The sequence below is a fragment of the Gossypium hirsutum genome, chromosome A06 (genome assembly GCF_007990345.1).
Source record: "Gossypium hirsutum isolate 1008001.06 chromosome A06, Gossypium_hirsutum_v2.1, whole genome shotgun sequence".
NCBI lineage: Eukaryota > Viridiplantae > Streptophyta > Magnoliopsida > Malvales > Malvaceae > Gossypium > Gossypium hirsutum.
In genome coordinates, this window is record NC_053429.1 from 3,141,865 (window position 1) to 3,286,043 (window position 144,179).

The window sequence follows — 144,179 nt, forward strand, 5'->3', positions numbered from 1 at the left end:
TTGTAGGCCCATAGATATGGATGTACCACATTGTGTTATCAATAATTATAATTCAGATACGTATAAGGGTGTTTTAAAGTTTTTAACTGAAGAAATTACTTCAACTTTTCTTCCTTATGAAGATAAAACAACAGCTCTTAGAATGTACAAGTTCTTAGTTAAGTTTGCCAATGATGATGACTTACTCAGGTGTCATCAAATCGTATGTCATGAAAAGAAATGGCTGCTAGCGTTTGAAGATTGTTTAAATGTAATAGAATTTTTTGACAAATAGAAGAGTGATTGGGAATGTAGGCTTTCATAAATGAGTAGGGTTAGCTGGTTTAGTTATATTAGGAGAGATTTTGTAGAGATTTTTTAAGATACTGCCCGTATTTGGGCTAGAAAAACGGGTAGAAGTAACTGTCAAAGTAATTATACGAAAAATCTAATTAAATGTTTGTTTATTACGAGGAAGGGTTTCGAATGTCGAGTAAAAATTCTATCAAACTTAGACTGAAAAGCAAGAAGAATGATGATATTGAAGAGTTTAAAAAATTAATGGACGTCATCATAAGTTACCTGTTAGGATCAGATAAGCCAGATTATGATCGTTTCAAAGTTCTTAGTTAAGTATGACAATAATGATGACTTACTCAGGTGTCATCAAATCGTATGTCATGAAAAGAAATAGCTACTTGCGTTTGAAGATTGCTTAAATGTAATTTAATTTTTTTACAAACAAAAGAGTGATTGGGAACGTAGACGTTCAAAAAGGAGTAGGGCTAGCTGGTTTAGTTATATTAGGAGGGACTTTGTAAAGATATTTTAAGGTGCTGCCCGTATTTGGGCTAGAAAAATGGGTAGAAGTAGCTGTCAAAGCATTTATACGGAAAATTTAATTAAATGTTTGTTTATTACGGGGAAGGGCTCCGAATGTCGGGCAAAAGTTTTACCAAACGTAGATGGACCGAAGAGCAAAAAGAATGATGATATTGAAGAGCTTAAAGAGTTGACGGATGTTATCATAAATTACCCGTTCAAATCAAATAAGCCAGATTATAATCGTTTCAAAGTTCTTAGTTAAGTATGTCAATGATGATGACTTACTCAGGTGTTATCAAATCGTATGTCATAAAAAAAATGGTTGTTTGCGTTTGAAGATTGTTTAAATGTAATGGAATTTTTTAACAAACAGAAAAGTGATTGGGAATGTAGTCATTCACAGAGGAGTAATGCTAGCTGGTTTAGTTATATTAGGAGGAATTTTGTGAGAATATTTCATTATGCTGCCCGTATTTGAGCTAAAAAAGTGGATAGAAGTAGCTGTCAAAACATTTATATGAAACTCAATTAAATGTTTATTTATTACGAGGAAAGGTTTCGAATATCAGGTAAAATTTTTACCAAACTTATATGGAACAAAGGGCAAGATGAATAATGATATTGAAAAGTTTAAAAAATTGATAGACGTCATCATAAGTTACCCGTTTAGATCAGATAAGCTAGATTATGATTGTTTCAAAGTTATTAGTTAAGTATGCCAATAATGATGACTTATTCAGGTGTCATCAAATCGTATGTCATGAAAAGAAATGGCTGTTTGCGTTTGAAGACTAATTAAATGTAATGGAATTTTTTGACAAATAAAAAAATGATTGGGAACGTAGACATTCAAAGAGGAGTATGGCTAGTTGGTTTAGTTATATTAGGAGGGATTTTGTAAAGATATTTTAAAATGTTACCCGTATTTGGGCTAGAAAAGCGAATAGAAGTAACTGTCAAAGCATTTATATAAAAACCCAATTAAATGTTTGTTTATTACGAGGAACGATTCTGAATATTGAGTAAAAGTTTTACCAAACTTAGATGGATTGAAAAGTAAGAAGAATGATAATATTGAAGAGCTTAAAAAATTAGTGAACTTCATCATAAATTACCCGTTCGTATCAGATAAGTCAGATTATGATCATTTTAAAGTTTTTAGTTAAGTATGCCAATGATGATGACTCACTCAGGTGTCATCAAATCATATGTCATTAAAAGAAATAGTTGTTTGCGTTTGAAGATTGTTTAAATATAGTGAAATTTTTTGACAAACAGAAGAGTAAATGAGAACGTAGGCATTTAAAGAGGAGTAGAGCTAGCCAGTTTAGTTATATTAGGAGGGACTTTGTAGAGATATTTTAAAATGCTGCCCGTATTTGGGTTAAAAAAGCGGGTAGAAGAAACTGTTAAAGTATTTATACGAAAAATTCAATTAAATGTTTGTTTATTACGAGAAAGAGTTCCGAATGTCAGGTAAAAGTTTTACCAAACTTAGATGGATCGAAGAGAAAAAAGAATGATTATATTGAAGAGCTTTAAAAATTGATGGACGTCATCATAAATTACCCGTTTGGATCACATAAGTCAGATTATGATCGTTTCAAAGTTCTTAGTTAAGTATGCCAATGATGATGACTTACTCATTTGTTATCAAATCGTATGCCATGAAAAGAAATGGCTGCTTACGTATGAAGATTGTTTAAATGTATGACATTTTTTTACAAACAGAAAAGTGATTTTGAACTTAGGCTTTCACAGAGGAGTAGGGCTAGCTAGTTTAGTTATATTATGAGAGATTTTGTAGAGATATTTCAAGATGCTGACTGTATTTGGGTTAGAAAAACGGGTAGAAATAGCTGTCAAAGTATTTATATGGAAAACCCAATTAAATGTTTGTTTATTACATGTTTGTTTATTACGAGAAAAGGTTTCGAATGTTGAGTAAAACTTTTACTAAACTTAGATGGAACGAAGGGCAAGATGAATAATAATATTGAAGACCTTCAAAAATTGATGGATGTCATTATAAGTTACTCGTTCGGATCAGATAAGTTAGATTATAATCGTTTCAAAGTTCTTAGTTAAGTATGCCAATGATAATTACTTACTCAGGTATCATCAAATCGTATGTCATTAAAAGAAATGACTGCTTGCGTTTGAAGACTATTTAAATATAATAGAATTTTTTGACAAACAGAAAAGTGATTGAGAATGTAGGCGTTTAAAGAGGAGTAGGGTTAGCTAGTTTAGTTATATTAGGATAAACTTTTTAGAGATATTTCAAGATGCTACTCGTATTTTGGCTAATAAAATGGATAGAAGTAGCTGTTAAAAGTATTTATACTGAAAATCTAATTAAATGTTTGTTTATTACGGGAAAAGGGTTTCGAATGTCAAGTAAAAGTTTTACCAAACGTAGATGAATCGAAGAGCAAGAAGAATGATAATATTGAAGAGTTTAAAAAATTGATGAACATCATCATAAGTTACCCGTTCGTATCAAATAAGCAAAATTATGATCGTTTCAAAGTTCTTAGTTAAGTATGCCAATGATGATAACTTACTGAGGTGTCATCAAATCGTATGTCATGAAAAGAAATGGTTACTTGTGTTTGAAGATTGTTTAAATGTAATGAAATTTTTTGACAAACAGAAGAGTAATTGTGAATGTAGGCGTTAAAAGAAGAGTAGGTAAAAGTAGCTGTCAATGCATTTATACGGAAAACTCAATTAAATGTTTGTTTATTACGAGGAATGGTTTCGAATGTTAGGTAAAAGTTTTACCAAACCTAGATGAACTGAAGAGAAAAATGAATGATGATATTGAAAAGCTTTAAAAATTGGACGTTATCATAAATTACACGTTCGGATCAGAGAAGCCAGATTATGATCGTTTCAAAATTCTTAGTTAAGTATGCCAATGATGACTTACTGATGAGTTATCAAATCGTATGGCATGAAAAGAAATAACTGCTTGCGTTTGAAAATTGTTTAAATGTAATGACATTTTTTGACAAACAAAAATGTGATTCGGAACTTAGGCGTTCATAGAGGAATAAGGCTAGCTGGTTTAGATATATTAGGAGAAATTTTGTAGAGATATTTTAATATGCTGCCTGTATTTAGGTTAAAAAAACGGATAGAAATAGTTGTCAAATTATTTATACGGAAAATCCAATTAAATGTTTGTTTATTACGAGGAAAGGTTTTGAATGCCGGGTAAAACTTTTACTAAACTTAGATGAAACGAAGGGCAAGATAAATGATGATATTAAAGAGCTTAAAAAATTAATGGACGTCATCATAAGTTACTCGTTCGTATCAGATAAGCCGGATTATAATCGTTTCAAAGTTCTTAGGTATGCCAATGGTGATGACTTATTCAGGTGTCTTCAAATCGTATGTTATGAAAAGAAATGGCTGCTTAGTTTGAAGATTGTTTAAATGTAATTAAATTTTTTAACAAACAGAAGAGTGATTGGGAATGTAGGCGTTTAAAGAAAAGTAGGGCTAGCTAGTTTAGTTATATTCGGAGGAATTTTTTAGAGATATTTTAAGATGCTGCCTGTATTTGGGATAGAAAAACTGGTAGAAATAGCTGTCAAAGCATTTATACAAGCAGCTATTTCTATCTGCTTTTCTAGCCCAAATACGAGCAGCATCTTGAAATATCTCTACAAAATCCCTCCTAATATAACTAAACTAGCTAGCCCCTACTTCTCTTTGAACGCTTATGTTCCCATTCACTCTTCTGTTTGTCAAAAAAATTAATTACATTTAAACAATCTTCAAACGCAAGTAACAATTTCTTTTCATGACCTACGATTTGAAGACACCTGAGTAAGTCATCATCATTGGCATACTTAGCTAAGAACTTTGAAACGATTATAATCTGGCTTATCTGATACGAACGGATAATTTATGATGACGTCCGTCAATTTTTAAAGCTCTTCAATATTATAATTTTTTTCTATTCGGTCCATCTAAGTTTGATAAAACTTTTACCCGACATTCGGAACCCTTCCTCGTAATAAACAAACATTTAATTAGGTTTTCTGTATAAATGCATTAACAGCTACTTTTACCAGCTTTTTTAGCCCAAATATGGGCAGCATCTTGAAATATTTCTACAAAATCTCTTCTAATATAACTAAACCACCTAGCCCTACTCCTCTGTAAATGCCTGAGTTCTAAATCACTTTTCTATTTGTCAAAAAATTCTATTACATATAAATAATTTTCAAACGCAAGCAGCTATTTCTTTTCATGACATACAGTTTGATGACATCTAAGTAAATTATCATCATTGGCATACTTAATTAAGAACTTTGAAACGATCATAATTTGGCTTATCTGATCCGAACGGATAACTTATGATAACTTCTATCAAATTTTTAAGCTCTTCAATATCATCATTTCTTTTGCTCTTCGGTCCATTAAAGTTTGGTAAAACTTTTACTCGAAATTCGAAACCCTTGCTCGTAATAAGCAAACATTTAATTGAGTTTTTCGTTTAAATGCTTTGACAGCTACTTCTATCCGCTTTTCTAGCCCAAATACGGACAGCATCTTGAAATATCTCTACAAAATCCATCTTACTATAACAAAACCAGCTAGCCCTACTCCTCTGTGAATGCCTACGTTCCTAATTACTTTTTTGTTTGTTAAAAAATTTCATTATATTTAAATAGTCTTCAAATGCAAACAACCATTTTTTTACATGACATACGATTTGATGACAAATGAGTAAGTCATCATCATTGGCATACTTCAGTAAGAACTTTGAAACAATAATAATCTTGCTTATCTGATCCGAACGGGTAATTTATGATGACGTCCATCAATTTTTTTAGCTCTTCAATATTATCATTCTTCTTGCTCTTCGGTCCATCTAAGTTAGATAAAATTTTTACTCGACATTCAAAACCCTTTCTCGTAATAAACAAACATTTAATTGGGTTTTCTGTATAAAAACTTTGATAGCTACTTTTATCCGCTTTCCTAGCCTAAATACGGCCAGCATTTTAAAATATCTCTACAAAATCCATTTTACTATAACAAAACCAGCTAGGCTTACTCCTCTGTGAATGCTTACGTTCCTAATTACTTTTCTGTTTGTCAAAAAATTTCATTACATTTAAATAGTCTTCAAATACAAGCAGCCATTTCTTTACATAACACATAAGTAAGTTATCATCATTGGCATACTTAAGTAAGAACTTTGAAACGATCATAATCTTGCTTATCTGATCCGAACGGGTAATTTATGATGACGTTTATCAATTTTTTAAGCTCTTCAATATCATCATTCTTCTTGCTCTTTGGTACATCTAAGTTAGGTAAAACTTTTACTCGACATTCGAAACCCTTCCTCGTAATAAATAAACATTTAATTGGGTTTTCTGTATAAATGCTTTGACAGCTACTTCTATCCGCTTTTCTAGCCCAAATACGGGCAGCATTTTGAAATATCTCTATAAAATCCATCTTACTATAACAAAACAGCTAGCCTTATTCCTCTGTGAACGTCTACGTTCCCAATTACTCTTCTGTTTGTCAAAAAATTTCATTACATTTAAATAATCTTCAAATGTAAGCAACCATCTCTTTACATGACATACGATTTGATGACACATGAGTAAGTCATCATCATTGGCATACTTAACTAAGAACTTTGAAACGATCATAATCTTGCTTATCTAATCTGAACGGGTAATTTATGATGATGTCAATCAATTTTTTAAGCATTTCAATATTATCATTCTTCTTGCTCTTCGGTCCATCTAAGAGAGATAAAACTTTTACCCGACATTCGAAACCTTTCCTCGTAATAAACAAACATTTAATTGGGTGTTCCATATAAATGCTTTCACAGCTACTTCTACCTGTTTTTCTAGCCCAAATACGGGTAACATCTTGAAATATCACTACAAAATCACTCCTAATGTAACTCTACCAGCTAGCCCTATTCGTCTGTGAACGCCTACGTTCCCACTCACTCTTCTGTTTGTCAAAAAATTTCATTACATTTAAATAATTTTCAAACGCAATCAACTATTCTTTTTCATGACATACGATTTAATGACACCTGAGTAAGTCATCATCATTATTATACTTAACTAAGAACTTCGAAACCATCATTCTTTGGCTTATCTGATCTAAACGTGTAATTTATGATGATCTACATCAATTTTTTAAGCTCTTCAATATCATCATTTCTCTTGCTCTTTGGTCTATCTAAGTTTGGTAAAAATTTTACCCAACATTCAGAACCCTTCTTTGTAATAAATAAACATTTAATTAGGTTTTTCGTATAAATACTTTTACAACTACTTCTACTCGCTTTTCTACCCCAAATACGGGCAGCACCTTAAAATATCTCTATAAAATCTCTCCTAATATAACTAAACCAGTTAGCCCTACTCCTTTATGAACACTTACGTTCCCAATTACTCTTCTCTTTGTCAAAAAATTCCATTACATTTAAACAATTTTCAAACGCAAGTAGCCATTTTTTTTCATGGCATACGATTTGATGACACTTGAGTAAGTCATCATTATTGGCATACTTAACTAAGAACTTTGAAACGATCATAATCTGGCTTATCTAATTCGAACGAGTAATTTATGATGACGTCCATCAATTTTTTAAGCTCTTTAATATCATTATTTTCTTGCTCTTCGGTCTATCTAAGTTAGGTAAACCTTTTTACCCGATATTCGAAACCATTCCTTGTAATAAACAAACATTTAATTGGGTTTCTATATAAATGCTTTGACAGCTACTTCTACCCGCTTTACTAGCCCAATTACGGGCAGCATATTGAAATATTACTACAAAATCCCTTCTAATATAACTAAACTAGCTAGCTCTATTCCTTTGTGAAAGCCTACGTTCCCAATCACTATTCTGTTTGTCAAAAAATTTCATTACATTTAAACAATCTTCAAGCGCAAGCAGTCATTTCGTTTCATGACATATAATTTGAAGACAAATGAGTAAGTCATCATCATTGGCATACTTAACCAAAAACTTTTAAACGATCATAATCTGGCTTATCTGATCCGAACAGGTAATTTATGATGACGTCTATCAATTTTTTGAGCTCTTCAATATCATCATTCATCTTTCTCTTCGATCCATCTAAGTTTGGTAAAATTTTTACCCGACATTTGGAACCCTTCCTCGTAATAAACAAACATTTAATTGGGTTTTTCGTATAAATGCTTTGACAGCTATTTCAACTCGCTTTTCTAGCCTAAATATGGACAGCATCTTGAAATATCTCTACAAAATCTTTTCCAATATAACTAAACCAACTAGCCCTACTCCTCTATGAACGCCTACACTCTCAATCACTTTTTTGTTTGTCAAAAAATTTAATTACATTTAAATAATCTTCAAACGCAAGCAACCATTTCTTTTCATGACATATGATTTGAAGACTCCTGAGTAAGTCGTCATCATTGGCATGCTTAACTAAGAACTTTGAAACGATCATAATCTGGCTTATTTGATACGAACGGGTAATTTATGATGACGTCCATCAATTTTTAAAGCTCTTCAATATCATCATTCTCTTTTCTCTTTGGTTATCTAAGTTTGGTAAAACTTTTACCCCGCATTCGGAACCCTTCCTCATAATAAACAAACATTTAATTGGATTTTCCGTATAAATGCTTTGACAACTATTTCTACCCGCTTTTCTAGCCTAAATATGGGTAGTATCTTGAAATATCTCTACAAAATTCTTCCTAATATAACTAAACCAGCTAACCTTATTCCTCTATGAACGCCTACATTCCTAATCACTCTTATGTTTGTCAAAAAATTCCATTACATTTAAAAAATCTTCAAACGTAAGCAGCCATTTCGTTTCATGACATACAATTTGAATACACATGAGTAAGTTATCATCATTAGCATACTTAACTAAGAACTTTGAATCGATTATAATCTGACTTATCTGATCCGAACTGGTAATTTATGATGCTGTTCATCAATTTTTTAAGCTCTTTAATATCATCATTTATCTTTCTCTTCGGTCTATCTAAGTTTGGTAAAAATTTTACCCGACATTCGGAACCGTTCCTCGTAATAAACAAACATTTAATTGGGTTTTTCGTATAAATGCTTTGACAACTACTTCTACCCGCTTTTCTAGCTCAAATACGGGCAGTATCTTGAATTATCTCTACAAAATCCCTCCTAATATAACTAAACCAGCTAGCCCTACTCCTCTGTGAACGCCTACATTCCCAATCACTATTCTGTTTGTCAAAAAATTCCATTACATTTAAACAATCTCCTAATAGAAGCAACCATTTCTTTTCATGACATACGATTTGATTACACCTGAATAAGCCATCATCATTGTCACACTTAACTAAGAATTTTGAAACGATCATAATCTGGCTTATTTGATCTGAACTGGTAATTTATGATGACGCCCATCAATTTTTTAGGCTCTTCAATATCATCATTCCTCTTTCTCTTCGGTCCATCTAAGTTTGGTAAAACTTTTACTCGACATTTGGAACCTTTCTCGTAATAAACTAATATTTAATTAGGTGTTTTGTATAAATGTTTTGACAGCTATTTTTACCATTTTTTTTAGCCCAAATACGGGCAGTATCTTGAAATATCTCTACAAAATCCTTCCTAATATCACTAAACCAGCTAGCCCTATTCCTCTATGAACGGCTACGTTCCCAATCACTCTTCTGTTTGTCAAAAAATTCTAATACATTTAAACAATCTTCAAACGCAAGCAGCCATTTCTTTTCATGACATACGATTTGATGACACCTGAGTAAGTCATCATCATTGGCATACTTAACTAATAACTTGTACATTCTAAGAGCTGCTGTCTTATCTTCATAAGGAAGAAAAGTTGAAGGAATTTCTTCATTTAAAAATTTTAAGACACCCTTATACGTATCTAAATTATAATAATTGATAACACAATGTGGTACATGAATAGCTGTGGGCGTACAGCAAACCAAATATAATGACAAGCAGCATTGGCAAATGCAATAATCAGTCACTTTCCAAGGATAGAAATAATTATGATGTGAAAGGGGCTATAACCTTCATTTAGGGCATCAATATATCCTTGGATGCCAATGCTGCTTATCATTATATTTGGTTTGCTGTATGCCCACAACTATGCCTGTACCACATTGTGTTATCAATTATTATAATTTAGATACGTATAATGGTGTCTTAAAGTTTTTAAATGAAGAAATTTCTTCAACTTTTCTTCTTTATGAAGATAAGACAGCAGCTCTTAAAATGTACAAGTTCTTAGTTAAGTATGCCAATGATGATGACTTACTCAAGTGTCATCAAATCGTATGTCATGAAAAGAAATGGCTGCTTGCGTTTGAAGATTGTTTAAATGTAATGGAATTTTTTGACAAATAGAAGAGTGATTGGAAACGTAGGCGTTTACAGAGGAGTAGGGCTAGCTGGTTTAGTTTTATTAGGAGGGATTTTGTACAGATATTTCAAGATGCTACCCGTAATTAGGCTAGAAAAGCGGGTAGAAGTAGCTGTCAAAGCATTTATACGGAAAACCTAATTAAATGTTTGTTTATTACAAGGAAGGATTCCGAATGTTGGGTAAAAGTTTTACCCAATTTAGATGGACCGAAGAGCAAGATGAATGATGATATTGAAGAGTTTAAAAAATTGATGGACATAATCATAAATTACCCGTTCGAATTAGATAAGCCAGATTATGATTGTTTCAATTTGTCTCTTGAATTGAGATATTTTCTTCATTATCTCAATTCTGAATTTTTGTAAGTTGATTGAACTTTCATATCTTTATTTTAATTTCATAGTTTTTTTAGGTTTACTTACATGTTTATGTCCACATTGACAGGGAATATGTGAGCCCTAGGTGCTTACTTGATTCACCTTTTATTTGGGGGGACGCTGATAAGTATCGGTTTCTTATCAATCTGGATTACCTCCTAAAGAGAGAAGTATTTAAGCTTGAATCTTTTAATGATACTTTAACTACATTTGCAAGTGCTAATTTGGGTGACTGGGTACATGCTTTGTATAACAAACGGGTGCTGTATAAAGTATATTACCATAGTCAAAAGAGTTACAATTTCTCGAGGGCTGCTGCTGTTGTACAATTCTGCTCAAATGTTTTTTGGCATTACAATAATTATGCAATTGAATGCAGGGAAAGAAAAGTAAGATTTCGATGTTTCTGATAATATTCTATTTAGTTTTGTTACTAAATTCTACTTAAATTGTTTATTTTTGTAGATTGGCAAGATTAGGATCATGAGAAAGTTGAGCGAGGCCCTGCCAAATTTATTTATCGATCTATTTGAGGGTTGTGTCAATCACGCATGCAACTTGGAAGATTTGTATCAACCCAAAACGCATGAAGCAGTGTAAGGAATATATAAAATTTTTATAATTATTGTAAATTTATTTTTGTAATTCATATTAAATGAATAATGTTATATTAATGTTTTGACATAGGAAACGAGTTTTTCGCAAACCTTTGACTTCTGAATACCGAGACTGACACATTGACAAAGCAGAGAAAAGTAAGTTAAAACTACATAAGGAACAAGTTTTAAAGATGCCTCAATATTGTGTAAGCTCATACATAGTGTGCATGTACAATTTCACATTTATGGTACAAGATCTTATCATGTTGTATGTTGTACGCTGTACGCATATGCAGTGCATGATGATGTTGTGGAAGCATTTCTATTTATGTTTTCACTGTTAAGTAGACCGATTTTGAAGAATTCAGCTTTTATTCTGTTCCTTGTCTTTTTTTCTTTTTTTGTTTTTTTTTCAGATTCTCAATGTATACGTACGAAAATATGAAAGTGGGGGAGAATTCTGGCCTATTGTTTGTTTTGTTTTTGTATGAATTTTGTCAATATATATGACTGGCTTCTTGTTTGTTTTGTTTTTTTAAGTTTTGGTTTATACCCAAATCGCAAATGTGTTTTATTGTGTCTAAGTGCATAATGAAATTCATGTTAGAGCCTTTGTATGAATTTAATTTGTAGTGTAATGTTAGTTGCTTTAGATTACTGGTCGTTTCCTGTCATGTTTGTCATGTTATTGATGTAATTTCTGTTTATGAAGATCTTTGGTGCTGCACTTTGTTTTTTTTTAAAGTCTTTCAATCAGTTAGGGTCTTCTTTTCATAATGCTGTTATTGTTTTCTCACTTTTACATTTAAGCAAAGGATTTTGACATTTACTTCTGATAGCATGTTTATTTTGTATATTTTACGTGTTCAAATCAATTTATTCTTGAATTAATTCCTGTTAATCGGTGAATTTTATGTTTAAATCTTGTCAGGAACAGAATTCGTATGCTTTGACTCAAAGACAAGTAGAGAAGGATTAAATTGGAGCATGAGCAATAGAAGAGTGGTTGAATTAGAAATTTAGAGACATTTAAGGGTTGATTAGGTTTTTGATTATGTAAAGATTATATTTAGAAAAGAAAAATCTAATATTTTATTTCATGTAAATAGTGTGTAGGTGGTTTAGCCTAATTTTAGTATAGGATTTATGGTGAATTTAGAAAAATACACTTTGAATACTTGGAAATTCAATGTGGGCTTGGTAGATTATCATACTTAGCTCTCCAAGTGGTTTAGGTTCCTAATCATCTCCCAGTTGTAGGTAGAGTGGTTGCTTCTCAATTTAGCCTCCCCACAAGAAAATCTGGATTTATTTCAATCTATGTTTTGAATGCGGTAATTACAAATTTTAGATTGGATTCCTTTGAATTTTAAAGGTTCAAGTTTCAATTTGATACTCAAGTTTTGTTTTATCTCAATTAAGTATTTGATTTTGATATTCAATTTGATAGAAATTGTTTACTCCAAATATTGAAAACAAACTTCAATACTTCGTGGTGAAAACAATCTTTTACCATTTTCAGCACCGAAACCAGATTTAGATACTTACATTAAATGTATACAATTGGTAAAAACAAATCAAGATGCACTTTATGATTTGTATTACGTAATATAAGCCAAAATTTCACGAATAAGCTAAGGAGAAAACGAGTCTGCAATCTTCAATCAGCGAACACAACTGTGCTAAACCAAATCAAATAGCACCAAATCAAAAAGGTATGATGATTTCTCACCCACAACCATACCTGCGTTGCAGCATGCATCACCGGATCCCGTACACAATGTGACAACATTTTTGATAAAGTTACCTAAACTTTCAGAAATCATCCCTTCCTTACTAGGTGTGTTTCCATAAATTAAGCAAGAATGATGGTTTCAGAAGCAGTAGAGAACAATATTGCCCACAACATCCTTGCAATCTGGATCAATCGATCCTTTCAAGTATTCGATTCATTTTTGGATTGAGTGAAATATATGTTTTCAAAACTTTTATTTCCATTTCAATATTTTGGCTTAATTGTTTCCAAGTTACTTCCCATTTTCATCTTCCACCATTTCCATTTAAACCATTTTCATACATCAACTAAGCATGATTAATTTTATGCTTTGCTAAGTCTCTACTTAGTTTTAGATCGGTATTTTTTCAGGTTAAGAATAATGAGAAATAAATCCGTATTAAAAATATTTTATAATGGTATTCATCATCTCTCTGAAAAATTGAGATAGTATAAATTCGTCCCTTAAAGTCAATTTGATTTCAATTCAAAAAGTGCACATTAGGTTAGAGTTATTTTAGCGTACAGTTAGGAAGATAAGTTAGACATGCTGTATTCGGATTCCTGCAAACAAATTGTCGTATCCTGGCTGAGTCATACTAGTGAGATTTTCGTTAAGAGAGATAGTGATCGGATTTAAATGTCCCACGTGGTTGAGGTCGTTAATCCGAGTTGGGTTATTCAAAACGCAAGGCTATCGAGGTTTTGAATTACAAACACGTGTGTCACGGCTAAATAATCGGTAAGGGTTGGTTTGCATGGCATACCAGAATCAACTACGAGAGAAAGAATTGACTGTTAGGACGTTCTTAGCCGCTATAACTAGCTTATTGTTTGGAGGAGAAAACTTATTTTCGAGGATCGATTCAAAAACTGGACTTCACCGAGTCTAAGGCTAAGGCTTTATAATTTTATTTACAAAACTCAAATCTATTTTCTTATTTATTTTATTATCGATTTGGATATATAAATTCTTAGTTAAGAAGACGATGAATTAATCAGGTGTCATCAACTCGTATGCCATGAAAATAAATAATTACTTGCGTTTGAAGATTCTAAAAATGTAATAGATTTTTTTGAAAAAAAAAAGTGAGTAGAAACATAGGTGTCAACGGAGGTGTAAGTTTAGTTGGTTTACATATATTAGAAAAGATTTTGTAAAAATATTTCATAATTTACTAGTATTTGGGCTAGAAAAGATGGTAAAAGTAGCCATAAAAATATTTACACGGAAAATCTGATTAAATATTTACTAGTATTTGTTCATTACGGTAAAATTTACACTTAATTTAAATGCACTGGAAAGTAAATTGAATGATGATATTAAAGAGTTTAAAAAATTGGTAGACGTCATCATCAATTACGCATTTGAATTTGACGTGCTAGATTATAATCGTTTCAAATTACCTGTTGAACTAAGAGTTTGTCTTCATTATCTCGATTCTGAATTTTTGTAAATTGAATGATCTTTCATACCTTTATTTTAATTTCATAGTTTTTTTTTTTTTTGGTTTTCTTACATGTCTATTTTCACATTGATAGAAAATACATAAGCCCCATGTTCTTACTCGATTTTTCTTTTATTTGTGAAAACGTTGTTAAATGTGGCTTCCTTATAAATTTGGATTATTTAATAAAGAGAGGCCTGATCGATCTTTAATTTTTTAATTGTAATTTATCTAGAATTACTAATATAGGTGACCAGTAGATATTTTGGGTCATAGTTGGGTGTTTTATAAAATACACGACTATAATCGAAATAGTTATAATTACTTGACTCCTTTCGTTATAAGACACTACTGGAACGTTTTCGAGTCATTATAATGATTATGTAATTGAATGCGATGGAAGAAAAGTTAGATTTCGATATATCTGATAATATTTTATTTATTTGTTTTATGAAATTCTACTTAAATTATTTATTTTGTAAATTAGTAAGATTGGGAACGTAAGAAAGTTGAGTGCAATTATACCAAAATTTATATATTAATCTATTTGAAGGTTATATCGATAATGCAACATGCTTGCATGATATTAATATTCTATAAAAAGTGAAAACGTTTCAATAAAATACAACGTTCAAATAGATCAATACATAAATTTAATATTACTACATTCAACTCTCTCACGATTTCAATCTTGTCAATCCACAAAATAAAAAATTTAAGTAAAATTTAGTAACAAAAGTAAATAGAATATTATGAGAAATATTGAAATATTACTTTTCTTACATCGCATTCAATTGCATAATCATTGTAATAGCAGAAAACATTCGAGCAGTATCTTACAACAAAAGTAACCAAGTGATCGTAACTATTTCAATTATACTTATACACATTATAAAGCAGTCAATTGTGACAAAACATTTACTCACCCACCCAAATTAGTAACTCTAGATAATTCACAATCAAAATAATCAAGATCAAACATGTATCAATTTATGAGATAATCTAAATTTATAAGCAAACGACACTTATCAGTGTCTTCCCAAATAAAAGGAGAATCGAGTAAGAACGAAGGATTTATGTATTTCATGTCAATGTGGATATAGACATGTAAATAAACTCAAAAAACTATGAAATTAAAATAAAGATGCAAAAAATCAAATAATTTACAAAAATTTAGAATTGATATAATGAATAAAAACTTTAAATTTAAAAAACAATTTGAAATGATTGAAATTTAGCACATCAAATCCGAATGGGTAATTGATGATTACGTCCATCAATTTTATAAGCTCTTCAATATCGTCATCCATATTGCCTTCTAGTGCATCTAAATTGGGTAAAAAATTTTACCCGACAATTGGAGCCCTTACCCGTAATGAACAAACATTTAATCGAGTTTTTCATGTAAATATTTTTACAACTATTTCTATCAGTTTTTCTAACCCAAATACGGCCAACATTTTTACAAAATATGTTCTAATATATGTAAACTTGCTAACTTATTCCGTTGACACTTATGTTTCAACTCACTCTTCTTTATTAATTTTTATTTTTTTTTACATTTTTAGAATCTTTGAATGCAAGCCAAGGGTCCCCCTTTTTTCCAAGCTGTTTTTACCCCATGGTACACTAGGATGGTTCCATGTGGAAAAAACAAATATTTTATATATAAAATCATTAAAAATGCATTCTATGATTTTCTATGAATTTTATAAATTTTTATTTTTAATGTTTTATATATAAAATACTATTTCCCTAAATTTCGAGAAAGAATAGCCTAAAACCCTAATTTCCTTTTAAAATTGACATATTTGCTTAACTAAGACATAAGAAAATATTGTATAATTGAAAAAGAAAATTCAGTTCTTGAATAATATATTATGAGAATATCTTAAATTAGGATAATCTTTAAAATTAAGGTTTTTAGGCATCAATAAAAAGTTGTCACGTCATCAAAATTTAAAGACTTGAAATTATTATTATACACCCATCCATATTCAACTAACTCTCCAACTGTATTTTTTTAAAAAAAATAAGTAATTAAAATTAAAAAAATCAAATAACATAGAAATTTTAAAATTTACACAATTCTATATTCAATTTTTTTTACACAATTCTTGTTATTGAATATTTAATACAATATAATTTTTACTTTTAAAAATATATAATATGAAATAAAAAATAAATTAATATGGTAAAAAGAAAAAAAATCCACTACATAGTAACTTTTTTTTTAAAAATTAATTGCATAAAAATAAAATATATTAACTTATGGAAAGAATAAAAATGATTAAAAATTTTAAAAGAAAAAATGTTTGTTTATAATTTAAAAATAATTTAGTATTTTCTATCAAAGTTATCAATTTATCATCCTTATTTTTAATTAAATCATATATCGTATTATACACACAATAAATAAATCTAAATTTTTTTCAAATTATAAAAACTTAAAAAAAACTTAAACTTAATTTTATAATGAAAATATTTAAATTTAACTGTAAAATATATAAATATTAATATTTAAAAAATTATATCTAATCAATCAATCCAACTTATAAATTAGTTAACCCATTAATAATGGGCCTTAAGCCCAACTTCCTAATCTCAAAGGCGGGTAAATGGGCGGATAGAAGACCCGAACCAATACCGAACAGGATCGGTCAGCGAGACTCGAGAGGGGTCGTTGCTCCGGTTTTCCATTATAATCGACCGGTCTAGTTCGACTGATTTTGGCGCAAAAAAAAAAAAGGGACAGGAGAAGACAGGCGCGCAGATAGAGGAAGGACATCATCGTAAAATTCCACAACTAAACCATAAAAAGTCACTAAAAAGTAAAAACATCACTGCATAGTATTCCACGAGAGATCTCCATTATTTTCATTTGCCATTTATTATTTTTAATAATTTTCAACACCCAAAAAATTGCTGCAAACCCTAGCTATGGGTTTTGTCTCACAAAAAATGTAGCAAAACCTTGCAGATCTGACCCCCAGGTTTTGTTCTTCTTCTGTTTTGTTCCTTGTACTTGCTTTTCTTTTTGCTCATGATTGTCTTTTGATCATCAATTGCACAGTTTTATACTGGACAAAGTAGTTTGATTTTGTCTACAATTTCAAATATGTTGTTTCTTTGTTCTTTTTCATAGGGTTTGACCTTTGAATGCTAATGTTGTTAGTAAATAGCAGCCTTTAAAGCAAATAATTGTGTTTTAGTAGCAGTTTTAGCATTATCATATTGCAATTCTACTTTGAAGTTATGATGAGAGACTATGCCTTTACTATTTTTGGAATGGTTGTTTCCCATTTAAAAACTATGTTATTTAGACTATAGTTCCTTGTTTGCAGCTGTTTGCATTTGTTTGTTACCAATAGAATTGAAGACATGGATCAATAAAGTGTTTATGTGTGGCTGCTTTGTTCTTTCGATGATTTCTATGAGACACGTATCGATTTGGTTTTGAGGAGGATGCACGAGTGAGAAACGAAGAGGGAATGCGAGATTTGTGGATACTTGATTACATATGTTACGACGTCTTGGGTGGTTAATCGGTTTGAATAATAGAAGTGCACAAGCAAAGAAGTTACCAGATGCAAAGCCTCACCCGGCTGAAGTACAGCCGGTGGTAATGTTGGATAGTGTCCAGGAGATTGCAATTTACATCCATAGGTTTCATAACCTCGATCTTTTCCAGCAAGGGTATGGGGCATTTTTTTTTCATTTTTCTGTTTATTTTCGAGTTTTATACATATGAACTGTCTTCTGGTTCTTGTGTGCTTAGATGGTATCAACTGAAGCTTACTGTTAGATGGGACAATGATGAGTATGCTCCTGTAGGAACACCTGCGCGAGTCGTCCAATACGAAGGTAATTTGGTGAAATTTTTGTTTTTTCTTCTAATGCTTCCACTTTGTCACAAGATTAGAAATCAAGTTATTTTTAACTTATAAACCTTTTGAAATGTAGCTGCATTCTGGCATTTTATATTTAAACTAGTCCCTCTAGAGGCCTAAATAGGAATCTTACAGTTTGTAAAATTGGGAAGTGTCCTTGCTGATAGAAGATTATGCTATATTAGCTGATCTATTGATTTTGATGTAGTTGAAGCAAATAGATATAATGTCCTTTATATTCTTAATTAAAACTGACAATTGTTTTTCATTTTGTTGAATGGTGAATTATGTTTTGAACTATTTGTTGTTTTCTCCTACTTATTTAATGAGTTTTATACTTCACTCTGAAAGTTTAATGCAGTAGTGTTTTAGAGAGCAATTCTTTGTTAATAAGATTAGAAAATTTTGCAGCCCCAAGTCTTGTTTCTGATGAAGTATTTGGAGTATGGAGGATTGATGATACGGACAACAGTTTTGCGACACAGCCTTTTCGAATCAAATATGCGAGACAGGATGTTTATCTATCTATCATGGTTGCCTTTGATCTACCCATTCCTGAAAATGAGGTAGCCAATCTCTTTCTTGTGTATCTCTGCATTCCCTTGAACAGGGAAGCACACCAAATACGTTACCAACCAGAAACCTTTCTCTGCCTTCTGATACCTCTAAGCTAACAGATGCTAAAATCTCTACTCCAACTGTATGAAAATAGAAACGATATTGGATCTTCCTGAAAGTCGGCAGGGTTTTCTTTCAATCTAATTTTGCTACTCAGAAATGAAATGTATAGAAGCTTTTCTACTTTGATTCTGTTTGGCTATTGTCTAGCCATGACAGTCAATATTTGTTTCTCATTTTGGCACTGATGTAGCATTATCCGACAGGGTCCTCCCTTATCAGCTGTCATCTTGAAGTTTGAGCTTCTATATGCTCCTGTATTGGTGAACGGGTAAGTTGAGAACTCCTATTTACGTATGGATGATTAAAATTTAAAGTTTATACTTATATTCCTTGTGCTAATGTGTTTCATTTCTCTCATCAATTTTTTTTTTCTAAGTTAAAACTGCCCATAATTGATTGGGATGCATTCAATCAGTTCTGATTTTCAGGCTTCTCCTGATTATTGCCCGGCTGCCATCCATGAATTCCGAATCCCTCCTAAAGCTCTTTTAGGACTTCATTCTTATTGCCCTGTTTACTTTGATGCATTTCATGCTGTTCTTGTGGATGTAAGTGTTCACACGACTCTGCTAAAAGCTGGTTCTCGCAAGGTCCACACGAAGGTACCCAGGTTTGTCCCAGATCTAGAAACAATGATGACTAACCTTCTCACCAACCATATTCCTCTCATCACCTTTTCCGAACCCTTTTTCAGGGTGGCGGTTGTTTGGGGGAAATGAGATAAAGGGAGAGGGGTGGTTTCATTTATTAAAGTAAAATTGTGCTTTGATGATATGTTGAAGTAACTTGACCTGTTGAATCATTTCAGCATTGCTTATTCTACAACTAATGATGTTTCTGGTGAAAGCATTGACGGATCTACTCAGGTTTATTCTAAACTTTTAAAATTGAAATGCAATAACTACCCTTAACCATAGTTTTCCCATTTGTGCTTCTGCTTGATTGTGGCATTACATTCAATAGATTTTTGGTGTCACTACTGGAATGTGGCATGGATAAATGTTTTATGGCTGTAATATAATCTCAGAATCTAGTGTGCAATGTGTGTGCATGAGAGCAAAGTTTATTACCTTATTGTGGATCTAGTCTATTCATTGGACTGGTGGAAATTGTAGGTTATGGTTGGTAGAATGTATGAATTTCATGAGGCTTGATTATTTAACGTGTAAGAGTTTAATATATCCATTTCCAATTCTTAATTTAAGTGGTATGGGTTTAATGGAACTTTTTCTTGTGGGTTATGTGGGTAATAAGGGAAATTCATTGTATTCCTTTAATTCAGCTTCTTGTTACCCTTGATAATCAATATTAATGCACTAATAGTTCAACTATGTGGTTGACCAGGCACTGGATCAAGTGGCTTCTACTGATCTGAAACAGGTCATGCTTGTTAAGGCATTATTAAATGCTCGTGACACACTGCTTGCGGAGCTGCAAAAACGTAGTGATGCCATTAACCATGCTGTTGATTTGACTGAATTTACCTCCAAAATGAACGATATGAAGTTGTTTGATTCCTTTCTGGAAGAACCGGTTGCTGCTGATGCTGAAGATTCAGCACAAGGCAAGCCACAAAATGGTCTTGAGGTCCTTGCTTTATGTTATCGAACAGTGTACTCTTATTCTTATTTTTGTGTTTTAATATATTAAAATGATAACACCTTTGTCTCTTAACAGAGAGTAAATGGCAGATTAGAGTTTCAAAGTGATAGATTGCTCCATAATTTATCGAAGGATGATGTACTTAAAATATTTAATCTATCGGGTGATCAAGTGTTTTATTTATGGAACACTTTCCTGAATTTCCACAGGTTAGCACATACATCTTCACTTCCTGTTCTTGCTGTTAAACATTTTCTCCCCTAAATGTAGGCTTGTTATGCTCAGTATCCCTCTTATTGAAACTTAAGTCTCTTTCCAGGGATAGTAAAACACGGATATTGGATGTCCTTCGTGATGAATGGGCTAAAGATCGAAGAGCTGAATGGTCAATATGGATGGTGTACTCCAAAGTTGACATGCCTCATCGTTACATAAATGGCAGTTTTGATGAGTCTTCCCACCAAATCGTGCATAAGAGGGGTTCAAGTTTGTGGAAATTAACAGATGATGTAATTACTCATTTATGTTTTTTATTTCTTGGCTGACATAATCGGCTATGAACAACAATAATTTTTTTCAATTCCAAATTCATCTTGTGGAATGCAGCCTGCGCAGATGGCAGCTATGCGGGCTGAGCTTCATCGGCAAAGTATTGCACAAATGAGGGTAAGTCCTTATATTTAATGCTTATTGTTTTTATTTACATATGCCTTAGTTTACCGGTAATGATTGTTTGCACACAGATGAACAACCGATCAATCCAAGACATGCAAATATTTGGAGATCCTTCAGGAATTCCTATTGTAATTATAGAGCATGTAATGAATGCAACTCAACGTACTTCTAGTGATAACTTGTACACGAGGAACTTGGACATAATAGATTCAATTACCGCAAGCACTGTTCCTAGTTCTGAAGCTGTGAAAAAGCTATCAAGTGCAAGTGCTGCGCAAATTGGCCGTGATTTAAAGATTGTCATCTTTGTACATGGTTTTCAGGCAAGTTTCTTCTCTCCCACACTTGTTTCTTGGGTTATATTTTTGTTGCCTTGTTAGGTTTCGGTGTTGTGCTACAGACAGTTTGTCAAGTGAGTTAATGTGTCTGATCCTATCTTGAACATGATAGGGGCATCATTTGGATCTGCGGCTTGTTCGGAACCAATGGCTTTTGATAGATCCCAAGATAGAGTTTCTTATGTCCGAAGTAAACGAAGAGAAAACATCTGGAGACTTTAGAGAAATGGGACTAAGGTTGGCGCATGAAGTCATTTCTTTTGTTAAAAAGAAAATGGATAAAGCTTCTAGATCTGGACACTTGAGAGATATCAAACTTAGTTTTGTCGGGCATTCTATCGGAAACGTTATAATAAGAACAGCATTAGCAGGTCGGTTATCTTTGTTTAAAGCCGTGTTTCCATTTTCATCACTTTGAAATGTCTGTTAGATATGTTCATTTCATTTTGCAGAGAGTGCTATGGAACCTTACCTTAGATTCCTCCATACATTTGTGTCTCTATCTGGTCCACATTTGGGATATCTATACAGTTCAAATTCTTTATTCAATTCTGGACTGTGGCTTTTGAAGAAGCTCAAGGGGACACAATGCATTCATCAGCTCACTTTTGCTGACGACCCTGATATTCGTAACACATTCTTCTACAAACTTTGCGAGGTATTGAGAACAAAGTTGCAAAATGGTCTTGAGTTTGCCATTCTTTGGTAAAAGTATCATGGAGGCTCCTGTACTAGAAGTCAGATTACATTTTGCCCATTTTACTCAAAAATGGGCAAATTAATCCCTATACGTTAGATCAAAAAGCAATTTATTTTTGTTAAAAATTTCATCTGGACAGTCTCATTTTGACGTACAGGGCTCAATTTTTAACAATAGAAATAAATTAAATTTTAGCAAGATCAATTTTACTTTTTGATCCAATGTACAAAGATTAATTTGCTTATTTCTTTTTTTTAGTAAAGGAGGCAAAATGCAATTTGCCTCCTAATACAGACTTGTGTGGTACTTTTACGGCCATTCTTCCTATCTGGTGCCCTCTGTTTTGCTTAAGACATGGCAGAAACATATAATTCTTTTCCTTTCCTTCTTTCAGCAAAGAACTCTGGAAAATTTCAAGCATATAATCCTCCTTTCTTCGCCCCAGGTATTCCACCATAGCCCTTGCTGATTATTATTATTTTTTCTTCTCGAACTTGTTAGGATCATCAGGCTGTTTGTAAGCAGTAAGGTTAATGAAAATGAACAGTTTAATTTAGAAGTTTTATGGGATTAAGACGTTAAAGGTATAATTAAAAAGGTAAACTACAAAGATAGTCACCCAATTATAGAAAAATATCATTTTAGGCACCCAAAATAAAAAAAAAATGTACAATTTAAGCATTCACGTTATATAGTTTGATCGTTTTTGTCACTGTCGTAAGCTGACATGACAATTTAAAAAATTGGTATAATAATAAATTTGGCTCTCAACTTTTATATATTATATTGATTTAGTTATAATTTTAAAAAATTAACCCTCAAATTTACAAAATATTTTCAATTTAATCTTAATTCTAAAAATTCAATATATAAAAATACATAAATATTTTCAAATTTATAATTATACTCTTTTGAAAATATTTATGTATTAATCTTCATATTCATATAAAATTTAAATTGATTATTATATTCTTTTGAAAATATTTATGTACTTTTATACATTTCTTTGAATTTTTTAAAATTAGGATCAAATTGAGAACATTTGTAAATTTTGAAGGTTAATTTTTAAAATTTGAGTAAATCGATATAATATATAAAAATTGAGGGCTAAATTTGTTATTATATTTTTAATTGTCACATCAGCTTGCTGTTTGTGATTTTAACAAGAGTGACCAAAACTATTGAACTATGTAATCCGGGTGTTTAAATTGCAAGTCTTTTATTTTAGGTGCTTAAAATGAAAATTTCTTATATAGTTGGGCGACTATCTGAGCAGTTTACCCATTAAAAAGTTCATTAGCTGTTCATGTTTTCCCTTATACCATAAGGCCATTGACAGATAGCATCTCTCTCAGGATGGTTATGTTCCGTATCATTCCGCCAGAATCGAGTCATGCCGGGCAGCATCAATGGACAACTCCAAAAAGGGAAAAGCATTTCTAGAGATGTTGAATAACTGCTTGGACCAGATACGCGCTCCTACAGCTGAGAATCGGGTGTTTGTGCGTTGTGATATCAACTTCAACACATCCTCTCATGGCAGGAACTTGAACGCATTAATTGGAAGAGCTGCTCATATAGAGTTCTTGGAATCGGATATTTTTGCTCGGTTCATAATGTGGTCATTTCCAGATCTATTTCAATAATTATTATGGGAGTCGGTGATTTCTGTTTCTAGTTCCCGACCATCGTTTTTAAGTTGTATACTTGTCTGGTACACATTCCGAGCATCAAGATGGTAGCCGCTGTATATTATCAGGTTTAAGATGAATCTTCCGAAAAGCTCCCTTAACAATGAGGACCGATGTCAGTCCGGCAAGCGTGTACTTCTAAAATGGTGAGTTAGGAAGGCCAAGCTTTTTATACAGTAGAATGTATTCTCAGTAAAACTAGCAACAATGTGAAATCCAGTAGGGAATTTAACTCCATAGAGAAATGATGTATGTATGTGATGGGAATGAATTCAACAAATGATTGATGCATAATAGATATGTTTTCAGTTAACATCTTATACTTGTGTGAATATTTATGATGAATGTAGTTAAGAGGTCCTTTTAGTTACTTTATTATTAAATGGTTCAATTTAGTCCTTATGTTATTAAAATGAGTCAATTTGGAATAAAGTTAACATTTACTGCTTGATCAAGTTAATATTTTTAAAGTTTTTACAGTTCCATAAATGAAATCTTTTGTTTAAAATTGAAATGCAATTGTTTCAAGACATTTTTTATATAGAAAATGCAAACTCTGTTATAATTTGAACGATTCTTTTTATTTGTATAGGGATTAAATTGATTTATTTAATGATGAGTAATTAATTTGATCCGGTCACCGTGGATTTATGGTGTAAAAACAAAGCAAAACAGGACAGTCCCACAAATATGAATATAAAATCCTCCCATACAGAGAAAGGTTCAAGCAAAGACCAAAGCACCATGGGTTCTAAACTGCAGTTACAGATTAAACGAGGCCGGACCCTTACCGCTCCAACAAATCTACTTCTTGTAAATGTCACTATCACATTCCGGTTTCCTACGATATCTACTTGGTTGGTCCGTATACGAACAAACGAAACACACCATGCCGCCTTCTCTAGCGTACATGCATCTTCTATAAATGAAAATGTCATCCAGTTGGCCAAAAAGCTAAGATATCTATGCATTAGCTTCAACCCCATAGTGTGGCATTGAAAGGGTTCTGAGCATGTTAAAAGACTGATTTGATTATCGGTGCAAGAACAAAAATGATAAGAATCGGGTTGAAAAACAGGTAGTATAGTCCATGAACAAGCAACAGAATGTGAATCCAATGCTGCTAAATGTAATAAGACCATGTTTTTGCATGGGATAAGCAAATCAGATAGCATACATAAACCTTAAGACACTAACATTGCAACAAAGGATAATCATCTAGGCCTATTGAACAGAGGTTTGATTCTACAAGAATGACCATGGTGCAGCTTCACGACAAAAACTCGATTGCGATTTCAAGCTGCATATAAAGCAAGCAAAGAAGCAGAATTGGGTTCTAACTGACCATAGTGCAGTTTCATAGTGAACATGTAGAAAGCTTCATAGCTTCCAACTTCATTCGGGTTCGAAAATTAACAGCCTATTGAAATAAACATGCGTAATATGCCACAAAAGTGAGAACTCTATAGGCCTAGAATAAGGTCATGCAACTGAAAGCTGCAATAGAAGAAGCTGAAAACTATATAAAGCAATCTAGATGATAAGATAAAACCGATATACGATTTGTACGAGCAACGGTGTAAACAAGTCATCAAGTGAAAGCATTACAAATTGTTCTCTATCAGCAGACATGAAAACTTGCTCTAATGAAAGCATTGTTGCAAACGGTTTAAACACGAAAATAGAATCTTCGTTGCAACACCATGGTACAAATATGTCTCAAACAAAGCCGAACGGTAAACGAGGAACAGATTCTGTATTGCAATGAACATGTAAGGCATATATCGAATCGACGTAAACAACATAATGTATGAATTATGATACAATATAACAAAGGATAAGCAAACCAGATAGCATACATAAACCTTAAGACACTAACATTCATTAAGGTACTCAAATCATTGTTGCAATGTAGAACAGTAAGGTAGTCAAAGTTTCAAATCCTAATAATGCATAAAGTCAACCAAATTAGTATCCTTAAACATCAAAATTGGCATAAATATAAAGGAAAAAAAAACAAAAAAAAAAACTATGCTTATTACTTTACATGGACCACACACAAATGAAACGATTATTTTCCATGGACCAAAATGCAACAATGAAGCTAAATATACAAACAAAGTTCCAAGTTCCATTAAAGGCAAAACAGAATCATTCCATACTGAGAATTGGTTTCAACATTTCAAAGCTTTAAAAGTGCATTGGAGTACATACATAAAATGCATGAAGATAAAGCAACTATCTCTTTATATTTATAGAAAGCAAAGTGTTAATCCATGGGAAGTTGGGAAAATACATCATCATCACCATCACCATCACCATAGCCATTAATTCACATTAAAATAAAGCATAGCATTATAATAACATCAATAAAAATACTTCTTCAATCCATTCCCACTGCATTTCAATGTATGATGATGAATGACCATGATTGATGATTGATGATTGATGATTGATGAACCATATGCTCCATTGCTCCTCCTCCTTCACCTTTAGAATCTCATTTAAAAAAAAAAAGAAAAGAAGGAAACTATATATAGAAAATATATGTTTATATTTGCCTGGCTTCATCCTGTCTGCCTTTTTGCAAGCAATAAGAGAAAGGAGTGAATTTTTTTTTACACAGGGAGAAACAGAGCTATACAGTACTCAAGTCTCATCTGTGAAAACACGAAAACGACCTTCGATTTACAAAAGGTGTGAAGAAGACCAAGGGTAAGTTGGGCATTACAGCTATCAACAGCCATTACAGTAATGGGTTTAAGGTTTTTTTTTGCTTTCTGGGTTTAAGGTTGTCTGGTTTTTTTTAAAGCCAAAAAAACATGGATAGATGATGATGAAGGAAAAGAAAATGGCTATTCATTTCCAAAATGGGAATTCTAATGGTGTAAATAAAAAGCAACCATTTTTTTTGGGGAGTGAAAGCTGAAAAGCCATTTGCAAAGTTTCAACTTTTTATCATATTCTTCTTTCTTTAAAAACTCACCCTTTTGTCCCTCAAAATCGTTTCTTTTTTCGTACCTTTTTTTTTTTAAATTTTCTTTCAAAGACACCCCAAATAACCCCTTTTCTTTTTTCTATAAAATTCATGAATAAAAAAGGGAGCTTTTTTTGATGAACTGATAGTGATAAACAATGAGAGAAACCACTGAGTCACACAGTGTCCCCACATAGCACAGGGCAGGCACAGTGACAGACCAGACCAGACCAGACCAGACCAGACCGGCAGAATGGCTCACTGGCAAGCAAAGGCAACGGCAGCTGCTCTGTTTTTTCACTTCAAAGTGACGTAAGACTTTTTGTCAGCTTTTGGTTTTTTTTTTGACCATTTCTTTCAATTTTTACATCAAGGAATCGATAATAATGAAGAAAATATTGCACAACTGAAAAAACAAAATTCAGTTCTTGAATAATAATATTATAGTAATCGTACAGTTTTGTTTTCTTATGGGGTTTGTCGTTTAGACACTCACATTGCATGAAATCAATTCTGTGTTAAATTTTGGTTAAATTTTACTATTATTCCATATATTTTTTAGATTAATTAATTTTAAAACTTTAATTTTGATTTAAACAATAGTAATTAAATCGGTTTAGTTAAATTCCGATATTATACGTAAATTTTTAGATTTAGTCCTTATAAGGCTGATGCCGGAGGCTAGCAAGGCTCTGGGCTTTTAAATAGGAAATTACAATTTTGATCATTTAAAATTTATAAAATTATTAGTTAATGTATAGTAAAATTATACTTTATCTTAAAAATGATAAAATTTTAATTTAATTTTTTAAAAATATATAAAGATATAAACTAATTAAATGATAAAATTACATTTTAACTCATAAAAATATGTAAATGTCAACATCGAAAATTTTCTGGTTTGCCCCTATTCTTAAGCCTTCTACTTTTTAAATTTTAAACTTTTAATCTTAATGCAAAACGATAGTCGCTAAATTTATTAATCGATTTTTTTGTAAATAATATATAAAAATAGTAAGCTATCATAGCATTATATATATATAATAATATGTTTTTCAATCAAAATTTGAAAATAAAATTTTTTAATGAATTTAATGATTATTATTTAATCATAATTAAAATTTTATAAAAAGTTAAATTAAAGGCCAAATTTTCAAATCTTAGCTAAGGAATGACGTTTTATGATATAATAGAAAAAGCCTTTTACTAAAAAGGAAAAGGCCAATAAAAAGGGAATTGATTTTGAAAAAGGAGAGGAATTTATAATACTGACAATGAATTCTCAATAATTTGGTCCAACCAAAAAGTAAATAATGGTGGTACCAAATTCTTCAAATAAAGTGTTTTAACTCCACTATTAAAAATATCAATATTTTCTTATCTTAACAAGTAGTTAAGAGTTTGAAACAGTTTTAAAACTAGAAAGTTAGCATCTATCCTCTTAATGAGCCTATAGAATGCAGAAAATTAGTTACTGGACTCGCTCCAATAAATACCTTGAAAAATAAAAATATATATTAAGATCTTATTAATCATTTTCTTCCATCAACTTAATTGTTACTTCGGATTCAATTATAAACGTCAACTCAGATTTAACGTAGGGATCATATTAAAACTAGACATGTAAAAAATTAGAATATGTAGAATTGAAAAGAAATATGAGGTAAAAGTATTATGGAGGCTCATTAGTAAGAGTCAGATTATATTTTATCCCATTTACTTAAAAATTGAGTAAATTAGTCCCTGTACAAACTAATATTTTCCTATTAAAAATTCATCCATTCATATTATTTAAAATTAGCATGGCTGACAAAATAACTAGATAGTGACATGTAGTGTGCCACGTATATCGCATGTTGACGTGCAAAGATCTGTTTTTAATAGTAGAAATGAATGAAAGTTTTAACAGAATGATCAATTTGCTCTTAGAACTAACGTACAATGACTAATTTGTCTATTTTTTTAGTTGGATGGGTAAAATGCAATCTAACTCTTAGTATGGAAGAGTCCATGATACTTTTACTGAAAAACAACGATTGAAACAAGTATGAAAACCACAAAAATGTTAAAACCTCAAAAGTTAAAATTAACCGGCCTATGAGGTCTTAAGATCTTAAATGTCCACTTTCAAACCTTAGCATGCAAAAATACCACCTTTGGTTTCTCTTAATTTTATTCTAGTTCTAAGTCTCACCGTATGTATTCTAAGTCTAAGTTCCATCATGTGTGGTCCTTAGTCGGATATATTTTGATTTTCAATTCGGTTTTATTTTATATTGAATTGGTTTTGGTTATAGATTTGAATACATGTATTAGTGATTGTAGTTGTAAAATCTTTTAAAAAAAAAGAAGAAGTTAAAGTCACCTCCAATTTTTACGCAATTTGTCATTTAATATCTAAGGAAAAAATTAGATTGATAAAAGAACTAAATTGATACAATATTGATATTTTAAATTTTAATTAAAATATTTTAAAATTTAAAATCAATTTAAAATTTAATTTGAGACTTTTATTACCAAAAAAAACTTTTATAAATTAAATATATTCATCTCTTAAAAAATATAAAAATAAAATATTTCTACAAAATCAATTAAAATATTTTAAAATTTCGTAGAAATATTAAATAAACAATTCAAAAATTAAATATACTATGTTTAAATTTTCATTTCATTTTATGATTAATAAATTTTTTAATTTAAAATAACAGAGAGGGTACTCTGTTTTTTTTTTATGGTGACAGCAAATCATGGACTGTTTTTTAATTTATTTTTGGTACTTATTTTCTTCTGAATTTCTGACCTCCATTTACACTGTATCTGCAAAAACAAAAATAACAGTAACGAAAGCTTTGTGCCCATGCATTTTTTATTTAATAATAATATTTGAATCGGATTAAATATGTGTATATTTTATTTTTAAATTTTTTTAAAAAATTATGGTCTTATATTTATGTAACCACTAAAAATTTAAAAAATATAATAATAAACAATAAAATAATTGATAAAAGGAATCTTTATGTTTTTTTAATATTTTTTTTTATTTTTTAATTATTAATATTCTTTGGGTAATTTTACTGGAGGTAAAGATCCCTTACAGAATTATTGTCCAAATGTGCAGATTGGTCTGTTTGTAGTTTGACTCCGATATGTTTTTTTCCCTTTATCTTAAAAAAACAAAACAGAAAAAACAGTTCGCAATAAATTTTATGAAATAATAAATTGGGGTATTTTTTATAAAAATAATACTAATTAAATACAAAAATAGTATAAGAATTAAATTAGTTATAAAAATAAGATGTTTTTTACAATGAATATTGATGTCACTTGACTAGTTGATGACATCACCCTATTTTTCCCCAATTATCATTGACGTCGCATGACATATTGGTGGCACTGATATAAAACTTTTCTCTTTTAGATTGATTGTTGTTAAAAAATAAAAAATAAGTTGCCGCCACATTGTTAGGCAGTACCAAATATGCTTTTTAGGAAATTATTTCATAAACCCCTTTTTGCTTATTTTTTTCATATCAAGTACCTAAACATTTTAATTTATCACACTTTAATCTGGTGTTGTCAATATGTCACACGACACCAATAAAAAATATTTTTTTAAAACCTGATGATTGCATAATTAAGCTCACTTTACGGGTTTTATATTATTTAGAGTAAGTTTTAAACCTTAAATAGGAGGATAAAGGGGTTCAACGTACTCAAACCCACGTCTGCATTAGCAATAATGCCAATCGGTTAATACCCAATCGGCCAATTTTTGACAATAGTTAAGTGACTACCAGAAGTAATTTTACTTTGTTTATTTAAAGAACTGTTATGATAGTCATTTTTACTATTATGCTTTGGATGTTTTAAGATTTTATTATATTCTTGGAAGTATAATAAAGCCTTAAGGAAACTGTCTCACGCCTCAAAGTCTATTTATTATTATTATTTTACTATAAATTCTTTTAACAATATTAAGGCTTTATTATAAGCATGTTCTACATGGAGATTGAATTAACTTCAAGCCTAAAAGTTCATCAAGATATGATCAAGTTAGATAAGTTTAATGGGACCAATTACACAAAAAGAAAAAGATGATATTTTTGTTACTGTATTGAAAATATTTTATGTTCTCGATCTAAATCTCTAACCATTATCAGAGCAACATCTACAAATTCTGATGTTACTTTAAAAGAGAGAAGTACAAGACAAGAAGATGAGTTCATTTATTGTGGATTCATTTTGAATTCTCTCACAAATCGATTATATAACATTTACAGAAATATAACTTCACCAAGGGATATCTAGACTACTTTTAAGAACTCATACAGAAATGAGAAAAAAGGCACATATAAATTTCTTGCATTAAGATATTCTGAATTTGACATTACTTATATAAAACCTATCATATATCAAGTGCATGAGTTGCAAATTCTAGCCTCAAAATTAAAAAATTGTTTGATCTATTAATAAAATTAAGTACTCAATGTAATTTATGTTGTTTGATAAAATTAATTAATCTTGTTTTTTAAAATTATTTATTCCTTAAATTTAATCTTACTAACAGCTTTTGAATCAGTCGAATATGATGAAGTAACTTGAGTAGTGAAGGCAACATAGTTGTTGAGATGCTCCTCATCTTCTTCTAAACAGTCGGATGAGTTTTCATATCACTCCAAGTAATACATAGGGTCTTCTTATTTAATCCTTTTCTCCTGCACCCTCAAGGTCTCAAACTTTGTAGTCAGCATTTGAAGCTTTGGTTCCTTCGCAATGCTAATTTCCTCATACGTAGTCTCAAGAATTAACTAAGCTTCTCTACTTGTATTGCACTTTGAAGTCTTCTTGAACTCTTGTTCACCAACTTCAAAGAAATAGCATTAAGAGTTTTGGGGTTTCCATTAGCAAGCTTATGTTCCTCACTTGTACAGGTTGTCTCAAATTTACCTAAAACATTTATAGGAGGTTCCCAACTTGTCAAAGTTTAACACCAAGCATTTTCATTCATGGACTTAATGAAAGTCATCATTTTAACTTTCTAGTAAACAAAATTGAGCCGTCCAACATAGGGGATCTGGTCACTAAAACACGTCCCATCTTGCACAAAAATCAACAACATGATCACCAATTAGTGCGTCAAGTGTTTAGTTATGATACAAGTTGAAGAATTTGTTTTTTTTTTCCATCAAATATTAGTCCAAATGTATATATATTTTTTAAGTTGTGAAAGTTTTCTATATTTGTGTGGCCTAGCCGAAAGAGTTATTTAATTATGCTCTCAATAAGTACAAGTTATGATATAAGTTTCACTCACTCACCAAGTAGTAACATCATTCCCATACTGATCTAGACAATTCTCCTCAAAACTTAAATATAAATTAATTGATTCAATTCAACTACTTCCGACATCTACACTCAATAAAACATTTTCTATACCAACAAGTATAGTGCTCGTTCATTCCTCTATTTAACCTAAACAAGCCATGTTTGTTAAATTAAAATCAATTAATTCCACTAAAGTAGCCACAAAATAGGTCTTTCATAGTCCACATAATGGCAAAGATCTTCTTAGTATCAATATCCTTGAAGATCAAATCTTCTTATTAAGGAAACTTAGATTGTATTGAAAATCTTTAATTTGATTTAGCATATTTGACTTCATTAATAAGTCAGCTAATAATTTTTATAATTCACTAAAATAAAGTCCATATAAATTTGGTAAAAAATATGTCAATTAGAATATAATAAGTTTTAACTCACTAGTAACTTTTCTTCAAGTTGTAACTCGTGTTGAAGATGACGCAAACAAATAACGTTATGTATCCAATCAAAATATTAAAATAAACTAAAATCCAAAACCAAACATAATTAAAATATTAATAACTTTTCAGCAAAATTAGAGGTCAATGATAACCAAAATAACATTTAAATATTAAATTTCAATTAATCAGAATAAATTAATTCATCCCAATTAACAACAGAATTAAATATATTCTTCACAAATTTAGAAATTAATTTTTATATTTTTATTTCTAGGGATTTAATCCCTTTACGTTTCAAATTTCTAAATTCAAGTCCAATTGTTAATACTATTAAAATTTTTTATGTGACATTTTGAATAATAAAAACAATACTCACTTAGTACCCATGAAACTAAAAAATAGATGTTGTAATGAACTTAAATTTAACAAATACTTGGATCTGAATTTTAAAATCTGAAAAATAAAGGTATTAAATTTCAAATTTATGAAATAATACAAAAACTTATGGCATATCTTAATCATTAAAAAATAGACATTGTAATGAACTTAAATTTAATAAATAATTAGATCTGAATTTTAAAATCTGAAAAACAAAAGGACTAAATTTCAAATTTATAAAAAAATACAAAAACTTATAACATATCTTAATCATTAAAGAAATAATTGAAATTATGTAAAAACTTATTCTATTTATAGTACCCTACCTAAAATCCTTTTTCTTAATCCAAAAAGTGTCAAAAGATTGTCAAAAGCCCAAAGAAATGGAAGTTCTTGATTTGTTTGATCCAAGAAGGAAGTCCAAACATTCATCCATTTGGACTAGAGAAGGCCCCTTAAATTCCTCCAAAGTCAATCTATCATGATCTTCCATTGATCTCTTTTTCAGGTTTTTATTTATACATTGATGGTATATAATCCACTTTGCTATCAGTAAATCAAATAAAATCCCAATTGTTAATCATGACACCAATTTGTTGATGTCTTCTACTATTTCAATGGAAGTGCTAGTAAATGTCAATATTTTTATATTCAATTTTTCATGGAAAAAACATTGTAAAGTGCTCAACCCTGTTAAGCCACTTTAATCAGGCATTCAAGTTCTTCATATATGAGTGGCCTTTTTAGTGTTTCAATCAACCATCATCATCATCTACATTTTTTTAAAACTTTCTTATTCTGAATTGTTTAACCCACTTTTACCAATTTACTACCACTGCTTTTATCATTTCAGGCACAAAGTGGGCAACTCAACTTGAGAACCCATCGTTGTGAATAACAAGCATTGTTTCCTTCTTGTTGGTAAACTATCTGATTCAGTAAAAAAGTTTTATCATTAGGTACTTTTTACTCTTCTAGAATCTGGGTTTTTTAGAACAATTCATGTACTGTTTTGAATGAATATATATACTGTTTTTTTGTTGTGCCTGATTTTTATCTTTTGATTTTGTATAAATGGCCAAGCTTGCTTTGATACCCTTTCTTTTTTTGGTTGAAAACAATTCCATTGAACATAGCTTCTCCACTTCTCTATATGGACTCTCCACCATGCTTAAAAGACTATTTTTTCCCATTAAAATCTCATTCTTCTTGGGAGACCACAAATACAAGATTGCCAGGTGTATGATGTTATGTAATACATACATACATACATACATACATACATACATACAGAGAAAACAAAGCAATTGGAAGCTATGCAATGATTTCATATACATGCTGTGTGTTGCCATAAAGCAGTTTATAGTGATTTAAATTCCTTAGGTCCTTACAAGAGAAGAAAACGGAAAGAAAGAATCTACAAGCCACTAATCAGCAAAATCTAATCAAAAGAGAAAAAGCTTTAGGTTGTTATGATTCTACCTCTTCTGATTGGTTCTCTGTGACATTTGATGCTTCTCTGGTCTTTGTTGAAAACTTGTAAGGATCTGTTAAGCAAGGGTCTGTCTGAATCAACAATTGAACAACCTCATTCATTGTTGGACGTTGAGATGGATTCTTACATGTACAACACATTGCAATTCTAAGAACTTGAATCATCTCATCCTTAAATGACCCCAACAAGTTCTTGTCTATAACCTCCATTACCCCTTCCTTTGTATCCAGCTTTGTTGTAACCCAATATACAATGTTCTTATACTCTCCGAAATCGGCATCCACTGGTTTCTTCCCTGTTATTAGTTCCATCAACACCACCCCAAAACTATAAACATCGCACTTCGTTGTCGCTTTATTTGAATATGCATATTCTGTCAACCAACAATCAAATTAAGTTCAACAACAACAAAAAGAAAAAAACATATGAAATAACATGACTTGTCTTACCAGGGGCTAAGTACGCATATGTGCCTGCTATGATTGTAGAGGTTGAATCTTTCAATACTTTGGCTATTCCGAAATCGGCAACTTTGGGTTGGTAATTGATATCAAGTAGGATGTTGGTTGATTTGATGTCTCTATGAATGATAGGTGGTAATAGATCATGGTGAAGGTATGCTAAGCCTTGTGCAACCCCAAGTGCGATTTGATGTCGGTTTGGCCAATCTAAATGGAAACATCCTTTATGAAGAGCATCCCAAAGGTTTCCATTCGGCATGTAGTCGTAAACCAATAGATGACAATCGAAGTTCGAGAAGTAGCTATATAGTTTGACTATGTTTTTATGCCTTATGTTTCCGAGAGTCTCGACCTCGGTGTTCAAGCATTTTTTTATAATCAACTGATCTTCTGAAGTAGAATCTTTTGTTGTTCTGCTCCATAGTTTCTTTACTGCAACAACATCTCCACTTCGGAGTTCAATCCTATACACAGTGCCAGATCCTCCATGGCCTACTATGTTCTTATCGACCATTGCTTCGAGGATATCATGTAGGTCAAAATATGTTTTATGGAAGCTCTTCATGTCATATGAACAGAACAATGAAGACAAGGTCTCGTCATGTTCCATTGCGGCTCTTTGGTTACTGAAACAACGTTTTAGAATCAAGAGAGCTGCAATAGTAATGACAATGACTGATATTATGATTGCCCACATAGAATTTTGCTTCTTGTGGTTGTAAGCGTGTGAAGAACATATGGGGAAATTTCGAATATGAACTGTAACACAAAGACCTGGATTGCCTGAAAAGCTTTCCATCAATCCACCTTCGATCAACGAGAGAGGAATCGGACCGGAAAGGTTGTTGTTCGACAAGTTGATGAAGTTAGGCAACAATTCACTAAGACTCTTTGGGATATTCCCAGTCAAGCAGTTGCTAGAAAGATCGAGGACATTGAGGGATTTCAACAAAGAAAGGGAGTTCGGGATGGATGAACTGAGCTTGTTACCTCGTAACACAAGTAAATTTAGTTTCTTTAGATTGCCGATTTCTGTAGGTATTGATCCAGACAGGAGATTGTTACTGAGATCAATCTTTACCATATTGATAGCTTGAGAGATTTTGCGAGGTATAGCACCTGATACCTTATTGTTCTGCATGAAAAGCTCAGACAAGTTCCTAGCATTTCCTATTGAACCCGGAAAATGGCCCGTAAAATTATTATCAGCCAAGTCAATGATTGAGACATGAGGGAGACCAAGAAGTCCTTCTGGTATTGGTCCCTCCAAATAGTTATTGCTAACTCGAAATCGAACAAGAGACTCACAATCTGCATAACTATCAGGCAACTTCCCAGATAACTTGTTATCCAAGACAAGCAAGTAGAGCAATTTACCTCCACGGCAAACCTCGGTTGGCAACGAACCCGATAGTTGGTTTTCAGACAAGTCTAGAATAACCATAGGTGATAACTGCCCCAGATTTTGAGGAACTTGTCCTGATAAGAAGTTTCCATAGAGTGACAGTGTGGTCAAGGTTGTCGAGTTTGCAATAACGCCCGGGATTTCGCTTGTAAGACTGTTGTTATATAGTTGTAGGACTTGAAGTTTAGGAAGTCGACATATCGATGTTGGAATGCTTCCACTCAAACGATTGACCGACATGTCTAAGTCTCTAAGCTCCATCAGATTTCCGAGTTCTTCAGGTATCATTCCGGATAAGTGCTGATTATAGTATAGCTCGAGCTGCTGCAAGTTTTTAAGCAATCCAAGCTCCTTTGGTATCTGACCTGAAAGGAAATTTCCACTCAATTCGAGGTCAACAAGTGATGTCATGTTTCCTATGGATGCCGGGATCCGACCATACAACTTGCAAGTCGTTAAGACCATGATTCTGAGCTTAGTAAGCCGGTAAATGTTCGTCGGGAGTTGCCATAAGTTCAATCCATCGTTTTCGTTGATGTACAACACCTCGAGATTTGTAAGATTAGTAATTGACATAGAGAAATCACCTCGAAAACGGTTGTATGACAAATCGAGTACACGTAAAGATGTCGTTTTCGATAAATCAGGAAATGTTGCATTTAGGTAAACAGAGCTCATGTTGAACACTTCCAAGACAGAGCAGTTAACGACGCCATTAAGAAAGTTTCCACGGAAGTTATTGCGGCTGATATCGAGAACACGTAACTCCGGTAGATAAGAACACACATCGGCCGGGAAATTACCGGCGAGTGACCAGCCTGAAAAGTCCATACTTTCAACATATCCTTCATTGTTGCAGCTAATTCCTGTGAAATTACAGTAACTTTCCCCTTCATTTACCTCCCAATCAGACAACGGATTTCCCGATAACGAGGCTTTCATGATGCTGAAGAACTGCCACTGATTCTGTCTTATAGCTTTTGAAGAATAAAACATGAAACTAAGTAACATTAAGAAGAGAAAAACAGCTTTTGGTGCCATTTTTAAAAGCTTGGATGATGAAGAAAAAAAAAAGCAGGTTCTTGTTGTAGGTTTGTATTGTGCTTATCTTTTGCATAAAGTGGCACACACACACATATATATACGTATATGCATATATACACCACTATCTCATGTAGAGAGGAATAACGTTAATGTTACCACTAAATATATATACATATACAGATTAGGTGTTGGAATAATCTACAGAACCCTCTTGATGTGTTGTTTAAGCTTGTCCAAGTGTACTATGTTTTTGCTTTATACTAGCCAATACCATTTCACTCACTTGTGAGATTCATGCATATATATATATATATATATACAAATAAAAAAGAACACTCAATGACTGTGTTCAGATGATAAGGCATACTGTTTCAATGATTGTAGGCATGCATGCATGCATACATACATACATACAAATCGGCTTATAGATATCATATATAAATTTTGACATTTGACATAATTATATATTTTTATTATTGTTGATGTAAGGATCATGGAACTGTTCTTACAATGAAATATTGTTTGTATGATATATGGTAATTGGTAAGTGGAAAATTAAAGAATGAAAGAATAAATCCACTTTTGTGCTGAAATTGACATCCATTTTCTTCATTGCAAATTAAACAAAATAAAAAATTGCGAATTAATGGCATAAACAAAGAGCATACAAATATTTTTAACTTAAAAGGTGACACAAGGCTACGGTAGGCCGCATCTCTCACCACAGTAACATTATTCTTTGAACTTGGTTCCATTTTTTCGATGCAATCATTTCAAAAATTAAAGATAAAAATACTCAAAGCATCTTCAATTTCTGGGTTCAAGCTGACTACATTGTTATCAATTTTACATTTTGCTTACTAGATTTTAAAAAATTATAAAACGATCAATGAACTATTCGAAAGTTTTCATTTATGTCATTGAACTATTCGAAAATTTTCATTTAAGTAACTGATTGTTTAAAAAAATTTTAAATAAAATTCGGTTAGTGAGCTCCAAGAGATTATTGGACAATCAATACAGTAGATTAGTACCCATCAACGAGTAGAAGAATATACTTTAGATGCAAATCGATTTAACAATCAGTGTCAAAGATCGAAGAAGAAAAATTACTTAAATTTTGATTCGTTGATTCGTGATGTTCAAAATTGTTTTATAAAAAAAATGAACTATAAAAGAGAAGAGGAAGGAAAGCTTTTCATTAGTGCAGACAATGCGAATGAAAAAGGTCATACAATAATGATTATAACAACTTGGTAATTTAAACGAAAACTTTTGAATAGTTTATACTATTAACTTTTTGAAATTGAATAATCAAAACGTAAATTATTAATAGTTTAATAACCTTAACTATAATTTACCTTTTTTTTGTTTAAAGTTCAAAAAATAATAAAGAAAACAAAAGTCAAATTCTGGGTTTCTAAGTTTTTTACTGGTTTAAAGAAAATTTCCCTAATTTATCCGATTAATCCAATCTAATCTTAACAACTTTGCAAATTTCATGTTTATTAAGCTGCACAATTGTAGGCCACTGTGATTAAAATTCTTTTTATGTACATATTTTTTTGGCCATTATTTTTATGCGATTCACATGTATATAATATAATTATATCTGCAATTAGATTTAAATGTGACATTTTGTTTCTATTCAAAAAATTAATCATGATTTTGTATAAAAAATGATCATGGTTAATAAATAATTGTAATAGAAAAAGCATAATCTGAAGTGGAAATAAATAATTAGTACCGTACATAATTATTAATATTCTTTTATATAAAATATTTTGATTAGTTATGATGCGTGTGACTTATTTTGTACGACTTTGAACTAGCATATTTTGTATTATTGGGATTGATACGTATAAACAACGAGATAGTAAATGTGAAGAAGAATATAAGTATTTATATAAAAAATCCTTACTGAGAGATAAAAAATTACGGATAAAAAAAATTTTGACTTTTTACTAAGCAGCAAACAAAAGAGTACAACAATGAAAAGTATCCAAAACCCGAATACAAAGAGCAATTCTCAAAAGAAATCCAAATATCCCAAATACAAAAACTCTCCTCGAAAACCTTTAAGAAATCTCACACAAGCAATATTAAAAGCAAATCTAATTCTTTGAATTTAATTGTTACTAAACAGAGTTCCAAAAACCCTTTAAATAGGCTTGGGATGTGAGTCCAATATGTCTAAAATAATCTTGGATGAAATAGAGCTCGATTAAGAGAGAAATCATATTGAGAGTCAAAAACTGTAGTTGTATTTGAGCAGAATATGTCGCCTTGTCGTGACGTGACCTTCCTGCTCATCATGACGTCGCAGCCTTGCTTGGCTGCCAAGAACGCTACGTCGTCCTGACATGCTTCACCTAGCTCATCCCCACGTGGCCTCTTGTCTCGATGCTCGAGACCTCCTTGTCCCAACGTCACGTGACTTTCTGCTCCTATTTAATTTCTTCTCAATTCTTGTCTTAAGTGTTCATAACGTATCCGATAAATGCGAGGCACATCCCCCACACACACATATATATGCACAGTTTACATTTTTTTTCCTCTTAAGAAGAAATTTCAAAGTACATTTATATAATTAATATGTCATTCGTTAAAACAATTATAATCAACATCAATTATTACAATATATTATTGTACTTGTTAAGAAAATTTTCGACTTTCTTTGAAAAAATCTGTGAAGTGTTGTTTGTCCAAAAATTTTATTTGATTTTCAGAAATTTGTGAAGTGCCATTCACCTGAAACCCCTTACGAGATTTTTGTTTTTAATTTTGTTGAGAGCTCAAATACTTGAAAAGAAAGCGATGAGCGGGAGAACCTCAACACGTGCCTTATAGCATATGGGAGGGACATTTCTGAGTGGAAAAGCTAGAGCTTGAGCTAAACATTTTCTTAGAAGTACTAATAATAAATTTCGTTATTAGTCCTTATATTTTGTATAAACTATGAATTTTATCATTTTACATTAGTTTGATCATTTTTAGCCTTTGTATTTTTTTAATTTTAATATTTCTATCTTGATCAAATTATAGCGATTAAACTTATTAAGTTGCGTCTTGCTATTTCCAAAATCTGATATGACAAACATATCATCACGTGTATAATCCCATGTCATTTAATCAAATTAATAATCTCATTTTCGTCAATTCCAAAATTTCAAAATTAAAAAATTATAAGGTTTAAGAACAATTCAATTAGAAAATATAAACTAAATCTACAATTTTATGTATAAATATATAGGACTAATAATAAAATTTAACTAAACAAATTTAACTGCTATTGTTTAAGTCGGGATTGAAATTCCAAATTTCAAAATATACAAACACTAAAATTGAGCAAAATGCAGAAAACTAATACTAGAATTTAACCTAAAATATATCTAAATTTGAACCATAATAAATATGAAAGTAACTGTGGGTTGAATTTTCCTTTTCTTTTAGATAATTATTGTGGCCTATAATGTAACAAAAAATTAACTGGCTTATTTGTGTTGAATAATCCAGGACCCAGCAACTGAAAATTTAAAATCCAGTATTTATGGGTCTATGTTCTTGAGGCCCAAGGCTTAACTTAAAAATAATAATAATCAAAATTTTAGTATTTTAAAAAATATTAATATTACGATTAAATTTTATAATATTTTAAATATAACTTAAAAGACATTATAGATAAATATAAACGAACAAAAAGTTGAATCATTCATAAATTATTCCTCGAACATTCTGCTTATTTACATCCTTATATAAAAAATGTATTTAAAAGATTGATTTGGTTCACAATTTATTTGAGTTAAATATTAAAATTTTTAAAGTTAATTTATTTAAACTGCTCGAATTTAATTAAATAGTAATTAAATTGTAATTGAATTAAGTCCAAATAATTTAGAAGCATGAATATCTCATAAAAACACGAGAGAGATGGTAAAATGATTAGTTCATCCTAAATTTAATAAAAATCACATGTGAGAATAATAGATTTTTTTTTAAATAATCTTATTATAGGTTATGATCATATCTGTTCTTTTTTAGATAATACCTAAAATTACTCATAACCCTTTTCTCCGACGTATAAATAGAAGGATAATGTGCTTTAGTTGACTCGAACCCACATTCTCCTACATTGGCAACAATACTTATATCAATCGAGTTAAAACTCAATCAATTAGAATTTCTAATTATTTATAATTATATAAATTTTAGCAAGATTTTAAAACTTTATCATAGTAAAATTCCTAGTTATGAACCTTAAACATAGATCATAAAATAAAGATAGAAAAAATTACTTAAAATAGATTAAATTCTATATATGGTTATATATATATATGTCTATTTTTTTTTTACTTTTTTCTAATTAAAAATAATAAAGGAGCCGCCGGTAAGACAATGCTTTTAAGTAAACGTTTTATCAGTTTTTGTCTATAAGTTCATGCACCGATTCTATTACTAATGTGACATTAATCAATTCACACCAATAATTTCACAATATTACAAAAATAGTACTCTTTTATTTTCACAATTTCCAATCATTATTATGAATAATTAGATAGACTCGTTATTCTAATTTCATAAATTCGATTAGATCAATCAAAACTTAAATTTGTCTCATATCTCAACTTGATTTGATCAAGAAAATTAATAATTTAAACTTATCTAATAATAAACTTAAACCTGAAATATCAAAACATGTAATGACTAGACACAAAAACTTGAACTACCTTAACTCAAAATTAACTGAATCGAAAAAAGAAAAACCCGAAACTTTTTGAACCGCCCATCTAAAACTAGGCCAATATACCACACAACCAATGACATGCTGATGAAATTACCTAATATGGTACAAAAAAAAGTTACTCCATATGTTACTATATGAATCCATCAATGGTTTTCCTTTTCCTTCAGGTTACTGTCCTTTCCGATAACAATCCCGACCAATCGGTAGGGTCCAGCTTCTTTGAGCATTTGAACCACTCTTCTCATGGTGGGTCTTAGGGCAGGCAGTGTAGTGGTGCACAAAATGGCAATCTTCAACACCTTCATTGCATCCTCTTTGAATGCATGTGGTATATTTGGGTCCACTATGCTTAAGACACTCTCTTTGCCCTTTAAGTTGCTGCCAACCCAACTCACAATGTCCTTATTTTCTCCATATTCCTGCTCTATTGGCTTTTTTCCGGTCACTAACTCCAGTAATACCACACCGAAACTATATACATCGCTCTTCTCGTCGACTTTGCAGGTGTAGCCGTATTCTATGAAAAAAATAGTGTTGCTTTAGTAATTTAGTTAATATTGAACTTTGAAAGTGAAGCATTGAAATTGACTTACCAGGCGCTATGTAACCATGGGTTCCTGCAATGACATGGGTGGAGTCATTACCAATGCTACTTTTGGCTTGAACAATCTTGGCAAGTCCGAAATCCGAAATCTTTGGCTTCAAATATTCATCTAACAGTATGTTACTTGATTTTACATCTCGGTGAAGCACCGGCTTTTCGCATCCATGATGAAGGTATTCAAGTCCTTTAGCTGCTCCAATTGCAATCTCGTACCTTGTATCCCAATCAAGCTCCATTTTCTTACTCGTATGTAATCGATCCCATAAGCTGCCGTTTGGCAAGTATTCATACACCAACAAGCTTGAATCCTCACTAGTAATGCTGCAATAAAGCTTAACCACATTGACATGTCTTATTGAGCTCAATGTCCGGACCTCGGCTTCAAATTCTTTTGCCTTACCGTCATGTTTGGTTAACATCGGGGCACTACTCCGGGTCTTTCTCCGGCTGTTAGACTTCGTGTTCCATATGTGTTTCACAGCGAGTTCCGCTCTGTTAGATAGCATTACCTTGTATACATTCCCGGACCCGCCTTTTCCAATCAAATTCTCTTGCTTGATCGAATCAAGGATTTCATCTTCAGTGAAAGTTAAAACATGGAAAGACTTAACATCCCATGATTCTTCCTTCAATGAATGACCATCACCATTTTTATCTTTTTCAGTCCTCTTCAAATACAAGAAGCATCCTATCGAAACAAGCAAGACCGTCACGCCGATCACGAAACAAACTATAATCGTATGAACATCTTTTGACATGCCGGAACCCAATTGACATCGCTTGAAAGATCGGTTGGTTGAACTACAAAGGCCCGGGTTTCCAACCAAGCTACCATTATAAGCTTCAATGGATAAAGACTCTGGTATAGGACCAGCTAAACGATTATAAGACAGATCAAAAAGGTTCAACTTTAGTGACGATAAACTTTCTGGGATTTTTCCGGAAAGTTCATTTAGTGACAAATTCAAAGAATTCAACGTCGCTAAAGATCCTAAACATGATGGGATTTTACCGGAAAGTGAATTGACAGCCATGTTTATGTCACTAAGTGAAACACAAGAACACAATGACTCAGGTATGGAACCAGACAACATGTTGTTGTGGAATTTAAGGATGTTTAATCTTTTCAATTCCCCAATTCCATGTGGAATTTTCCCGGAAAATTTATTATCATTAACCTCAATTTTAACCAAGGATATGGCTTTCGAAATCTCTTGCGGTAACTCACCTGATAATCTGTTAAATCCTACTGAAAGTATACTCATCACCTTTGCATTCTTTATATCAGATGTAATCGGCCCATCAAATCGATTATAAGCAATGTCGATTATATCCACCATCGGCAACCCCCATATTCCCGCCGGAACTACGCCGGAAAGTGAGTTGTTGTTGACTCTAAACCGCTTCAAAGTTTTACAATTCCCGTAACTCGCCGGAATTTCGCCGGTGAACCTGTTCTGAACCAAAAGGAGGCCTCTCATGGTACCTTGTTTACACATGTAAGGAGGGATTGGACCAGTCAAGGAATTTTCCGACACATCGATGTAATCGAAATTAGCCCAAGAACCAAGATTTTCCGGCAAAGGACCGGTTAACATGTTTTCATACAGAGACAAATTAACCAGTTTTCTGAATTGACCAAACTCCGGTGGGATTTCGCCGGTGAATTTGTTCTGATAAAGATGAAGGCTTACCAAGTTGCTCAAATACCCCATTTCTGATATGTTTCCTTCAAGCTTGTTGGCCGAAGCATCGAAAAATTCAAGCTTTGTAAGGTTTCTTAATCCGACAGGGAGTTTTCCGGTGAGATTATTGTAGTAAAGCTCAAGCTGCCATAAATTATGAAGCTTTGAAATCTCTATTGGGATTTCACCAGATAAAAAATTGTATTCAAGCTCTAAGTTTATAAGCTCAATAAGGTCACCAATGGCGGATGGAATCTTCCCTTCAATACTACAATTCGCCATATAAAGCCAATTCAATTTCTTTAACTTGAAAATCTGATCTGGGAATTGAAAACGATCAAAAGGGTTATCACCAATGCTTAAAACAGCAAGATCGGTAAAATTTTCCAGCGATTTCCATGGAAATTTTCCGGAAAATCCACTCTTGTTCAAATGAAGGAACTTTAATTGAATAAGAGAAGATATATCCGGGAAGAAACCAGTGAAAAAATTGTTCCCAAGGTCTAAATATTGAAGCTTTACACAATTATTTAACTCTCCGGTGATCGGACCGTGTAATGAATTGTAACCAAAAGAGAGTTTTTCTAAAGATGGAAGCTTGCATAGCGACTCAAATGGAAGAATACCGGTTAGGTTCTGAGTTGAAAGGTCGAGTTCTGTAATGAAACCTTCATGGTTACAAGTGATTCCATTGAAGGTACAAATGGAATTTGGGGTTTGCCATGAATTGAAAGCAGTGGTTGTGGATTTGTTGAGAGCGGATTTTAGATTCAATAAGATTTGGAGTTCATTGGATTTGACTGAAAATGGTGAGAAAAAACAGAAGACGAGAGTGAGATACCAATAGAGACAGGTTTTTTGGTGGTGGTAAGAACATGTGTTTGACATAGCTTGATGGACTGGAAAAAAAAAACCAGACAAAAATGTGGTGAACTTGAAGAAGAAGAAGAAGAAAAGTGTACTTAAAGTGGTGATTGAATCAAATTTGAGGTTAAAAACGTGTCATTGTTTTGTAGTAAAATCCAAAAAGTCATTGCTATTCGGAACCGTCTAATTTCAGTTTTAGTCCTTGAAATTTGAGATTTAATTTTTTATTTTAATTTTGATATAAGTTGATTTTTTCTTTTTACTTTTTGGAATGTTATTTAGAGGAAGAAAAATAAAATTAAAATTAAAAATTGATCTAAATCTATGTGTTTAAAAGATTTATTAAGTACAAGTTAAAAAATAGTAATTATCTAAATCGAATCCTATTTTTTATTCAGTTTATAATTAATTTTAATTTTATACAATGAAAAAAATAAATAATTTATATTTAAAACCGTGAAAATAACTTAAATTTTCTATATAAAATATGAAATTTTACTAATTAATATCTATAAGCCATAAAATCGTACTCATTTTATCAAAATAAATTCAAAAATCTAGAACAAAAAGCTAATATGAAAAAAACCCAATATTTGAATCGAAACTAAAATTTAATGGATGGTTTGAAAATTTTCAAATATTTAACTGAACCAAACCGATCTCACCCATAATATTATAAGTGGTTTTTAACATGCATTTCATAAATTGCTATTCGAGTCAACTTTTAATTTTTTAGTTTCCTTACTTAACCCTAATTATTAATAGCTCCAACAAAACATTGTTGATTGTTATATAGTAAGTGAAGATGTGATTTAATTATATAAAAACGAACTTAAACATCCTAATAACATTTGGTATATTGTTGGTAGAGTTTTTAGATTATAAAAATAGGGTTAAGGGGTTGACAAGTATTTTATAAGAATATAGTAAAATATTAAAAAAACACATGACAATTTTCTAAACTTGCTTGCGGTGGCAAAACTAGGAGGGTTGGTGGGGGCCCGACTCCCTAAAATAGAAAATTTTTCATATGATCACTTTAAAAAAATTTAAAATTTAAAATTAATAAAAGTAAAATTACAATTTGACCCCCTTAAAAATATAAAATTTTACTTTAATAATTTAAAAAATATAAAAATATAGTCTATTAAAATGGTGGAATTTCATTTTTTTCTATTGTAAAAATTACAATTTAATTTAGCCCCTGATTGCTTGTGAAATAAAAAAAAAGTACACTGCCATGTACCAAATATTAACCCTTCGACATTTTGTTGACTCATATATTTATTATTTGGACATGATTAATTATTTTCACTTCTCAATTTGGATTTATTAGTAATACTATAAAAATAGAAGGTGAATTTATGTCAAATTAAAATAAAAAAGTAAATTTAATGCATGATAGAGGGACTAACAGCATAATTAGACTGTTTGGAAGAGAAAAAAGGGAAGTTCAAATGTGGACATCATTTTTAACGTCATCTTATCTCAAAAGCTGTGGACAAAATCGGAATTTGGTACGCTCAACGTGTCAATGTATGTCCCTAAGAACTAAAATAGCCGCCATAGGGTTGTAGCCTTGTAGGAGCTGAAATAATTTATTATTGTCGCAATTTAATTTAAAATATATTTACAGTTTTATAATAAAAATCTATTCACCAGCACTAAAATAAAATTAAGGTTAAATTATATTTCTAAAAAATTACCTCAATCATTACATAATTATTAAAAATTGTATAAATTTAAAAAATAGTTATTATATTATTATTTAAATTCTTGACTGAGTTAATATCACATTCAGCCGGGTCATCAATTTGAATATAAAAATTACAGACATACCCTTTTGTAATTAAAATAAGTTATAGTTTATTTATTTTTAAAAAACCAATAAAAATGTGTATATAGTTATAACTGAACTTAAATTATCGATTACATTAGTAAAACTTTTAATCTATCACTCAGTTAAAATTTTACTTTAATAATTTTATACGTTTTAGTTTTATTATATATATTTTATTACTTCTGTCATTTGTATATTTATACTGTTATTTAAACCTCTAATCGACTAAGGAATTTATAGAGATGTCATTCCGTAATTAAAATAAGTTATATTATTTGAGAGTATTATTTGGTGGGATTTAAACTCGCACCAATTGAATTAGTGAAATTTTAAAGATACAACTCAACCAAATCTTCATTTTGATATATTTTGTACGATTTTATTTTAATATGTACAATATATTAGCTCCGTACTTGTATATATTAATAATGTTGTTAAATAAATTGGTGTCACAAATTAATTCGGCACTAACTCACAACTGATGACAACACATTTATAAACATTTGTAATCCTTTTAATAATATTAATATAATGTGTTTTTATGTTTAAATTTTGTTTTACTCACTTTTAAGCTATTTTTTATTTTATTATCGTATATATTTTATATGTTATTATAATTAATTAATTTTAAATATATATTTTATTATTTAATATATGTTATTTTAAAATATATATTTATATTTTAAATTTAATATTTTTACATGCATATATGTACGATAAGAATTCTGGGTCGTATATCACCCAAGCCGCACCCCTATTATAAATACACTTTTTATGTTAATTTATTATTATTAAATTTAAAATTTTATTTCAAAAATTTTTATAAGCGGCTAAAGTTGACGACGTTGACTTCTCTTCTTTCTTTAAAGATGATTAATAATTTAAAAATAACGGTGTAGAAAAAAAGCACGTGGGTGAATTCAAGTTAGGGGGAGTGTGTTAGTGCGCGTGAGGCGCACGTCGCCTTCAATAATTTGTGGACGAAAGTGTAACGAAATGAAGAGGGTCCATATTTGGAGAAAAGAAAGATCTCAAAATACATTGAATCTATTTAGTCTTTTGGATGATTCATTGACTCATGTTCTAGAATCACTTTTTAGTTCACACTTGCCATTTTTATATAACGATAATTATTTAATACCCTGACCCACATACTATTTAAAATATGAGTTAAATTTTGATATTAGTCTTTATATTTTACATAAATTGTGATTTTAGGTTATATACTGTTTGAATTAACAAGTTGATATAATATTATATATATAATAAGATTTTTTTTTGAAGAATCTTATTATAGATTCTAATCATATCTACTTATTTTGACACGATGCTTAGAACTACTCATAACCCTTCCCCAACCTATAAATAGAATGATAATGTACTTCAGTGCATTCAAACTTATATCCTCCTACATTGACAATAATACTCAACCAATCGAACTAAGACTCAATTAGCATATGTAATAAGGTTTTAAAAATTAAGGTTTTAAGGAGTTTGATGATGTGGGCTTAAGTCTCATCGCTTGATTTCCCATGTCGGAATCTTCACTTTGTGCTTTTTCTTTATCCTTTTTAAAATTCATAATATTTCTTCTTGTAAGTAGTTGTCGAAAAGATTTTTATAATATTTCTTCTTGTAGGTAAATCTTCAAAAAGACTATTGCAGAATGATGACTTAAATCAATAAATAGTAACTCGTAACGTGCAAAACCTATTTGAGGCTATTAAGCTCACTGAAGACAATAATGATGACTCACACCATAGGAGGAGCATCTTTAGCTAGGCGAATTGTGTCTCGAGTACTTCTCTTAGTTTTTCTTCACCTTAATACTCAACTATTTTTTGTGTACTAAAAAAGAAAAACAGTATTCAAAACTTCAAAATTTACTTAAAACAACATCAAATTTCTTATAATTCAATCTAATAAATGTTTATATTTGATTTACACCTAAATATATTTTAGAGTAAGTTTATACTAAATGTCATTAAACTATTAGTAAGTTTATATTTTGATTACTTAACTTCAAAAAGTTACAAAATGATTACTAAACTATTTGAAATATTTTATTTAAGTTTTTTTTTAAAAAGTCATGCTAACAAGCTCCAAGCAATTATTTGATGATCAATACAATAAACTAGTACACATCGACAAGTAGAAGAACATACTTTAGATCTAAGTTGATTTAATAGCTAGTGTAGGAGATTAGAGAAGAAAGATTTTTGAATTTTGGTTTACAAATTTGTGACATTCAAAATCATTTCATAAAAAAAATTGAAATATAAAAGAGAAGGAAAATAAGAGTTTTAGATCGGTGCAAGCGGTGTGAACAAAAAAAGGCATACAACAACGATTTTTATAAAATATTTTGAATAATTCAGTGATAATTTTTGTAACTTTCTAAAATTGAATAATCAAAATGTAAACTTATTAATAATTGAGTGAGATTAGGTATAATTTACTCATAAATTTTAATTTGTCAGTAATACAAACAAATCCATAAATCAAAATGACACCATCATTGTTGTCAAGATCATGGGCGGTTTGGCCTTCGGCTTTACCATGAATTAACAAAATTTAGATATCAACTAATTTAATAATATAAAGATATAATGACCTTTTTTATTTTTTTAACTTTATAAAAAAATTATTTTAATTATTTATTTAATTTTCATCTATTTTAACATTTGAATTTGAATTTTTTGTCAAGTCATACCAAAATAAATGAAAAAGTAAACGTTTATTAACTTTATTGATGTGCTATACATGTAGATTGTCACGTAGATGACACGTCATCATTTAATTAATTTTTTAAATTTTAAAACATTAAAAATTATTTTTATATAATTTTTTAATAATTTTAATAATTTTTATTTTTATTTTTTGAATTTTTTAAATTTTAATATAATATTTTAATATTTTATATTTTTTTAAGATGATTTTAATTTCTTATAATTATTGTTAAGATTTAAAAAAAAAATAAAAATAATATTTTAACTATAATTCAAGGATCAAATTAGTAATTAATCATTTCAATTTACGTTCCACTTCATTATTTAATATATACAATTTAGCGGATGAGCTAATTTGCACATTTTGAAATGTATAAAGATTAATTTGCCCATATTTTCAATAGAGAGGCCGATATCCAATCCACTCCCGATTACAAGGTCTTCCTTGGTACTTGATTTTTTATACTAATAAATACATCTCAATAAGATTTATTGGATTTTCTTCAAACGTGAAAAGTGTAAGTGGGAGTGCTTTAAATAATAGGGAGTTATCATCCATATCCGTTTTGTAATTCATGAATATTAATAATTTTGGTGTTCATAGCTTCCCTTCCAATGATATATTATATGAGGAGGGATTGGCTTATATTTTTAAATTAAAATTGATTTTATTTAATATATAAATATTATATGGAGAATGATCCACTTAAATCGGAGTTAGTTTTACATCTTTTCATTAGTTTTTCTATAATCGACATTTTAATAATTTAACTATCATATTTATTAGTATAATTGTATATCTCATGCATGTAAAATTTTAAATCAATCCAATATATTTATCATATCAATATAATTATATTGGTCATGTCATGAAAATATTCATAACTTTCAAGTAAAAGTACTATCGAGGCCTTTCTATTAGGATTCGGATTGCATTTTACCCCCTCTGTTAAAAAAAAGGGTAATTAGTCATTGTACATTAGATTAAAGAGCATATTGGTCATTCTATTAAAAATTTTATCCATTTTTATTGTTTAAAATTAGACCCTGTAAATCATCATGACATACACATGGTGTTGCTTGATTGTTCAATCAGGCACACTAATTTTTACCTTTAAAAATAGAAGAAACTTTTAACAAAAAGAACCATTCGACTTTTTGATTTAATATATAAAGGATGAATTATCCATTTCTTCTAGTAGAAAAAATTAAATATAATTTCACACTTAATACAAAAAGCTCAAATAGTAATTTTACCGAACTTTCAAAATTTGTAAGCATAACTTTCGAAAATGTTAAAGAGTGATAGTAAGATGTAGGGAGTTGTCTCAAGCAATATTTTCCACATGATGGGGGACCAGGATCATTGATAGTTACCCTACTTTGATTTGGATAGGAGTCAATTATTCTTCAATTTATTTCCTTCAATTTCTTTGACCATATTGATCATCACTTGAAAATTCCTATTTATTTTTTTAACTAATGTACATTAGTAGTGACTTAACTATAATTTTTTTCTTGTTTGATTACTGAACTATGAAAAGTTATAAAATGATAATTTCACTATTTAATTTTGTCTTTTTTAGTGAACCAACTATGAAAAGTTATCAATTGTTGAGTCAACTATTCAATTCTGTCTTTTTTTTTCACGAATTTTTGGGTGTTTCAAGACAAAATTGAATAGTTGGTGCTCATTCTAATGTTGGAGTTGTTATGGTACTCGAGTTTCATAACATGCTATATTTAAGGTTGACAATATTTTGAATTAAGGTTCCGTTTGTTTCACTAAAAATAGCTTTCGGAAAATAATTTCTGAAAAAACTAATATTTTCTGGTGTTTGGATGAATCTGTGTAAAATATTTTCTTGTGTTTGGCAGGTTCCTTAAAAATATTTTATAAAAGTCGTTTTCAATTAAACTAACATACATTTGATTTTTTTTTATCTTTTCATTGTTTAATTGAGTTTATTTTATATCTATAATTTTATATTTTACATTTTTTTATATGTATTAAAAATATTTCGTTAAATTTAGGTTCATTGCAATGTTACTTTTTAGTTATATGACTATCAAGTGAGTATTTTTTTATTTAAAGATGTGACATTAACAAAATTGGCAAAGAAAAAAATAATGTCAACAATTGGACTTGATTTTCAAATTTGAAAAGTAGAGGGACTAAATTCTGGAAAATAAAAGTATACAGGTTAAATTGCAAATTTGTGAAAAGTACATAGACTTATGACATATTTTAACCTTTATACTACAAAATATTTATTATTAATATATTTATAATTGTAATAAATATTTATTATTTGTAACACCCCTTACCCGTATTCGTCGCCGGAATAGGGTAGGAGGCATTACCGGAGTTTACCGAATTAATTTTCCATTAATTCGAGTTAAATACTATTCATTTACTAAAACATGTCATGGCGTCCTTTAGATGGGCCTCCAAAGCCCAAAACATACTTCGAGACCAAACCAGAATTAAATCGAAACCATAGGGAATTTTTCACAAAATCCCAAAGTTTTTTTTTTTGCTCAATATAACCCCTTTATAAATTTTAACCTTCCCTGCAAATTTTAAAACCGAGACCAATCCAACCAACCAATTCATTTCAATCAATTTGATACCAAATTATACTACTATTATAATTATACTATTTAACATATTCATCATTCATTACTTTAATGTATATTTCTTAAACAAGTCTTAGTATTTATATAATCATCAAACCCTATACATGCCATATAAATCAAAAAGAAATTTACAAAACCTACCGGAGATAATTTGGATAGTGTGATCCTCTGTGTTGATTCGATCCTCCGTATACTTCCACGTCAATCTACAAGAGACATTGATTACACTCATGTAAGCTTATAGAAGCTTAATAAGTTCATAGGCATAAAACATAAATCTTACCAAATATTTATACACTTATACAATATACACAATTATTAAGTTCACCTGTCAACCACAGCCATTGGTGAGTTCCCTTGTATAAACTTACTATTACTTTTCCATTTCCTTTAATTCTTTTGGGCCCATTTGTCACATATCATTCTTTAACCAAATTAGGGAATGGTTACGGAAAATTGAGTACTTCACTTTCACTTTGCCATAGTATAACTATAGTCTTGCGTATGATCACTTATCACCTTTTGAAGTCATAGTCCTGCCACGATCTTGCACTGATCACATTTATCACTTGTCACTGATCAGATAAGTGTAGCTAAAACTACCACTTATCACTTATCACTTGTCACTGATCAGATAAGTGTAGCTAAAGCTACCACTTATCACTTGTCGCTTGTCGCTTGTCGCTTGTCGCTTATCGCTGATCAGATAAGTGTAGCTGAGGCTACCACTTATCACTTGTCACTGATCAGAAGTACTCAAATCCGATATTCCGCTCAATTTAATCATTTATTCGATATTCGTGTTGTTATTTTATTCTCTATTTATCAATAAATATATTTCATCATACATATTACATTATATAATTCATAAAATTAGCATATAATCATTAAACTTCAACCATATGAACTTACCTGGGTCGATTTACAAAATTTGTGAAAGTTCTGGGACTAATCAGCTATTTTTTCTTTTCCTCGACTTGCTTCGGGTTCTCGACCTATCATTGTAAAATCATTCACTTATCAGTATTGACTTCATCTTCAACCCGCTTATAAGTAATATTATCTATAATTTCATTATTTACTTATGTATATTCCAATGCTGCCCATCAGTGTCATAGTCACTAAATTATTTTTATCTTTAGCTACATAACTCCAAATTAGGATCCGCTAATTTTCCCTGAAACTAGACTCATATATCTTCTTATCATAAGATTTTTAGAATTTTTGGTTTAGCCAATAAGTACAGTTTATTCTTTAAATTCACCATTGTTCTGCTGTCTGACAATTCCAACCCTTCTTCACTAAAAATTAATTATATCTTCGTACAGAATTCGGATGATGTCCATGTTTGTTTCTATTGAAAATAGACTAATTAAAGATTTTAAAAATATAAATTTAAGCCCCTAATTATTTTTCTCAAATTTTTGATGATTTTCCAAAGTCAGAACAGGGGAACCCGAAATCATTCTGACATTGTCTCACAAAATCTATTATATCTCATGATCTACAATTCCATTGCTTACACCATTTCTTTTATGAGAAACTAGACTCAATAAGCTTTAATTTCATGTTTTATTCATCTTCTAATTCGATTTATACAATTTATGGTGATTTTTCAAAGTTAGACTACTACTGCTGTCCAAAACTGTTTTAGTGCAAATGTTGATTTTGATTTTTGCCCCAAATTTCACAGTTCATACAATTCAGTCCTTGCTCAATTAATCCCTCAATGAAGCTAATTTTTCCCAATTAATGCTTTACCTAGACATTATAAGTTATTTCACAATTATTTAAATTCATAATTTCCACATAAAACCCTAACTTCAAACTCTTTCGACATTAGGTCCCAAACATTCACTTTCTATTCAATTCTTTCAATAAAATCAGCATATAAACAATTTAAAACTCTAATTCCATGCTAAATCATCATATACTTCCAACACATATTCATACCAACTTCCAATTTCTTTCATAGAATCAAAAACTAATGAATTCAACAAGTGGACCTAGTTGTAAAAGTCATAAAAACACAAAAATTTCAAGAAATAATCAAGAATTGAACTTACTTGCAGTAAAAATATAAAAAAAAACCAGCTTAAGAAAACCCTTCTATGGTGTTTTTTCTGATGAGAATGCAAAAAAATAATGAGAATTCTAGATAATTCCACTTTAGTCCTAGTTTATTAAGTAAATTTTACAATATTCCAATTTTGCCCTTAATTCATCAATTTTCCTGCTGATTTCATGCACCTTGCCGTCCAGCCCAAATATACCTTGGGTATATTTTCCTTTTAAACCCTCTTTCTTTTATCATTTAAGCTATGTAATCGTTTCCCATAATTTTACATTTGTTACAATTTAATCCTTTTTATTCAATTAACTATCGAAACTTTAAAATTTCTTAACAAAACTTTAATACTAACTTATTAGCACTCCATAAATATTTATAAAAATATTTATGGCTCGTTTTTAAATTTTCAAACTCTCGATATCTCATTTCCGATTCTAATTTTTAAAATTTTTATTTCTAGTACACTATTCGCTATTTCAAAAATTTTCCTAACTTCACACTTAACTTATATTCACTAAATTATTAATATTTTCTACTCATTTTTCGGATTTAGTGATCTCGAATCACTGTTCCAACACCACTGAAAATTTAGGCTATTACAATTCTCCCCCTCTTAAGAAATTTCATCCTCGAAATTTGTTACCTGAAAATAGGTTCGGATATTGTGATCTCATTGATTCCTCTGTTTCCCAGGTTGCCTCCTCCACACCATGTCGATGCCACAACACTTTTACTAACGGTACCCGTTTGTTCCTTAACTCTTTAATTTCCCAAGCTAGAATTTTCACCGGTTCTTCTGAATAAGTCATGTCGGGTTGGAGCTCTATTTCTGTATGAGGGATTACATGTGATGGATCTGATCTGTACCGTCTCAACATAGACACATGAAACACGTTATGAATCTTTTCAAGCTCCGGGGGCAAAGCCAATCTATAAGCTACCGGACTGATTCTTTCAATGATTTCATACGGCCCGATAAATCGTGGGCTGAGTTTTCCCTTTCTACCGAACCGCAAAACTTTCTTCCACGGTGACACTTTCAAGAATACACGATCACCCACATTAAACTCTATTCTTCTCTTTAAATTTGCATATGATTTTTGCCGATCGGAGGTAGCTTTTAAACAATCTCGAATAATACGAACTTTTTCTTCGGTTTCCCGAATCAAGTCCACTCCCATTAGTTTTCGTTCACTTAATTCAGACCAATATAATGGAGTTCTACACTTCCTTCCATATAGAGCTTCAAATGGTGCCATTTTAATACTAGTTTGATAACTATTATTATAAGCAAATTCGACTAAAGGTAAATACCTTTCCCAGCTGCCGCCAAACTCAAGTACACAACACCTTAACATATCTTCTAAAATCTGAATCACTCGCTCTGACTGCCCGTCTGTCTGAGGATGAAAAGCTCTGCTGAAATTTAATTTAGTGCCCAAAGCCTCCTGTAATTTATTCCCAAATCTCGAAGTAAATCTCGGATTTCGATCCGAAATAATAGATATTGGAACTCTATGTAATCTCACAATCTCAGAAATATACAATTCCGCTAACTTCTCCAATGAAAAATTTGATCTGACTGGAATAAAATGTGCCGACTTTGTCAATCTATCAACGATAACCCAGATTGAATCTTTCTTTTTCGAAGTCACAGGCAATCCTGATACAAAATCCATCGTAATGTGTTCCCACTTCCATTCAGGAATCATAATAGGTTGTAATAAACCCGTTAGTACTTGATGCTCTGCTTTCACCTACTGACAGATTAAACATTTTGCAACAAATTCACAAATCTCTCGCTTCATACCAGGCCACCAGTACATTCTTTTTAAACCGTAATACATTTTTGTACTACCCGGATGAATAGAATACTTACTACTATGAGCTTCAGCAAGAATATCATTTTTCAATTCTGGATTATTCGGAACACAAATTCTATTACGATAACGCAACATACCACCATCATCAACGCTATATTCTGAACTCAAATTATCCTGAACCGTTTGTCGTTTCAGCACTAGTTTCAGATCATCACTCTGTAATTCACGGATCCGTTGAAGGAATGTAGATTTTGCTTTCAATTTTGCTAATACTGAGCCATCTTTATTAACAGACAAATGAACATTCATTGCTCGAAGTGCAAACAATGATGATTTTCGACTAAGTGCATCAGCGACTACATTAGCTTTCCCCGAGTGATAATCAATAACAAGATCATAATCTTTCAATAGTTCGAGCCACCGTCTCTGTCTCAAGTTCAGCTCTTTCTGTGTCATCAAATATTTCAGACTTTTGTGATCAGTATACACATAACATTTTTTCCCATATAAATAATGTCTCCAGATTTTTAAAGCAAACACAATTGCGGCCAACTCCAAATCATGGGTAGGGTAATTTTTCTCGTGCGGTTTTAATTGTCGAGAAGTATATGCCACTACTTTCCCTGATTGCATTAAAACACAACCCAAACTATTTAAAGATGCATCACTATACACAACATATGGTATACCTGATTCTGGCTGAGTTAACACTGGAGCTTTTGTCAACATCTTCTTCAACTGGTCAAAACTTTGTTGGCACTCTTCAGACCATACAAATTCAACATTCTTCTAAAGTAGTCGCGTCATCGGCAAGGCAATCATTGAAAAATTTTTAACAAATCGGCGGTAGTATCTCGTTAATCCCAGGAAACTTCGCACTTCTGTTACGTTCTTTGGAGTTTTCCAATTTACCACTGCTGACACTTTACTTGGATCTACTCGAATTCCTTCAGCTGAAACAATATGACCTAGAAATCCAACCTCATGTAGCCAAAATTCACACTTGCTGAACTTTGCATACAACTGCTTCTCTCTCAAAGTCTGTAACACACTTCTCAAGTGTTGTGCATTATCAGGCTCGGTCTTCGAATAGATCAGTATATCATCAATAAATACAACCACGAATCTATCCAAATAAGGTTGAAAAATCCGATTCATCAAGTCCATAAATGTAGCAGGGGCATTAGTTAAACCAAATGGCATTACCAGAAACTCATAATGACCATACCAAGTTCTGAAGGCAGTTTTTGGTACGTCACATTCTTTAACTTTCAGCTGATAATACCCAGATTGAAGATCTATTTTTGAAAACACAGCAGCACCTTTCAATTGATTGAACAAATCATCAATGCGGGGCAAAGGATATTGGTTCTTGATTGTAACCTTATTTAATTGTCTGTAATCTATACACAATCTCAACGAACCATCTTTCTTTTTCACAAACAAAACAGGTGCACCCCAAGGAGATGTACTTGGTCTAATAAACCTCTTATCTAACAATTCTTGCAACTGAGTCTTTAAATCTTTTAATTCAGTCGGTGCCATTCTGTATGGTGTTACAGATATTGGAGCTATTCCCGGGATCACATCAATCACAAACTCAACTTCGCGATCTGGTGGTAAACCCGACAATTCCTCAGGAAACACATCAACAAATTCATTAACAACTGGCAACTGTTTCAATTTTGATTCTGTAATAGCGTAAATTCAATGTTATCGGAACAGTGGTTTCGTAACCACAAATCCGATTTAAAGAGAAATTTATTTCTATATTTTTGCTTGAAAATTTATATGATAAGAAAATCGTATGAAAATATTGATAGGAAAATTTTATCAATTTCGTGATTAGTTAGAAAAAGAAATTATTGAAGAAATTGGGTAAAATAAGGTATCGGGACCTCTATCTCGTAAAACCGAGTCGAAAATAATTTTATAAATATTTATGAAATATTATTAATGTGGTATTAAAATTTCGTTAGGAAATTTTAATGTTTGGGTAGTCAATTAAATGAAAAGGACTGAATTGTAATAGGTGTAAAAGTTGCTAGAGTGATTAAATAGCTTATTAGTCTAATGAGAAAGGATATAAAAGGAAATTAGACCCAAAAGTTATTTGGGCTGGACGGCAAGGGTATGAAATCAGCAGAAAAATTGATAAATTAAGGGTAAAATTGGAATATTGCAAAATTAACTAAATAAAACTAGGACTAAATAGGAAATATCTAGATTTCTCTTCATTTCTCTTCAATTCCAGCAGCTAAAAACGCCATAGGAGGGTTCTCTAAGCTGGTATTTCATAATTTTTGCACCAAGTGAGTTAATCCTTGCTTTTTCTTGTAATTTTTGTGTTTCTAAGACTTTTACAACTGGATCCTACTATTAAATTCATTAGTTTTTGATCTCATGGATGAAATTTAAAGTCACCATGGTTGAGTGCTGTAAGTTTATGATGAAATAGAATGAAATTAAAGCTTTAATTTGTTTATGAGATGATTTTATTAGGCAATTTCAATGGAAATTGATTTTTGGGACCTAATTGTGAAAATGTTTGGAATTAAAGTCTATTTCTGAAATTATGATTCCTAAAGGTTGTAAAATAGTTTAAGGTGATAGAATAAAATGTTAATTGAGAAAAATCAGCTCAATTGAGAGGCTAATTGAGTAGGGAAGAAATTATCATTTATTAAAAGCTTAGGGGAAAAATGGTAATAAACAGCTTGCACTAAAACAGTTTGGACAGCAGCAGTAGACTAACTTTGAAAAATCACCAAAAATTTTAGGAATCGAATTAGAATATTAAAAAAATATGGAATTAAAACTTATTGAGTCTAGTTTCTCATAGAAGAAATATTGTAAGCAATGGATTTGTAGATTTTGAGATATAATGAATTTTGTGAGACAAGGTCAGAATGAATTCGGGTTCCCCTGTTCTGACTTTGAAAAATTATAAAAAATTGAATAAAAATAATTAGGGACTTAAATTTATATGTCTAGAATTATGAATGAGTCTATTTTTAATATAAACAAACAAGAACATCATTTGAATTCAGTATAAAGATATAATTTATTTTTAGTGAAGAAGGGTCAGAACCGTTAGACAACAGAATAGGGGTGACTTTGAAGAATAAACTGTACTGATTGGCTAAACCAAAAATTCTGAAAATTTTTTGGTAAAAATATATATGAGTCTAGTTTTAGGTAAAATTAACGGATCTTAATTTGGAGTTCCGTAGCACAAGTTATAAATAATTTAGTGACTATGACTCAAGTAGACAGCTTTGAATGAACTATAAATAATAGTTGAATTATAGAGAATGTTACATATGAACATGAAATGTATTAAATTGATAATTAAATTTATTTATTTAGATCCAGAAGATTCAAATACGAAGCTAGATCGAGGAAAGGAAAAGGTTCGGGATTAATAGATTTTTTTACTGTTTACAAACAAGTATCAAGGTAAGTTCATGTAACTTGAATTATATTCTTAAATGCTTGAAATGTATGTTATTGATGTGAATATAATTTGAATGTTCATTGTATGAAAATTGATGAAACATTGATATATTTGATAAAAAGCGGAAGAAATCCATGTTGGATGGAAGGAAAATTTGATGGATCTCTGAAAAGGAATTGACGGTAAAAAGGATCTAGCCCGGACGGGTGATCCTATCATGATATAGCCCTCCCGAAGAATATGTGTAAAATGGATTTAGCCCGGATGGGTAACCCGAATTAGGGTCTGAATTTAGCATGGACTGGTAATTCAGATCCAAGCTCATTAGAGTAATTGTCTTTGCAGGGAATTTAGCCTGGACTGGTAATCCCGACAATACTCTATGAGTTTATATTGCAGGGGATTTAGCCTGGACTGATAATCCCGCTGCAAGGCTGAGGTTCGCGGGAGTGTGCTCTCTGAAATGGAAATGTGCGCACATGAATATGAATTGACGGACCCGGAATTGTACAATAAATGTGTACCTCTAAAAATCCATCGAAATTCCGATAAATTCAACGGGATAAATATGAAAAATAACAAGGAAATGGAAATCATGGTATTGACGAGCTCATCAATCATAGTATATATTATTGATACATGGAAATTATTGTACTAACTTGAATGTTGAGTTTGTGCATGTTAGGGTAATAATGCATTGAATGGATATATGAATGTTTATTATATTGTATTGAAAATATTAGGTAAGTATAATTCTTGTTACATGAGCTTACTAAGCACAAAGTGCTTACCCCGTTTCCTTTTTCCCTGTTTTGTAGTGTTAAGAGCTCGGAGGTCGGATTTGGTCGGAGACACATCACACTGTCAACCTCAGGTTTTCGGTATATAAAGAAACTTTATTTTGGAAATCGATGGCATGTATAAGCTAACAAAGTAAATGTTAACGTGAAATGAATGTAAAGTTAGCCATTAGTATGGTTAACAAACCTGGTTATAGATATGTGATGACGTTATCTTATATAAATGCATGAATCTATCATGAAAATATGTTGAATTGATTTGGTTGATGTGGATTGGTATCGATTTAATATTACAGGGAAGGTTAGATATTTATAAAAGGGCTATATTGAATATAAAAAAAAATTAATTCGTAAACTCCGGTAATGCCTCGTACCCTATTCCGGCAATGAATACGGGTAGGGGTATTACAGATTCAGAATCTCGAGTATCAAGAATATAAGCTAAATATGCTTCATTACCCTTTCGTATTAGCTTCTGAGCTAAAAAGGCTAAAATAATTCGGACATTATCTTTCTTATTTCCAAACTCAGCCGAAATCATTTCTCCTGTCTGATTTTTCAAATCAATCAGTTTCTCTCGACAGTTCACTATAGCGTCATGTTTTGTTAACCAATCCATCCCCAGAATAATATCAAATTCTCGAAAGGGTAACAACATCAAATCAACAGGGAATTCACAGCCTTTCACTTTCAGTGGACAATTACGACATATTAAATTAACCATCACACTTTGACCTAATGGATTAGTGACTTGTATATCATAATTAGTGGACTCAACAGATAATTTCTTTTCAGATGCTAGCATATTGAAAATATATGAATGAGTAGACCCAGGGTCTATTAATGCATAAACAGTAACATCATAAAGATAAAAAATACCAGCAATTACATCAGGAGCCGTAGCCTCTTCCCTTGCTCGAATGGCATAGGTACGTGCTGGTGCTCTATTCTCTGATTGACTAACTGGTTCTCTCATACCCGAACGGGTAGCCTCTATAGCACTGCTCTGGCCCGAACGTCTACTTATTTGGGGAGTGGTTCTCTGTATCTTTTTCTGATCCACTTCATCTTTTTGCAGCTGGGGACAATCTCGAATAAGATGATCAGTAGCCTCACATTTATAACAAGCCTCCATCTTAGTACTGCATTCACTGAAATGATGTCTTCCACAATATTGACACTTAGGCCGGGGAGTATTTTGAACACTGCTTACACTTGCTGCAAGTCTATCAAATACCCTGAAATTAGATTGTCTTGATCTACCTCTACCCAATCTTCCCGGCACGGATGTAGTTCGACTAATTTCTTCTCTAGATTTCTTCACCGGTAAATCTGAAAATGACTTAAAAGCACCTCTTTTAAATGACTCGTTATTTTTCCGATCTCGTTGCATTTTTCTGTTATATACTTCTTCGAGCTTTTGAGCACGGTCTGACAGAACAACGAACTCCCGTATTTCATTACCCCCAATCATCATTCTAATCTCATCATTTAACCCTTCTTCAAATTTGATACACATTTCTTCTTCAGTAGGTACAATGTCTCGAGCATATTTGCTGAGGTAGACAAATTCTCTTTCGTATTCAGCCACTGACTTATTTCCCTGCCGTAGATCAAGAAATTCTCTCTTTTTCTTGTTTAGATATCTTTTCCCCACATATTTCTTTTTAAACTCATTCTGGAAAAATTCCCAAGTAAGTTTCTCTGTAGGTACTACAGCTTTCACAGTTTCCCACCAGTTATATGCTTCTTCCTTTAACAATGAGACAGCACATCGTAGATAATCCTCCGGAGAACAAGCCATCTGTTTAAAAATTCTTACCAAACTCTGTAGCCAATACTCAACTTTTACAGGGTCATCATCTGATCTCCCTCGAAATTCCTCAGCTCCAAACTTCCTAAGCTTTTCAATCGGAGAATGTGTACTAGTTTCAATTATTGAAGGAGGTGGAGGAGCAACCGGAGGTACCACAGGTGGTGCAGTAGGGGGAGGAAGTGGTTGAGCCTGACTTCTTTTTTGTATCATTTCCTTATACCACTGATTCATAACTCCATAAATCATATTTTTAAGTTCTCGCTCTCAAATCATAGAAATTGGAATATCACTACTTGTTCCTTGTTCAGAAGTCTGCACTCTACTGTTAACTTCCTCTTATTCAGTACGTTCAGGTCTATCTGACATCTTTATAATCGAAGAATATCTATAAAAATGACAAAGATTAGATCGAATCATACACATCACACAATCACAGATTTATATAGCATGTATTTCTAAACACTTTACACGTAACACATGTTTCGAGAACCGGCTAAACTGGGCTCTGATACCACTAAATGTAACACCCCTTACCTGTATTCGTCGCCGGAATAGGGTAGGAGGCATTACCGAAGCTTACCGAATTAATTTTCCATTAATACGAGTTAAATACTATTCATTTACTAAAACATGTCATGGCGTCCTTTAGATGGGCCTCCAAAGCCCAAAACATACTTCGAGACCAAACCAAAATTAAATCAAAACCATAGGGAATTTTTCGCAAAATCCCAAAGTTTTTTTTTTGTTCAATATAACCCCTTTATAAATATCTAACCTTTCCTGCAAATTTTAAAACCAAGACCAATCCAACCAACCAATTCATTTCAATCAATTTGATACCAAATTATACTACTATTATAATTATACTCATATTCATCATTCTTTACTTTAATGTATATATCTTAAACAAGTCTTAGTATTTATATAATCATCAAACCTTATACATGCCATATAAATCAAAAAGAAATTTACAAAAGCTACCGGAGATAATCTAGATAGTGTGATCCTCTGTGTTGATCCGATCATCCGTATACTTCCACGTCAATCTACAAGAGACATTAATTACACTCATGTAAGCTTATAGAAGCTTAATAAGTTCATAGGCATAAAACATAAATCTTACCAAATATTTATACACTTATACAATATACACAATTATTAAGTTCACCTGTCAACCACAGCCATTGGTGAGTTCCCTTGTATAAACTTTCTACTACTTATCCATTTCCTTTTATTCTTTTGGGCCCATTTGTCACATATCATTCTTTAACCAAATTAGGGAATGGTTACAGAAAATTGAGTACTTCACTTTCACTTTGCCATAGTATAACTATGGTCTTGCGTATGATCACTTATCACCTTTTGAAGTCATAGTCCTGCCACGGTCTTGCACTGATCACATTTATCACTTGTCATTGATTAGATAAGTGTAGCTAAAACTACCACTTATCACTTATCACTTGTCACTGATCAGATAAGTGTAGCTAAAGCTATCACTTATCACTTGTCGCTTGTCGCTTGTCGCTTGTCACTTGTCACTGATCAGATAAGTGTAGCTGAGGCTACCACTTATCACTTGTCACTGATCAGAAGTACTCAAATCCGACATTCCGCTCAATTTAATCATTTATTCGATTTTCGTGTTGTTATTTTATTCTCTATTTATCAATAAATATATTTCATCATACATATTACATTATATAATTCATAAAATTAACATATAATCATTAAACTTCAACCATATGAACTTACCTGGGTCAATTTGCATTTGTGAAAGTTCAGGGACTAATCAGCTACTTTTTCTTTTCCTCGACTTGCTTCGGGTTCTCGATCTATCATTGTAAAATAATTCACTTATCAGTATTGACTTCATCTTTAACCCGCTTATAAGTAATATTATCTATAATTTCATTATTTACTTATGTATATTCCAATGCTGCCCATCAGTGCCATAGTCACTAAATTATTTTTATCTTTAGCTACAGAACTCCAAATTAGGATCCGATAATTTTCCCTGAAACTAGACTCATATATCTTCTTATCATAAAATTTTTAGAATTTTTGGTTTAGCCAATAAGTACAGTTTATTCTTTAAAGTCACCCCTGTTCTTCTGTCTGACAATTCCGACCCTTCTTCACTAAAAATTAATTATCTCTTTGTACAGAATTCGGATGATGTCCATGTTTGTTTCTATTGAAAATAGACTCATTAAGGATTTTAAAAATATAAATTTAAGCCCCTAATTATTTTTCCCAAATTTTTGATGATTTTCCAAAGTCAGAACAGGGGAACCCGAAATCATTCTGACATTGTCTCACAAAATCTATTATATCTCATGATCTACAATTCCGTTGCTTACATCATTTCTTCTATGAGAAACTAGACTCAATAAGCTTTAACTTCATGTTTTTTTCATCTTCTAATTCGATTTCTACAATTTATGGTGAGTTTTCAAAGTTAGACTACTGCTGCTATCCAAAACTGTTTTAGTGCAAATGTTGATTTCGATTTTTGCCCCAAATTTCACAGTTCATACAATTCAGTCCTTGCTCAATTAATCCCTCAATGAAGCTAATTTTTCCCAATTAATGCTTTACCTAGACATTATAATTTATTTCACAATTATTTAAATTCATAATTTCCACATAAAACCCTAACTTCAAACTCTTTCAACATTAGGTCCCAAACATTCACTTTCTATTCAATTCTTTCAATAAAATCAGCATATAAACAATTTAAAACTCTAATTCCATGCTAAATCATCATATACTTCCAACACATATTCATAACAACTTCCAATGTCTTTCATAGAATCAAAAACTAATGAATTCAACAAGTGGACCTAGTTGTAAAAGTCATAAAAACACAAAAATTTTAAGAAAAAATCAAGAATTGAACTTACTTTCAGTAAAAATATAAAAAAACCAGCTTAAGAAAACCCTTCTATGGTGTTTTTGCTGATGAGAATGCAGAAAAATAATGAGAATTCTAGATAATTCCACTTTAGTCCTAGTTTATTAAGTAAATTTTGCAATATTCCAATTTTGCCCTTAATTCATCAATTTTCCTGCAGATTTCATGCACCCTGCCGTCCAGCCCAAATAGACCTTGGGTCTATTTGCCTTTTAAACCATCTTTCTTTTATCATTTAAGCTATTTAATCATTTCACATAATTTTACATTTGTTACAATTTAATCTTTTTTATTCAATTAACTATCGAAACTTTAAAATTTCTTAACGAAACTTTAATACTAACTTATTAACACTCCATAAATATTTATAAAAATATTTATGGCTCGTTTTTAAATTTTCAAACTCTCGATATCTCATTTCCGATTCTAATTTTTAAAATTTTTATTTCTAGTACACTATTCGCTATTTCAAAAATTTTCCTAACTTCACACTTAACTTATATTCACTAAATTATTAATATTTTCTACTCATTTTTCGGATTTAGTGATCTCGAATCACTGTTCCGACAGCATTGAAAATTTAGGCTATTACATTATTAACATATTAATATTGATATTTTCAATAATATGTGAATAATATTATTTAAAAATATTATTTTTAAAATTTATTATTAAAATAAAATTGAAATATTAAATTATTTATTATATTAACTATATTAATAATTTATTATATGACTAAATATAAATAATTAAATATGTATGTTTAATAATATTAAAAAATATAATATTTGTTATATTAATATTTTAATAATTTTAAATATTTTTAAAAATAAAAATAAAAATTATTATCAATATAATAATATTAAACTTGATTTAAGTTGATTTTTATATAAAAATTAAATTATCTATGGAGAAGCTCTTTTTCGAAAAATGGCTTACGCTTTTCAAGAGAATAAATCATTTTACAAGTAAAAAAGGGTTTATTTTACATGTACGTCATTTTCCGTTGACCAAACTGTTTTCTGTGAAATAAACACAGAAAAATGCAAAACATATTTTTCATAAAAACTTTTACATATAAACAAACGGACCTTAAAATAGTTGAGTCGTGACTTAGTTGATTTTATGGGTGCGTGTTAATCCATATACGAAGATTAGTCTAAAAAAAAATCATTGAAGATTGAATTGATGTAAATCATGCAAATCGTATCCCTGATTGACTTGTTCTGTGGAGATTGACACGAATACCTTGAATAATATTTTGAATATCTCTTATTCATCCTAGACTTCAATATGATATTTGCAGTCCTATTTTAAAGGCTACGTTGGTGGACTAGTGGGAGCCCAATGGGTTTGTCAATGAATTGCTTCATCCTACCTTCAATAGAAAAAAGAAGTGTTAGGATTTGGATTTTGGAGCATTGGGCCCTAAAAATTTGTTATTTACAAAAGTTAAGAGATCTAATTATAGTTTTAAAGTCTCTTTAGGATGATGAAGTTTGGGGCTTAAATTTTATATTTTAATTTGATATAATCTAGTATTTTATTTTTGTAATGTTATTAATAGATTAAAATTAACAACATTAATCACGTATAAATCCAACCAAACATGTTAAATCAATAATAAATTTTCATTTTAATCGAATGCTTAAAATTAAAAAAAAACATAATAACATTATAAAAAGTAAAAACACCATAAGCAAATTAAAGTAAAAGGATCAAATCTCAAATTTCAACATAATAGAGAAAATAAAATCATAATTATACCCAAGAGTTAAATGATGAAAATTTAGGTTTTTTTTTTCTCTTTTCATGTAAATATATAAACATTTGAGCCGATTGAGTCTTGACTTGATTGACATGGAGATTATTATCAATGTAGGAAAACGTGAATTTAAATGCACTGAAATACTTTTTCATGTCATCAAAATCCATAATAAGATTATATTATATTTATATATATATATATATAGTTGAAGGAAAGTAGGAGTATAAATAAACGTAAGCGTTAATCAAGGTTTTAATTAACGAAAAAGGGTGTTTTCATAAAGTTGTAGTTGATGTTTAATGTCATGTCTTTCAATTGGTATTAAAAGGATAATTTTCCTTTTTTTTTCTTTGTATCCATTAATGATAATGATTATTATTTGTCTATTGTTGAAAACCCCACTAAGGAATCTATTTGCGGCTTAAGCAAGCAAATAGTTGTCATCTTTTATTGCTTTAATTTGATGGAAAAATATATATTATATATACTCTATTATTAAATCCAATTTAACACCCAAACTGACATTCTCTCACTCAAATTCTAATGTATCAATCTTTAATACAAATTTATAAGTTAGGGTTTAATTTTTTAATTTTAAAAAAATAATCGAGTCCTCAAATATTAATATTGATATTGTATTAATCATGTCATTCTGTCAAATTTGCTTCTAATTTGAACTTACTTGAAGCATTATGGATTAAATTGTAAAAACACACACTACTTTTTTTTAATAACATAATAGATCTAAACCGTCCATTAATAGATATGTAAGTGTATACATAATTTTAAATATTCTCGATTATATTAATGATTAAGTTAATTGAAGAACTTAAGTGATATAATACTAATATTTTAAGGAGTGAATTAAATTATTATTAAAATTAAAATGTGAAATTAACCCATATGATTAAAAAAAATTAATTTACATGCAACGAGTTAATTAAATTAGAATTATCTTGAGGGGTTCAAAAGTGAAAAAGAAAGACAATAACCCAAGGTAGGGTCCTTCTAATGGGCGGCAGGTAAGATTATACTAAAAGGAAAAAGGGAGCAAAAGTAGAGGCGGGCGAAAATCATGTCGCCAACCGATCAAGCCCCCACTTAATTTCTTGTCATATAAAACGTGTTGCGAAACAATGATCCGATCGAGTCAGGTCGGATCGGATCCAACTATGGTTGTTTATTTTATTTTTTAATTATACGATTAGAGATTCTATATTTTATTTATTAAATTAAATCTTCTTAGTATTTATGTTTTCGAAAATCACCCGTCAATTAAAAAATATTAAAAATCTATTTTTCATAAGAAATGAATTATATTAGTATAAGGGTATTATTGTCTTTTTCACCTTTTTAAAGTTTACCGTTTATGAAATTGAATTGGTATAGATTAATTGAATTAAAAATTTTATTGAATTGGATTATTTTATATTTTTTAATAAATTGTTAAATAATTGATTTAATTAAATTATACAAATCGATTAAATTGAGAATTGATTATCTACTCAGTTCGACCATTATAAAAACATGAATTATAATAATGTAATTGCTATAATCTAATATTTTTTATTTAAATAGATATTTAATATTTTTAATTCCTAAGTGTAAAGTTTAAAAACTTTACTCTTATTACATCAAATAATTATTTTCAAAATTTTATTATAATAATATTTTATCCGGTCAATATAACAAACGACAAACCAAAATGACAAACAAAGTTGAAGTATTCCTTTCCTTTAACAAACTTTCTATACCCAATTACTACAGTTTTTGCATTTTTGAAGGGACACTTTCGTCATTTAGTGAAAAAAATTATAAAATTAAAAATAATTCTAAAATGAATTGTGCCTTTTAACCTTTTTAAGCTCTTTTTTATTTGAATGTGGAAAAAAGTTAATTGTTATCACTTAGACTTGATTATGGGTTAGGTTGTCCAAAATATGAGAGGGTTTAAATAAAAATATAAGTTTGAAAAATGGGTTTGGATAAAAAATAAGGTCTATTTAGAAAATGGATCGTGATTCAGGTAAGCTTTTTTTGACCCGATCCAACTCGAATTTGCAAAAAAAAAAACTACTACTGTTTTGCTGTCATTTCACTACTGTGTTACTACTATTTTGTTGTTATTATTAGGATATTGTATAACTCTTATTTTATTATTAATTGTAACACCCCTAACCCGTATCTGTCACCGAAACGGGGTTATAGAGCATTACCGAAGTTTACAGATAAATTACAATTAATTCATATATTTTACTATTCATATTCGAAGCATTTCATGATTCAATCATGTTGTCCCTTATATGGACTCTTGAGATCCAATTTATATATTAGAAACAAGTCGGGACTAAATAAAAAACTCAGAAAATTTTTCGCAAAATTTGAAAAAATTTCCTAGATGTAAGGCACACACAGCCAAGTGACACGCCCGTGTTTCAGGCCATGTGGGCATTCAATGTGAGGCACGCTGCTATGTCCCAGCCCGTGTCCATACCTGTGTAACTCTCTAACTTGAGTCACACGGCCAGCCACACGCCCGTGTGCTAGGCCGTGTGGACAATTTAATTTTAAAAAATTAGGTGCAGGATTTACACGGTCAAGACACACGTTCGTGTGCTAGACCTTGTGTCACACACGACAGAGACACACGCCCGTGTCTCTGCCTGTATAATCTTTGAGCATTCTGTTTCTTAATTTTTAAGATGCAGGGGACACCCGTGTGTCACACATGGCCAAACCACACGCTCGTGTGCATGACCGTGTGTCACACATGGTTGAGACACACGCCCATATGGACAAAAATAGGTCATTTTCAATGCCATTTTTCTCACCCAAATTGTCATCCACCTACATGAACATATAAGCATATATACCAACCAATTCAAGACATTAAAACCAAGCCAACATTAACATTATACATGATATGTCATCACCTATATTCAAACTTACCTTTTTAAAAGACATATAGGTTTACCATCATTCAATCTAACCATGCCAAACACACATATATTAATTCACTAAATATATCATCACTAGCCATTCCAATGGCTAGATTACAAACAACCATTTACATGCAAACATTGGCTAAGTTAGTCTATACATGCCATTATACCAAAATAAGTTTGCTATTTATACCAAAACGAGCCATTATACCAAAATAAGTTTGCTATTTATACCAAAACGAGCTGAAGGATAGTGTGATGATGTTCTGATTGATTCCAACCTTTACGAGCTTCTGAACACTATAAAACATATAAAAGAAAATCGAGTAAGCATTTCAAATGCTTAGTAAATTCGTATAACAGGAATTTAACTTACCATATATTTTTATTTAAGATAACCAAACAAAAATGCATCCAAGCAATTTGGTTAATAGCGTAAAACACACAACTTCACCAATCATGTTAGTCAAGTAATTCACATAATACCAAGAACATAGATGAGCTCATCATTTAATGATTTTCATATACATATGCTTTACATATCATTTTTCCATATTACATGTGCATTTTCATGACAAATCATTTCAAGTTCAATTTAGCCATGTCAGAACTTTACTCGTTAAATTTATTTAAAATATCGATGGATACGCTCATGTAGTACACTTAAAGTGTACAAAACTGAAATCCATCAATTCATATCCAAGGATACCCAATTAGGGCTTATAATCAGAAAACACTCTCTCGAGCCATATAACAGGATGCTCATGTGAGCCATGTAACAAGAAGCATATCCGGGCTATAACAGGAAACTCATAAGAGTTTTAAAACAGGAAGCTCATTGAGCTTAACAGGTAACTCCGAAGAGTTATTATCAGGGAGCTCTGGATAGCTATATAGTAGGATGTTCAAGCAAGCCATGTTAGGAAGCTCAGAAAGAGCCTATATCAGGATTCTCATAAAGAGTTGCATTTGTGTCCACAATATATGCAGGATCACAATCGATCATATAACAGGACGCTCACAAAAAGCTGCGATAATCCGCAACACATGCAAGATCACTATCGATTAAGATGTTCGCAGGAACCATATAACAGGAAGCTCGAGAGGGCTTATAACAGGATGCTCGTAAGAGCTATGGTGTGTCTGCAACATATGCTAGATTACAACCAATTGGGAAACTTGTATCCAACGAACTTCATTTATTCCAACGGGACTTATCATTTTTCGGGCATTATCAGATATGTATTCAATTTTCATATGCATGACAACTACATAATTATCATACACCACATTCAATTCAAACATATAAATGTACAAAATTAGTTACACAAACTTACCTCTTCACTTGTTCGTATATGGAAATTTACTAATTCGACACTTTTTTCTTTTCCTCGATCTAACTTTGTATTTGAGTTATCCGGATCTATATAAATAAATTTAACGTCAATTTAATACATTTCATATTCAATTTAATTCAATTCGCATCCTAGGAAAAATTACCATCTTGCCCTTATACTTTTTGTAAATGACAATTTTGTCCCCAGGCTCGAAAAATGGAATTTATGCAATTTAATTCTTATTACAAGCCTAACCAATTTTTACATATAACATTTACAGCACATATATTTCATAAAAATAAAAAATTTTCCATGAATTTTACATCTTTACAATTTAGTCCCTAAGTCACAATTTCATGAAAAATCACTTTACAAAAGTTGTTTATCTATCAATAACCTTTCATTTTCTACCATAAATTTCAAATTTTTAGCATATTCATCCATGGAAAAATTTCAATAATTTAATATCTTTTCAAATTGATTCCCAAAATAGATAGATTAGGTTATTCCAATCTCAAAAATATAAAAATTACTAAAAATGGGACAAGATTACTTACCCAATTAAGCTTGCTTGATTTTGTTTCTCTTTCCTAGGGTCTCCATACAATTTGGAGAAGAATATGATATAAAATGATGATATTAGTTATTTATTTAATTTATCAACTTTTATTTATTTCAATTTCTAATTTAGTCATTTTCTTTTTCTAATTTTCCATGGATGAATCATTAAAAATATCTACTAACTTTCCTTAATGGTCTGATTACCATATAAGGACCTCAAATTTTGAATTTCATAGCTATTTAATCCTTCTAGCTACTAGAATTCAACTTTTGCACTATATGCAAGTTGGTCCTTTCTTTCTAATTAAACACAAAATCAGTAAAATTTTCTTATTGAAATTTTCATACGTCTTTCCTATCATGATGCAGACGATGCAATAAAAATAAAATAATTTTTTTGACTCGAATTTGTGGTCCCGAAACCACTGTTCCGATTTCACTGAAAACGAGCTATTACATTAATTTTGCTACTATTTTAAAGGCATTTGTTTGTGAAGTTGCATCTATCTTAGTGTTATTTAAGTATAAATACTTTTTTTAATTTAATTTCAATTTGTTGGGAAATATTTATTTTAATATTTTTAGTGTATTTGATATATTATATTTTTTAAAAAATTTATATAAAAAATAATAATATTTTTTAATACAAGTGGGTCGGGCTTGGGAAAAATTTCGATTAACTTTAACATGTTTTCACTAAGTTGAGGTTCAATCGTAAGATACCTTTATTTATGCAATTGATTTCCAAGATGATCAAAATCTAGAATATTTAAAAAATGTGGGGAAATTGTTAGAACATTTTCAATATATATAATGTTTCAATAGTTGCGAATGAAAAGCTATAAGCAACTAAAAATTATGTCAGTTGATTATTAACAAATAGTTATAATTATTCAAGTTGTGTTTATTGCTAAAGATAGGGCTATCATTTAGATAGTTATGTCTCTATGAACAGATATGAGACATCTTATAAATAGGAGTGAAATTTCATTTGTATGATACACCCAAAAACATAGAAACAAAGTTTTTTTTTTAATTTTTTTATTTCTCCCACTATCTTTTATATTCCTAGATTGTTCTATAAAGAATTATTGTAAAAATTCTTTATAGAAATTGATATCCTTGCTATGCTCTGCTCAATGTTCAGTGGACTGTTTCCGTCAGTCCAAAACATAGATAGTCATTGGACTTTATTGTATCATTGAGGTTCAATTGCTAGTAACTCTTTTTCACATCACAATATAGATGAGGCAAATAGAATCTTAAAGAAAGTGACGTTGATATATAACTTGAAGCATTTATTAATTTATCATAACTTTATTTTAGCCACATACACCAACACCACTTTGATGGAAAATCTTTCTGAGAGACATCACAAGACCTTGCACATTGGTTTAGCATTCGAGTACTCCTTATCAAAAGAAAAGGCTTGGTTATATATATCACATAGTTTATTCTATTAAATTAGAAATTATCTTTTCATTTGACATTCTCATATTTTTAAACATCGATGTTACTATTTGAAGTTTCGATTATTTCATAAAAACAGTGCCATAATGTGATGTTTTGGGATTGGTTCAAGCCTCATGAGAAAAAACCTCACTCTTGGAGATGCACTTAAGTACCCGAAGATCTTTATATGTTCGTCTTTAGTAGTTCTTGCATAAAAAACAAAATGAATAAACAAATATATACTCATTGATAACCTAATATTTAACTAATATCAAGTTGTATTATAGGCACAAATAAATTTTCGAGCCACTTTCTCAATTTCATCATAGTTTCCTTTTAGAATAGACTACTTATAAGAATATTGCTTTTGCCAAAGTAACACCTCTTGCAATTGAAACCTTCTTAGCTTCTAACTATTCAAGCTTTTCCTGACCTTTTCAAGGATAAATTTGACAATATATCTAAACGCTAAAAACTTTACTCAAATACATAGTTTTATTAATGGTAAAATCCAATTAAAATATATTTCGATTTAAAGATTCAATTGAAATATTTTAATATTTAAAATAAATTTTAAATTTAACTAATAACTTAATATGTGTAATCTGTAAAAAAATATTTCTGATCAAATCATACATAGCAATATACTAGATCCTTTAATTCTTCTAGAAGTTTATCTAAAAGATTGACGATATAACTAGGAAGACATTTTATATACCATACATGAGCTATTAGACATGTTAGCTTTATGTATCCTATTTAATATCTATGTATTCAAGAATCAAAAAATTCAACATTACATTGTTCACAAAATTTAGGGCCTCCTTTTCATTTCCATTTACTCTATAATTTCTATAAGTGCAAATTTATAACAGTCTGTTTTTTGGTCAAATCGAAACATGGTTTTGGGACCATAAATCTAAATTAAAAATAATTATTTTATTATTATTTTAATGTCTACAGCATGATAGTATGTTTGTGTTAAATTTTCGTTACGAAATTTTATCATTTGAATGGTTAATTTGGTAAAAAGGACTAAATCGCGTAAAGTGTAAAATTTGAGTTCTATTAGCTAAAGGTGTCTAATAGGTATGAAATTTTAAATTAGAGGTCCTTATGTGGTAATTAACCCATTATTTTTATGAGTGGACAAGTATGGCCATTAATTAGGTGATTTAATAGTTTATTATTAAGGTTAATTTGGTAATTAGATAATTAAGTGATAAATTAATAAAACAAAAGGCATTTGATGCATTCATCTTCTCCTAGCAGAATATTAGGGTGGAAAAAGCCATTAAAATAGCTTGAAGCTTTCGGTCATTTGCTAGCTCAATTGTAAGTTCGTTTTGTCCCGTTTTTAATGATTTCTATGTTTTTTGAGATCGTTGCAGCTTAATCTAGCTAGCCCAGGGACTAATTTGCAAAATTTTTAAAGGTTTAGGGTTTTTACATTGATGAATATAGATATATTTTGATGTTTGATGATAGAAAATGTATGTTTGTTGTTAGATAAACAACATTTGTTAAGTGATTTTTGGTAAAATATTCAATTAGGGATTAAATTGTGAAATGTTGATATTTTGTGGTTAAATTGTGAAATAAATGAAAAATATGGATTGTTAGGGGTCTAGTTGAAATTTGGATAGCATAGGTTTTGGTTGAATTGCATGAATTTATGATTTTATGAAATAAGGACTAAATTGTAAAAATGTTGAACTGTTAGCTGCAAAAATATAAAAGGTCTAAATGTGTGTTTTTTGATTAAATTGAATAGAGATATTATTAAATAATTTAATTTTGATTATATTTAGATCAAGAAAGGTGAAATACGAATTTAGATCGGGGAAAGAATAATGTTTTAGATTAATCGACTTAATTCGCCGTTTTTACATTCGAGGTAAGTTCGTATGTGTTAAACATTATTATACTTGTGTTTTAATGCTTTGATATTATATAAATTGTAAATACGACACTGCGAACATATTCAATGATGATTCGACAAGTGAGAAAGTCCCGATTGAATCTTAGGAATAGATTAGGATACGAATGACATGCCATTAGGGGTTATGTAATTTGGGTGCTGGTCTGTACGTTCTACTAGTGGCTAAGTTATTCAACATGTTTTGCGGATACTCGTCAGCTTGTGTGAGCAGCACCGTGTAGTTTTGTCATGACCGTCAGCTTGTGTGAGCAGGCCTGTTGATAGCTCTAGTGTGAGCATTATATGTGATACGAGATTGAGATAGCTTCAACTATGTATGTGGCAGTTAAGGTGCGAGATTCCCATGTATCTGATAGTATTCTGAATGGTTCAACGGGTATGTCAAAGTTGTAGATACGTATGAGTTTGATACGGGATGTTATAGGTATGTACATAAACCGAGCAATACATTGAAATAAGGAAAATTATGAAAGTTACATTTAACTTTGTGAATACAAATGTGGTAGGTTGGTCATTTATTGTAAGCTATGTTATGCTATGTTTAATGTGTTTAATTTAAGCATATATGATGAGTTGATTTAAATGCTATATGAACTTACTAAGTTTTATAGCTTACTTTGTTTATTTTTCATGTTTTATAGTGAAATCAAAGCTAACTCGGATTCGGGATTGTCGGAGACTTCATCACACTATACTACTATCACTTTGGTACTTTTGAACTTAAGTATTTTGAGTATATGGCATGTATAGGAGTTATGGCCATTTTGATATATAGTTTGAAAATGAATTTGGTCATTTGAAATGGCTAGTAAATGTTAATGTTTTGGTTTTGTTTATATAGCCATGAGAGTTGGCTTAATTTGGTTGGATTGGTTGTGTTTTCATATGTACATATTGTTTTGGTTATGTGTTAATGATGGGTATGTAATGCTTGATGATATTTGGTAATTAGGGGTACCAAATGGTTGTGAATTGAATTTGGTATGTTTGTGAGATTAGGATAAATGATGCATGGTGGAAAGTGATTGTATTGTTTATTTGAGATTATGAGATTTGGTATAAATTGAATAGCATATTGTGGTATTGATATGTTTGATATTGGTTGATATTGAAATAGTATAATTGATGCTTAAATGAGGTTGGTTGAATGCCTTTTTATGCCATGTTTTGATGTCTAATGGATTGTTTTAGGTATGTGTAAAGTTGGGTGGAAAATTGGCTTGGTAAATAGCCTATTTTTGTCCACAGGGATAGAGACACGGGTGTGTGTCTCAACCGTGTGTGACACACGGTCAGATTGCATGGTCGTGTGTCCCCTGGTGTTGAAATTGAGATCAAGTTAGTATGTTCCACACGACCCAGATACGGGCATGTGTCTTGGCTGTGTGGCATAAGTTAGTATACTCTATAGGTTTGGCACGGCCTAGCACACGACCTGGCACACAGACGTGTGTGGCCATTTTTAGGGCACACGGGCTAGCCACACAGGCGTGTGTGTTGACCGTATGACCCAAGTCAGAGAGTTACACAGGGTCAGACACGAGTTGGGACACAGCCATGTGCTCTCAATTCTAATGTCCACAAGGCCTGTGACACGAGCGTAAAAATTTCTAAGTCTCGTAAAAATTTCTTGAGCTATCGGTTTAGTCCCGAACCACTTATAAAGCATGTTTAGGGTCTCGTAGGCTCGTATTAAGGACAATGTGATTGAGTTTGAATGATGACTACATGAATTTTGAAAATGTATGTGAAATGTGTTGAAATCATTTTTTATTTTTGGAAAAAAAAACGGGGATCGACTTTTAAAACCAAATGTGGAGTCGCCACCAATCTTTTTGTTTAGGTGTGATTGGATCACCTAATAAAACATTTTGTTTCACTTAAAACAATTTTGGTCTATGTAAATTTAAAAATGGGTTCGGGAGCCGGTTACGTATGAGAAAGGTCTAGCACCTTCACTACGCCCAAAAACTGGTACAAGATTGATTAATTGCTGTCCTTATGTCTAGGGTTTTTAAAAAAATTTGAAATGTGGTTCCTTTTTGCAACGTTTGGGTAGTCTAAGCCGGTCGTCAAAGCTTTCTCATTTCAAAGGTATAAAGCATCACATCCAACACGATAGGACATGATCCTTTATACTTTTAAGAACACGATTGAGTTTTGGCTTCCAAAAGCTCTTAGGTCAAAAATTACAAAAGGATGTCCAAATATTTAGTTCAACGAAAAAAATCGAAACCCAACACTGTAGGGCATGATTTCTCGAATCACTAAATACTGAACATTGCCTTATTTTAAGATTTTTAAAAAGATATGTAAACTAGCTCAAAACATATTAATTTTACTTGAAATAGAATGAAATAATTGATTTTCAAGAGTTGGAAATTACCAAGCAACGTTTGTAAACAAAAAGTGAAATAATAAGTATGGGATAACATGCACAAATAAAGTACAACACTTGCCGAATGAAGATAATATAATCTTATTTAACCTACTAACAAAACAAACAATTAAATATAATTAATCCAAGAAAAATGATATTAAATTTTCAAGCATGGATGGAGAACAATTAAAATTACAATGAAGAAAATAAATACAACAATAATGTATACGGCATAATATAAAATAATCAATGCAAAATGTATAAAATAGAAATTAGATGCCAATGTGATATAAGACAATTTTAAAATAATGATGAATTGATGAACACATAATATACATAATATATGGATTGTTGAATTAATGAATTTGAAATAACTTGTAAATAAAAACTAGGGATATATAATTATTAAAAAAATATTATAGAGTGAAAATATTTGAATCAAATAATATGCAAAATGTTAAAAAATATTTATTTAAAATTGACAATGTACATACAAATAAGGAAAACTTTATTAATACATAAAAATTTGAAATGATAATAAAAATATATATATACTAAAATGTAATCTTATGAAATAAATTATATGCATAATAGGTTTTAAAAAACATATATATATATGCATAAATATATTTAGAAGAAGCTATATGTAAAAATAACATGAATTTAATAATATATATAGAGTAAAATTAATTTTAATATAAATATTATATGTATATTAATAAATGAGTAATTTAAATCAAATATTATACAAAATTTTAAAACAATATGATATATAAAAGGTGACTTTAAAATAATAATTTAAAAATAAAACAAAGCAAACTATTAAAGTAATTTAAAATGTATTAAAAAATAAGAGTTGAATACTAAATGAATATGAAAAAAATAATGAATTATACAAATTGAAATGAAAAAAAAACTTAATTGAAATAAAATTAAACTAACAGGGATAATTAATAAATAAAATAAATCATTGAAACAGAACCAAGGACCAAAGCTCAATGCGCACAAATACGCGAGGATTGAAAAGGTAAATATTCCAAATATCAAAATGTAACGTTTAAGCGCGAATCCAGTTGAATTGTCGCACAAATTCTGGGGAAAATTAAAAAAAAAGGAAATCTGAAGTAAGTCTGATCGCATGCTAATGCGAAAGGAAGGGACCAATCATGCAAATTGACCATTTACAACAAAAGGGCGCGGATCCGACCTGCTGATCGGATATATGCGCGGATCCCTTTCTCTATGAAACGACACCGTTTCGCTTGCCATTAAAAACTAAAAAAACGATTGAATGGCACTTTGCCATTTTTTGCTGAAACTAATCCTTAACCCCCCTTTTCTCCTATTTTTCACATTGGCCGACCTTAACCTTTCCCCTGAACGCTGATCCATCTCCATAACGACGACAAGCCTTTCGATTGCTTAGCCTTAGGTTCCCTCTACGCCTTGACTTCGGCAAAGCAAAAGGAAACCATGGCATTTGGTAAGGAACCTCTTTAATTTTTTTTACTTTCTAAGGCTTTAAAACTATAACGAAAAAAATAAAGGAAATAGAATCCAAAAGGAAGCATAAAATCCAGAAAAGTTGAATCTAAAATCACCTTTTAAGAACTGATTTTGGATTACTCTCTATTTTTCTACAATATGCGTATGTATTTCTTTTTTTAAAAGAGATCCCTTTTACATTCGATTTCACTGGCTTTTATAGCCGAAAAAAATAATAATTAAAAATACAAAAATGTTCCCTTAGATCTATTTGTTGTCAATCTGCTGTGAGTTGTTTTCTATTATTTTCTTCTCGCAGGTTCGATTGTACGGAGGAGAACGCTCGTGGGGATGACGTGGAGGAGGCTCGGAGGCTCTGCGGAACCGCTCGTGGGAGCCCGACTCCCTGGCGCTGTTCTGGCATGTTCCAGAAGCTTCCGGTGCACGTAAACTTGTTGGCTTAGGGTTTCTTGAGTGTTTTTCCATTTTGAGCCGGGATTTGGGTTAGGGGTTTATTTTATTTTGGGCTAAATAATTGGGCTTGTAACAGAGACATTGGTCTTAATTATTTTAGTTTTATTATTTTAGTTTTATTTTGGTTTTGGTTCTGGTGCAAGCCCGGGTAGATTTGGGCCTATATAAAATGAATGTTTAATTGTTTTATAAATTTGGTAATGCTTTGTAACCCTAGTCTGGCGTTGAATATGGGTGAGGGGTGTCACAAAATTCTACTTTTTATAAGTCCAAAAATTCTTTCACAAAATAATTCATCCTTTTCCGATTTATTGGTTTTGTAATGTAAAGTATAGAGTTTTGTCAACTCTCCATCATTTTTTCCATTAGGCAAGATTTTCTTACCCCAAACACTTATTTGTTGGGAAGCAGACCTGTAACAACCCGTATTCAGTGAAATCAGAACAGTGGTTTCGGAACCACAAATCCAAGTCCGGAAGAAAAAGTATTTTAATATTATTGCATAGTCTGCATAATGATAGAAATATCGTATGGAAATTTCGTTAAGAAAATTTTATCGATTTCATGTTTAATTTGATGAAAAGGACCAAATTTCATAAAGTGCAAAAGTTGGATTCTAATAGCTAAAGGGATCAAATAGCTATGAAATTCAAAACTAGAGGTCCTTATATGAAAAATAAACCATTTAGAAGAGTTAGTAGATAAGTATGTTTAGTCATTTATAGAAAATAAATAAAATGACTAGATTGGAAAGAGAAAAGATATAAGATGATAAATAATAAAAGAATTGAAAATATCATCATTCTATCATCTTTCCTAAAATTAAAGACATGAAAACCCTAGTTATGGGTGAAGAGTTCCAGCAAACTATTTTGGCTTGATTAGATATGAATTCTTGTCCCGTTTTTAGTAATTTTCATATTTATAGATTGTAATATCTTAATTTTGTTATCTCAGGGATTAATTTGTAAAGTTATCAAAGTACTAAAGTTTTTCCATGGATGATTATGCATGAACTATGAAGTTTTGTGGTAGAAATTGAAAGGTTGTTGATAGATAAACAACTTTTGTAAAAGGAAATTTTGATGAAATTGTGATTTAGGGATTAAATTGAAAAGATGTAAAATTTATGGAAAAAATTCTAAATTTTGTGAGATACATGAATTTCATGGAATAAATATTAAATTGCATAAATTTCATTTTTTGAGCCTAGGGACGAAATTAGAATTAATTAAAAGTATAGGGGCAAAATGATAATTTTGCCTAAGATGTGAATTGGATTAAATTGAATATGAATTGTACTAAATTGATGTTAAATTTATTCTTATAGATCAGGATAGACCAAATACAGAGTTAGAACGAGGAAAAGAAAAAGCATAAGATTAGTAGATTACAAATCCATGAAACACTTGTCGAGGTAAGTTCGTGTAACTAAATTGTATGTTTATATTTTTGAATTGAATGTTGTGTATGTGAATTGTGTAAATTTCCATGTATGAAAATTAATCGCATATCCAACAATGTTCGACAAGTATAAAGTCTCGAGTGTACAAATAAAAATTCAATGGATACAGGATTCCCTAATTGGTTGTGGTCCTGCATGTGTTGCAGACACACCATAACTCGAAAGAGCGTCCCGTTATTAGCTCTTATGAGCATTTCGATATTTGGCTTTTACGAGCTTCCCGTTACATAGTTCAGTGAGCTTCCCATTAATAGCTCTTCGGAGCATCCCGATTAGTTGTGATCTTGCATATGTTGTGGACACACCGCAGCTCTTATGAGCGTCCCGATATATTGCTCTTTGGAGTTTTCCGTTTAAAGGCTTTTCATGAGCATCTCGATTAATGACTTTCCGGAGCTTCCCGATATTGCTCGCTTGAACTTCCTGTTACATGGCTCACTTGAGTTTCCTATAATATGGCTCGAAAGAGCTTCCTGTTTACATGTTTGCATGAGCATTCATGTACATGAATTGATGGATTACAGTTTTGTACACATTGTGTGTACTACCCGTGTATCCATCGATATTTTCAATAATTCAACGGACAAAATCTTGACATGAGAAAATATGAGTTCAAAATGAATTATTACCCGTATATATACCTAAAATACATGAAAGTGATGATATTTGACAAATTGAAATATGGGATGAAAGATACATGTGTATGAAATTTGCTCGATGGCTATGTACATTTATGAATATGAATTGTTACATGAATTTCATGACTAACATGCTTGATAAGGATATGTGCTAGGGTTTTTGGTCAATTTGCTTAAGTATGCCTTGTATGTTTACTTTAATTGTAATTAAATGGTAAGTTAACTTCCCGTTATACGAACTTATTAAGCATTAAATGCTTACTCTGTTTTATTTTCTCTATCTTATAGTACCCTGAAGCTCGTAAAGGTTGAAAGCTGGTCAGAGCTACATCACACTATCTATCGGCCCATTTCGATATATATATAGATAATTAATTTTGGTTATAATGGCATGTATAGATTAATTAACCAAATGTTGGCATGTAATGTTTTGGTTGTAACTAGCCATTGGAATGGCTCGTGATAGGCATGGTTTTGATGTGTATATAAGAGGTTATATCATGTTTGATGTTAGTGTTTGGTATAGTTGATTGATAGCATTTTTATAGATAAGTTGGTTGCTTGGATTTATGAAGTGATATTACATGCATAAGACATGGTTTTAGCTTGATTTGAATGTTTTGTATTGGCTGGTGAACGTGTAAAAATGTTGATGTATGTTGAAAGAAAAAATGGGTGAGAAATGGGGCTTGGAAAATGACCTATTTTCGTCCACACGGACAGAGACACGGGCATGTGTCTCAGCAGTGTGTGACACACAGGCTAGCACATAGGCATGTGATCTGGCTGTATGTCCCTTGCATCTTAAAATTAAGAAACAAAATGCTCAAAATTATCCACATTGGCGTGTGGTTTGGCCTTGTGACTCCTGTACCTTATTAATGCAAGTCAGTATGCTCACACGGCCTAGCGCACGGGCGTGTGGCTTAGCCGTGTGACCCAAGTCAGAGAGTTACACGGGTATGAACATTGGTTGGGACATGACCGTGTGTCCATATTTCGAATACCCACACGGCCTGAGACACGGGTGTGTCTCTTGACCATGTGTGACACACGACCTGGCCACACAAGCGTGTGTCCCCTGCACCTAGAAAAATTTTGCGAAAAATTCTCTGAGTACCCAGATTAGTCCCGACTTATTTCTATTGCGTATTTTGGGCCCTGAGGGCTACATAAGGGACAATATGATTGATTATGATTGATTATGATTGATTTCTGATATGAATGAAAAATGATATAAAAAGTTTGTTCTTGATCTGTAAACTTCGGTAATGCTCCGTAACCCTGTTTTGGTGACAAATATGGGTTAAGGGTGTTACAAGGCCTGATCATGGGTCAGGTCAAGTCGATGTAAAATTTTAGTCTCGAACTCAGCCCAAAAAATAGGCCTAAAATTTTGTCAAAGCTTGGTCCAGATTAAAAATGCTAAACTCGAGTCCTATTCGTATTAACTTTTTATATTATTTTTATATAAAAATAAAATTAAAAAATATAATACATGAAATACACTAAAAACATTAAAAATAAATGTTTTCCAACAAATTGAAAATACATTACAAAAAAAAGTATTTATACTTAAATAATACGAAGATAGTTGTTGTAACTTAGCAAGCAAATACCTCTAAAATAGTAGCAAAATTAACAATAAAACAAAAGTTATATAATATCCAAACAATAACAACAAAATAGTAACAACATAATAGCAAAATGATGGTAAAATAATAGTAGAAAAAAAAGTTAAGCTGATTCGGGCCAGACCCAAGCAAAAAATTCTACCCGAGACTAGACCCGTTTAGAAAGTGAGTCTTATTTTTTATCCAAATCTATTTTTCAAACTTATATTTTTTCTAAAACTCTCTCACTTTTCATACCTGAATAGGTCGTCTGGTCTATGATTAGGTTTATTAGGGAGAAACTAATCCAATTCAAAGTTTTCTTAATATTATATAGTTAGAGGGTTAATACTTACACATACGATAAAAATGTAACCACACTATATCCAATTGGATGCGTTTTCCTCTCTCTCCAAAATCAACCAGATCTTAATTAAGTTTTAAAATTGGAATTGATGCCTAATTTAGCTATATCCAACAACAACAAAAATGATCCAAATAAAAACTTTTCACTTGCACTCGGGGAGTTGTTATTATTACATTATTAATGTACGACATTACGAATGCGATGCTGTCAGAAAGCTGGAAAAGAAAAATCTGATACGAAAATAGCCCTTTAAATACACACAAAAATTTCCAATTTGGTCAATCTTCTAGTTTCTAGCTCTTCATTATCCTAATGGCTTTGTTTGTAATTTCCTTCAATTTTAAGGCTCCTTTTATTTATGTATTGATTCTCACGTCAGTCGTCACCCTCTAACCTGTCTACCACCTTTTTCCACTATCTCTCAACGGCAACTCAAAATTTTCAACGACCGGAAACAAACCCGGAAAATCCGGTTCAGTTAAGAAATCGAATCGGTTTTCTCGTGAGAGAGAAGAAACTTTTTTGAAATTCAAAGGAAAACGGATGCCGATCCCGGATTCAGACCGCCAAAGAGCGGCTAGAGGGAAAAATCCGATGTCTTCTTCTGTTCGACCGGCGGGTCGAGCTAGAGTTCCACTCCGGCAGCTATTTCGAGTCGCTTCCGTGGCTTGTGGGATACAATTCGGTTGGGCTTTACAGCTTTCTCTCTTGACACCTTACGTTCAAGAGTTAGGTATACCTCACCAGTGGGCTAGTATCATATGGCTTTGTGGACCGCTTTCTGGTCTACTGGTGCAGCCTTTGGTAGGTCATATGAGTGATCGATGCACCAGTAAGTTCGGTCGTCGTCGGCCGTTTATTGTTGCTGGTGCAATTTTGATTGTCGTCGCCGTTTTGATCATCGGTCACTCTGCCGATATCGGATGGTTGTTCGGCGATAATAAAAGTTCTCGTCCGGGAGCTGTCCTGGCTTTTGTTTTCGGGTTTTGGATTCTTGATGTTGCAAATAACACCACTCAAGGTCCTTGTAGAGCTCTTCTTGCTGATCTTACTGGTTAGTTCTTCTTCTTCTTCTTCTTCTTTTCGATTTTTTTTGTTGGAATTAAATAAATTTAGAGCTTAATTAGCATTTATTTAATATGAAAATTATGATAATTTCGTTTTCTATGACATCTTTTTAAAGAGTAAAGCAAAGTAGTCATTACTCATCATGGAATATAAAATTATTTTTACGTTTGATTATTGGTATTACTTTATTTTTCAATGATTGTGCCTCTAGTGCTTGTCTTTTTTCAGTTTACCCCTTCAGAGTTTAGATACAGTACAACATTACTTCTAATAATTACAATTAATGTTTTTTGTCAAAATTTTGGTTCTGTACAGTGCTTGGGCTAGTTGATTGCTTCAATGCAGTGAGCTAATTAAGTATTGAAGTTAATAAGTGATTACCAATTTAGGGTCTTATTAAATGGAACTTGATCTTATCATTTTAACTATTATATATATAATCTGTTTCATTTCCTTCAAGATTGAATAACCTTCTCAGATTGTTCAGCATTTTATATGGTATATTTGCTTATAATACGATTTCCACCCCACATATTTGATTGCTATTGTTGCCGGTTTGCCATTTTAGGAAAGGACCATCGAAGAACTCGAGTGGCAAATGCTTACTTCTCTCTGTTCATGGCTGTTGGCAATGTTCTTGGTTTCGCGACAGGATCATACAGTGGTTGGTATAAGATTCTTCCATTTACCATGACAGATGCCTGCGATGTTGATTGCGCGAATCTCAAGTCTGCTTTCTTTCTAGACATTATCTTTATTGCAATTACTACATATCTCAGTGTTTTAGCTGCTAAGGAAGTACCTCTAGGTTCTCGTGATAGATCTACACCCTTTCTAGAAGAGGGGCTTGAAGGTGGCCAAGCTGAAGAAGCTTTTCTATGGGAACTATTTGGAACATTTAGATATTTCTCAGCGCCTATATGGATAGTCCTGTCTGTTACTGCACTGAATTGGATAGGATGGTTCCCTTTTCTTCTCTTTGATACTGACTGGATGGGTCGAGAGATCTATGGTGGTCAACCAAATGAGGGGGATAACTATAATGCTGGGGTCAGAATGGGCGCATTCGGATTGATGTTGAATTCTGTTGTTCTAGGAATTACTTCAGTGCTTATGGAGAAGCTTTGTAGCAAATGGGGAGCTGGTTTTATCTGGGGAGTTTCAAACATTCTTATGGCTCTATGCTTTCTTGCAATGCTGGTTCTCTCATATGTGGCCAATCATTTGGATTATATTGGTCATGGTCTACCTCCAATTGGCATTGTCATTGGTGCACTAGTGATTTTTTCCTTCCTCGGTATTCCATTGGCTGTAAGCTGCTCCTTTTATCCTACACAAAGTCATGTGGCTTTTAATTGAATCTGTCTAATGGTCATAGAGATGGCAATTTCTTTCTCCGGACTAAAACATCATTAGTCTTGCTCATGAAAGTACTAAAACATTGCTCCTTATTAAAGTGGTGTTCTTTCACTTTGGTTAAACCCTAGTTTGGCCGTTGCCTTAATTCAAGTTGGGTTTCTCTTCCTATTGCCAATTGGTTATAGGATGGATGCTCAAGATGGGATCAAAACCCAACTTTTGTTCTGTTGTTATCATGTGTCACTCTTACTTATTACCCCTTACGAGTTTGTCACATGGTACCTCCTAAGGTCTAATAACATGGGGTTCTCTCTCATTGGTCATATTGGGTATAATTTTGATGTTCAATATTACTTATTGCCTGAGGTTAGCTTGGTTCTGCTAGTGTCCCAATTAATCTCTTTTTTTTGAAAGAAAAAATTAGGAGCATTCAGTTATGGCATTCAACTAATGCAGTTTGTATGTTATTTCAGATTACTTATAGTGTTCCATATGCCTTGATATCCTCACGTATTGAATCTTTGGGACTCGGCCAAGGTAAATTTTTACTCTGTTCCTTTTTATTTATGGAGAAGCAGTTAAGGCACTGATTCTCTTGGTTGTTTTTTACAGGATTATCAATGGGTGTCCTAAATCTTGCTATTGTTATTCCACAGGTATTGCTTTGCACCTGACTCGTTTTTAATGTGATCTATCTTCTTGTTTCTTTCTTTTTGTTGATGTTGGCAAAGGAGAAGGGGGCTAAAATGAACTTGATTGATATTTATTAATTCTCCCCATCCCTGCTCTTGTGGATTCATGATATGGACAGGAGCCCTGAATTGATTATGATTCCTTTTCTTTAAGCTAACTAAAAAGTAACATTCACATGCTCAATTGTCACCTCTTATCTTAATTAAGAATTGGCATCAATCAAAAGAACTGTCGTTCCTTGAAAAACAGTAAATTAGTCATAATATTCTTTGTTGGGGCAGGGAGTTTTTATGTTGTTCATTATAAAAAGGCAGAATGCATAAATTGTGAACGTTATTATGAACTAATTGTTTGAATTGTGATCAAAATAGCATGTTGTTACGATTGTATTGTATAGTTGGTCTTATCATGAAGGAAAAACATGCTATCGCATGGAATGTTAAAGTCATGCATTGGAATCACATGCTTTGAAGCTGCTATCTACTTTTACCTACTTATTAGGGAGATATCACAAAGTCATCTATTTGATAGCACCATTTGTTCTTGACATGATACAATCACCTCTTGGATGGCTCTCATCACATCCTAACAGTTGGACCACTGATAGCTGCGGTTAGCCTTTTGGTTTTTGATGGTTTATCTACTTGGAAAAAAAAAAAAAAGTGATAGCCTGTTGAGCAGGGACAGCACCGAGGGGGGCAGGCAGGGGCCTTCCCCCACTTCCATCCCAATCGTAAAATTCCATTTTAGTCCCTTTAAAAATCCTGAGATTTTTGTCTTCGTCCCTGCTGTCAAGCATAGGAGCACTCTATTTGAAGTGATCATCTCATTTGAATACATGTTTAAGGAATTGAAGTGGACTGGACAGAGCCTTTCTAATAAATTTCTTAAAACAGGAGGATGTAAACAATTTATTTGTCTTGACGTCATTCAAAAGATTTAATAAGTTGGAGCCATGTAAACTTGTGTTTGTATTAAATAGTGATTAGGCTTCGGATGAGTTGTGACTTAATGTTCAACTTGCCATGGAATTTATAGGAATGAGAACTCTCTCTCTCTCCCGGAGACACAGACACACACATCCACGCAGATAATGCATGCATTCTAGCATCAACTTTTAGATACTAGGGAACATCCACTCCGGCTATTTGTGGAAGATGATTAATGTATGTATCACTTCTAGTTTTGTTTTCTTCTTTTATATATTTTCATTTCTGGAAATCGTTAGTAATTAATATAACTTGGATTCTGAAATTCTGTTGTCTTATGAACATATTTTAATAAATTTTAGTGACATGCATTTGACTTGAATAATCTTATTCAAGTGCATTTAACATGAATTCTTGGAAGCATATTTTAATTCTCTGCTTATAAAGATGAAATTTTGGAAACTTTGGGTGAACAACCATTGAAAATTTGGTAAAAGAGGCTTGCTTATGCTTCCGTGGAAGTTTAACAGAAAAATAAAGGTCATTACAAGGCTACTATAGAATTGTCGCATATATGTGGGCAACTAATTTGCAGCATCTTGTCATAATTTCATAAGAACAGTCTGAACCCTCTTTAGTGTGAAGAGAAAATTCTCCTTTCTAAAATCTGTTCTCTCTTGCAAGGAAGCTCTTTTACAATGAAGCTTTCAAACTGATCAAGGTCTTTCCCTTTCTATTATAGTTTTATCAATTTTCATGATAAGTTGCAATTAATAGCCCTTTTGTTATGAACAAGCAAACAGGGTTGAGTCATAGAGCGACTGACAGGGAATTCATAATCAAGTCTTCCCTTTTTCCCTTTATGGCTTAGCATCAACCACTATGTTACTTGATGCCTTCCGTAATGTTGCTATTTTGATTGTTACGGAAGTTCTTCTATGATCCTTTTTCAAGCAATTTAGGTAGTGAAACTTTGGCTTTTACCAACAGGTTGTGGTGTCTCTGGGAAGTGGACCATGGGATCAACTATTTGGTGGTGGAAACTCACCAGCTTTCGCAGTAGCAGGTGTTGCAGCCCTCACCGGTGGACTGGTAGCAATCTTGGCTATCCCTCGAAGTAGTTCACAGAAGCCCAGGCTCGTCCTCCCATGAGGTATTTTGTTGTACCTTTTGTTTGTTTTTTTTGTATGCAATCAACATGAATATTATATTTGTTCACACAGCAACAATTTGTGTATAGCTATTGCTGCTCTATTGATTAATAAAATCGTTGTGATTTGAGGTTGTTGGTTGGCATTTGAAAACACTGAATTATGTTGCAAATAGTGATTACCGGACTACATTCAAATGTTGAAGCTTTTAGGTCTGTTAGAACTTTATACTTTTCTGCAGCTACTTTTAATGAAATCTGAAACCTAAAACAAGATTGTTTCTCACACAGTAAGCTTCCAGAATGACTAATTCTATGCCTCCCTTCAAAATGGAAGTATTTTGCAAATTGGTCATGATGGCATCTTAAATGTGATAATTACAAATATTGGTAGCTTTCAATGAAGTTTTTCCAAAAGAAAAATGTAGGGATAAGGTAACATTTAGTCCCTGAACTTGGCCACTTTTTCCAATTTAGTCCCTGAAGTTGGTAAATTTCCCAGTTTTGGTTCATGTGATGATGTGGCACTTGAGATTCTACTATGCCATCACGTAAATTTTTCTCCAAAAAATTTTAGGTGATGACGTGGCACAATCTTAGAATGCCATATCATCACATGGATCAAAACTGGGAAAATTTGCCAAGGGACTAACATGGATAAAAAAAAGTTCAGGGACTAAGTTGAGAAAGTTCAAGTTTAAGAACTAAATGTTGCTCTATCCCAAATGTATTTTGTAGATTTATTGAATTCTGGATGGGACAACTTATCTGAAAATAAGTGGAGAAATTTTTTATTTTTGGGATGAAAAACTAGTCCACCCGCTGGAAAATCTTGGTGAAAGCCTTGATTCGAGAATTAATCCCAGGACTGCTTCCCTTAGCACCACAAGATAAGTAGCTGCTGATTTGGTATCTATTCTTTATCAAAACTTCAACTTTTTCTTATTTTTATTTTATTGAAAGGAAATGCTTGCAATTTGCATATTTGTGGTCTAATCATTATATATTGGAATATCATGCATTTTATGCCCCAGTTTGTAGTATTAAGGTGGTGAAATTGTGCTGATTGCAACCTTGGGGGAGACATGTTTTATATGCTTTGATTTTATTTTATTTTTTATATGAAAAAAGCTTCATTTATTTGTTCTGTTCATGATTGCTCTGTTCTTTTGTAATATTTTACATAATTCCCCCCCCTGTTTTTGTTGCGTTGCTTGATATCTGAACATTGGAATAAATTCTTGCGTTTTATTGCATTCTTATCAAAATTGGTCAAAATTTGCCACCAGTCCTCATACTTTAATAAAATTTAAAGTTTAATCCCTCTACTTAAAAAAGGTACTATGAAGGCCCTTGTATAATGAGCGAGATTACATTTTGCTTCTTGTATTAAAAAAAATGGATAAGTTAGTCCTTATATGCTAGATTAAAGAGCAAACGAGTTCTTTCTATTAAAAACTTATTCAATTTCTACTGTTAAAAATTGGTCCCTATACCTCAACATGAGGGACATGTGGTATGCTTAGTGTAATTGTCTGATTATTTTGTCAGCGACATTAGATTTTAATAGTAAAAAAGAATAAAATTTTTAACAAAAAAATATTAATTTATTCTTTAATTTAATATACAAAAATTAATTTATCCATTCTTTAAATAGAAGCAAAACATAATTTGACTCACTATAGAAATACATTTATCGAATGCATGGACGTGTGATGAATTGATGACAAAATTTCAACAAATTTGAATTTTTTTAATGTAGAAATTAAATTTCAAACTTTATCGTCATCTTGTTGACATACATGCAATGAGGCAAAACGAAAAAACCCATGATTGAAGAATTTTCTATGAATGCATATTATGGCTGAGAGTGATGATGCATTGATTTTGGTGCCATTTTTGCATATTATCATATATCATCACACAGATACAGACACAGCTGTTGCCTGTGGCATTTTTGATGGGACATTGGAAACAGGGAAACTCTAGTAGGTGCTGTAATGGAATATTGAGACTAAGCAAAGCAATGCATCGACCTTTCTTTTTTATATTTTGGGGATAAGAAATGGAATCTATGAATTTGTTCGAGTTCCTAGACAAGAATCAATCTATTATGATATAATAATATATATAATATGAGTTAATTGCCAACACTAGAAGCGAATAGCATGAATCATCTCTCTTCTGATCCTACAAATTATTTCAGTTCCTCTGGTGAACCCCATTTCCCATCAGAAATATTGAGAATAAACGTTATCCAGTGATTAATATTCTTTTTAAGCTTTGGGTTCAAGTTCCGTAGATGAAGAAAATAATGCTAAAAGATGATGTCTAATGTGATTAGTAAATAGAAAATTTGGTAAGGGTTTGAGTTTTATGAAAGAAGAAAATAATGATTAGAGAGTTTTGTGGTTTCTGTATTAAGTGATAGATTATGGGTAAATTAATCCCTAAATTGATCATTTTTTGATAAAAATTTCATTGATTTTTATTATTAAAAATTGACATAATTAATAGAATAACTAAACAACGAGAATTGGCGTGTCGCATATATTTTATGTTAACATATATAAATTAATTTTTAATAATAAAAATAGAATTTTTTTAATAAGATAACTAATTTACTGTTTAATCTATTATGTAGGGATTTAATTGGATATATGTGTATATATATATATGGAGTTGCATGACACATCATAGGTGTCGTTTACATGAAACACACATGGAATCTGACGACATTGGAAGAGGGGAGGAGGTATGGGTTTCAAAGAAGAAAAGCAGTAAATATCTTATCTCTAAAACCAAAACTCCAACATGCCCATTGCCGCACACTTCCAAGTTGTTTTTTGGGGTTTAAATGGTAGGGTTGCCGCCAGTCTCAGAAATAACCCAAAAAAGGGTTTTCTCTCAGTGTTCCCTTTTCTTCCATCTTCTGGTCTACTATGTCATCTCCATTAACACACACTTTTGCTGGTCCCATTTCAAAATAAGATAACCCTTTAACCAACAATCAAATTAAACCCTTTTTTGGGCAAGGAAGGAAAAGAAAATTCCTATAGATTATACGACAGTTTGGTCACTTGAACCCCTAAATGCCCACGTTCTTTACTTTCATTTCCTTAACCTCTTAAGCTTTCCCCATTTGGACCCCCATTTTATCTCACATCTTACAATCTTTGAACCTTTTACGAATTGGCATTCTCTGAAATACTATTGCAACTAATTAGAGGATTAGGAAACTGAAGCACAACACTAGACACTGCCAACCTTCACTGTCAGCATTTCTATTGCAATTTATTATTATTAGGGGCTATCTTTATAATTATATTTACTTAGAGTGTACTAGATTAAAATTTTATCATGTGTACTTAGATAATATTGAACAATTAAAAATAAATCAAAATATAGACCCCTTTCATTAAATCTTGCATGTAGAGTTAAAGTAGTATTGGTGGTTAAAATATGTTATTAGTCCCCGTACTTTAACAAAGTATGAGATTTAATCCTTGTGTTTTAAAACTTAAAAATCTAAGTTAAAAATTGTAAGTATTTTTCTTTAAAATTTATCAATTTGACGTGTTGATTAAGCTACTTTCATATAATGTGACATATAATTGACGAGACGTAAACATGTTACATTGTCAATTTGAATTGGGATTCTTAAAGGAAAAAAAAGTAAAGATGATTGAATTTTTAACTTTTAAAGTAAAGGGATAAAATCACAAATTTTGTCAAAGTACAGGGACTAGCAACAAATTTTTACCATTACTGCTTCAATGTGCCAGGCCAGTCTCTGCTGCTTCACTCTCTTAAACTCATTGTCATTGCCCCTCAAAAGGAATGAAGCAGTAAAAGGGAGAAACCCACAAACAGATGGGACCTGAAACAAATATATGAATAAAACATTGTCAACTCTCCATATTGGTGATCCTTTTTTTAGTGGTTGCAGAAAAAAGCAACAAATAAAAATGGTGCTTGAAATTGGGTTTCCTTCATCACATGGGCTGTGCAAAAATAGAACATGCATGGCTGCCTTAGTTCTTGCAAACAGATAGATATATATGTGTATATATATAGCAATATGCTCAACCATTGTCAAAAGATTATATATATGTACTGATATGCTCTTGTCATTTCACTAAAGAGATGATCCAAGTTTATTTGCTTGTCAATCAAGGGTTTCCCACTTGACAAATTGAAGATAAACTGGTTTATTTATCTCTTTTTAATTAGTAATACAAATATGCTAAATATAATAAAAGAAAATAGGATACAAAGTTAATCCTTTCTATTAAAATTTTCATATATTTTGTATAAAAAGAATAAAATGTTATTATACTTTTATCTATAATAAACTTATGGCTTTCAAGATCATCCACTTAATAAAAAAAATGATTTATTTTAACTCTTTTAAAAGAGTATTAAACTCAATATTAACCAACACAAAATGCCAAAAAAAGAAATGGGGTTGGTCATATTATCCCTGTAAATGATATTTAATTACATAAAGGCACTTATTTGAGTTCCTTTCCACACTCAAAAACTTGGGTTTTCTTTATATTACTCCAACCTTAGGTGTTCAACAAAAGGAATACAAATCCTAAGTGACTAACTAACCTTCAAATTTAGACTAAAAGAGATAAGGAAAGGCACACAAAAAAGCTATAAAAAAAAAATTATGGGTGCTTACAAAAAGTGTTCTAGTATTGGCTTTAGGGGGTTCTATATAAATATTGACACGTTCAAGAACCTTAAGAGTACGGGCCCCAATTCGCTCCTATATAAATATTAGCACCCATAAGCACAAATAAGCCATAAGCGTGTTCCTATTTTCCCCCCTTTGTAATCAAATCTCTTTTTCTCCTTTCCCATAACTTCTTTTATCCATTTCATATAGCTATGTATAACCCGAAGTCACCTTCTAGCAAAGACCCTTTGAACAAAACTATGGATGATGAAGAACAGCTAAATAGGTTGCCAACAATCTCTGAGGTAATAAAAACTTGTTTAGGAAAAAGGGTAGTTTTTTGTTTAGCACTATAAGCTATCAAATGTCTGATTTTCACGGTTTGTTTTTGTGCATTCAGGCTATGGAAGAAATTAAAGCTATAGGGAAGATTTCAGGTCCTACAGCTATTAGTAGTTTACTTTTATATTCAAGAGCTATGATCTCTATGTTGTTTCTTGGTTACCTTGGTGAACTTGAGCTTGCCGGTGGGTCACTTGCCATTGGTGTTGCAAACATTACTGGTTACTCTGTTATCTCTGGTTTAGCCATGGGAATGGAACCTATTTGTGGACAAGCTTATGGTGCAAAACAATGGAAACTTCTTGGGTTAACATTACAAAGAACAGTGCTTCTTCTTTTATCAGCTTCTATCCCTATCTCTTTCATGTGGGCCAATATGAAAGCTATTCTTCTTTGGTGTGGTCAAGACCAAGAAATATCATTAGTGGCTCATGTATTTATTGTTTTTTCAATCCCTGACCTTTTTTTCCTTTCACTTTTACATCCACTTAGAGTCTATCTTAGGACTCAAAGCATTACATTACCAGTAACTTATTGTTCAGCCATCTCAGTGTTACTTCATGTTCCATTGAATTTCCTTCTTGTTGTTTATCTTAAACTTGGTGTAGCAGGGGTAGCAATAGCTATGGTGTGGACTAATCTCAATGTCTTCCTTTTGATTTCTTTATTTGTATACTTTTCTGGTGTATATAAAGATTCTTGGGTAACTCCAAGTACTGATTGTCTTAGGGGATGGTCATCGTTGCTCGCTCTAGCCTTGCCGACTTGTGCGTCTGTTTGCCTCGAATGGTGGTGGTATGAACTCATGATATTGCTTTGTGGCTTACTTGTTAACCCCAAAGCTACTATTGCTTCAATGGGGATCCTTATTCAAACAACAGCTCTAGTCTATTGTTTCCCTTCAGCTTTAAGCGTTGGAGTATCCACAAGAGTTGGGAACGAACTCGGTGCAAACCGACCTGGAAAAGCTCGTATTTCCATGATCGTTTCGGTCTTTTGCGCCGTAGCTATCGGTCTCTCAGCGATGCTATTCACCACCTTGATGAGACATCAATGGGGTAAGTTCTTCACCAGCGACGCAGAAATCCTCGAGCTTACATCAGTTGCATTACCAATCGTGGGGCTTTGCGAGCTCGGGAATTGCCCTCAAACAACCGGTTGTGGGGTCTTAAGAGGCACCGCCAGACCAACCATCGGAGCCAACATAAACTTGGGTTCATTTTACCTAGTGGGGATGCCGGTAGCTATCCTAATGGGGTTCGTGATCGAACTGGGGTTCGCCGGGCTTTGGCTCGGCTTACTTGCTGCTCAAGCAACCTGTGCATTACTCATGCTATTAGTCCTTTATAGAACAGATTGGATGGTTCAAGTAGAAAGAGCCAAAGTCCTCACACAAACCACCACTAATAGCAACAAACACCAATCCCCATTGCCCATTTCAAGTAAACAACATGATCAATATGCCAAGGCTGATCTTGAAGGGATAATGTCCATAAATGATGATATTGTGAAGTCTGCTTCAAATGAAAAAGACCCTTTCTTATCTAACTCACTCAGTACAGATACTGAGCATTAATTTCAGTTCCATTTTTTGGCCCCTCCCCCACCATCATAGAAAAACACTGATAAAAAACACATTTCCCACTCTAATTCTCTATTGTACCTTGTTTAACTAAATTTTCATTTGTAATTTTCTTTATTTTTCTTTATATTCCTCCATATTATATGAAATAACAAATGTAGAAGTGAATAGTCACCAAGTTTACTTCTTTCTCTTTATGTGTATGTATATATTGAAGGATTAAGAAAGCTATGAAATTTTAAAAGAAAAAAAAGACTGGTGGAACATGATTCTACTTGACTTTCTTCTTCTTCCTTTCCTTTTAAGGCAAACAATAACCTTACACCTAGAGCATATCTATAACCCAAAATTAGTATAATTTGCTTTACCTACTTTTAATCCCTTAATTAATCACACCCTTTTTGTATGGAATTGGTAAGCTTTTCCTCTCCTTTAAAATTTTACCAATAGTCAAGAATTTTCCCCTTTTTCTTATGACTATATTCTTTTAAATTATTTAGAGTATCGTGCTGATAACCTAAAAATAATATTTTTTTAAGTGGATAATAGATTTAAAATTTTTCTTTATTAGGTCATTTTTTTATTCAAAGTTTTGTTTTTCGACTCTAAAGAAAAATTCAATCACTCTCCTTTTATTAAAGTATTGTGCTGATAAAATAAATATATCATTTTTTTATCTTTCTAACTCAAAATTTTATCTTTTAACTTTAAGAAAAAAATCGAGTGACTCTACTTTTATCAAAGTATTGGGCTGATGATGCAAAAATAACATCTTTCTTTAATACAATGAATAGCAAATTCTCAGAAATTTGTCCAACTTTTGAAAAAGATCCGAAAAGCTTCGGGCATTGAATTAATGGAAGGGTTGAAAACAAACAGTGATTGGCATTTGTTTATGATGGGATTGAAATCAATAATCTGAAGCAAAATATTTAGAAAATTGGGAGGGGAGGGGGAGAGTGGAGCCTGTTTCAATTGAAGAAACAAAATCCACCTATTATTACCTCTGTCTACTTCTCACATGACAAAAGTTTTGGTGCAGTGGCTCTGCCAAATTTGGCAGTTTCCTAGGCTCCACCTCCACCTTCGTTGCCTTTGGCTTCTACAATTCCAACACTGATGACTGAACCCACAAATAATTTTTTTTAAATGGAAAAAAAAATCAATAATTAAGAAGCTTAATTAATGGAAGAAAAAAGAAGAGAAGGGCTTTATTTTTGGCAGTGGGAAACCCTGAAATGGGTCAGTGTTGGTGGGGACATTGCATCGGTACTGATGATGATTTTATGTAATGTTCCTATGAGTTTTTTGGATAGAAGATGCAGCAGGAAACAAAGCTGGTCCCCCTTTCCCAACAGGATATTCAATGTAACCCCAAATTTTACTTTGGATTTCTCTATAAAATTTGAGTGGTTTTTTTTCTTTTATATTGTTAATATTTTAATAATTTAATCTTTAAATTTTGTCAAGATATTTATATTTTTATGCATGTAATTTTTTGAATCAATCTTATATAAAATATTGTTTATATTAATATATATTTAATGATGAAATTTTTTTTTTTTTTGCATAAAACGAATAGTTAGAACTTTTTAATTTGTATCAAACTTGACATACATAATTTGTATGAATTGGGTATGAAATATGACGGTTGGATAGTTAAAATACAATCTACATTGATATAAGTGGATCCCTCCCTATATCTCTTTGATATAAACGAAGCATTTTAAAATATATAAATTAAATTGTAAAGACTTGTGTGCTTATTGTGGATGATATAGATTTATCGTGTTAAAAAATAAACAATGTTATTAAAATTTCAAAGGGTTATTATATTTTTTTAATATATTAAATGCAAATTATTTATACAGCAGGTGCATACATATTTATAATTTGACTCGTACGTTTAAATATCCCTTTGAGTTGATATTTAACACCAAAGATAATGGTGATGTTGATGGAAGAACTTGATTGTTATAATTATGATATTTTGATGACTCAATCATAATGTTTTGAAATTTGAAACTAATTTAAAGCAATTTTTATTTTAATATTGTACAAAATTTATTCACTAAAAATATGTACTTTTTAGAGTCATCTTTCTAGTCGACACTTGCGGGTGTCAAGGTACGTGGGCTATAAATTCCCCACGAAATCCATGCCCTTTTGGTTGTTAGAAGTATTAATGAAATACAATTCAATGATCTAAGCACTTATAAATGTCGAAGCCAGTGTATATTTTAACAGAACTTTCACATTTATATATCATTTTACCTTAAAAAATAAACCCTAAGCACTCAACATGTTCCTTCTAATCTTAGAATTAAACTTTTTAAACTTTAAACCTTGACTTATTTCTCTAAACACTTAACTCTAGATTAAAAAATAGGATAAGCTCTTGTCACAAATATTTTCCTCCCACCTTTTTGTTTTAGCTATAATGCCTTGTTAGGTTAAGGGTTTCAACCCAACTGTAACTTCAATGAAGGAAGCTCTAACTCTCTGTATTCGGATGTCTTTCCTAACCGTGGACTTCCACAAGCGGGGAAGCATTATTCGATTATGGAAAAATCTTCTAGCCTAACCATAAATAGGGTTTATTGTAACCATTAATTCCTTTTTAAGGTTAGGTTAGAGGATGTCTTTGTTGCGGAAGCGACGATAATATTAATAACAATATTATCAGAAATATTTAGATAATTATTATGCCAACAATTATACTAAGAAAATTCCTAGTTAAATTGGAGGGGTCACAAATGGTCCCGCTTAAAACCCAACAACTAGACAGAACTCACTTAGATATTTATAGCAATAATAACTAAATAAATATAACCAACATAAAGCTATTAAATATAAGCAAACAAATAAGAAATAAAATACCAGAGATTTAACGAGGTTCGGCCAATTTAGCTTACGTCCTCGGACACTACCAAATTAATATTTCTTCTAGAAATATTACAAAGGAGAAGATTTTGGGATGATACAACCAAAGGGGGAGGGGTTCTATATATAACAAACCAAACCCCCTCCCTTTCTATCTTTTCCTAATGTGGGATATTGCCAATATTCAACAAATCTCCACCTTGGCGATATTCCACATCTTCGAACATCTTCTCATAACACTAACTTCAATAGTGTCTTCAAATTTGCAACCTATCGCCTTCTTCCCTTTTGGTAGTTGTGCCAGCTTCCACGTCTTGTTTTTCTCTAGAGATTGCATTTCCTCTTCCATTGCACCTAACCATCTATTATTCTCTAAACTCTGAATGGCTTTGGTGTAAGTGGATGGAATATTATCAACAACTGGAAGTGCATAAGCTACCATGTCAGTGAAACGAGCAGGTTTCTGAATTTCTCGTCTCTGCCTTCTGACTGCAATTGGCTCTGATTGCTGTTGAGGTTCTTGGGTAGAAACCTCTTCCTCATCTGACTCTGCATCTGCCAATGAAGAATCACTAGTGGTACCTTCTGCTGGAATTACCACACTCTGCTCAAACTCCACCTGCTGCGGAGTACACTCCACCTGCTGCGAAGTACTACTCACTCCTTCTGGATTTACCTTATTCAACATGGCAGATTCATGAAAGGTAACATCCCTACTGATTATCGTCTTCTTTGCCTCTAGACACCACAAACGATATCCCTTAACACCAGCATTGAAGCCCATGAATAGAGCCTTCTTTGCTCTTGGATCTAACTTTGATTCTTTCACATGATAATATGCAATAGAACCAAAAATGCGCAAGGTGTCATAATCAGTAGCAGGTTTTCCATACCATTTCTCCAAAGGAGTCTTGCCATTTATAGCAGATGATGGCAAATGATTGATGAGATGTTGAGCGTACGTCACAGCCTCAGTCCAAAACTTTCTATCTAATCCAGCATTAGATAACATACATCGAACTTTCTCCACAAGCGTTCGATTCATATGCTCTGCCACCCCATTCTGTTGCGGTGTTCCACCTACGGTGAAGTGCCTTACTATGCCACAATCTTGGCATATCTTCAGGAATGGATCGCTTTTATATTCTCCACCGTTGTCTGATCGGAGAACCTTAATCTTCCTTCCTGTCTGATTTTCAACTTTAGTTTTCCACTTAAGGAAAACTTCAAGCACCTCATCTTTGTTCTTCATAGGAAACACCCAAACTCGTCTGGAAAAATCATCAATAAAGGTGACAAAATAACGTCTTCCTCCAAGTGATGGAGTCTTGGACGGTCCCCATACATCAGAATGCACATAATCCAGAATACCTTTAGTATTGTGAATCCCAGTGCCAAATTTCACCCTTCGTTGTTTTCCCAGAACACAATGCTCGCAAAATTCAAGTTTGCAAGTCTTTGTACCTTTCAATAATCCTTGCTTGGCTAGAGTTTGCAAGGATTTTTCACCAGCATGGCCCAAACGCATATGCCACAGCTGTGTTGCCTCAGCGTCCTTCTTGGTACTCGAAATTGCTGCTGCTGTTGTCCCGACCACTGTACTACCTTGGTAGTAATACAGATTGTTCTTTCTTATGCCTTTCAACATCACCAATGCTCCTGAAGTTGCTTTAAGAACTCCATCTCGTATTGTCACAACTAGGCCTTTAGATTCTAACGACCCCAAAGAGATGAGATTCTTCTTCAACTTTGGGACATATCGTACATCCCGCAAAATTCTAGTAGATCCATCATGACTCCTCAGTTTAATTGAACCTATCCCGGCTATTTTACACGTGTTATCATTACCCATGTAAACAACCCCTTCATCTAGTTTTTGAAATTCAAAGAACCATTCCCGAATGGGACACATATGATAGGAACAACCAGAATCCATGATCCACTCATCTGCATATAATGTTGAAGATGTCATACTAAGAGAAAAGTCTGACTCTGCTTCACTATTGCATTCTGCAACATTTGCATCTTGCGGAGTCTTCCCTTTTTTCTTCAATTTTGGACAATCTTTCTTCCAATGTCCTTTTTCTTTGCGAAAGGAACATTCATCTTTGGCAACAACTCGACCTTTGGACTTTCTTCTCTTCCCCTTAGACTGACTTTCCTGACGATCTCTTGTTACCAATGCTTCCACTGCTGCTTCACTTGAACCTTTCAACTTATCCTTTCGGCGTAGTTCATAGCTATACAATGCAGCAGTTACTTCATTGAAAGTTACTTCCGACTTTCCATGAAGTAAAGTAGTTTCAAGGTACTCAAACTCCTCTGGAAGCGATCCCAACAACATTAACGCCAAGTCTTCGTCTTCAAAAGTCACATCCAAATTCAACAAATCAGCCACCAGCTGATTAAAATTGGTAATGTGCTCGTTCATTGTGGTACCAGGAACATAACTGAAACGAAACAGTCTTTTCTTCATATGCAACTTATTTTGACTGTTCTTCTTCAGGAATTTCTCCTCCAATGCTTTCCACAATTTACTTGCAGAAGTCTCTTTATTGAATATATACTTCTGCTCTCTGGAAAGACATGATCGAATTGTACCACATGCCAATCGGTTGATGGTCTTCCATTCTTTATCATCAACCCCTTCTGGTTTTTCTTCCTCAATGGCAATATCTAGACCCTGTTGAAAGAGGGCATCTAGAAGCTCACTTTGCCACATGCCGAAATGACCTGTTCCATCAAAAATTTCCACTACAAATCTCGTATTTGCAGTTCCAATCCTCGGCAAAATGTACGAAGTGGAAGTTGTTGATATGGATGGCTTTTCTTCTGTCATTTTTGCCATAGCTTCTACTTAATAGCCACCAAATGCAGAATACCCACAAGCTTTAGGAAATGTTTCTGATGTGTAAGATCAGACTAAGCTGCAAACACAGAGCATACTACAAAACCTTGGCTCTGATACCAATTGTTGCGGAAGCGACGATAATATTAATAACAATATTATCAGAAATATTTAGATAATTATTATGCCAACAATTATACTAAGAAAATTCCCAGTTAAATTGGAGGGGTCACAAATGGTCCCGCTTAAAACCCAACAACTAGACAGAACTCACTTAGATATTTATAGCAATAATAACTAAATAAATATAACCAACATAAAGCTATTAAATATAAGCAAACAAATAAGAAATAAAATACCAGAGATTTAACGAGGTTCGGCCAATTTAGCTTACGTCCTCGGACACTACCAAATTAATATTTCTTCTAGAAATATTACAAAGGAGAAGATTTTGGGATGATACAACCAAAGGGGGAGGGGTTCTATATATAACAAACCAAACCCCCTCCCTTTCTATCTTTTCCTAATGTGGGATATTGCCAATATTCAACAGTCTTCATACCCTATTTAATGCTTTTAACACCTGTGAAAGTTTATTCTCACAAAAGACATCTAAATTAGGAAAGTCGGGGTTGCCTTTGGTTATAGAATTTGATAATAAAAAATCCTTGACCTGATAAAGGATTGAAGCTATAATATAGTAAAAAAAATATATATTTTGATGGGTGTTTATCAAATGTTTCAATTTAGAATTAAGTGTTTAAATAAGGGTTATTGTTTATGATTTAAGAAAATGAGTTAAGGTTTTCGGTACTTTAAGAAAGTAGTAGAGTTAAGAAAAAAAATACCTGAAGATCAATGCCTTATTCAATGTATGTCTCGTTACTCAACGCATAAACCTAGAGATTTAGGATTTAAAAAAATAAGTGAAACCTAGAAAATTTTGGAGAGTTTGTTCAATTGTAGGGGCAACAAAAGTCATTGGATATTCAAATGTTAGAGATTAAGAAAGCGGGTTTAAAGTTCTTAATTTGAGATAGTAGCAATGTTAGAAGAGGTCTCCTTGTTAAAATCCGCAATGCTGTTATATTGTCCATTGATTAAAATTTGACAAGAGATTATTGTTATACATTGGGAAATTAATTACAACCAATGATTATTGGATTTTCCTTGTAACAATTAACAGAAAATCTTAAACCTTGCATATGTAGAACTTCATTGCTGCTAAAGTGTCTTTGCCCCGACATTTTATACGAATAGTGTGAATGAAAGCGTTTGAAAAGATAAGATTACAATATTCATTATTGAGACTTGAGTCAGTTATTAAAAACTTTCAAACAAATCTTATAAATAACATTGCAAAAACTAATAGATCGGAAATTGATTTGTACATATGGGGATAACATTATTTTAAAGGGTAATCTATAAAAATAGTCACTTTTGTTTACCCTATGTTACATTTTAGTTACTTATGTTATTATTTTATTACGAAGTGATCACCTTACCGTTAAGTTTCGTTATCTCCCCAACGGTAATCCTATGTGACAGTCTAACTTGATTTTAAGTGCTAACTTGAATTTCCAAATGGGGATGAAAGTAGATATTTAATTAAATAAATTTAATTAATTAAAATTTTTAAACATTAAACCTTAACAAAAAAACTATTCATTTACTCTCTCTTTTTAATTAAAATTTAGGTGCCAACTTGAATTTTCAAATGGGGATGAAAATAGAATTTTAATTAAATAAATTTAATTAATTAAAATTTTTAAACATTAAACATTAAACCTTAAAAAACTGTTCAAAACAAATCGGCAGAAGAAGGAAAAGTAAAGAACTAATTTTGGAGAAATGAATACCAAAGTTAGCCAGATGAAATATGTATAAACCCAAAACAAATCATAAGCCCAAAACAAATGACGAAAAAGAAGAAAATTGAAACGCGAACTTGAGTTTCAAAGATCGGCAGAAGAAGGAAACGTAAAAGATGGTCTGAGTGAAATGTAAATATTTTGGGGGAAATGAACTGTTAAAGATTTGGGGGAGAGATGAACAGTCATCTCTCCAAATCTATCCAAATCTTTCAAATAAAATAAAAAAAAAACTAAAAATAGAGAGACGGAAGAAAAAATTAAAAAAGAGAGAGGAATGAACAGTTTTTTTAGTTAAGGTTTAATATTTAAAATTTTTAATTAGTTAAATTTATTTAATTAAAAATCTATTTTTATCCCATTTGGAAATTCAAGTTGGCACTTAAAATTTAGTTGGACTGCCACATAGGATTACCGTTAGAGAGATAACGAAACTTAATGGTAGGGTGACCACTTCGTAATAAAATAATAACATAAGTGACTAAAACGTAACATTTTACACATAAGTGACTAAAATGAAACATGAGGCAAACAAAAGTGACTATTTTTGTAGATTACCCTATTTTAAAATTATTATGAACTTTACTAAAATAGAGAGTATATATTTTTGGAGGTATGGGGAAGACATTATGGCCTTATATAGGATAACTATGAGACCATTATTTTCCACCACATTAAAATAGAATTTTTTTTTTGGGTCGATGTTAAAATAGAATATTTTAAGTCACGTGTTATTGAAAAACACATTTTTCATTTTTTTAGTGGAAAAGTGGCATTACAAAACGCCACGTGTCTCTCGTCTTATCCTTATTTTGCTTGAATTTAGTAATCCACCCCAATTGCAGCATTACGTGGCCCCAACAATCATATTTTACCAATCCTACAAAAAAAAAAAAACCCCAAACATTTATGTTTTTTTTCTTTTTTTAATGTTGAAATCTGCTCAGGTCCCTATATTTTTTTATAAATATAGATTTAGTCTACTTTTATTTTTAAGAATTTAGTCTCTTTATTTTTCAAAATTTAAAATTCAAGTATTTGTTAACACTGTTAATTTATTTGTTATGTTGATTGATGTGACATTTTAAATTTACAAAAAAAACCCACTTATTAGCGGTGTAGCTAAAAAACCAACATTATTATAAACTTAAATTTAATAAAAAAATTTTAACAATGTTAATAGTTAGACCTAAATTTTGAAATTTAAAAAGTACATAAACTAAATTCTTAAATTAAAAAGAGTACATAGATTTATGATATATTTGAACCTATATATATATTTAAAAATATTTGATTAATATAAAAAATATAATTTTAAGTATAAAACAAGTATAAATTGTAAATACAAATATAAATATATGTTCGACCAACTAAAATATAGAATCAACCAATTTAATGTACAAGAAACAAATGATCAACAAAAATTGAACTAATTCAGACAAAACTCCCACAAGACATATATATATTAAAAAGATAATAAGAGGAAGACACACATCATGATCGTAAATAGTGGGTGTTTGCCAATAATACCAAAGTCACATTGCTACAATTATGTCTTTTTTCTTTATATTATGTCATGAAATAAATTTTTATAAAAAAACCAATTATCTTTTTCAAATTAAACCAATTATTTATTGTAAATTAACTGTAATAATTAAATGATTAATGATTGAATTAATAAAGCTTCCACTTTCAGTTTTGTTGCTCATTTTTCCTTGATTTGAGGAGGTTTACTTAACTCATTTTGGTTGACCTGCCCTTTTACACCTTGTTTTCTTGCTTTCTTTAGGTCTTTAGGAGTTGTTGGCTTTGGTTGTTTGATCTATGATGCATCGTGGTAGGTTTTTAATGATTTGAATTTGGATTCTTGAGGATTTTTTATATATTTTTTATGTCCGTTTTACGGTTTATATTTGGAGTTTGTGACTGTCCTCTTCAAAATTTGAATTTAAATTCCTCCGCAATGTGCCTTACCATTACATCCAACCACTTATTGGTTGGATTGTTGAGACTTTGGGTAATAAAGAAGGTTGTTTTCTCATTTATGTAAAGCTTTGCATTTTTAGTAACTGTTTGGTTATTATGTTTGTATAATGATAAATTTAGTTCTTAACGGTCTTTTCACATTTTGATTGGATATGAAGTTGGAGAGAGCATGTAGAAACTTTAGTCTCCCAAAATGAATAATTGTCCCTTTAGAAATTGCAAAGTTTTAATTAATTTAATGGTAAAATTGTATTCCAGCCTCTCTTAAAATTTAAAATTCAATTATGGTCTCTCAAAAAAAGTTTCACAGTTTATCCCTTGAAACATTGTAAAATTTAATGTTAATACAATGAAGAAATTAAATTTTTAATTCTCTCAAAATTTTATAATTCAAAATCGACCCCTTTAAAAAAAATCTAGTTTTGTTCCTGACTTTGACTCTAATTCTTTTTCTTTATGAAGTTGCTTTTACTTTTAGATGAAAAAGTTGTTTAGACATTTGAAATTTTAACGGCATTGACATGAACATTTATATGATAGTCCACATTTACTTCAAAAAAATAAATATTAGCAAAAAAAATTTTTAAAAAAAAGTTCCTACTTTTAAAAAAAAATAATTATTCACTTCAGTAATAAAAACAAATGTAAATTGCCACGATAGTTACACTTCAACAACACTACAAGACACAACAGACACATACCTAAACATCCAAATCAAAAGAATACATTTTAGTTCTTCATTTTCTTGATTCGCTTGTACATAGTCTTCAAATCTTTCATTGTTTTATCTTTGTGTAAGTTTTTTGAGAGTCAAATCTTGTAAACACCTACCTTTGAGAGGTTTATTTGTTTATTTTCCCAATCGTAAGTTGGGAAGATTACTAGCTAGTCACAAAAACTAGAAATGTTCTAATTTAACCTTGAAAAACTTCGGAGGGAATGTTTTATCTTAGTTTTAGCAAAAGATACAAAGTTGTAAAGGTTATATATTATCCTTAAAATGTATCGATTCAAGTTAGTGAATTCTTGACAAGTGAGGCTAAGATAAAGAAGGTAGGTTATTAGGGCCGAACCACTATTGTCGAAACCATTCTTTTGAAAACGGGGATCGACTTTGTTTGAAAGTGAAAATTAAAACGGGAGTCGCCACCAATCTTTTATCAGGTGTGATCAGATCACCTTTGTTTTAATAAATCAAATTTAGTTTACTAAAACAAGGCCTTTGGTCTACGAAACTTGAGAGAATGAGTTCGGGAGTCGGTTACGTGCGAGGAAGGATTAGCACCCTCGACACGCCCAAAAAATTGGTACCGAATTGATTAGTTAGTGTCTTAATGTCGAAAATTAAAAATCGGGAAGGGACTTGAAATACGATCTTTTCTATTAATACTGATTTCAAAATTCTTAAATTAGCCTAAATCGATTTGTTTAAAGATTTCCTTATCTCGAGATATCGAAGTATCACATCCCGTAAGTTAGGACACAATACCATGAATTCCCGAGCACAAGGTCGTCTTTTAATTTAAATTGGAAATCCATGCATTTCTAAACTCAAAAGGATATTTAGCTATTTAGAACCAACAAGAGAACCGAAACCCCGTAAGTTAGGGCACAATTCTTCGATGTTCCAAAATGCGAAACATTGCCTTATTTATTGAAATTAGTAAAAACATGAATAAAAATCTTTAAAGTAATGAACAACAGAATGATATAAAATAGGCGGGAGACAGAAATAAACGAGTTGGAAATACATTGAAACAAATAATAAATATGACAACAATATTAAAACAATAACAATGCATGCGATATATTAAATGTAATAATAGTATCCAATGTGAAATAAAAACAACGAATATATACATAATAAAGATATTAAGAGTATGTACGTAAAATATATATTTATTTATAAATAGTAATAGTATTAGAAATATACTATATATAGTGTTTGAAGTATATACATAAAATAGTGAAAATATAACTAGTAATGTTAAGATATATATAATATATACATATGTATAAAATAGATATAAAAAAAATATGTACATAATATAGTGTAAAAAATACATACATAATATAATTAAAATATATACATAAGATAACATGTAGAAAAAAAATATAAATAATATAGTATTAAAGATATATACATAAAATAGTATAATATATATATATACGTAATATAGAATTTAGAATATACCTAATATTAAAAGAATATATACATAATATAATATTAAGAAATATAATAATAACAAAAAAAGAGGGAGAGAGTGGGTGATTTCCGGCCACAAGGCCAGCCATCGTCCGGTCACCGGACCGTCGCCGGCCACCGTCGGTGCCACCGTACACGGCAGCCGGACCTTAAAAAAACTTTTTCGATAAAAATAGAAAAGCTTCCTCCTTTTATTTTACTTTCGTATAAAAGAAACAAAATAAAACTGAAAGGAAAACAATAAACAAACAAAGAACTTGAAACGAGAATAGACCAAGAAACCTCTTTTGCTTTGATATTTGATTAATCTCCAAAAAAAAACTAGCCTCTCCAAAAACTAGCCTTTACAATAACTCTTCTCCTTGATTACTCTAAAAAAACCTCTCAAAAATCCTTTATAATAACTTTCTCCCCCAAAACTTCTTCCTCCCTTAAATACAAAATATGAGAAGGCTTATATAGCCATTTACAAAATATTTTTTATTGTTTATGTCTTCATTTGTAGGTACAAGTGGTGGTGGAGTAGGTGGTGGAGCAAGTGTGGCTAGTGGAGTAGGTGGTGGAGCAAGTGTGGCTAGTGGAGTTGGTGGTAGAGCAAGTGTGGCTAGTGGAGTTGGTGGTGGCAAAGGCTAGGATTTAGTTGAGAAAAGTTTAGGTTGTGGGCTAGGATTTTTTTATTTTGATTTGGGCTTAAGGTTTGGGCCATTGGGGTTTTGATGTAAATTGGGCTTTGGGTAGTTAAGATTTTGGGTTTTGGGTTTAATTTTGGTGGGTTAGGTAATGTTAAATTGGGTTTTGATGTAAATGGGTTAAAATTGGCCTACAACAGCTGCCCCTCTTTGCTTATTATCGTGTAACGGGAATAAAGCAAAGACACAAAGAAAGGCCAATTTTGCCCGGTCTTACTAAGTATGGACTTCTTTGGTGCTCTTCTTATCCAGGTAGTCTCTTTCCAAACCACTGTATCTTGTTGTCTTGATCAAATCCACTGCATCTTCTGATATATGCCTTGTAGCTTCGATTTACTCCAAGGTGACTTCAAAAAGATAAGATCTACAACTTCATCTGCTCTTCCATCGCTTTAGTCAGATAAAATTTGTGGTCTTCTCTTCTGCAACTTTTAGAAAGGCAAGATTTGATATCATCGATCAGCTCCACTACAACTTCAATTAGCTTCACTGTAACTTCAGGGATATAAAATCTGTGTCTTCGATTAATTCCAATCTTTATTCTTTACTCGGCATGTGATCCTGAGCTTAACTCATTTCTCGCAATATGAATTGACTCTTTAAAACTAGACATTAAAAACATAAATTGAAAATAGTTCAGCACGTGAGCCAAGGCTCAACTCACCTCTTGCAATATGAGTTGATTTTTTTTAAAACACAGAAATTAAAAAACAGAAACTAAAAACAAAATTTGAGAAGACCTCGGTGTAGCGACGTAAAAATTTCTGCTTTCGGTCGCTAATTAAGGCAATTATTTGAAAATTTAAACCAACTTTTGATTTTATTAAAAAAGGGAGTCGCCACCGATCTTTTTTCTAGGTGTGACCGGACACCTAATAAATCATCCTTTTTTAGAAAAGAAAACTTATTCTTGCACAAAAATGAAGGCCGAATTTATGTCTACGTCAAAAGCCAGAGTAACGTTGGGTTCAAGAGTCGGTTACGCGCGAGGAAGGTATTAGCACCCTCGCGACGCCCAAAATTGGTATCTTAATAAACACGTGTTGTCTTTAATTCCAAAGAACGAATTAAATTTAATATTTAATCATAATCCAATTGAAAAATGAGAATTTTTAAAACACGAAAATTTTGAAAACACGAAAATTTTTGAAACCTGAATTTTATTTTTAGAAAAACACGAAAAATTTTGGAAACACGAAAAGTTTACAACACTAGCATTTTTACAAATTACCTATCCTCATCTGCATTTTAAAAATAAAATTTGATCACTTACCAATAATCACAAAAATAAATATCCTATTTCAAAACACGAGAATTTTTAAAATTTTCGATTTTTTTTTAAAAGGACATCCCATTTTTAACTCGAGCCAATGATATTCACCCAACATAGTGATGAAATCAACGACCTTATCTTAAATCGATACGTTGCCTTATTTATTGAAATTAATTAGAACATGAGAAAAAAAATATTCCTAAAGTGAGAAATTAAAAATAGATAAAGGACGCAAAAAATGATATCATTAATGAAAAATATTAACATGAAATACTAGAATATTAGAATAACAATAATAATGATATTTACAAAAAATAAAAATAAAAACAAATCATGTACTAATAATAAAATAGGAAAAATGATATATTTGGTAATAATAATATAAAATAATAATATGTACAAAAAATATACATATATATAGGCATATAATAAAAGTATGTAATAATAATAATAATATCTATAATAAAAGAAAATATTAGGAAACGTACATAAAAAATATATACATAATATAAATATAATATATACAATATACACATATGATAAAAAAAAACTATTAATATGTACATGTATATCTATATACACATTGAGTAAAAGTTAATGCTAACAATATTAATAATAAATATAATAATAGATATATATGCATATAATAGTAAGAAACGAAACATAAAGAATATATATATAGCTAAATATAATATAATAATAAAAATATATAAAAATAATAGTGATAACAATATTACATATATAACATGATTAATATTTAAAGCTGAATTAAATAGCAAAATAATATGAAATCCAAAGTAAATACGAAAAATAAATGAAAAATGACCAAAATTGGATTAAAATCAAAAGTTTGGGGCTAATTTTTTTAAAAAATATAAAGGAGAAAGGACCTATTAGAACACGCATAAAACTGTGGGGGACCAAAAACACAATTAATCCTCCCCTCAAAACATAACATAGCAAGAGGGACTAAATCGCAAAGCGCTACATACTTTAAGGCCAATTTTTGACAAAAAAATCATTTTGAAGAGAGAAAGAAAAAAAAAGAAAAAAAAAGAAGGGAGAAAGAAGAGAGAAGGGAGGGGAAAAGGAAATCCGGCCAAAGGGGGCCTGTCACCGGCCGATCGTCGATCGCCGCCCGTTGCCGGCCACCGCCTACGGTGGCCAAAAAAGGTAAATTTTTTTTAACAATATATGTATATATAAAGAAAGAAAAAAATAACACAAAAAAAGAAAGAAAAAAGATTCGAAAGAAGAGGAAAAAAAGAAAAAATGCAACCTTTTTATTGATGTTTCTTTTGTGTTCAAAATTTGAAGGATTTTTGTGTTTGTCTCCTTTTTCAATCTTTGTAAAATACCCCCCTTTACATGATTTTTGAATGGCTTTTTATAGCCATATTTTACATGATTTTCTATTATTTCTTTTTCTATTTTGTAGGTGATGGTGGTAGACAATGGATCTCAAAAATGGGAGGAAAAATGGGGCAAGTGGGAAAGTGGCTAGGTGGCTAGGGTTTCTTGGTTTTTTTTGGGGGGTTAGGTTTTTTTTTGGGGTTAGGTTTTTTTTTGGGGGGCTTAATGAGCTTTTGAATTAGGTTTAATATTTGGGTTTTGTAATGGGTTTGGGTAGATGTAAATGGGTCATGGGTTAAGGGTTTTAGTGGGTTTAGAGGTTTGGTTGGGTTTTGATATAATCGGGCCCGGGCAATTTGGGCTTCTACAGCTGCCCCTCTTTGCTCATTGTCGTGCAACGGGAATAGAGCAAAGACATTCAAGGAAGACCAAATTTGCCCGGTCTTGCTAGGTCTTGACTTGCTTTGGAACTCTTCTTGTTTAGTTAGTCCATTTTTAGTCCACCGCATCTTGTAGCTTTGGTTCACTCCACTGCATCTTATGATATACGCCTTGTAGCTTCAATCTATTCCAATGTAACTTCAAGGATATGAAATTTATGGCTTCGATCTACTTCGCTGTTACTTCAGAAAGGTGAGATCTACAACTTCAATCTGCTCTTCTATTGCTTCAGTGAGATAAGGTTTGTGGTCTTTTCTTCTGTGACTTCAGAAAGGCAAGATCTGATGCCCTCGATCAACTCCACTGCAACTTTAAGGAGACAGAATCTGACGTCTTCAATTAGCTTCAATCTTTATTCTCTACTCGGCATGTGATCCTGAGCTCAACTCATTTTTCGCAATATGAATTGACTCTCTAAAAACAGACATTAAAAACAGAAATTGAAAATAGCTCAGCGTGTGAGCCAAGGCTCAACTCACCTCTCGCAATATGAGTTGATTTTTGAAACTTATCTTGAAAAGCAGATTTTAAAAATACCTCAACATGTGACTCGAGGGTCAACTCACCTCTCACAAAAATTAAAAAACTCAACTCACCTTTCGCAATATAAATTGAAAAAATACTACAGTGTGTGATCTGAAGCTCAACTCACCTCTCGCAATATGAGTTGATTTTTTTGAAAGACAGAAATTGAAAATACCTTAGCATGTGAACCGAGGCTCAACTCACCTCTCGCAATATAAGTTGATTTTTTTGAAAACAGAAATTGAAAATACCTCAACGTGTCTTGAGGCTCAACTCATTTCTTGTAATATGAGTTGAATTTTGAAAACAGAAATTGAAATTACCTCAATGTGTCCCGAGGCTCAACTCACCTTTCGCAATATGAGTTGATTTTTGAAAACAGAAATTGAAATTACCTCAGCATGTCCCGAGGCTCAACTCACCTCTCGCAATATGAGTTGAATTTTGAAAACAGAAATTGAAATTACCTCAGCGTGTCCCGAGGCTCAACTCACCTCTCGCAATATGAGTTGATTTTTTTTTTGAAAAACAAAAATTGAAAGTACCTCAGCATGTCTTGAGGCTCAACTCATTTCTCGCAATATGAGTTGAATTTTGAAAACAGAAATTGAAATTACCTCAGCGTGTCTGAGGCTCAACTAATTTCTCGCAATATGAGTTGATTTTTTTTTTAACAACAGAAATTGAAAATTACCTCATTGTGTCCTGAGGCTCAACTCACCTCTCGCAATATGAGTTGAATTTTTTTGAAAAATATAAATTGAAAAGCAGAAATTGAAATTACCTCAACGTGCCTTGAGGCTCAACTCACCTCTCCAATATGAGTTGATTTTTGACAAACAGAAATTGAAATTACCTCAGCGTGTCCTGAGGCTCAACTCATTTCTCGTAATATGAGTTGATTTTTTGAAAAATAGATTGAAACACAAAAATTGACAATACCTCAGCGTGCCCCGAGGCTCAACTCACCTCTCGCAATATGAGTTGATTTTTGAAAACAGAAATTGAAATTACCTCAGCGTGTCCCGAGGCTCAACTCACCTCTCGCAATATGAGTTGATTTTTTTTTTTTGAAAAACAAAAATTGAAAATACCTCAGCATGTCTTGAGGCTCAACTCATTTCTCGCAATATGAGTTGAATTTTGAAAACAGAAATTGAAATTACATCAGCGTGTCCTAAGGCTCAACTCATTTCTCGCAATATGAGTTGATTTTTTTTAACAACAGAAATTAAAAATTACCTCAGCGTGTCCTGAGGCTCAACTCACCTCTCGCAATGTGAGCAGAAATTGAAAATATCTCAACGTGTCTTGAGGCTTAACTCACCTCTCGCAATATGAGTTGATTTTTGAAAAATAAATTGAAAATACCTCAGCGTGCCCTGAGGCTCAACTCACCTCTCGCAATATGAGTTGATTTTTGACAAACATAAATTGAAATTACCTCAGCGTGTTACCTGAGGCTCAACTCACCTCTCGCAATATGAGTTGATTTTTTTTTGAAGGACAAAAATTGAAAATACCTCAACGTGTCTTGAGGCTCAACTCACCTCTCGTAATATGAGTTGATTTTTTGAAACATAAATTAAAACACAAAAATTGACAATACCTCAGCGTACCCCGAGGCTCAACTCACCTCTCGCAATATGAATTGATTTTTGAAAAACATAAATTGAAAAATGGAAATCGTAAATACCTCGTCATGAGACCAGAGGTTCAACTCACCTCTCGCAATATGAGTTGATTTTTTTTTATGAACGGAAATAAAAACATCAAAATACCAAAAGATGTCAACTGGTGGAACTCAGATGTCTTTTCCTTTGATTCAGTACAGCTATCATCACATCCTCTTGCTCTACTGGAATACCTGTATATGTCATGCATGATGTTATCATAATATGCACATTTTGGTCTTAAATGCCTTTATGCCTACATGATTATACTATGCGCCTTGGGCTTGTTTGTCATATGTCCTCTTTCGTCATGATTTTTGATGATCTGTGTTCATTGCTTTGACTCTTGACTTTCTATTTAGGCCTTGTACCCATCCTCAAGCTTCATGAGTAATCTACATTTCTCAGATATCACTCTTTTGCCCCTGGTTGAACTTTGTCCTTGCGTTGAGGCTCTTGTACTTATCAAGTTCTTATCCAGGTAATGCTTAACATTTCTTTTGTTTAGAGTATGTCATTTCACTATTTATCATGAAAATAAACGAAATAATGAGATGCATGAAAATGGTCAGGTAGGGACAAAGGGATACCTCATATTTATTTATTTCAAACGTGGCAAACAAAGAAAATTAACCAATGATAATGAGAAAGTGTCATAAAGAGAAAACGGATCGCATTCAATGGATACAGATGCTCTAGATATTCAACACACGAACTCTTCCACGTTTCTTATCAAGAATCTTTTCTAGCATGGCTTCTTGCGTAGAAGATTTCGAGCTACTGAAAAATGCTTCAAATGCTGTAGTTTCGCTGTTTAACCCACCGTTCAACCGTCTTGCTCTTTAAGCCCAGGTTTGCTTCATTAGAATGCCCTTTCGGGTTTTCATGCTAATCTTTTATATTAATCAAGATGCCCTTTTGGGTTTTCACCTTGATCCCCTTCCTTTTTTTAGGTATAATATTTCTTCACAGCATCTGAATTCACTAGATTAGGTAACTCCTTCCCATCCATCTCAGTGAGAATCAAAGCTCCGCCGAAGAATGCCTTCTTTACGACGTATGGACCTTCCCAATTTGGCGCCCATTTTCCTCGGAAGTCTTTTGGTATTGGGAGAATCTTTCTCAGCACGAGTTCTCCTTCGTGGAATTCTATTGGCCGTACCTTCTTGTCATGGGCTGCGATCATTCTCTTCTGGTACATCTGTCCATGACAAATTGCCTTTAGACGTTTTTCTTCGATGAGGTTTAACTGGTCATATCGAGCTCGAACCCATTCTGCTTCCTCTAATTTCGACTCCATTAAGACTCGTAGAGAGGGGATCTCAACTTCGATAGGTAGCACAGCTTCCATTCTATAGACCAGAGAGAAAGGAGTTGCCCCCGTAGATGTCCGTACAGATGTGCGATATGCATATAAAGCAAATGGTAGCTTCGCGTGGCAGTCTTTATATGTCTCGGTCATTTTCCCAATAATCTTCTTAATATTCTTGTTGGCCGCTTCAACAGCTCCATTCATCTTTGGGCGATAAGGCGAGGAGTTATGATGCTTTATTTGGAATTGATCACACACTTCTTTCATCATCTTGTTGTTCAAATTCAATGCGTTATCTGAAATGATTCTTTCAGGCAAACCATATCGACAAATGATTTCCTTTTTCAAAAACCTGCAAACCGCAGTCTTCGTCACATTGGCAAACGATGCGACTTCTATCCATTTTGTGAAGTAATCAATAACCACAAAAATAAATCGGTGTCCATTAGAAGCTTTTGGAGAAATTGGCCCTATAACATCTATGCCCCACATAGAAAAAGGCTACGGAGAAGTCATGACGTGAAGGGGCAAAAGGGCTACATGAATTTTATCACCATAAATTTGACATTTGTGGCATTTTCGTGCGAAATTAATGCAGTCGCTTTCCATCGTCAGCCAGTAATATCCGAGTCTCATAATCTTCCTGGCCATAGTGAAACCATTGGCATGTGTCCCGCAAATTCCCTCATGGACATCCTTAAGTATTTTTCTGGCTTCAACAGCATCTACGCATCTCAAGAGCACCTGATCTTTTCCTCTTTTGTACAGGATGTCCCCATCAAGAACGAATCCCGCTGCCATTCTTCTAATTGTTCTTTTGTCGTTCTCGTTTGCTTGTTCGGGATACTTTTGATTTTTGATATATTCTAAGACATCATGGAACCATGGCCGTCCATCTGTCTCTTTCTCAATGCTGAAACAATATGCAGGGACTTCATATATGCTCATTTGAAGAGGCATTATTTCTGTTTCCCTGTTTGCTTTAAACATTGAAGCCAAAGTGGCCAGGGCATCAGCCAATTGGTTTTCTTTTCGTAGGAGGTAATTAAAAGTTATTTCTTCGAATTCTTTAATCAACTCTGCCACTAGATCTCTGTATTTAACCAGTTTCGAGTCTCTCACTTCCCAATCTCCACGGATTTGGTAAATCACCAAGGCTAAGTCTCCGTATACCTCTAAAGTTTTGACGTTTTGTTCAATAGCTGCACGGAGTCCCATGATACATTCCTCATATTCCGATATGTTATTGGTACAGAAGAAATTCAGCCTGGCAGTGAGTGGGTAATGATTCCCTTCTGGCGATATTAAGACTGCTCCAATCCCATGCGCCAATGCGTTCGATGCACTATCAAAGCTCATCTTCCATGACTTCTCTTTTGGTGACTCGCATTCTTTTTTTCGTAATGCACATCAAGTCTTCATCTGGGAAATCAAATCTCAATGGCTCATAATCCTCCGTTGTTCGAGTTGCTAAGAAGTTAGCTATTGCGCTTCCTTTTATTGACTTTTGACTCACATAGACGATGTCGTACTCCGATAGTAAAATCTGCCATCGTGCCATTTTTCCTGAGAGTGCAGGTGATTCCATCATGTACTTTACTGGGTCCAGCTTTGAAATTAACCATATTGTATGATACAACATATATTGCCTGAGTCTCCGAGCTATCCAAACTAGAGCGCAACAGTATTTTTCAATGGATGAATACTTTGCCTCATATTGAGTAAACTTTTTACTGAGGTAGTAGATCGTTTTTCTTTCTTTCCTGACTCTTCATGTTGCCCCAGTACGCAACCCATTGAATTTTCGAACTCTGTCAGATACAAAATTAATGGTCTTCCCGGAATTGGCAGTACTAGTACTGGAGGACTAGACAAATATTGTTTTATCTTATCACAAGCCACCTGGCATTCCTCATTTCATTCTCCCGGGTTATGTTTTCGAAGAAGCCGAAAGATTGGGTTGCATTGGTTGGTAAGTTGAGCGATGAATCGGGCGATGTAGTTTAACCTCCCTAAAAATCCTCTAACTTCTTTTGGCGTGCGCGGAGGTGGTAACTCTTGAATAGCTTTTATTTTATCCGGATCAACCTCGATACCTCTTTCACTGACAATAAAGCCCAGCAATTTTCCCGAGGTAGCCCCAAACGTACATTTGGCCGGATTGAGCTTTAGCTGGAACTTTCTCAGTCTGTTAAACAATTTCTTCAGGTTCACTACATGCTATTCTTTCCCTCGGGATTTAGCAATCATATCGTCGACGTAGACCTCTATTTCTTTATGCATCATGTCATGGAATAACGTCACCATAGCCCTCTGATATGTTTCTCCAGCATTCTTTAACCCAAATGGCATCACCTTGTAGCAGAATGTTCCCCACATTGTTACGAAGGTAGTTTTCTCCATATCCTCAGGGGCCATCTTGATCTGATTATACCCCGAGAATCCGTCCATGAAAGAAAACAATGAATATTTTGCTGTGTTATCCACCAACGTATCAATGTGTGGTAAGGGAAAATTATCTTTAGGACTTGCTCGATTCAAGTCACGATAATCCATGCACATTCGTACTTTATCGTCTTTCTTTGACACCGGGACTATGTTAGCCACCCATTCTGGATATTTGGAGGCTTGTAGGAAACTAGCATCAAATTGCTTCTTGACTTCCTCTTTTATCTTCAACAACATCTCAGGTCTCATCCGTCTTAGCTTTTGTTGAATGGGCTTGCATTCTGGCTTTAATGGGAGCTTATGGACCGCTGCATCTTCATCCAATCCTGGCATGTCCTGATATGACCATGCGAATACATCTTTGTACTCGCGGAGCAAAGCAATCAAATTATGCCTGGTGCCCCTTGAAATAGAAGTCCCAATATTCACTTCTTGCTTCCTTTCTTCAGTTCCCAGATTTATTGTTTCAACAGATTCTTGATGAGGCAAAATCTGTTTATCCTCTTATTCCACCATTCTTAGCAAGTCAAGAGACGAGACATAGTCTTCGGTATTTTCTTCGGCTTTGAATTCTCCTAAACAAACAGCCTTTTCAAAATCGATTCCAGGACTCGTAACGGGTTTGTTCATGCCATTGATATCTGAGCACTTGAAAGTTGAATGGAAAAGGAAACTATAGAGGGGCATCCAAGTATTGGAACCAACAAACGAAATGTTATGGCATGGTATGAGGCAAATATATAGATAGGCTATGAAATGAGGAGATGATTATGAAATTAGTGATAATGCGAAAAATCGTGATAAAATGCATCTTCATTGATATTCATTTAAATGATAAAGAGTGGATGCAAGCTCTTACAAAAGAGTTCTATTATATCTAAGGACACAATAGAGGGTTAATGTTTGAGCATTACTCTGAAGACTTATAAACTACAAGAAGGTTTTCGGCAGTCCAATTATTCAACATGAAACCAGGAAGACAATGGCGTATCATTGAAACATCTTTAATAGCCTCACTTCCTTTGTCAATGACATTTATACTGACATTCTGAAGACCCCTTTCAATTAAAAACAGTGTGCTTTGTATATTATCCTGTCCGGGGTATATCATTCCCGTAGATGTAAATATTTTTGACAAATGAGAGTATGCTATGGGCTCCCATTCTACTTCTCGGCCCAAAGTTCTCACAATCCTTCTCTCCTGATCTTTTTTTCCACTGTTTTCTTCTTTGACGCATGTCCGGCTGGAACCCCAAACCGTATCGGGCCTTGTGATGTACTGGCTTTAGAGCCCTGACTATTCCTTGCAGGTACCTTCCCAAACATTTCCTTGCTCGGGCTCCCTTTTCTACAGTCAACTTGACACCCATCTTGGTATTTCTCGACAGTTTTGGCTAGGGAATTCTGTTTCCCTCAGCGACGAATGTGGCATTGACAAATTCAAGAGATCGGAAGGAACATTCCAGAGCGTCTTTACTCACTTCAATATATGGTGCGTCGGCAGAAATAGATGCTACAATGTCTTCTTCTCCCTTGACAGTGACCAAACAACCATCCATGATAAATTTCACCTTTAGATGGAGGGATGATGGGACTGCTCCAGCAGAATGGATCCAAGGTCTTCCCAAGAGACAATTGTATGATGGTGTAATGTCCATGACTTGAAACTCAACATCGTATATGTAGGGACCCACTTCTAGTGGGATCTCGATTTTTCCTATAACTTCTCGTCTTGTTCCATCGAATGGCCTTACTGTAGAATGGCAAGGCCTTAGATAGGACAAATCCATCGGAATCTTGGAAAGTGTGGCCAAAGGTATGACATTGAGTGCCGATCCATTGTCGATGAACACGTTCGGTATTATATAGCCCTTACAACGGGTTGTGATATGCAATGCTTTCACTGAGCCTCTACCATTGGGCGGTATTTCATCATCACTAAAAGAAATGAAATTATCCGCATTTAAGTTGTTCATCCATCTATCCAATTTTTCAACGGATACATTGTTTGCACATAAGCTTGATTTAACACTTTCAGCAGAGCGTTCGGGTGTGGCTCTGAATTTAACAGCAGAGATAATACCGAGATTCACGCTGGCTGCTTACTCAATTATTCTACCACGTTGTACTCACTGTGCTTGATAAATTTTAAGAATTCATGTGTTTCCTCCTTGTCCATAGGCTTTTTAGCTTCTTGTTCAAGCACAGTTTCATGCTCCTCTTCGGTCACGTGCATCGGTGCTTTTCCTTTCTGTTTCAAGTCACTGTTCTGTTTTATCTCCTTCGAATAACATCTTCCACTACGAGTGAAATGACCTACTTCCCCGATGCTTCCAATCATGGCTTTGGGTTTTTCATCTTCAGGTGTGACGATATTAACGTCATATTTCCATGGTACTGCTTTATTGTCCTTGTAAGGGAAAGGAGACGGTACTTCAATTATCATTTTTGGTTTCACCAGTTCCTTTCTTGCATCGTAATAAATTACGAATGGTCGATCGGTGCTATACAGACAACCTGACGATTGATTGTCAGAGGCGCATACTTCTTTCTCATTGGCCTCTCATTCATTAATGATCTCAATCTCCTTATTATTTATCCGGTCTTGCAGTAACCTTTTAAATTCCTCACATGATTGAATGTCGTGCTCTACAATTCCATGAAAATCACAAAAAAAAATTGACATTTTTTCTGAGATTATCGTCGGGGCGACAGAGCAATCTATTCTTGACCAGTGCCTCACAGATTTTCCGCAAAGGCGTCCTTATTTCTGAAACACATCTTCTGACTTGCCATTCATCTTCTTTCCCCACTGTACTTACATTCCCTTCAGTATGGTTAGGGAACGGGTTCCCAGTTGCATTACTGGCACTATCGAATCGTAGGATACCCGCATCAATTAGTCCTTGAACTCTCCTCTTAAAGGCTAGGCAATTTTCCGTGGAATGTCCCTGGTTTCCCGCATAGTATTCACAACTAGTGTTTGGGTCGTACCATTTCAGGTATGGGGGCCTCAAGGGTGCCTTATAATGTGGGGATATCAATTGGTTCTCCAAAAGTTTTGGGTACAGTTCCCCATATGACACAGGAATAGGGGTAAATTGTAGTCTCTCGGAATTGGGTTTTGCTGGCCTCTGCTCATTTTTGGGTTGACCTTGGGCTGGTATTGTATTTTGTGGGAATGTGGCGGTTGGTCTCGGGTTACTTGTGGCTTAAACGGGGTAAGAAGGGTAAGGAGGCGGTGTTTGGTAGTAAGGGGTTTGAGGAGGGTAATAGAAATTCGGAGGTGGATAATTTCGAGGTCAGGGTTGGTTTAGATATGGGTTAGGGGCATAACGGCTTCCCATTCCTACCATGTGGGTTTCTGGTTCTTTCTTCTTCATGGGCGCTGCCCTTCTTGAACTTTCTTGACCTTCCATTCTACCGCTCTTGACAGCATTCTCTATAAGCTCACCGAATATTACAATATCCGCAAAGTCTTTCGTAGCACTTCCCACTAGTTTGTCGTAAAACGGTGCTTTCAAAGTGTTGATGAAAAGAACGGTTATCTCTGTTTTTGTTAGTGGGTGTTCCACTTGGGCTGAGACATCCCTCCATCTCTGCGCATACTGTCTAAAAGTTTCTGACGTCCTTTTCTCCATCATTTACAAAGTCATCCGGTCTGGTACCATATCCGATACATGCTTGTATTGCTCACAGAATGCTGATGCCAAGTCCTTCCAAGATCGGATCCTTTCCCTACTAAGTTGGTTGTACCACCGAAGAACCGATCCTACTAGACTATCCTGAAAACAATGTATGAGTAGCTGGTCTTCATTCACGTAACCAGTCATTTTTCGACAAAACATGACAAGATGCGCCTTTGGACATCTCGTGCCATCGTATTTTTCGAAATCAGGCACCTTAAACTTCGGAGGCAGAACTAGATCGGGCACCAAACTGAACTCTTTGGCACTTGGTGCAGAGAAGGCTTCAGTACCCTCTATTGCTTTGAGCCTTTCCTCTAAGCTCCTATACTTCTCTTGAGCCTCGCGATCGTCCGTTCTCAACCTGTTTATTTCCGCTGGATCGTCCAAATCTGGAACAATTGGATTAGCATGATTAGCCCCAGAATTTGATATGAATATTCCTTGCCCTAAATGAGTATGAGGCACCGGCCGTTGCTCTGGGTCTGTGGGTTCTCCTTGGGTGTACCCTCTATGTGCTGCGCGGGCGTGTGGTGGAGTTCCGGGAGAATAGAACGGGTCTTGATTGTGATTAACTCTTGACCGAGATTCCTCGATGTTAGGGCTCTGCATAGGTCCCTTTCCTTTAACTAAAGCTGACATCATCTCCATCATCTTGGCCATTTGATCCTTCTGTTCGAGCGATTCTTTTCGTGATCTCACCATTAAGTCTCTCGTCTCTTGCTGTGACCTAGCTAACTGCTCTTGCAATTCCTTTTGGATTCTTTCTATTCTTTCAATCCTTTCATTGAATTCAGCCTCCATTACTCTAGTTTGTCGGCGCGTTCTATATGAATGACGTGGTTCCAGTCTTGTGGTATTGCAACTGCGAATTATATGTTTTAACCTCAGCGAACGAGTATGGGATATGCAATGAATGAATGGATGCATGAATGAATGCATGAATGTCAAATGAATGTCAATCATGAATGAATATGCAAAAATTTGGTGTTAATTTCAAGATAGCCCCTATTTAGGCATTTCTTTAATCAAAGGAGTCTATTACACAACGTTTCGGTCACTCGTATAATTGACTCCTCCATTAGAAACCCATTTTTGGCAACCAATCTCTAATCAACACCTTCCTAACAAGATGCTTTCGATGCATGATGAAAAATAGAAATACAGACAAACGACCTTGGTTAGCGCAACACATATAAACAGAGAAAAACTGTGGAAAATCTAACAAATTAAGCTACTTGGTCCGGACTCGATTCCCTTGCTTAGAAAGCACAAATGTAAAAGAAATAGAAGGTAAGATGTGCTTTTCCCGTGTACTTATTTCGGTGACTACTAAACGAGCGGAGGTTCGGCATGGCTCTAGTTGGATGGCTCGTATGGTTCACTATATGCGGTTTTGGTTCTAGATGGGTACTCGAATCGTCTGCACTGTCATCTACTAAGATTAGTATAGAGCCTCGGTCATAGCCCATCATAGGCTTACGAGATCAATTCAAGGGATTACATTTACTTATGCCTATGCGGAGGGACAAGTTAACTCACGAAAGCATAAGTCATATGTAACCCGAAAGTATTCACTAGCCTGTGCGGAGGAAAGAGTTAACTCACGAAGGCGTAGCGTTTACTTTCACTTAACAGGGACGGAGCCCGGGTATAGAGCTCATGTTATGCAACAAAAATGCACGTGCACGGTGTGTGGGGAGAAACTTGCAAACCTTTATGTTTTATTTAAAAAACTAAACCAAAACTAAAATCACAAAAATTTAAAGCTGAAAAACAACCGGATAAAACAAGTTAGAATATATAAAACACGATGCAAATGCATGATTTTTTTGAAAACAAAAAATTTGAGGATCACGACTAAATGTTAATTTGAACAAGGAACTTTGACAACGCGAGTTTAATTCGACTCGACTCTCAAAAAGCATCCCCAGTGGAGTCGCCAGCTGTAGCGACGTAAAAATTTCTGCTTTCGGTCGCTAATTAAGGCGATTATTTGAAAATTTAAACCGACTTTTGATTTTATTAAAAAAGGGAGTCGCCACCAATCTTTTTTCTAGGTGTGACCGGACACCTAATAAATCATCCTTTTTTAGAAAAGAAAACTTATTCTTGCACAAAAATGAAGGCCGAATTTAGGTCTACGTCAAAAGCCAGAGTAACGTTGGGTTCGGGAGTCGGTTACGCGCGAGGAAGGTATTAGCACCCTCGTGACGCCCAAAATTGGTATCTTATTAAACATGTGTTGTCTTTAATTCCAAAGAACGAATTCAATTTAATATTTAATCATGATCCAATTGAAAAATGAGAATTTTTAAAACACGAAAATTTTGAAAACACGAAAATTTTTGAAACCTGAATTTTTTTTTTTAGAAAAACACAAAAAATTTTGGAAACACGAAAAGTTTACAACACTAGAATTTTGACAAATTACCTATCATCATCTGCATTTTAAAAATAAAATTTGATCACTTACCAATAATCACAAAAATAAATATCCTATTTCAAAACACGAGAATTTTTAAAATTTTCGATTTTTTTTAAAAGGACGTCCCATTTTTAACACGAGCCAATGATATTCACTCAACATAGCGATGAAATCAACGACCTTATGTTAAATCGATACGTTGCCTTATTTATTGAAATTAATTAGAACATGAGAAAAAAATATTCCTAAAGTGAGAAATTAAAAATAGATAAAGGACGCAAAAAATGATATCATTAATGAAAAATATTAACATGGAATACTAGAATAGTAGAATAACAATAATAATGATATTTACAAAAAATAAAAATAAAAACAAATCATGTACTAATAATAAAATAGGAAAAATGATATATTTGGTAATAATAATATAAAATAATAATATGTACAAAAAATATACATATATATATAGGCATATAATAAAAGTATGTAATAATAATATCTATAATAAAAGAAAATATTAGGAAACGTACATAAAAAATATATACATAATATAAATATAATATATACAATATACACATATGATAAAAAAAAACTATTAATATGTACATGTATATCTATATACACATTAAGTAAAAGTACTAATGGTAACAATATTAATAATAAATATAATAATAGATATATATGCATATAATTTTAAGAAACGAAACATAAAGAATATAGATATATAGGTAAATATAATATAATAATAAAAAATATATAAAAATAATAGTGATAACAATATTACATATATAACATGATTAATATTTAAAGCTGAATTAAATAGCAAAATAATATGAAATCCAAGGTAAATACGAAAAATAAATGAAAAAGGACCAAAATTGGATTAAAATCAAAAGTTTGGGGCTAATTTTTAAAAAAAATATAAAGGAGAAAGGACCTATTAGAATGCGCATAAAACTGTGGGGGACTAAAAACACAATTAATCCTCCCCTCAAAACATAACATAGCAAAAGGGACTAAATCGCAAAGCGCTACATACTTTAAGGCCAATTTTTGACAAAAAAATCATTTTGAAGAGAGAGAGAAAAAAAATGAAAAAAAAAGAAGGGAGAAAGAAGAGAGAAGGGAGGGCGGGAAAGGAAATCCGGCCAAGGGGGCCGGTCACCGGCCGATCGTCGGCCACCGCCCGTCGCCGGCCACCGCCCACGGTGGGCAGAAAAGGTAAAAAAATTTTTAAAACAATATATGTATATATAAAGAAAGAAAAAAACACAAAAAAAGAAAGAAAAAAGATTCGAAAGAAGAGGAAAAAAAGAAAAAATGCAACCTTTTTATTGATGTTTCTTTTGTGTTCAAAATTTGAAAGATTTTTGTGTTTGTCTCCTTTTTCAATCTTTGTAAAATCCCCCCCTTTACATGATTTTTGAATGGCTTTTTATAGCCATCTTTTACATGATTTTCTATTATTTCTTTTTCTATTTTGTAGGTGATGGTGGTAGACAATGGATATCAAAAATGGGAAGAAAAATAGGGCAAGTGGGAAAGTGGCTAGGTAGCTAGGGTTTCTTGGTTTTATTTTTTTTTTGGGTTAGGTTTTTTTTTGGGTTAGGTCTTTTTTTGGGGGGCTTAATGGGCTTTTGAATTGGGTTTAATATTTGGGTTTTGTAATGGGTTTGGGTAGATGTAAATGGGTCATGGGTTAAGGGTTTTAGTGGGTTTAGAGGTTTGGTTGGGTTTTGATGTAATCGGGCCCGGGTAATTTGGGCTTCTACACTCGGCATGTTGCCCATGACTCAACTCACCTCTCGCAATATGAGTTGATTTTTGGAAAGCATAAATTGAAAACGGAATTTGAAAAGACCTCGGCATATGGCCCAAGACTCAACTCACCTCTCGTAATACGAGTTGATTTTTTTGACAACAGAAATTGAAATTACCTCAGCATGTCCTGAGGCTCAACTCACCTCTCGCAATATGAGTTGATTCTTTTGAAAAGTAGAAATTGAAAAGCAGAAATTGAAAATACCTCAGCACGTGAGCTGAGGCTTAACTCACCTCTCGCAATATGAGTTGAATTTTTGAAAAATAAATTGACAAACGGAAATTGAAAATACCTCAGCGTCTTGAGGTTTAACTCACCTCTCGCAATATAAGTTGATTTTTTTTTTGAAAGACAGAAATTGAAAATACCTCAACGTGTCTTGAGGCTCAACTCACCTCTCGCAATATGAGTTGATTTTTTTGAAAAACAGAAATTAAAATTACCTCAGCGTGTCCTGAGGCTCAACTCACCTCTCGCAATATGAGTTGATTCTTTTGAAAAGTAGAAATTGAAAAGCAGAAATTGAAAATACCTTAGCATGTGAGCCGAGGCTCAACTTACCTCTCGCAATATGAGTTGGATTTTTGAAAAATAAATTGACAAACGGAAATTGAAAATACCTCAGCGTCTTGAGGCTCAACTCACCTCTCGCAATATGAGTTTATTTTTTTTATTTTTTTTTGAAAGACAGAAATTGAAAATACCTCAACGTGTCTTGAGGCTCAACTTACCTCTCGTAATATGAGTTGATTTTTTTGAAAAACAGAAATTAAAATTACCTCAGCGTGTCCTGAGGCTCAACTCACCTCTCGCAATATGAGTTGATTCTTTTGAAAAGTAGAAATTAAAAAGCAGAAATTGAAAATACCTTAGCACGTGAGCCGAGGCTCAACTCACCTCTCGCAATATGAGTTGGATTTTTGAAAAAAAATTTGACAAACAGAAATTGAAAATACCTTAGCGTCTTGAGGCTCAACTCACCTCTCGCAATATGATTTGATTTTTTTGATTTTTTTTTGAAAGATAGAAATTGAAAATACCTCAACGTGTCTTGAGGCTCAACTCACCTCTCGCAATATGAGTTGATTTTTTTGAAAAATAGAAATTAAAAGTACCTCAGCGTGTCCTGAGGATCAACTCACCTCTCGCAATATGAGTTGATTCTTTTGAAAAGTAGAAATTGAAAATATCTCAGCACGTGAGCCGAGGCTCAACTCACCTCTCGCAATATGAATTGTTTTTTTGGAAAAACAAAATTTGAAAAACAGAATTTGAAAATACCTCAGCGTGTGAGTCAAGGCTCAACTCATCACTCGCAATATGAGCTGATTTTTTTGAAACACAGAAATTGAAGAACAGAAATGGAAAACACCTCAGCGTCTTGAGGTTCAACTCACCTCTCGCAATATGAGTTGATTTTTGACAAACAAAAATTGAAATTACCTCAGCGTCTTGAGGTTCAACTCACCTATCGCAATATAAGTTGATTTTTTTGAAAAACAGAAATTGAAAATACCTCAACGTGTCTTGAGGTTCAACTCACCTCTCGCAATATGAGCTGATTTTTTTAAAGACAGAAATTGAAAATACCTCAACGTGTCTTGAGGCTCAACTCACCTCTCGCAATATGAGTTAATTTTTGACAAACAAAAATTGAAATTACCTTAGCATGTCCTGAGGCTCAACTCACCTATCGCAATATGAGTTGATTTTTTTGAAAAACAGAAATTGAAAATACCTCAACTTGTCTTGAAGCTCAACTCACCTCTTGCAATATGAGTTGAGTTTTGACAAACAAAAATTGAAATTACCTTAGCGTGTCCTGAGGCTCAACTCACTTCTTGCAATATGAGTTGATTTTTTTAGAAACATAAATTAAAAAAACGAAAATTGAAAATACCTCAGCGTGTCCTGAGGCTCAACTCACCTCTCGCAATATGAGTTGATTTGAAAAGCAGAATTTGTAAGGCAAAAATTGAAAAACAGAAATTGAAAATACCTCAGCGTGCCCTGAGGCTCAATTCACCTCTCGCAATATGAGTTGATTTTTGAAAAAACAGAAATTAAAAGCAGAAATTGAAAAACAGAAATTAAAAATACCTCGGCGTGCCCCGAGGCTCAGCTCACCTCTCGCAATATGAGTTGATTTTTGAAAAGCATAAATTGAAAAAACGGAAATTGAAAATACCTCAGCGTGTGACCTGAGGCCCAACTCACCTCTCGCAATATGAGTTGATTTTTTTGAAAGATAGAAATAAAAACATCAAAATACCAAAAGATGTCATCTGGTGGAACTCAGGTGTCCTTTCCTTTGATTCAGTACAGCTATCATCGAAATCTCTTGTTCTGCTGAAATACATGTATATGTCATGCATGATGTTATCATGAAATGCACATGTTTGCCTTAAATGCCTTTATGCCTACATGATCATGCTATGTGCCTGGGGCTTGCTTGTCATATGTCCCTTTCCGTCATGATTTTTGATGATCTGCATTCATTGCTTTGACTCTTGACTTTCTCTTCAGGCCCTGTACCCATCCTTTAGCTTCACGACTAATCTGCGTTTCTCAGATATCACTCTTTTGCCACTGGTTGAACTTTGTCCTTGCTTTGAGGCTCTTGTACTTATCAAATTATTATTCGGGTAATGCTTAGCACTTCTTTTGTTTAGTGTATGTCATTTCACTATTTATCATGTAAATGAACCACATAATGAGATGCATGAAAATGGTCAGGTAGAGACAAAAGGATACCTCACATTTATTCATTTCAAATGTAGCAAACAAAGAAAGTTAATCAATGATAGTAAAAAAAAGTGTCATAAAGAGAAAGGGGATCGCATTTCAACAAATACAAATGCTCTAGATATTCAACGCATGAACTCTTCCACGTTCCTCAATCAAGAATCTTTTCGAGCATGGCTTTCTTACGTAAGAGATTTCGAGTTTTCAGAAATGCTTCAAATACTGTAGTCTCTCTGTTTGACCCACCGTTCAAAACACCTTGCTTTTTAAGCCAGTGCTTGCTTCATTAGAACGCCCTTTAAGGTTTTCATCCTAATCTTTTGTGTTAATCAAGACGCTCTTTTCTGGTTTTCACCTTGATCCCTCTCTCTTTTTTTTTCTTTTCTTTTCTCTTTTTTTTTTTAAGATGCCCTTTTTCGGGTTTTCATCTTGATTTTCCTTTTTTAAGCATAATATTTCTTCACAGCATCTGAGTTCACTAGATTCGGTAACTCCTTCCCATCCATCTCGGTGAGAATCAAAGCTCCGCCCGAGAATGCCTTCTTTACGACGTATGGACCTTCCCAAATTGGCGCCCATTTTCCTCGGAAGTCTTTTTGTATTGGGAGAATCTTTCTCAGCACGAGTTCTCCTTCGTGGAATTCTCTTGGCCGTACTTTCTTGTCATGGGCTGCGATCATTCTCTTCTGGTACATCTATCCATGGCAGATTGCCTTCATACATTTTTCTTCAATAAGGTTTAACTGGTCATATCGAGCTCGAACCCATTCTGCTTCTTCTAGTTTTGATTCCATTAAGACTCGTAGAGAGGGGATCTCAACTTCAATGGGTAACACAGCTTCCATTCCATAGACCAGAGAGAAAGGAGTTGCTCCCGTAGATGTCCGCACAGATGTACGATATGCATACAAAGCAAATGGTATCTTCTCGTGCCAGTCTTTATATGTCTCGGTCATTTTTCCAATAATCTTTTTAATATTCTTATTGGCTGCTTCAACAGCTCCGTTCATCTTTGGGCGATAGGGTGAGGAGTTATGATGCTTTATTTGGAATTACTCACACACTTCTTTCATCATCTTGTTGTTCAAATTCAATGCGTTATCTGAAATGATTCTTTCAGGCAAACCATATCGACAAATGGTTTCCTTTTTCAAAAACCTGTAAACTGCAGTCTTCGTCACATTGGCAAACGATGTGGCTTCTATCCATTTTGTGAAGTAATCAATAACCACAAAAATGAATCGGTGTCTATTAGAAGCTTTTGGGGAAATTGGCCCTATAACATCCATGCCCCACATAGAAAAAGGCCACAGAGAAGTCATAATGTAAAGAGGCAAAGGGGCTACATGAATTTTATCACCATAAATTTGACATTTGTAGCATTTTCGTGCGAAATTAATGCAGTCGCTTTCCATCATCAGCCAGTAATATCTGAGTCTCATAATCTTCCTTGCCATAATGAAACCATTGGCATGTGTCCCGCAAATTCCCTCATGGACATCTTTAAGTATTTTTCTGGCTTCAATAGCATCTACGCATCTCAAGAGCACCTGATCTTTTCCTCTTTTGTATAGAATGTCCCTATCAAGAACGAATCCCGCGGCCATTCTTCTGATTGTTCTTTTGTCGTTCTCGTTTGCTTGTTCGGGATACTTTTGATTCTTGATATATTCTAAGACATCATGGAACCATGGCCATCCATCTGGCTCTTTTTCAATGCTGAAACAATGTGCAGGAACTTCATACATGCTCATTTGAAGAGGCATTATTTCTGTTTTTCTATTTGCTTTGAACATTGAAGCCAAAGTAGCCAGGGCATCAGCCAATTGGTTTTCTTCTCGTGGAAGGTAATTAAAAGTTATTTCTTCGAATTCTTTAATCAATTCTGCCACTAAATCACTGTATTTAACCAGTTTCGAGTCTCTCACTTCCCAATACCCACGAATTTGGTAAATCACCAAGGCTGAGTCTCCGTATACCTCTAAAGTTTTGATGTTTCGTTCAATAGCTGCATGAAGTCCCATGATACATGCCTTATATTCTGCTATGTTATTAGTACAGAAGAAGTTCAGCCTGGCAGTGAGTGGGTAATGGTTCCCTTCTGACGATACTAAGACTGCTCCAACCTCATGCCCCAATGTGTTCGATGCACCATCAAAGCTCATCTTCCATGACTTCTCTTTTGGTGACTTGCATTCTTTTTCTGTAATGCACATCAAGTCTTCATCTCGAAAATCAATCTCAACGGCTCGTAATCCTCTATTGTTCGAGTTGCTAAGAAGTCAGCTATTGCACTTCCTTTTATTGACTTTTGGCTCACATAGGCGATGTCATACTCTGACAGTAAAATCTGCCATTTTGCCATTCTTCCTAAGAGTGCAGGTGATTCCATCAAGTACTTTATTGGGTCCAGCTTTGAAATTAACCATGTTGTATGATACAATATATATTGCCTAAGTCTCCGAGCTACCCAAACCAGAGTGCAATAGTATTTTTCAATAGACGAATACTTTGCCTCGTATTCAGTTAACTTTTTACTGAGGTAGTAGATCGCCTTTTCTTTTTTTCCTGTCTCGTCGTGTTGCCCCAGTACGCAACCCATTGAATTTTTGAACACAGTCAAATACAATATTAATGGTCTTCTCGGAGTTGGCGGTACTGACACTGGAGGGCTAGACTATCTTATCAAAGGCCACCTGGCATTCCTCATTCCATTCTCCTGAGTTATGTTTTCGAAGGAGTCGAAAGATTGGGTCGCATTGGTTGGTAAGTTGAGCGATGAATCGGGCGATATAGTTTAACCTCCCTAAAAACCCTCTGACTTCCTTTTGCGTGCGTGGAGGTGGTAACTCTTGAATGGCTTTTATTTTATCTGGATCAACCTCGATACCTCTTTCACTGACAATAAAGCCCAGTAATTTTCCCGAGGTAGCCCCAAACGTACATTTGGCCGGATTGAGCTTTAGCTGGAACTTTCTCAGTCTATCGAACAACTTCTTCAGGTTCACTACATACTCTTCTTCCCCTCGAGATTTAACAATCATATCGTCGACGTAGACCTTTATTTCTTTATGCATCATGTCATGGAATAACGTCACCATAGCCCTCTGATATGTTGCCCCAGCATTCTTTAGCCCAAATGGCATCACCTTGTAGCAGAATGTTCCCCACATTGTTACGAAGGTAGTTTTCTTCATGTCCTCAGGGGCCATCTTGATCTGATTATACCCCGAGAATCCGTCAATGAAAGAAAACAATGAATGTTTTGCTGTGTTATCCACCAACATATTAATGTGTGCTAAGGGAAAATTATCTTTAGGACTTGCTCGATTCAGGTCACGATAATCCATGCACATTCGTACTTTACCGTCTTTCTTTGGCACCAGGACTATGTTAGCCACCCATTCTGGATATTTGGAGGCTTGTAGGAAACTAGCATCAAATTGCTTCTTGACTTCCTCTTTTATCTTCAACAACATCTCAGGTCTCATCCGTCTTAGCTTTTGTTGAATGGGCTTGCATTCTGGCTTTAATGGGAGCTTATGGACCGCTACATCTTCATCCAATCCTGGCATGTCCTGATATGACCATGCGAATACATCTTTGTACTCGCGGAGCAAAGTAATCAAATTATGCCTGGTGCCCCTTGAAATAGAAGTCCCAATCTTCACTTCTTGCTTCCTTTCTTCAGTTCCCAGATTTATTGTTTCAACAGACTCTTGATAAGGCAAAATCTGTTTATCCTCTCGTTCCACCATTCTTAGCAAGTCAGGAGACGAGACATAGTCTTCAGTATTTTCTTCGGCTTCGAATTCTCCTAAACAAACAACCTTCTCAAAATCGATTTCAAGACTCGTAACGGGTTTGTTCATGCTGTTGACATTTGAGCACCTGAAAGTTGAATAGAGAAGGAAACTATAGAGGGGCATCCAAGTATTAGAACCAACAAACGAAATGTTACGGCATGGCATGAGGCAAATGTAAGGATTGGCTATGAAATGAGAAAATGATTATGAAATTAGTGATAATGTGAAAGATCATGGCAAAATGCATCTTCAATGATATTCATTTGAATGATAAAGAGCGAATGCAGGCTCTTACAAAAGAATTCTATTACATCTAAGGACATAACAGAATGTTAACGTTTGAGCATTACTCTGAAGCCTTATAAACTACAAGAAGATCATCGGCAGTCTAATTGTTCAACCTGAAACCCAGGGTACAATGGCGTATTCTTGAGACGTCTTTACTTGCGTTAGCTCCTTTGTCAATGACATTTATACTGACATTCTGAAGACCCCTTTCAATTAATAACAGCTGCTTTGTATATTATCCTGTCTGGGGTATATCATTCCTGCAGATGTAAATGTTTTTGACAAAGGAGGGTACGTTATGGGCTCCCATTCTATTTCTCGGCCCAAAGTTCTCGCAATCCTTCTTTCCTGATCTTTCTTCCACTGTCTTCTTCTTTGACACATGTCTGGCTGGAAACCTAAACCGTATCGGGCCTTGTGGTGCACTGGCTTTAGAGCCCTGACTATTCCTTGCAGGTACCTTCCCAAACCTTTCCTTACTCGGGCTCCCTTTCCTACAGTCAACTTGACACCCATCTTGGTATTTCTCGACAGTTTTGGCTCGGGAATTCTATTTCCCTCAGCGACGAATGTGGCATTGACAAATTCAAGAGATCGAAAGGAACATTCCAGAGCATCTTTACTCACTTCAATATATGGTGCGTCGGCAGAAATAGATGCTACAATGTCTTCTTCTCTCTCGACAGTGACGAAACAGTCATCCATGATAAATTTCACCTTTTGATGGAGGGATGATAAGACTGCTCCAGCAGAATGGATCCAAGGTCTTCCCAAGAGATAATTGTATGATGGTGTAATGTCCATGACTTGAAACTCAACATTGTATATGTAGGGACCCACTTCTAGAGGGATTTCGATTTTTCCATGACTTCTCGTCTTGTTCCATCGAATGCTCTTACTGTAGAATGGTAAGGCCTTAGGTAGGACAAATCCATCAGAATTCTGGAAAGTGTGGCTAAAGGCTTTACATTGAGTGTCGATCCATTATCGATGAGCACATTCGGTATTATATAGCCCTTACAACGGGTTGTGATATGCAATGCTTTCACTGAACCTTTACCATTGGGTGGTATTTCATCATCACTAAAAGAAATGAAATTATCCGCGTTTAGGTTATTCACCCATCTGTCAAGCTTCTCAACGGATATATTATTTGCCACATAAGCTTGATTCAACACCTTTAACAAGGCGTTCCGGTGCAGTTCTGAATTTAACAGCAGAGATAATACCGAAATTCGTGCTGGCTGCCTACTCAATTGTTCCACCACGTTGTACTCACTGTGCTTGATAAATTTTAAGAATTCCTGTGCTTCCTCCTCATCCACATGCTTTTTAGCTTCTTGTTCAGGCATAGTTTCATACTCATCTTCGGTCACGTGCATCGGAGTTTTTCCTTTCTGTTTCAAGTCACTGTTCTTCTTCACCTCCTTCGAATAACATCTTCCACTACGAGTGAAATGACCTACTTCCCCGACGCTTCCAGTCATGGCTTTAGGTTTTTCATCTTCAGGTGTGACGGTATTAATGTCATATTTCCATGGTACTGCTTTATTGTCCTTGTAGGGGAAAGGAGAAGGTACTTCAATTATTATTGTTGGTTTCACCGGTTCCTTCCTTGCATCGTAATAAATTACGAATGGTCAATCGACGCTATATAGAAAACCTGACGATTGATTGTCAGAGGCACATATTTCTCTCTCATTGGCCTCTCCTTCATTAATGATCTCAATCTCCTTATTATCTATCCGGTCTTGCAGTAACCTTTTAAATTCCTCATATGATTGAATTCGTGCCCTACAATTCCATAAAAATCACAAAAAACCTAACATTCTTTTCTGAGATTATCGTCGGGGCGACAGAGCAATCCATTTTTAACTAGTACCTCCCAGATTTTCTACTGAGGCGTCCTTATTTCTGAAACAAATCTTCTGACTTGTGATTCATCTTCATTCCCCACTGTGCTCACATTCCCTTCAGTATGGTTAGAGAACGGGTTCCCAGTTGCATTACTGGCATTATTGAATCGTAGGATACCCGCATCAATTAGTCCTTGAACACTCCTCTTAAAGGCTAGGCAATTTTCCGTGGAATGTCCCTGGTTTCTCGCATGGTATGCACAACTAGCATTTGGGTCATACCATTTCGGGTATGGAGGCCTCAAGGGTGCCATATAATGCGGGGATATCAATTGCTTCTCCAAAAGTTTTGGGTACAGTTCCCCATATGACACATGAATAGGGGTAAATTATGGTATCTCGAAATTGGGTTTTGCTGGCCTCTACTCTTTTTGGGTTGACCTTGGGCGGGTATTGTATTTTGTGGGAATGTGGCGGTTGGTCTCGGGTTACTTGTGGCGTAAACGAGGTAAGAAGAGTAAGGAGGCGGTGTTTGGTAGTAAGGGGTTTGAGGAGGATAATAAAAATTTGGAGGTGGGTAATTTCGAGGTCGGGGTTGGTTCGGATACGGATTAGGGGTATAATGGCTTCCCGTTCTCACCATATGGGTTTTTGGTTCTTTCTTCTTCATGGGTGTTACCCTTCTTGAACTTTCTTGACCTTCCATTCTACCGCTCTTGACGGCGTTCTCTATAAGCTCACCGTATATTACAATATCCGCGAAGTCTTTCGTGGCACTTCCCACTAGTTTGTCATAAAACGACATCTTTAAGGTGTTGATAAAAAGGACGGTTATCTCCGTTTTCGTTAATGGGGGTTCCTCTTGGGCTGAGACGTCCCTCCATCTTTGCGCGTACTGTCTAAAAGTTTCTAACGGCTTTTTCTCAATCATTTGTAAAGTCATCCGATCAGGCACCATATCTGATACATGTTTGTACTGCTCACAGAATACTGACGCCAAGTCTTTCCAAGATCGGATCCTTTCCTTACTGAGCTGGTTGTACCACCGAAGAGCCGATCCTACTAGACTGTCTTGAAAACAATGTACAAGTAGCTTATCTTCGTTCACGTAACAAGTCATTTTTCGGCAAAACATGACAAGATGTGCTTTTGGACATCTTGTCCCATCGTACTTTTCGAAATCAGGCACCTTGAACTTCGGAGGCAAGATTAGGTCAGGTACCAAACTGAGTTCTTTAGCACCTAGTACCGAGAAGACTTCAGTGTCTTCTATTGCCTTGAGTCTTTCTTCCAAATTCCTATACTTCTCTTGAGCCTCGTGATCATCAATTTTCAACTTGGCTATTTCGACTGGATCATTTAAATCTGGAACTACAGGATTGGCAGGGGTTGCTCCGGGATTTGACACAAATGTCCCTTGCCCTAGATGAGCAAATGGCATAGGTCATTGTTCCAAGCCTGTGGATTCCCCTTGAATATACCCTCTTTGTGCTACGCGGGCATGTGATGGAGTGAATCCTGGGGGATAGAGTGGATCCTGGTCATGATTAATTCTTGATTGAGGTTTCATACTATCGGGGTTCTGCATGGGTCCTTTTCCTTTGACCAAAACTGATATCATCTCCATCATTCTAGCCATTTGATTCTTTTGTTCAAGTGATTCCTCTCAAGATCTTACTATCAAATCCCTCGTTTCTTGCTGTGACTTAGCCAGTTGTTCTTGTAATTCCTTCTGGACTCTTTCTATCCTTTCGATTCTTTCATTGAACTCAGCCTCCATTGCTCTAGCTTGTCGATGCGTTTTATACGAATGGCGTGGTTCCAGATTTGAAGTGTTGCAACTGCGAATTATATGATTCTAACCTTAGTGAATGATTATGGGATATGTATATGCAATGAATGGATGAATGGATGCAAAAAGAGACGTTGATTCCAATTCAATTTCATTAGAAGAACTTCACTAGAAGAAAAATTTCTTTACATAAAACGGATGATTACATATACGACTTCACCTTAATGCCCAAAGTTTTAACTTTCCTAATAAGCCAAGCTAAGCTTCAGCCTCGGTCTGATTCCGACTCGTACTTTAAGCTCAATATATCAGCCTGAACTGCCAAGGTTTGCAAGTGATCAGTTATCTACTGAACCTGAGCTATAGCTTCACCCATGACATAGTCTCTATCTCTAATCTGGTTTTGAGAGTGGTGAAGCTGTTCTCTGTAATGGTTGTTGTTTGTCTCAAGAAGTTCCACTCGAATTTTGCTATCTCGTAGTGCGGTCTCGAGTTCTTCTATTTTCCCTTTCAACTCTTCGATCCTGCTCAGACTAGCCTTTAGCTTAATTATCGAATTATGGCTACGATGTTGCTGAAGTAATCTTTCTAATTCAGCCACCCGAGCTCGTAACTTTTCCTTTTCGTTTTGGGTTTCTAACAAACTCTTCTTCAGAGTGTCCTCTCGTACTCGGGCATCTTGAAATCTTTTCTCCCAATAGTCGACTCTAGTCTTTTCCTCTTTAATCTCTTGACGCCATTGCTCCGATGTTTTACCTAATCCGACAGTTTTTATCGTTATACGAAGCTTCTTGTAATCGGTTTTCAGACTATCTAAATTTTCCTCGGCCTTGTTCTTTCCTTTCCTTAACTTCTCGGCTTCTAGCTTGTGGATGTCGACGTCTAACCCCAACTTCATTTTATCTTCTTCTAGCTGCTCTATCTTCTTCCCCAACTCCGAGTTTCTTTTCTCAAAATCTTACTTAATGATCTCTAACTCGGATGGGATGACCCGTAAATGCTCCTCTATCGGTTGTGTGTTCCCTTGATTCTGCCTAGGGATGTTGTCGTTGACTGTCCTACCCCACCACCATTCATACTCGGGGGTTGTCATCGGGCCTGCAGTGAATCCTTTCATTCTTCGAGTTTGGTTCCATGCATCTGATATCTCGCGAACCCTCTTTTTATAATTGTTGTCTTTATAGGGGAACTCACATTGTGCCAACCCTTGTGTCAGCGGTATAAACTACCTTGATCGATACTGCCTTAACACCATTAGTGGAGCGTATCCAATGGCTCCCCATATTCCAGCCAGAGGGACCCAGTCAAAATCACCACACCTATGTAAGATCTTATCAGGAATCAACCACGGAGCCCTCCATTCAACGTCTTCGGTCCGTAAATTTTGGAGAATAGTTATCCACCTCTCTTCGGAGATGTTGTCCCGCCTCGATGTGGCCACTAATTCTCTTAATGAGGAATAATCCTTAGAGGATACCCGATAGGAGACCTTCTCCACCTTCCAAAAACGACTGTGGAACCAAGCCAAAAGAAGCTGTGCGCAACCAATAAATCTTTCCTCGCCCGCTTCCCGGCATGTATTCAAGGATCGAAAAGTTTCTGCTAAGATTGCCGGAACCTTTATCAAGTCAATCGAATAAATCTGAGACGGATTCATCTATGTGTCCAAGTGCTTTAGGAAAGACGATCAAACCGTAGAGACTTAAGGCAAAAACATCAACCCTTTTCTTCGAATCCGGGTGCGCAAGAATAAAATCCGTCAAATTCCTTCAAGGAATACATTTACTATCCCCTTTTTGCTTGATGCGGGCCGCAACCCATTGCTCGCTCATCCCCGTAATATTCATCAATTTCTTCAAAAAGGGAAGGACATTAACAGGTATTGAATAGGCCCTATCGGCCTGAATCTTCGGGCAATTAAGTAACGCCATGTATTCCTCCACCGTAGGTACTAAATCAACTCCTCCGAAAGTGAAGCAACTGTAAGCGGGGTTCCAAAATTGCGCGAGGGCTCGGAACAAGTACTTGTCCACCTTTACATCGAGCAAATAGGGTAGGTCGCCGTAGTTACAGTAAAAGAGTTGTTTGACTTCGCCATTCCAACTATTCCATATATCTCTTAACTCTTGCAGGTCGTTCTGAATCACACTGATGCGAGTGAAATCCCACAACTCCAATTCATATCCCTCGGTCAAACTATCTCCTTTCTTCTGTTGCGTTCTCTCAGACCACACTCGGACGGCCGCATTATCCTCCATTCTATCAAGAAATCTTTTTTCCATGCTAAACTCTTCTAATTAGTAATCGAACGTAAATCAACACCTTTTTATGATGAAATGTCATGCGAAAATGATCAAAATACAACAAGTTAGTATTATATACAAAGAATAGAATTCAAAGAAAATAGTGAGTAAATAAGCACCTAATCAGGTAACCACTAGGGTTTGGTGTGGTTCTACCTAGGGTAGGCTCCTAGGGCTCATTACATGTAGTTTGGTTCTAAAGTAAAGGTACCTGAACCAGCAGATTCCTCGATCCTCACCCATTATAGGTTCATACAGACCGAGTTCGATTTAGGGGAATACATTTCCCTACGGCTATACGGAGGTGAAAACCTCACGAAGACGCAGGTACGGATGTATCCCGAAAGCGATCTACTATCCTATACGGAGGTGAAGACCTTACAAAGGAGTAGTTTTTCACTTCCACTTAAGAGGGTGAAATTGACCAATAATGCGATGCGATATGCAAACATACCTCAAAGAATTAAACCACTTAAAGCAAGCATATTATGAAGAGAGTCGCGAAAATAACAGACAACATGCAATGCAGTAAATTTAAAATCGATTTTTGATTTTTGACAAAAGATAAAAAATAATCAATTTAAGGCTAGACTCTCGAGGTCTCCAGTGGAGTCGCCAAGCTGTCGAAACCATTCTTTTGAAAATGGGGATCGACTTTGTTTGAAAGTGAAAATTAAAACGGGAGTCGCCACCAATCTTTTATCAGGTGTGATCAGATCACCTTTGTTTTAATAAATCAATTTTAGTTTACTAAAACAATGCCTTTGGTCTACGAAACTTGAGAGAATGAGTTCGGGAGTCAGTTATGTGCGAGGAAGGATTAGCACCCTCGACACGCCCAAAAAATTGGTACCGAATTGATTAGTTAGTGTTTTAATGTCGAAAATTAAAAATCGGGAAGGGACTTGAAACACGATCTTTTCTATTAATATTGATTTTAAAATTCTTGAATTAGCTTAAATCGATTTGTTTAAAGATTTCCTTATCTCGAGATATCGGAGTATCACATCTTGTAATTTAGGACACAATACCATAAATTCCCGAGCACAAGGTCGTCTTTTAATTTAAATTGGAAATCCGTGCATTTCTAAACTCAAAAGGATATTTAGCTATTTAGAACCAACAAGAGAACCGAAACCCTGTAAGTTAGGGCACAATTCTTCGATGTTCCAAAATGCGAAACATTGCCTTATTTATTGAAATTAGTAAAAACATGAATAAAAATCTTTGAAGTAATGAACAACAGAATGATATAAATAGGCGGGAGACAAAAATAAACGAGTTGGAAATACATTGAAACAAATAATAAATATGACAACAATATTAAAACAATAACAATGCATGTGATATATTAAACGTAATAATAGTATCCAATGTGAAATAAAAACAACGAATATATACATAATAAAGATATTAAGAGTATGTACGTAATATATATTTATAAATATTAATAGTGTTAGAAATATACTATATATAGTGTTTGAAGTATATACATAAAATAGTGAAAATATAACTAGTAATGTTAAGATATATATAATATATACATATGTATAAAATAGATATAAAAAAATATGTACATAATATAGTGTAAAAAATACATACATAATATAATTAAAATATATACATAAGATAACATGTAGAAAAAAAAATATATAAATAATATAGTATTAAAGATATATACATAAAATAGTATAATATATATATACGTAATATAGAATTTAGAATATACCTAATATATTAAAAGAATATATACATAATATAATATTAAGAAATATAATAATAACAAAAAAAAAGAGGGAGAGAGTGGGTGAATTTCGGCCACAAGGCCGGCCACCTTCCATTCACCGGACCACCGCCGGCCACCGTCGGTGCCACCGTACACGACAGCCGGACCTCAAAAAAACTTTTTCGGTAAAAATGGAAAAGCTTCCTCCTTTTATTTTTACTTTCGTATAAAAGAAACAAAATAAAACTGAAAGGAAAACAATAAGCAAACAAAGAACTTGAAACGAGAATAGACCCAGAAACCTCTTTTGCTTTGATATTTGATTAATCTTCAAAAAAAAAACTAGCCTCTCCAAAAACTAGCCTTTACAATAACTCTTCTCTTTGATTACTCTCGAAAAACCTCTCAAAAATCCTTTATAATAACTTTCTTCCCCAAAACTTCTTCCTCCCTTAAATACAAAATATGAGAAGGCTTATATAGCCATTTACAAAATATTTTTTATTGTTTATGTCTTCATTTGTAGGTACAAGTGGTGGTGGAGCAAGTGTGGCTAGTGGAGTAGGTGGTGGAGCAAGTGTGGCTAGTGGAGTTGGTGGTGAGCAAGTGTGGCTAATGGAGTTGGTGGTGGCAAATGCTAGGATTTAGTTGAGAAAAGTTTAAGTTGTGGGCTAGGGTTTTTTTATTTGATTTGGGCTTAGGGTTTGGGCCATTGGGGTTTTGATGTAAATTGGGCTTTCGGTAGTTAAGATTTTGGGTTTTGGGTTTAATTTTGGTGGGTTAGGTAAGGTTAAATTGGGTTTTGATGTAAATGGGTTAAAATTGGCCTACAACAACTATAAATTGCTGTGTATAGTTTTTGTAGAAGCCCAAATTGCCTGGGCCCGATTACATCAAAACCCAACCAAACCTCTAAACCCACTAAAACCCTTAACCCATGACCCATTTACATCTACCCAAACCCATTACAAAACCCAATTATTAAACCCAATTCAAAAGCCCATTAAGCCCCCCCCAAAAAAAACCTAACCCCCAAAAAAAAACCAAGAAACCCTAGCCACCTAGCCACTTTCCCACTTGCCCTATTTTTCCTCCCATTTTTTATATCCCTTGTCTACCACCATCATCTACAAAATAGAAAAAGAAATAATAGAAAATCATATAAAAGATGGCTATAAAAAGCCATTCAAAAATCATGTAAAGGGGGGGGGGATTTTACAAAGATTGAAAAATGAGACAAACACAAAAATCCCTTCAAATTTTGAACACAAAAGAAACATCAATAAAAAGGTTGCATTTTTTTCTTTTTTCCTCTTCTTTTGAATCTTTTTTCTTTTTTTTTTGTGTTGTTTTTTCTTTCTTTATATATACATATATTGTTAAGAAATTTTTTTTTACCTTTTCCGGCCACAGTGGGCGGTGGCCGGCGGTGGCCGGCGCCAGCGACGGGCGGCGGCCGACGATTGGTCGGTGACCCCCATTGGCCGGATTTCCTTTTCCCCCTCCCTTCTCTCTTCTTTCTCCCTTCTTTTTTTTTCTTTCTCTCTTCAAAATGATTTTTTTGTCAAAAATTGGCTTTAAAGTATGTAGCGTTTTGCGATTTAGTCCCTCTTGCTATGTTATGTTTTGCGGGGAGGATTAATTGTGTTTTTGGTCCCCCACAGTTTTATGCGCGTTCTAATAGGTCCTATGTCCTTTATATTTTTTAAAAAAATTAGCCCCAAAGTTTTGATTTTAATCCAATTTTGGTCCTTTTTCATTTATTTTTCATATTTACCTTGGATTTCATATTATTTTGCTATTTAATTCAGCTTTAAATATTAATCATGTTATATATGTAATATTGTTATCACTATTATTTTTATATATTGTTATTATTATATTATATTTAGCTATATATATATTCTTTATGTTTCGTTTCTTACTATTATATGCATATATATCTATTATTATATTTATTATTAATATTGTTAGCATTAGTACTTTTACTTAATGTGTATATAAATATACATGTACATATTAATAGTTTTTTTTTATCATATGTGTATATTGTATATATTATATTTATATTATGTATATATTTTTTAATGCCATTAGTTATATATTTCTTATGTATATATTCTTAAATACTATTATATATACATATATATATATTTTAAATACCATATTGTGTATATATTATTATTAGAAATTATTACTATTGCTAGTATTATTATAACTATTATAATATTAGTGTATCTTTTATGTACATATGTATATATATATATATTTGTACATATCATTATTTTATATTATTCTTGTAAATTTTTTATGTACGTTTCCTAATATTTTCTTTTATTGTAGATATTATTATTATTATTATTACATACTTTTATTATATGCATATATATATGTATTTTTATGTACATATTATTATTTTATATTATTATTACCAAATATATCATTTTTCCTATTTTATTATTAGTACATGTTTTGTTTTTATTTTGTAAATATCATTATTATTGTTATTCTAATATTCTAGTATTCCATGTTAATATTTTTCATTAATGATATTATTTTTTTTGCGTCCTTTATCTATTTTTAATTTCTCACTTTAGGAATATTTTTTCTCATGTTTTAATTAATTTAAAAATAAGGCAATGTACCGATTTAATATTAAGCCATCGATTTCATCGCTATGTTGGGTGAAATTCGTCGGCTTGTGTTAAAAAACGGGACACCCTTTCTAAAAAAAATCGAAAACTAAAATTCTCATTTTTCAATCGGATCACGATTAAATATTATATTGAACTCGTATTTTTGAAAATCAAGTCAACACATATTTATGAGATACCAATTTTGGGCGTCGCGAGGGTGCTAATACCTTCCTCGCGCGTAACTGATTCTCGAACCCCAATTTTTCTCTGGACTTTCACGTAAACCTAAATTTGGCCTTCTTTTTGTTTTAAAATAATTTTATTAGGTGCCCGATCACACCTATAAAAAAGGATCGGTGGCGACTTCCTTTGCTAATAAAATCAAAAGTTGGTTTTCAAATGTTTAATAAATCGTCACAATTAGTGACCAAGCGAAACTAAAAAAATTTTTACGTCGCTACAGATGGCGACTCCACTGGGGATAGGTACTTTCATTTTTGAGAGTCGAGTCGAGTTAAGCATGTGTCGTTAAAATTTGCAAAAATTCCTTGTTCAAAAACATATTTAGTCGTGATCCTTAAAATTTTAAATTTCGAAGAATCATTTGTATCGTGTTGTAAATATTTTCCTAACTTGTTTATCATCCGTTTTTCAGCTCTAAGTTTTTACGATTCTAGTTTTTAGTTTTAAATAAAGAGGAAAGGTTTGCAAGTTTCTCCCCACACACCGTGCACGTGCATTTTTGTTGCATAACATGAGCTCTATACCCGGGCTCCGTCCCTGTTAAGTGAAAGTAAACGCTACGCCTTCGTGAGTTAACTCGTTCCTCCGCACAGGCTAGTGAATACTTTCGGGTTACATATGACTTATGCTTTCGTGAGTTAACTTGTCCCTTCGCATAGGCATAAGTAAATGTAATCCCTCGAATTGATCTCGTAAGCCTATGATGGGCCATGACCGAGGCTCTGTACTAATCTTAGTAGATGACAGTACAGACAATTCGAGTACCCATCTAGAACCAAAATCGCATATAGTAAACCATACGAGCCATCAACTAGAGAGCCAAACCTCCGTCCGTTTACTAGTCACCGAAATAAGTACACGGGAAAAACATATCTTACCTTCTATTTCTTTTACATTTACGCTTTCTATGCAAGGGAATCGAGTCCACTGGACTAAGTAGCTTAATTTATTAGATTGTCCACAGTTTTTCTCTGTTCATATGTGTTGTGCTAACCAAGTTTGTTTGTCTTTATTCTTATTTTACATCATGCATTATAGGCATCATATTAGGAAGGTGTTGACTAGAGATCGGTTGCCAAAAATGGGTTTCTGATGGACGAGTCAATTATACGAGTGACCGAAACGTTGTGTAATAGACACTTTTGATTAAGGAAATGCCTAAATAGGGGCTATCTTGAAATCAACACCAATTTCTTACATTTCTTTCTTGACTAACATTCATTTGACATTTATGCATTCATTCATGCATTCATTCATTCATTGCATATCCCATACTCGTTCGCTGAGGTTAAAACGTACAATTCGCAGTTGCAATACTCAAATCTGGAACCACGCCACTCGTATAAAACGCGTCGACAAACTAGAACAATGGAGGCTGAATTCAATGAAAGGATTGAAAGAATGGAAAGAATCCAAAAGGAATTACAAGAGCAGTTGGCTAGGTCACAGCAAGAGACGAGAGACTTAATGGTGAGATCACGAGAAGAATAGCTCGAACAGAATGATCAAATGGCCAAGATGATGGAGATGATGTCAGCTTTAGTTAAAGGAAAGGGACCCATGCAG

The 144,179-nt window shown here is 33.0% G+C and overlaps 5 protein-coding genes and 1 long non-coding RNA gene across 8 annotated transcripts; 4 read left to right on the top strand and 2 right to left on the bottom strand.

Moving 5' to 3' along the window:
- The first annotated feature begins 17,186 nt into the window (after positions 1-17,186).
- On the top strand, positions 17,187-24,348 carry LOC107930576 (protein FAM135B). Of its 2 annotated transcripts, none has more exons than XM_016862240.2 (16): positions 17,187-17,444; positions 17,796-18,147; positions 18,230-18,315; positions 18,753-18,907; positions 19,226-19,290; positions 19,438-19,632; positions 19,831-19,888; positions 20,367-20,609; positions 20,700-20,833; positions 20,944-21,133; positions 21,231-21,290; positions 21,368-21,622; positions 21,750-22,008; positions 22,090-22,295; positions 22,732-22,782; positions 23,693-24,348. In XM_016862240.2, exons 2-16 carry the CDS (start codon positions 17,972-17,974, stop codon positions 23,981-23,983), a joined length of 2,424 nt encoding a protein of 807 aa, XP_016717729.2. In that variant the 5' UTR covers positions 17,187-17,444; positions 17,796-17,971; the 3' UTR covers positions 23,984-24,348. The 2 variants fall into 2 exon arrangements, with proteins under 2 accessions (XP_016717729.2, XP_016717730.2); XM_016862241.2 differs by having other exon boundaries at positions 17,263-17,282.
- A 10,104-nt stretch (positions 24,349-34,452) lies between these two features.
- On the bottom strand, positions 34,453-37,613 carry LOC107930555 (receptor protein-tyrosine kinase CEPR1). The gene is made up of 2 exons (XM_016862222.2): positions 35,090-37,613; positions 34,453-35,013 (listed from the first exon to the last, which is right to left on the bottom strand). The coding sequence occupies exons 1-2, from the start codon at positions 37,545-37,547 to the stop codon at positions 34,616-34,618; spliced, it is 2,856 nt and encodes a 951-aa protein (XP_016717711.1). The 5' UTR covers positions 37,548-37,613; the 3' UTR covers positions 34,453-34,615.
- Positions 37,614-42,137: 4,524 nt separating this feature from the next.
- Positions 42,138-45,542, bottom strand: LOC107930602 (receptor-like protein kinase 7). The gene is made up of 2 exons (XM_016862276.2): positions 42,888-45,542; positions 42,138-42,811 (listed from the first exon to the last, which is right to left on the bottom strand). The coding sequence occupies exons 1-2, from the start codon at positions 45,469-45,471 to the stop codon at positions 42,438-42,440; spliced, it is 2,958 nt and encodes a 985-aa protein (XP_016717765.1). The 5' UTR covers positions 45,472-45,542; the 3' UTR covers positions 42,138-42,437.
- A 33,330-nt stretch (positions 45,543-78,872) lies between these two features.
- Positions 78,873-80,000, top strand: LOC107930550 (uncharacterized). The gene is made up of 2 exons (XR_001693036.2): positions 78,873-79,405; positions 79,727-80,000. It is a non-coding gene; the product is annotated as an uncharacterized lncRNA (long non-coding RNA).
- A 4,213-nt stretch (positions 80,001-84,213) lies between these two features.
- On the top strand, positions 84,214-90,451 carry LOC107930600 (sucrose transport protein SUC4). 2 transcript variants are annotated; one of them, XM_016862269.2, is made up of 6 exons: positions 84,214-85,018; positions 85,601-86,343; positions 86,865-86,928; positions 87,004-87,047; positions 89,004-89,166; positions 89,902-90,451. In XM_016862269.2, exons 1-5 carry the CDS (start codon positions 84,508-84,510, stop codon positions 89,163-89,165), a joined length of 1,524 nt encoding a protein of 507 aa, XP_016717758.1. In that variant the 5' UTR covers positions 84,214-84,507; the 3' UTR covers position 89,166; positions 89,902-90,451. The 2 variants fall into 2 exon arrangements, with proteins under 2 accessions (XP_016717758.1, XP_016717759.1); XM_016862270.2 differs by lacking the exon at positions 89,902-90,451 and having other exon boundaries at positions 84,215-85,018; positions 89,004-89,298.
- A 3,475-nt stretch (positions 90,452-93,926) lies between these two features.
- LOC107930546 (protein DETOXIFICATION 48) lies at positions 93,927-95,952 on the top strand. The gene is made up of 2 exons (XM_016862213.2): positions 93,927-94,155; positions 94,251-95,952. Exons 1-2 carry the CDS (start codon positions 94,063-94,065, stop codon positions 95,766-95,768), a joined length of 1,611 nt encoding a protein of 536 aa, XP_016717702.2. The 5' UTR covers positions 93,927-94,062; the 3' UTR covers positions 95,769-95,952.
- The last annotated feature ends 48,227 nt before the right edge of the window (positions 95,953-144,179 follow it).

Excerpts from the sequence above, each read along its gene's own strand:
- LOC107930600 (XM_016862269.2), top strand. The coding sequence starts at position 84,508 with ATGCCGATCCCGGATTCAGACCGCCAAAGAGCGGCTAGAGGGAAAAAT. Across the intron at positions 85,019-85,600 it reads TCTTCTTGCTGATCTTACTG|GAAAGGACCATCGAAGAACT; the intron begins GTTAGTTCTTCT and ends TTGCCATTTTAG. Across the intron at positions 87,048-89,003 it reads TTGCTATTGTTATTCCACAG|GTTGTGGTGTCTCTGGGAAG; the intron begins GTATTGCTTTGC and ends TTTTACCAACAG.
- LOC107930576 (XM_016862240.2), top strand. The coding sequence starts at position 17,972 with ATGTTACGACGTCTTGGGTGGTTAATCGGTTTGAATAATAGAAGTGCA. Across the intron at positions 18,316-18,752 it reads GCGAGTCGTCCAATACGAAG|CCCCAAGTCTTGTTTCTGAT; the intron begins GTAATTTGGTGA and ends AAAATTTTGCAG. Across the intron at positions 19,889-20,366 it reads GCATTGACGGATCTACTCAG|GCACTGGATCAAGTGGCTTC; the intron begins GTTTATTCTAAA and ends GTGGTTGACCAG.
- LOC107930602 (XM_016862276.2), bottom strand. The coding sequence starts at position 45,471 with ATGTCAAACACATGTTCTTACCACCACCAAAAAACCTGTCTCTATTGG. Across the intron at positions 42,812-42,887 it reads CCATGGTTACATAGCGCCTG|AATACGGCTACACCTGCAAA; the intron begins GTAAGTCAATTT and ends TTTTTTTCATAG.
- LOC107930546 (XM_016862213.2), top strand. The coding sequence starts at position 94,063 with ATGTATAACCCGAAGTCACCTTCTAGCAAAGACCCTTTGAACAAAACT. Across the intron at positions 94,156-94,250 it reads GGTTGCCAACAATCTCTGAG|GCTATGGAAGAAATTAAAGC; the intron begins GTAATAAAAACT and ends TTGTGCATTCAG.
- LOC107930555 (XM_016862222.2), bottom strand. The coding sequence starts at position 37,547 with ATGGCACCAAAAGCTGTTTTTCTCTTCTTAATGTTACTTAGTTTCATG. Across the intron at positions 35,014-35,089 it reads ATATGCGTACTTAGCCCCTG|AATATGCATATTCAAATAAA; the intron begins GTAAGACAAGTC and ends GTTGGTTGACAG.